The 132,509-nt window shown below is 40.2% G+C and overlaps 15 protein-coding genes across 25 annotated transcripts; 9 read left to right on the top strand and 6 right to left on the bottom strand.

Annotated features, from left to right (window-relative positions):
- Positions 1–1,822: 1,822 nt before the first annotated feature.
- LOC102716144 (ras-related protein RABH1b) lies at positions 1,823–5,403 on the bottom strand. Its single transcript, XM_006657660.3, has 6 exons — positions 4,951–5,403; positions 4,038–4,108; positions 3,851–3,939; positions 3,531–3,642; positions 2,596–2,686; positions 1,823–2,408 (listed from the first exon to the last, which is right to left on the bottom strand). The coding sequence occupies exons 1-6, from the start codon at positions 5,065–5,067 to the stop codon at positions 2,262–2,264; spliced, it is 627 nt and encodes a 208-aa protein (XP_006657723.1). The 5' UTR covers positions 5,068–5,403; the 3' UTR covers positions 1,823–2,261.
- Positions 5,404–13,003: 7,600 nt separating this feature from the next.
- Positions 13,004–25,517, top strand: LOC102715868 (NAD-dependent malic enzyme 62 kDa isoform, mitochondrial). The gene is made up of 19 exons (XM_006657659.2): positions 13,004–13,274; positions 13,403–13,499; positions 14,301–14,419; positions 14,584–14,751; positions 14,956–15,084; positions 15,993–16,053; positions 16,202–16,305; positions 16,402–16,485; positions 16,959–17,065; positions 17,573–17,684; positions 22,722–22,835; positions 23,515–23,580; positions 23,965–24,037; positions 24,124–24,210; positions 24,429–24,483; positions 24,581–24,652; positions 24,757–24,819; positions 24,891–25,005; positions 25,086–25,517. Exons 1-19 carry the CDS (start codon positions 13,104–13,106, stop codon positions 25,158–25,160), a joined length of 1,872 nt encoding a protein of 623 aa, XP_006657722.2. The 5' UTR covers positions 13,004–13,103; the 3' UTR covers positions 25,161–25,517.
- Positions 25,518–29,411: 3,894 nt separating this feature from the next.
- LOC102715595 (expansin-like B1) lies at positions 29,412–30,755 on the top strand. Its single transcript, XM_006657658.3, has 5 exons — positions 29,412–29,561; positions 29,761–29,867; positions 29,951–30,132; positions 30,284–30,416; positions 30,530–30,755. Exons 1-5 carry the CDS (start codon positions 29,426–29,428, stop codon positions 30,737–30,739), a joined length of 768 nt encoding a protein of 255 aa, XP_006657721.1. The 5' UTR covers positions 29,412–29,425; the 3' UTR covers positions 30,740–30,755.
- On the bottom strand, positions 30,603–34,831 carry LOC102700542 (protein FAR1-RELATED SEQUENCE 5-like). Of its 6 annotated transcripts, none has more exons than XM_040525817.1 (3): positions 32,111–34,831; positions 31,980–32,033; positions 30,603–30,690 (listed from the first exon to the last, which is right to left on the bottom strand). In XM_040525817.1, the coding sequence occupies exons 1-2, from the start codon at positions 34,701–34,703 to the stop codon at positions 32,017–32,019; spliced, it is 2,610 nt and encodes an 869-aa protein (XP_040381751.1). In that variant the 5' UTR covers positions 34,704–34,831; the 3' UTR covers positions 30,603–30,690; positions 31,980–32,016. The 6 variants fall into 6 exon arrangements, 3 of the variants coding, with proteins under 3 accessions (XP_040381751.1, XP_040381749.1, XP_015695267.2); XR_005812156.1 differs by having other exon boundaries at positions 30,607–30,690; positions 31,106–32,033; XR_005812158.1 differs by having other exon boundaries at positions 30,613–30,690; positions 31,925–32,033.
- A 6,241-nt stretch (positions 34,832–41,072) lies between these two features.
- LOC121054992 (NAC domain-containing protein 72-like) lies at positions 41,073–41,891 on the top strand. The gene has a single exon (XM_040526307.1). It carries the CDS (start codon positions 41,073–41,075, stop codon positions 41,889–41,891), a length of 819 nt encoding a protein of 272 aa, XP_040382241.1.
- A 1,107-nt stretch (positions 41,892–42,998) lies between these two features.
- Positions 42,999–46,840, top strand: LOC102700257 (pentatricopeptide repeat-containing protein At4g17616). Its single transcript, XM_006658512.2, has 5 exons — positions 42,999–43,205; positions 43,307–45,593; positions 45,679–45,808; positions 45,908–45,965; positions 46,531–46,840. Exons 1-2 carry the CDS (start codon positions 42,999–43,001, stop codon positions 45,287–45,289), a joined length of 2,190 nt encoding a protein of 729 aa, XP_006658575.1. The 3' UTR covers positions 45,290–45,593; positions 45,679–45,808; positions 45,908–45,965; positions 46,531–46,840.
- Positions 46,841–48,596: 1,756 nt separating this feature from the next.
- LOC102699976 (ATP synthase subunit delta', mitochondrial) lies at positions 48,597–50,955 on the top strand. Its single transcript, XM_006658511.3, has 2 exons — positions 48,597–48,950; positions 50,388–50,955. Exons 1-2 carry the CDS (start codon positions 48,690–48,692, stop codon positions 50,730–50,732), a joined length of 606 nt encoding a protein of 201 aa, XP_006658574.2. The 5' UTR covers positions 48,597–48,689; the 3' UTR covers positions 50,733–50,955.
- A 357-nt stretch (positions 50,956–51,312) lies between these two features.
- Positions 51,313–54,444, bottom strand: LOC102699702 (probable serine/threonine-protein kinase PBL19). Its single transcript, XM_006658510.2, has 4 exons — positions 54,067–54,444; positions 53,015–53,278; positions 52,476–52,598; positions 51,313–51,919 (listed from the first exon to the last, which is right to left on the bottom strand). The coding sequence occupies exons 1-4, from the start codon at positions 54,442–54,444 to the stop codon at positions 51,350–51,352; spliced, it is 1,335 nt and encodes a 444-aa protein (XP_006658573.2). The 3' UTR covers positions 51,313–51,349.
- A 6,050-nt stretch (positions 54,445–60,494) lies between these two features.
- LOC102699422 (putative casein kinase II subunit beta-4) lies at positions 60,495–65,296 on the bottom strand. 2 transcript variants are annotated; one of them, XM_040525823.1, is made up of 5 exons: positions 64,900–65,296; positions 62,626–62,844; positions 61,630–61,739; positions 61,383–61,545; positions 60,495–61,023 (listed from the first exon to the last, which is right to left on the bottom strand). In XM_040525823.1, exons 1-5 carry the CDS (start codon positions 65,138–65,140, stop codon positions 60,893–60,895), a joined length of 864 nt encoding a protein of 287 aa, XP_040381757.1. In that variant the 5' UTR covers positions 65,141–65,296; the 3' UTR covers positions 60,495–60,892. The 2 variants fall into 2 exon arrangements, with proteins under 2 accessions (XP_040381757.1, XP_006658572.3); XM_006658509.3 differs by having other exon boundaries at positions 61,380–61,545; positions 64,900–65,285.
- A 2,651-nt stretch (positions 65,297–67,947) lies between these two features.
- On the bottom strand, positions 67,948–74,010 carry LOC102715318 (probable (S)-ureidoglycine aminohydrolase). The gene is made up of 12 exons (XM_006657657.3): positions 73,715–74,010; positions 73,077–73,164; positions 72,920–72,996; positions 72,523–72,562; positions 72,203–72,269; positions 71,317–71,402; positions 70,628–70,709; positions 69,574–69,630; positions 69,254–69,292; positions 68,951–69,021; positions 68,520–68,573; positions 67,948–68,437 (listed from the first exon to the last, which is right to left on the bottom strand). Exons 1-12 carry the CDS (start codon positions 73,902–73,904, stop codon positions 68,365–68,367), a joined length of 924 nt encoding a protein of 307 aa, XP_006657720.1. The 5' UTR covers positions 73,905–74,010; the 3' UTR covers positions 67,948–68,364.
- Positions 74,011–75,291: 1,281 nt separating this feature from the next.
- Positions 75,292–78,998, top strand: LOC102722974. Its single transcript, XM_006658508.3, has 8 exons — positions 75,292–75,875; positions 76,449–76,588; positions 76,794–76,893; positions 76,981–77,079; positions 77,167–77,514; positions 77,746–77,838; positions 77,917–78,123; positions 78,414–78,998. The coding sequence occupies exons 1-8, from the start codon at positions 75,423–75,425 to the stop codon at positions 78,675–78,677; spliced, it is 1,704 nt and encodes a 567-aa protein (XP_006658571.2). The 5' UTR covers positions 75,292–75,422; the 3' UTR covers positions 78,678–78,998.
- A 3,941-nt stretch (positions 78,999–82,939) lies between these two features.
- Positions 82,940–95,632, top strand: LOC102722693 (ATP-dependent DNA helicase SRS2-like protein At4g25120). 5 transcript variants are annotated; one of them, XM_015839903.2, is made up of 31 exons: positions 82,956–83,529; positions 83,817–83,990; positions 84,342–84,506; positions 84,749–84,916; positions 85,611–85,652; positions 85,751–85,914; positions 86,443–86,629; positions 87,368–87,424; positions 87,508–87,613; positions 87,693–87,826; positions 87,946–88,020; positions 88,120–88,245; positions 88,343–88,471; positions 88,545–88,628; positions 89,038–89,154; positions 89,228–89,328; positions 89,476–89,542; positions 90,124–90,174; positions 90,651–90,728; positions 92,061–92,264; positions 92,354–92,392; positions 92,881–92,952; positions 93,025–93,111; positions 93,196–93,252; positions 93,514–93,674; positions 93,836–93,929; positions 94,218–94,268; positions 94,452–94,514; positions 94,615–94,674; positions 94,793–94,855; positions 95,247–95,632. In XM_015839903.2, exons 1-31 carry the CDS (start codon positions 83,125–83,127, stop codon positions 95,334–95,336), a joined length of 3,471 nt encoding a protein of 1,156 aa, XP_015695389.1. In that variant the 5' UTR covers positions 82,956–83,124; the 3' UTR covers positions 95,337–95,632. The 5 variants fall into 5 exon arrangements, with proteins under 5 accessions (XP_015695390.1, XP_015695389.1, XP_015695388.1 ...); XM_015839902.2 differs by having other exon boundaries at positions 84,692–84,916; positions 89,228–89,308; positions 89,483–89,542; XM_006658507.3 differs by having other exon boundaries at positions 82,957–83,529; positions 84,692–84,916.
- A 1,200-nt stretch (positions 95,633–96,832) lies between these two features.
- Positions 96,833–100,539, top strand: LOC102715036 (nucleoside diphosphate kinase 1). Its single transcript, XM_006657656.3, has 4 exons — positions 96,833–97,019; positions 97,233–97,281; positions 98,499–98,730; positions 100,148–100,539. Exons 1-4 carry the CDS (start codon positions 96,969–96,971, stop codon positions 100,263–100,265), a joined length of 450 nt encoding a protein of 149 aa, XP_006657719.1. The 5' UTR covers positions 96,833–96,968; the 3' UTR covers positions 100,266–100,539.
- A 1,815-nt stretch (positions 100,540–102,354) lies between these two features.
- LOC102722412 (monooxygenase 2-like) lies at positions 102,355–104,984 on the top strand. The gene is made up of 3 exons (XM_040526160.1): positions 102,355–102,747; positions 102,868–103,358; positions 104,124–104,984. The coding sequence occupies exons 1-3, from the start codon at positions 102,437–102,439 to the stop codon at positions 104,669–104,671; spliced, it is 1,350 nt and encodes a 449-aa protein (XP_040382094.1). The 5' UTR covers positions 102,355–102,436; the 3' UTR covers positions 104,672–104,984.
- Positions 104,985–106,752: 1,768 nt separating this feature from the next.
- On the bottom strand, positions 106,753–116,231 carry LOC102714752 (protein VASCULAR ASSOCIATED DEATH 1, chloroplastic). Its single transcript, XM_040525944.1, has 18 exons — positions 115,892–116,231; positions 115,680–115,742; positions 115,066–115,116; positions 113,803–113,868; positions 113,153–113,248; positions 112,972–113,073; positions 110,923–111,020; positions 110,648–110,820; positions 110,496–110,536; positions 110,170–110,257; positions 109,999–110,085; positions 109,822–109,876; positions 109,196–109,262; positions 108,400–108,496; positions 108,022–108,083; positions 107,873–107,915; positions 107,442–107,719; positions 106,753–107,294 (listed from the first exon to the last, which is right to left on the bottom strand). The coding sequence occupies exons 1-18, from the start codon at positions 116,081–116,083 to the stop codon at positions 107,049–107,051; spliced, it is 1,905 nt and encodes a 634-aa protein (XP_040381878.1). The 5' UTR covers positions 116,084–116,231; the 3' UTR covers positions 106,753–107,048.
- Between the last annotated feature and the right edge of the window lie 16,278 nt (positions 116,232–132,509).

The following is a 132,509-nucleotide window of genomic DNA, read 5'->3' as shown; positions in this document are numbered from 1 at the left end:
GACTAATAATTTAGCCGATCAGACGTTGATGCTACAACAGTTAGCCGACAGGATGAATGATCGGCTGTAAAAAGCTTGGATTGGCTAGACACTTGATAGAAAATAGACTTAAATTAAATATTAGACCAACGTAATTCGCCAAGTTACTTATTATCTTAGTCGATCGGACGAGCCCCTATAACCAGATTGAACCAAACGTACATAAATTGGACTTAACCAAGACAGTATGCAGTCGAGCACAATATGATTATAGAAAACATGAAGATCGATAAGGCTAATAAATAAACCGACGAATTACTTGGAGTAAACACGAACTTGCATGTAATTATCATAAGCCGATGCAACACAGATAACAACCGATCTAACTAAATCAAACCGATTGGTATAAAAATAATGCAGTAAAGCAATCGACTGCTCTATTGATATAAATACAATGAACATGTAGATCGGCAAATATCATCGGCTATAGACAACTGACAAACAACCAAACCTATAAAATATTTAGCCAGATTGCTAAGGATAATCATATAAAATCGGACCCAACCGAGACAGTTCAAGATTACGTCTAGCAATGTCAGGATAGATACTAAACAGCTCTAGATTGCTATCAAGCCGATGATCCGATGACTAATGTCCTGATCTCCGGCGGAACTTGGCACCTGACGCGGGGCTGCATCACTTCGATCTCCGACAAAGGGGTAAGTTACGTCGGTCCTAATAGATAAAAAGAAATAACAAACTCCTATTTAGACTCTATCCCTAACACACAAGTCTCGATCAGACTCTAACAAACCTAGAGATAAAATAAAAATCTTAACTAACTCTATTTAATAGATTAATTTACGCCGCCAAGTCTTGTTCTTCACGATTCCTTCTCGAATCCGGTCTCTCCTGGATAAGATTTTCATCTACTAGTTACGTCTTTCCTTAACCGAATCCATTAAGAAAATTTACCAAATTTTGGTGTTAACAACAAACGAGTAACTCCATTCTAACCCTCACGCCATTTAACACTTCAAAGTTCAGACCCACGTGCCACACGCGTGGTACTCAGCATGAACAGCATGTCGTGGAACCATGGCCATGGCTAGTCATGGAGGAGGAAGTAGACAAACGAGTAACTCCATCGCAACCACTACATCATTTAACACTTCAAAGTTCAAACCCATGTGTCACACGCATGGTACCTAGCGTGGACAACATGTTGTGGAACCATGGTCATGGAGCAGGAGGTAGACATATGAGTAACTCCATCGCAACCCTCACGCCATTTAACACTTTAAAGTTTAGACCCACGTGCCACACGCGTGGTACTCAGCGTGAACAAAACTACGAGACAAGTCGATCACTCCACATCAGCTATATAGCATTCACTATATTTTTATTTATTTGAACTTTATATATGGCTATCTTTTTAACATAGATTTTTTCTAAATTTTCTACGTACGCTTATCGAATTACTGGATGACATTTTTTTGCAAAAAAATTTTTATAAAGAAGTTTATCATATTACCTAGCTAACTTCATTGTTCATGAAATAGTTGTCGTAAAAATCAAATAATATTTCATCTAAACACTGAAAAGAACTTAGCCATATATATAATATACTAAAAACTTCATTGTGACCAGTTTGAAACAGAGTAAACGGATGAATTTTGTAAATATTAAACCAATTACGGACGAAAAATCCTGTAGAATTCCCTGATTTGAAATCTAGAAGAACGATTTGAATTCTATGGCTCTTTTCATCCTTTGCGAAAAAGCATCTTTTTAGATATTATTTTATTCACCCTCAAAGGAGGGCAGTAAAGTAATAATTTGGATGGTCAAATAACTGGGATAATATATGGCTACTGCCATGTAGACATTATTGTAAGCTTACAAAAATTCCAATATATGTTCGGTACACCATAGAAAACATTACTGAGGCTAACTGCAACAAGATGGGAGATGAAAATATATAGGACAGACTTAAAACAATCACTAGCTTCTAAATATTCAGCTCAAGAAATAGAAGTTCACAGTGCCAACCCAACTATACACTGCTAGCTTTAGGCCACTGAGAAAATGGTAGAAACTCATAAAACGTTATCTTTCCAATGCAAATGGTTCGTTCAACCGAATCAAGACTCGGATCGGATGGATTCACTGGCATGAGATAGTCTGACTCTCCTCCCCCTCAGACAACCCAGAAGTGATGCTTTGGTGACAGGCAGGGGGGGTCTTGAGACCACGAAGCAGTAAGTGTTAGGGGACTGAAGCTAACAACTGCATCCCGCAGCCTGTGCCTGGGACTGGGATGAGTTGGCGTTGCTCGACTTCAAGTTCACATCAACCATGTCTTCCTGCTTTGCTGATGACAGGGTCTCCATTCCAGGAAGTGCAGCGGCGATCTTACGGAATAGCGCCTGATCAAGAAGATAAAATGTGTCAGAAATAATCATATGTACAAAACCAATAACATTTCATCATATTCCAAATAAACAAGTATTTTGAACTTTGAGAAAAATTACCAGCTCTACAACCATGCTAATCCAATGTGAAACTAACTTTTAATGAACAAAGGGTATGCAAGAAATTTCTATCTCTGCATACCTTAATGTTAAAACCGGCTTTAGCACTGGTTTCGATGAACATCACACCGAGATCTTTTGCCTTGCCCTCCCCTTCCTCAATGGAGACTTGCCTGTTCCATGGGAAAGTACATGAGTTTAGCACAATATTGAGAGCAACTGTGTTTAATCTAATGTAGCAAAAGCAGGAATTACGAGCCCTCCAGCTCGAAAGCATCAATAGCAAAATGCCATGCTAGCTTAAACTATCATCGAAAATATATTAAAGAGCACAGAAATTGCAGACAAGAAATGTAAAGTTTTGGCCATACACATTTTATTCCAAAATTCACATACCAGAACACAACTGACTTTAAGATATGCTGTTGCTTCATGAACACAAGGGAGGTCATATGGTCACAGGCATGTCAGCACAGGTCCACATTTATCAGACACTCACAATACATGTCATTATTTTGAATAACAAACTTTGAGCTGGACCCAACTCAAATTCTAAGGTAGCAAGTCTTGTATTAAATTATTGTGCTGTTCAATCATGGTATAACTAAATAATATCAGAAGTCACAAGCGATTCTATCTTACATAACAAGATCTGCATTTTTTTTGGCTAAACACCATCAACACACAAAAAACATCTAGAGAAATAAAGTTGTCATCATACAGAAATATATGGTCAGCGAATGGTAACTTGTGAAGGCAGCAGATTTTGCGCTAAATAGTAAACTCACTGATCTTGGTAGGATGAATTCCAGAAGCTACCATGCAGGCATATGATGAACAATACCGACATAATGCATAAACTAGGGCTTTCAAATGAAACTACTGCAAAATAAAATTTACTACCTAACATTTGGCAGGACAAAGAGGATCATGTCATAAATAACAGCCAAAATCCATCAGATAAGCAAGACAAAAGGAAAATGCTACAAACAAGGAAAATGTCTGAACTCCATTCACCTCTTGTCAACAAGATCAGTTTTGTTCCCAACCAGCACAATGATAACATCACTGCCCCTCTCGGTTCTGACTTCCTCTATCCATTTCGAAGTGTTTAGGAAAGACTGTCTGCCTACAGCATGAAAATAAAATTTAAGGGAGGAGGCAGGAGAGAAGGAACTTTTATAATGCAGAAATAACTAAAAATGATGTTGCTATTAATTTGTGAGCATGTGCCATCAAATTTGCTTGGGTCTGGTGCATCCTTGCTAGTTGAAGAGCAGTTAGTGAGAAAATGCATGCTACATGTGCGTGCACAGGGATATAGACAGAGAGCATACTCGCAACATCATATACGATGACAGCAACGGAAGAGTCTCTGATATAGCTTGGAATCAAACTTCTGAATCTTTCCTGACCAGCTGTATCCCTGTAAGAAAACACACACACAAAATACATAAGAAATGACAGCAGATTTTCAAGGAATGGAACAGCTAAATGGAATTGTAGTGAAAGATGCCACAATACCAGAGTTGGAGCCTGACAGTCCTATCTTCAAGGTACATTGTCTTTGACAGGAAGTCAATACCAATTGTAGCCTGTGCAAAGAATAAAAAATGAGAACATAATTATCTGATAAGAAAAATAATTAAAACTGAAGAATTATACTCGGAAAACAAATCATTTAAAATGAGCATGTAAATGTAAGAGCGCCATCATTATGGCTCCCACCGCTATACAGAATAGCAACAGCCCTCATCAGGAACAACATCCTATTTACATATCAAAAGGTTTTCGGGAATCATTCCGAATACGGAATGTGGTACAATAATGCAAACGGAAAGCATGGCGTAGGAGCCCCCGCCACAAGGCATGGGCAATCCCGGTAGCAAATTGCAACCCGAGATCATGAACAGCGAATTCCACGACGCCCTGGAGCTGGATCAAACCGTTTGCACGAGGATCGTATCCGATCACTATCTCACAAGGGTCTCAAGCATCCAAAAGACCAATCCATTCCCGCTGAAACCTTGACGTCAACGACCCTATAGAGATTTATTCACATGGCTGCGCTGGGATCCAGCCACGTCCGCGATGGAGGATCGATTCCTCAGAACTCAACGCCAACCAGATCACACCAAAAACCCAAGTACACGAGATGTGCTGAGTCAACTCTTCTCTCGCAAAGGATCAGGGCTAGTCTCCCATTTCCAAACACACCATCAACACCCCGTCGCGGATCCAATTCCATCCACCACCACCACCGTCAGGCTCAGATCGATCCCCTCGCAAGGCGCGGGCGGCCGGCCAGGCGCCGGATCTGGCCCCTCGATCAGATCCAACCCCCAACCCAGAACCGACAGGAGCAGGCGGCGGCGAAACCGAGAGAGAGACAGAGAGAGATCGGAGTGGGGAAGAGAGCAGGAGGGCGAGGGCGCACCTGGTAGGTGTTGTCGAACTTGTCGTACATGAAGCGGGTGATGATGCTGGTCTTGCCGACGGACTGGTCGCCGAGGAACACCAGCTTGTACTTGGCGAGCGCCGAGACGGGGGCCATCTCGCGACCTCTTTTCCCTTCCTCCGGGCGCGCGGGCGGCGATGTTAGGTCGTCGGCGGGCGGGGGGGCGCGGGATCCGGCGGGGCGGATCGAGAGGGAGCGAGAAGGAAGGGGGGGGAGGAAGGGGGATCTCGCGCGTTATGGGGGGTGGGTGCCCTTGCCTCTCGCGCTGAACGGAAGGAAGGCCGAACGATACGGAGCTCCGCTTCTCTTCTCCGCGTGGGGGTGTGTTGTGTTGTGTGCTGCGCGCCCGCAAATGGCGTTCCTCTACACTATTCTTTTCGAGATTGGTGCCTCGCGGCCTGCCGGTTATTAGCGCCGCCCGCCGAGGGTGGTGGTGGTGGTGGAACTGGAACGGGAAGGAGAAGAGGCCCGTTTTGCCTTTTTTTTTTATTATTATTGGAAGAGAAGCCGGCTTCGCTTGGACGTGGGTGGGCTGGAGGGGTAGTTTTTAAATCTAAGAAAGAAAAAAATATATAGAAATGGGATAGAAATCTAAGGATAATAGCCCCTCTGATAAATATGAGAAAATTAATTCTATGCCTCTGAAAATTTAGCTAATTTTCTGTACACCCCTGAGTTTTTTAGCTCTCCTATATACCCCTGTGAATATCTGTTCCGATCCCTTCTGTACCCCTCTTGTGAGCGAGTTGACCGTTAAATAAGCGTAAAAATATCGATTTTATCCCTGAATATGTAAGGAATAAGGAAATAATGTTTTATATATTAAAAATATAGTAATTTGTTGTATGAGAATAAGTTTTATGTATGAGAAAATAATATGAGTAGCATAATAGATTTTTAAATGGTAACCAAAATAAATTTAAGTTATAGTATTTACACATTAAAATTCTAAATATATATTAAAAATATGTGTAATATTTTTAAATGGTAACCATAATAAATTTACGTTATGGTAGCATTTTTTAAGTTATACAGCACGTAGCCATTCTATTGTACTACTACTACACAAAAATACATTACATATATTTTTAATACAAATGATATTTTTTATTATTATAAAATATTTTTATCATGAATAATACCTTACATTGTAAAGAATATAATAGTCACATACACAACAAATTTATAGCTTTTAATATTGTATTCCACATTTCTATTGTTTTTTTTCCAAACATAAGGGCAAAATTGGCATTCGTAAAAAAATTATATGGTCAACTAATGGTCAATCGACTAAAAGGGCATGGAAGAGATCAAAATAAAAATTCAAAAGTATGCAAGGGAGTTAGCAAAATTCAAGGACACGTAGGGGATAAACTAATATTGGAGGGCATATTAGAAATTTTCCTAATAAAAATCATCGATGGGTATAAGTTCTATAAATATATCGTACACATGACTTTATCCCAAAAATATTATCGTCACTAGAGTTCCTTTGGACACAGATTCTCTGACTTAAGTGTATATGCAGTTGAGTCACTTGCATCTGAGCCTCACTTTGCTATGTCACACATGTCAATGGTAGAACTGCACATGTTGTTATGTTAGAAAAGCCTCATCGGGTTCCGTTAGCATCCCTCCATTGAGTGTTTTTAGATGATCATTGCATTTAAAGGTGTGAGATGGATGAAATTTAATGGCGATGATATTTTTCAGACAAAATCGTTTGTACGACTGTATTTTATGGAACTCGCACTCATTGATAGTATTTCTTGGACTTAGGCCGCATTCGACATAGCAAGTTAGATATTTAACTCCTCTCGTTTTCCGCGCGCATACTTCCCGAACTGCTAAACGGTATATTTTTTGCAAAAATTTTCTATAGAAAAGTTGTTTTAAAAAATCATATTAATCGATTTTATTTTTTTAATATTAATAATTAATTAATCATGTATTAATCTATTACTATGTTTTCCGCGCCGGATAACTAACCCTCCCCCAACCCACTGCCGAACGCGGCCTTAGATGTTTGTCAATGGTAATATTTACTTATGAAACTTTCTCATGGAGTCATGGTTGCTAAAAAAATTGGTTGAGTGCATTTTTCCTTATATTTTGCATCTAGAAATGGAGTGTTTTTTCTTAGATTTTCTTTGGTGGATTGCTTTGAAACTAGTGGCATTATAATGTGCATTCATGGCACGCTCGAAAAAAATTCAGTTCATGCTCGTTACTCTTGAATGACTTGCTCTTACTAGGCTAGTCGCCACCACGAGCTTTCAACCATTGTGATTTGCTCGATAAATTTGTACAAGGTTCTCATTACTGTCATAAGGAAATGAGGCAAAATAGTGGATACCGTGCTCACTAATACTACATCCGTCTCGAAATAAGGTCATTTTTCAGTTTTTAGATACAATGTTTTGATTCTTTGTCTTATTTGAAATATTTTTGTGATTAATATTTTTATTGTTATTAGATGATAAAATATGAATAATACTTTACGGATGACTAATTTTTTTAAGCTTTTGTACAAAATTTTCAAATAAGACGAATGGTCAAAGCATTGGGCACAAAAATCGAAAAATAACGTTATTATGGGACGGAGGTAGTGGAAGTTTGTTGGATAGAGGAAGTCACGTCAAAGGTTGGAATGCGTTGCTTGGGTTGTGATCTTAGGTGGTCACCCAATAATGTGTTCATCTTGATGTGGACTTTAAGGCTAATGCTTTCTCTTGTTTGCAAGCTCAGTGAGGCTACAATCGAGGCTACAATCCTAACTCACTAGAGCATGTCAATCGAAAGTAGGATTAAAAAATCCCTTTATTGTATTGTGTTTATTGTGTCTTTACATACTCTAGGGTGTCCCTAGACTATCCGGTGTTAAGGACCAGAGTGTCCGGTTGAGGTTTACTGTCATGATAGAGAAATCCGATCGGAGATTCTAGTAGTTATCACCGGATACTCCAGTGGGTGTGCTAACTTCCGCTGCGAGTTTTTATAGGTGCATACTCAAACTCCTATGTGCGACGCTTAGCTCCCTTTTAAGTGTGGCTCTTGTTCTAAGTCTTGACTTGATGGTTGGACCCCTGCTAGTGGTAGCACCAATCATACAAGTGTTTTGTAGTATTGGTAACATTGGATTTTGGCAAATAGCCGCTGAGGATTAATGTGCGATTGGAGGCCGAATCGGACAGGAAAAGGGCAATTGGATGGAAGAATAAACTGAAGACAAATCGGGTTTAGCCGATAGAGTCCGAATCGAACAAGTATCGGAGTCCGATTGCACCCAGATGGTTAGAGATAGATTCGGAACTAATCACATTCTGTGTAATTTAGTTTGTTTAAGATTTTATATCTAGAGTCCGTGTGTAATAGGTTGGTTGCTAATACGGATCCATATTCGATTAGGTTAGTTAATTTCTAGGATATAAATAGGGTATCCCGTAGCTTTCTAAAAACAACAAACAATTCAATCATACTACTTTCGGCGCATCGCCAACCTTTTCGACAGAGCGAGCTCTCGACGTGAGGTTTGTCAGCTTCGCAATATAGTTTGTACTTGTCAACCCGACAACTCGTCGATCGGCTAGAACATGACTGTCTCGATTTAGTTCGATCTCCTGTCTAGCTGGTCGACGGTCTATCTGAGACTGGTTATTGCTTTAATTTGTTCATGGTTTGAAGTAGTAATAGGTTCTTAATCAAGTCCTCGCGAGCTCTTTATTCGATTTGTCGATATGAATCTATTCAACTTGGTTCTGCCTCGGTTTAGTCCGATCAATCTAGTTGGCTAGATTTGTATTTAGATTGGATCAAGTACTCGTAAGGGCTTATCGCTGGAGTTCTAGCCAGCATTATCTTATCCATGTAAGTTTAGGTCGATCTGCTTATGGAAGTTTGTCTGATCTATTAAGTTTGGTAGGCGAGTTGATGGGTTACGCTGGTTTGGTATTTAATTACTTATACATCGAAATATTATACTGATTTCATACATGGTTATGCTTAGATCTGAACTGTCTTGGGTTGGTCCGATCTTCTAGGTCTAACATGAACATTTATGTGTTTAGTTGTTATTGTTTTGTGTTAGCAATTATCATAGCAATCTAGTTTTACTTCGCATTTTGCACCTAGAAGCTATCGTCTCTTATATTTGTTGTTATATTTAATGGTCGATTTCATATTATACAGTTGCAAACTCTTACTTTATTTTGTTATTATCATCTTCATGTTTATTACTACAAGAGTACGATGCCATAGGTTTCTAAAAAAACATCTCTTCTGGTGCCATTTTCAACCTTTCCAAAATTTAGCATAGCAACCAACAAAAATGGTGATTGTTTGACTTATTTAAAGAAAAGTCAAAGACATATTTATGCAAACGAAAATATTTTTAATAAAACTTTTATATACATGTCTTTTAAGGCAAGGCTAGAAAATAAATGACGATGAAAAACCCTAATATCAACTCTAAATTCAAGGCTAAAAATATAAATTTGACTTATAAGCATAATCATAACTGAAAGAGATGATGGTGAAAACATTCACTACCAACACAACCCTAAATTTTGGCAATTATGGAATTTGTCACTCTCAAAACTTCCACCAAAATTTAGAAATGTTTCAAACTGAACAGTAACCAACCTTACACTACCTTGTTGTCAGCATTTGGTAATGCCAAAACAAAAGATTTTAATAAGTTTTTTTGGCGATGAAGTGAACACGCCATTTATTTGATGTTTTGATCATGAACATCATTTTTTTTGTAAGCCATAAAAAATAGATCCCTGGTGTCACTATTATTGTATTGTTTTCTCTGCTGATGTATTTACAACTGGCTTACCTTATCATTCAACATGTATTTCGCTCTGAGAGTAGTTTGTCATATTACTTTATGTAAAGATTAGCTTGTTATTAGTCGAAGATATTAATATATAAACCACCGCTATCTCCGTTCTCCTTGATAAACAAATCTGAAATAGTGGTTTTGGGTGCATAGTAGTTTGACGAGGCCTCGTCCCTTTGGCTCCCGCTGTTTTTCTAGCGATTAAGTAGTCACTTCGTTTTATTTTGGCCTAGTGGAGTTGGAGCTGCTTCACTGTTAGAGGTGCTTTGAAGCTTAGCAACGATGGCACGTGGACTTCTCCACTTAGTGTGCTAGCTTCAGTTGTTTGGAGGGAAGTGGTGCTTTGGTGGCTGCGGCTGATGTCCACTATGTGTAGCTAGAGTTGTTTTTTATCTTGGTGACAGGGTTGACAACATTGACGTGCTGTTGTGAAATTAGAGCTGTTGTGTCATTGGGGTGACAATATTGGCAAATTTGGAACCGATCCTTTGCCTTGGTGGAAAGGTTAGCTTGGTTGCTTATATTGGGTTCCGTCAAGAGTGTGTTCTTTTTTTTTCTTGTAATCCGGTCTGGATTTTTATTCCTTCTTATATGAAATAAAATTGGCTGCTCTTCTACCGGTTTTGTTAAAAAAACAAATCTGAAATAGAATAGTTTATTTATTTTAGAACGGATCAAATGCCGTTGACTGTTTCCGCTGTTAGGCCAGTCTCAATGCTCAGTTTGATAGTTTCACTGTATAGTTTTCAAAACAGCTAACTCGATGAAACGATTCATGAAACAACTACTCACAGTACAACATTTCATTGTACCATTTCTAAAGCTAAACAAAATATTTAATTACTGTTGAAAGTTTGATTACATACAGAGAATATTTGATCGCATGAAACACCTTAAGTCTCTCAATGCAAGTTTCATTGCGTTACCGATGACTTGGTAACGGTGCCCAAAGGTTTTGATGGCTATGAAACTAATTCTCTCTCCTCATAGTTTCACGCAAATATTTTACTTTTATACTAATGTGTCACCTAATTAATATATATGATATCTCATAAAACCTACATTAGTTAATACTGGCCTTATAAACCGTATCAAACGGTTCATTTCCGCCGCCGGTAGATCGGTAGCTCCTTCGCTTCCGATCGCAGACGCGGTCCCAGTTTAGCTAATTGCTGGCTAATAAATGAGCGATCACTAGTAGCGTAGTCTAGTACAGTGTACATGTACATAAGAGGTCCATGTTTGAAGGGAAATTTAACTATTTTTTGCCACCGGCAAGAGAAGGTGCGCTAATTTTTTACCAACTCTGCACACGTGGCAGCCTGAAACCACCTACCACCTGTAAGCTTGAAAAGCATGGGCAAAATGTCTCTTTTGCCCTTAGCACTATCTTGATATTTTATGATATTTTATAGTAACATATACCTGACAAAATAAATATATATGCATACAGTAGCAACTCTTTAATCCATGAACAATAACAATCACTAGTTTTCTCGATTCAAAAGTTTACCATACACGTATATATGCATAATAACTAGATCTCCAACCCATATTTAAATAATAAAAAATGGTGATCTTATTTATTCATGGATTAAAGAGTTGCTACTGTACATGTACATATATATATATATATATATGTATGTTCATTTTGTCAGGTATATGTTGTTGTAAAAATATCCAAATAATTAGTTTGATATCTTATAAAACACACGATAGTGCTAGGAACAAAAGAGACATTACACATCATCCCAAGCTGCCACATATGTATAATTGGCATAAAATTAGCAAACTTCTCTAGCTTATGGCAAATAATGAGGATGAAAGCTAATAGTGGCATCTCAGGAGTAGGTGCTTTTAACAGTGGCAAATAGTTAAATTTTCACGAGTAAAATCCAGGTGGATTTCGGTCCTCGCCCCGGACGGGGCCCGTTCGGCAGGTAAGATAAGTTATATTATATCTCTCGTTTTTCGCGCGCACGTTTTCTAAATTGCTAAACGGTGTATTTTTTACAAAAAATTTCTATAGAAAAGTTGCTTAAAAAATTATATTAGTCTATTTCATATTTTTTTAATAATTAATAATTAATTAATTATGTAATAATCTATTACTATATTATAACCACGAACGCAGGACTGGTCCCACTCCCGGCCGCGACTGACCGCCAGCCAACGACTAGCATACCACGCGATCGCGCGCTCAAGCGAGCTCGCTCCTCCAGATCAGATCACAAATCCGGAACCGGTCGCGCGCCAGCGGAAAAGTCATCCCGCGTACGGACTCGGAGCTTCACCGGCTCCTCCATCTTCCCCCGGAATTTCTATGCACGCTGTAAAGCTACACGGAAAATAAATGCTTTTTAAAATAATTTTATTTTATACGAGCAATGACTTTTTTATTTTTATTAATTATTACACACATATATTTCTATTTTAAAGTTTATAGGTCTATATCAAACTTTTTTTGGAAGGGCAATTTATGTGACATGGTATACGACGGTTGGTCGTGGTGACAAAGAAAAAACATCCTGATTATTTTGCAGACTACTTCTCGTTATGTTATCGAAAATGTTGAAGATCGAAAATGTTGGAGGAGACATGCAGGAAGGCGAGTGGTAGATTCTATTCTAATATTAGAAAATCTATTTTATTTAAATAAAAAGCATCCTTACAAACAAAATTAAGAGATCATCTGCCAGATGTCAACTATATATTGTCCACTTGAGCCAACACAAAAAAAATCTCTACTTGTCGTATACTCCATTTGGTCATATTTTTTATCGGTTAAGACAATATTTAGTCAAACTTATAAAGTTTTGATAACAATTTTAGTGTTAAATAAATTTATAAAACCTAATATGTTTATGATATTATGATAGTACTTTACGAGAAGAATCTATATATATTAATTTTTATTTAAAATAAATATTTTAAAAAACAATTACTTATCAAAATTTTAGAAATTCGATTAAATATGGACAAACGATAAATATTTTTGATCGAAGAGAGTATATTTCATGCTCTAGGAGGGCATTTTTTTTTCAAAAAGAACTCCAATATAGCGTTGGGGTATGCTTGGAAATTTTTCGTCTAAAAATACAGTAGGAGTAGTATTTTTGTAAATCTTTTAATAAATATAAACAAATATATAAAGAAAGAAAGTTCCTTCCATTCCAGCGGTGTCGGCGCATCCCTCCGTCACAGCGTCGCCTCTCTCGAGTCTCGCTCTCGTGCCCCCACAACGCCGGAGAGAGAAGAATAACTCGAACGCGTCGCGCTGACGGGATCGATGGCGAGCGCGGCGGCGTCCATCTCGCGGAGCCTCCGCCGGTCCCGCCGCGGCGGCGGCGGCCACCACCTCCTCCTCCTAGCGCGCGGGTTCGTCACGGCGGAGTGCCACCGCCCCGTGGTGCTCCACAAGCGCGGCTCCGACATCCTCCACGACCCATGGTTCAACCGGGTACGTGCGCGCGCCTGCGCCTGCTCGCGGCGTGCTCGTGCTCGGCTCGCGTTCCGCTTTCTCTCTGTGCTTCCTCGCGGCGGCGGCGGCCGGCGGGAGAGCGTCTGATTTCGGTGTGGCTCCTGCAGGGCACGGGGTTCTCGATGACGGAGAGGGACCGGCTCGGCCTCCGGGGCCTGCTCCCGCCCAACGTCGTCTCCTCCCAGCAGCAGATCGATCGATTCAGTACGGAACCACAGCACCCCCCCTCCTCTCCCTCTTCCATCTTGGCTTTTGAGATGGCACTTGAATCGTCATGGGTCGAATTGGGATTGCTTTTTCTGAGCTACGAATCCTGCTTCGTTTGTTGGCAATGCGTAGAATTGTACGTTTACGCACGCCGCTTTGCCAGGGTGATCCACGGGGGCCTGATTGAGTTACAGAATGGGTTGGCTTACCTAGCACTCCTACTTAAATTGAGCCATGCACCAAAGTGAGTGAGTGTGCGTGTCATGCTGTCATTTGTGGCTGAAGGAGAACCATTTGATAAATTTCTGTTTGATCTGTGCGGTTGCCCAAGGTAGGATCCAGCTTCCAGGAGAAAGTTCAAATGGCCTATCTTTTGCTGCATTATATCTGCACGAAAAAAATTCCTTTACAAAAGTTGGATCGGGCTTATCAGTGCCGTCAAACAACTTATGTGGAGTTAATGTGGCCTTATGCGGATTAAACTATGCCACATTTAGAATTAATCTCAAATGGTAATCACAAACCTTACTCGGAAAAACAGTGCCGAAACATCAACACACTTTCCCGGCAAAAAAAACATCAACACACTCGCACAGCCCCAACTCTAAAGTACCATGTACAAGTTACTTCCAGAGCTACAGCATAAAGATGCAAATGGTTTAGCGTTAAATTAGCTGAGAATTTAGTCGGTTATTTGTGAATCATCACAATGGGATGAGGATATACTTGACAAAGTCCTGTGTGAATGCTGATTCGAGCGGTTAATTTACTTTCTTTTTTCTTTCACTTCTATAACAGTGCTTGACATGAAACGGCTGCAGAAATATGCGAGAGATGGTCCATCAGATACTTATCCATTAGCAAAATGGCGTATCCTTAATAGACTTCATGACAGAAATGAGACAATGTACTACAAGGTCTGTAACTTAATAATTCATACATCTGTTTACAACCTTATTTCTAATGGTCACATAAGGTCTCACTATTTGATATGCACATTTTGGACAATTTACATAAACAGTGTAAGATGTGCCTTTTCAAATTGGTTACCTGATTTGCCTCATTCTTCATGTCTTAATAGGTCTTAATAGATAACATTGAGGAGCATGCGCCTATTGTTTACACACCCACTGTTGGGCTCGTTTGCCAAAACTATAGTGGTTTATTTAGACGGCCTCGGGGAATGTATTTTAGTGCAGAAGATCGTGGGGAGATGATGTCCATGGTGTACAATTGGCCAGCTGACCAGGTACGCACTTGTGTTCATCCATTTACTGTTTTGATCTTTAGTAGCTGAGCTCTTTCATTGGTTTAATCTCTAGCGGTATTAATTCAATAGGGTTCCCTCAGAGCATAAGACACCTTACCTTTTCCTTTAGATTTTTGAACATCTCTTAAGAAAAAAAGTTTCATACAATATCAAAGTAAATAAAATATGGCCATTCCTTTTCAGGTTGACATGATTGTAGTGACTGATGGAAGCAGGATATTGGGCCTGGGTGATCTGGGGGTGCATGGTATTGGTATTGCCATTGGAAAGCTGGATTTATATGTTGCTGCTGCTGGAATAAATCCCCAGAGGGTAAAAACTTTTTATGGTACCTTATAAGACTGTTACACTTTCTCCATCTTGTAATTCTAGATCTGCTGTGCTTTATCGAAGTACTTTACATTTGTAAATATCAAGATTGTTAAGTGATACAATGTTCTGATGATTGGGAACTGCTGTGTTACTCTGTTTTTTTTTTGTGGTGGCGTTTGTTGCAGGAGTTAATCAGATAAACTAAGAAAATATAGCAAAACAAATTTGCTTTAGACGTTAGGAAGTATTAGTAGAAGCTAAAAGAATAAGTTTATACTTCAAATGTAACATCTACAGGGATTTTTTTAATCAATAACATGGTCCATCAATAGTGCCATGTTCTTTTTATGAATGAAGATGAAGATGAAAGATTTTCTGAATTTTGTGATGCCTATTTAATGTTATAAATGATGGAATTAACTTGTAGAAAGTTGAAACTCTATTTTAAAAATATACGATGATGAACTTCTATATAAAAACTTTTTGCATAAAATGCAATGTTTAGCAGTTGGGAAGTGCGCGCAAAAGCCAAGGAAAAATCTGGAGAAAATATGAAGAAACGAACGCAGAGACTTATGTAATAATGTGCCAGTTAGACCGATTTTATTATAGACCAGGGAGATAAGATACCTACTAGAGTTTTACTAGTCTGACTCATTTGTACAAAGCTATGACAAAAGATGTTTACTAAAGTGTGAAGTCATAGGGTGGAAAATATCATACCTTACGTTAACTTAAATTACAGTATCTTAGCAAAAGTGGTACTGATGTCCAACGCTTGGTGCTTAGATTCATGTGCTCTATAAGTGCTCTAATGCTACTCATTTCTTATTGTTTGCACACTACTCATGGGTTAGCAGAATTTATATTCTCTTTTGATTTAAAACTGTATCACTGCTTTCTTCTAGGTTCTTCCTGTCATGATTGATGTGGGAACAAACAATGAGAAGCTCCTTAAGGATCCTCTGTGTAAGATGTTCTTCAAATATTACTATGTTATGCTCCCATAATTTAAAGTATATACATTGTGTGTGTAAGATTATGGTTGTAGTTATATTACTTCAGACTTCTGATAGTTCTTTAGAATTTTTCTGTTAATCTTTTATAAACCGTACAGATCTTGGGTTACAAGAACATCGTCTGGAAGGAGAAGAATATGTAGCAGTTATCGATGAATTTATGGAAGCTGTTTACGCTCGCTGGCCCAATGTGATTGTCCAGGTGCTCTTCTGTGTTACTGCCTCTTTTGACTTATTTTCTTGTTACATGTGGCTTTAGCTATAATGTATTTACCGATGCTTTTCTTATTTTTCATAGTTTGAAGATTTCCAAAGCAAGTGGGCCTTCAGGTTGTTGCAGCGTTACAGGAAAACTTACCGTATGTTCAATGATGATGTTCAGGTATTTTGTTTATGAAAAATTGCACGATTCTCATTAGATTCCTCTTGTACTATGATATTTATACATTTATTTGATATATAAATATTTAATGACAATTCACATGGTCCCTATCATTTGTAACGTGACTGACAAATATCCATATAAGTTCATATGTTGGTCTTCCATGGATAACCTTTGAAAAAAAATGTATTGGATAATTTCCAGATGTATGCCATCTCCAGCTGTATTGTATTGGCAACATATCTTCATGTTCAAGCACTTCCCAGTTAAAGTAGTGTCTGAGGTTCTGGCCTTTGGACATTTACTGTTGCTGAATATAGGAAACCATTGTTTTGGGTAGTAAACTAGTAATGTCCTCTTCATTGGTCATGTAGTAGTCAAAATCTAGTTAGAGGCATTGTGTGCACGAATTATATATCCCAGTAAAAGTTATCACCTTTGAAGTGACCATTTTCTGATTTCTTTGTACAAAGGGAACCGCTGGCGTTGCTATAGCTGGTCTTTTAGGAGCTGTAAGAGCACAAGGAAGGCCGATGTTAGATTTCCCAAAGCAAAAGATTGTTGTTGCAGGGGCTGGCAGGTTTGGAATATGTCCAATTCTTTTCAAATCAGTGCAAAATTGAATATTATTATGTGTAGTATATATGTTTCAGACTTTCTCAATGTTAAAATTACACTTTCCTGCACAACTGTAAAGTCTGAACTGACATCCACAAATTGAGTCTTTGAATTTCAATTCTTAGTTTGATCATGTTTTACTTACTGGTTCTTCCCTTCGCGCACACACCCACCCACTCATCTCACACACATCCAAAAAGAAAAACAAAAGTACTACATGTTTATAATTGTGACATGTTGATTTGTACTTTGTGAGGTTTCACATGTTCTCTACCTTGTTTTGTTCTTTCACTGTTTGCTTATTCACTGGGAAGAATTGCATGTGTTCCGTTCTTGTTGGCTATTTTGTTCCTAGAATCCTAGTAATATACTACTATGTAGTAACCCTGGTATTACTGGAACTTGATTCTGCTCAATTATAGATCAACACATTTGAAAAGTGATCTAATTTCATTTCACATTTTTACAGTGCGGGGATTGGAGTTGTGAATGCTGCAAGTAGGACCATGGCAAGGATGCTGGGAAACAATGAAGTTGCTTTTGAGAGTGCCAGGAGTCAATTCTGGATAGTTGATGCCCATGTGAGCCATACAACTAAGATTCTTGTATTACATTCTGGTAGTTTCTTGCATAATATTTTTTATTGTACTGTTTGATTGAAAGAGGGAGCTGGGGATGATGTTACTACCGTACAAACATCCCCACTTCAAATCTTTTGTGGGTGCTAATATGCATTCATATATGTGTGTTATTTGTAAGATATCTTAGGAAAAAGATTTCATCTATGCACATGAGTATACATTTATGGTCATATTTGTCTCACATAATCATGTTATAAGAACTTGAGATTTAAGAACAATTTATTATTTATTGCATTCTACCACCTTCGTTTCACAATAAAAGACTTTCTAGCATTGATATGGATGTTAGTGAATCTAGACATATATCCAAATAATATACACCGATCAATATATGAATTTAAACATAGCCAAAACATCTTACAACATAAAACCGAGGGAGTATATTTTATATCTACACTATATTTTCTTGGATTCGTGCAATACATAGACATGAGGAAGAGGCGGTGATCCTGTAGAGTCTGAACAATAGTATGGACGTGGCGGAGGTGCTCCGACCATGATGAGCTATAAATCAAGATGTTATCAAAGAAAAAGAGGATGGACCGACGCAGGAACGAAAGTTGGATGTTGTTCATCAGCGCTTGGAACGTTCCTGGCACATTTGTGAGGCCGAACATCATCACCAAGAACTCAGAGGCCTTGATGCATGCAGAATGTCGTCGGGATGCATGAGGACTTGATGGTAGCGGGATCGCATGTCGAGCTTTGTGAAGAATTTGGCGTCGTGAAGTTCGTCGAGAAATTCCTCCACTACCGTGATGGGAAACTTATCCTTCATTGTCTTGTCGTTTAGGGCGTAGTAGTCGACACAAAAGCACCATGACACCTTGCCACAACATCTAGTCACATTGTCATTTGAGCTCATCTCGTCGATGACGTGTTCACGCGGGTAGTATCTCGGCGAGGACGCGGTCGCCAGTAGCCACGACGATGCTTAGGCTGGTTTGAAGTCGGAGTGGAACCCTTGCCCAACGTGTTGTGTCCTCGATGAAGTTATGGGTGGAGCTAGAGTCGAGAATGGTGAAGGGGTCATCGGTGCTGACACATGCAATGACCTTGATGATGGTGTTGAAGCAAGGCATCCGGATGTCGGCAAGGGTGTGGAGGGAGATGTTGGGCCCCAGTTCCATGACCATGAGCAGGAACACTTTGAAGGTGTTGCTGGCTCGTCGGTGTCATCATCAGATGTTGAAGTCCTAGGGAGACAACCTAGGGAGGGTTGAATAGGTGTCCTGAAAATTTCTTTGAAACAATAGCGGTTAGTAGGGCCGGACCGTCCGGGCTCAGGGGCCGGTCTGTCCAGTCGATGCTCCCGGGTTGAACCGAGAGCTCTGGCTAGACCATTCGGGTATGAACTTTAAAAGTCTCCCTTTACAGTGGAGTTCCTGGGAACATGGGGTGTTTGTGTGTGGAAGATGAAAGTAGAAAGGTCGCAGAAACAAAGAGAAACCGAGAAACATACAAAGAGAGACATGAGCGAATTTATCCCAAAGTTCGGATCTTTCGATCATCCTCTTCGTTGTGGCGCTCCTGCGAGCGGGATCTCTCTCGATCCTTTCCCTCTCTTGGCTTCCTCCCACAAGTGACAAGGCCAACACGGGTCTCCAGATTCACGCCTAGGGACTAGCAAGCCTTTGATCAACCACCAAGGTCAAGATCAAGGCGCCTCGCCTAGCCCTAGGTTGCAACCTGCTCTACCCTGCAACCCTCTATGAAGAAGCGCAAGAAACCACTAGAAACTTACCTATTTCCTTGCGTAGGTTAGGCACAGACCTTCACAAACTTGATCCCGGGCGATCCACAAAGGTTGGAGGCTCGCGCGACGCCTACCCGTCTAGGAGCTCGAACTCCAAGAGTAATAGGCCACCGCGTCTCCACATGCATCCATTCTTCACTCAAGAACCCTCAAGATCACTCAAGAAGTCAAGATCACTCACTAATCCAAATCTCACAACCCTAGTCTAGATCCTTGCATTAATCACTCTAGGATGTGTTTGGATTAGTGGGGGGAGGCTTGGTAGGGGCTAGAACTGACCTAGGAACCCTAGAGTTTGAACTGGAAGCCTCACCAATGGCTAGAATCCTGAGGTGGAATATATAGTGTTGACAAATGTCAGCTAGCCATTACATAAAGTTTCAGGGGCCGGACCGTCCGGCCGACACTTAGGCTCAAGCCGTGAGCATGGGCCGGACTGTCTGGTCCTGCTTGTCTAGAAATTCTCTAAAACTAAGCCTTTCACTCTCATGACTCACTCAAGGATGCATATAGCAACTTAGTGACCCCTCTTAATAGTATGGATGTCCTACGACTCAAAAACGAAAATAAACATTGTCTTCGAACGCTCCGACTCCATCAACATTCGCCTTTTGGATCACTTTCGCTTTAAACTACTTTGCGCAAGCCATTCATGAGCCAAATTCTTTTCTTCTCTGCAATCACAAATCATTAGCGCACACATGTTTGTCTAGCACAATCATTCAAAACACGCTTTAGGGGCTAGATGCACTTTCAGATGTGATGACCTTGATGATGAACACCTTCTTGCAGCAGTGGTTGGGGTATGCATTTCTCATCACAATTGTAACATAGACTGTCTACACGATGTTGGGCCATCTTTGCCGGCGAGAGGCATTTACACGGAAGAGTTGCGTCTAGGGATGTCTTGCTGTCCTGTGATGATTGCGTGTGGTCCGCTGAGGCTGTGGGTAAGGATGCAGTGATCGAAGCAGTGTACACATGTGTGGAAGTACGACTGGAGCGACTTGACATGGTGTCGTCTTATCCCTAGGTCATCCATTGCTCGTACGCCCTTGTGAGCGTAATGGCGTCATCCAGAATTCGTGGGCAGCAGAAGGCGACTCCCGTCTTGAGGGTCTTAGTCCCATGGTGAAGATTTGCACCTGCTATGCTTCCGTGAGCGCCGTGTTGCAGCACACCAAGGTGAGGAAATGATTGATGTTGTCCTCCCCTGATCTTGTGCATGAGTTCACCTAGAGGGCTATCCGTCATGGGCGGGTCGAATTGGGCGTTCACGAGTTGGACGAAGCGGTACCATGATGGAGTTTTGGCGTGCAACTTGAACCTGTAATACCACAGTTGCACGTCACCGGTTAGATGTAACGATGCGTACCAAGCTTGTGATTTTCGGGTATGTGCATTGGACGCGCAACAACTGAGCCATGGAAGTAGATCGCCCTTGCCATCGTAGGTGGGAAACTCTAGCTTAGCACGCGGTGGAAACTGTTGTTGAATGTGTTTTGTTTTACATTATTTAGATTCACGTCCTAATTATCTGATTGGCTATAAGGTATATATAGACTTCCATGCGTTGAAATTAGTCCCTCATAATTGCTTATATTATGGTCCAAATTTTAAATAAAAAAGCTTATATTTTGAAACATAGGGAAGTACCGCACATTGGTGAATTACAAAAGGATGTTTCTTACGTGCACAAATGTAAAAAACACAAATTAATCCCTTCATTTTTCTTATTTGATGCCATTTAAGTTTAGAATCTACATCTTAATCAATTCTTTTGTACAAATATGCAAAATTATAATACTTAAAAGATACTTTCATTATAAATCAAATCATAACAAAGTAATTAATTATTATATAATTTTGAATAAGACAAATGGTCAAATGCACAACAAAATAACTAATAACTATATAAATTTTTTGAATAAGACAAATAGTCAAACGCAGACCTAAAGGTAAATGGCGTGCAACTTGAACCTATAGTACCACAGTTGCACGTCGCCGGTTAGACGTAACGATTTGTAGCAAGCCTTGCGATATTTAGGCGTGCGTTGACCACAAAAGGTGTCGTGGCAGTTGAGCCATGGAAGCAGATCGCCCTTGCCATTGTAGGCGGGAAACTCCGGGTTAGCACGTGGGTGGAAACTGTTGTCGACCTTGGACTTGTCGTCATGTGGTGTTAGCAGGTGTGGACGGGACACTGAGTTGATATTGTCGAGGACGAAGCGGGCGCTGCGTGGAGGTGGTGGTTGTTCGGCCGTATGAAACGGATCCATTGGCTCGTCTGATGATGGGTGTGGCGGGGCCAAGTCATGGTGCACCTGTTCTATGCATAACATGGCAAGTTGAAACGCACGGACTTGCTCGTTGGCTCGAATGCGGATTCTTGCATCTGTTTGACACGATCAAGGAGGTCGGCAAGCTTCCTGGCGATCAGAACCAATGGCTCCAAGGCGCCAAAATGCTTATTAAGATAGGTCATCTAGGCAGCCATGGTGGTGAGGGTCTTGAAGTGTCATCGAGCTGTGATTGAGAGGAGCCCATGGGCACGGAACTAGGGCAATTTGATACCAAGATGTCACGGGCTAGGGAATTGGATATGGGAATACAGCATATATTATATCTAAAGGAAGCAACAGGATGCAGTCCTGAACCTCGTCGGAGCGGCAGAGCCGTGATTGGCCCTGGGCCACCAAGGCAGGAACGATAATCGTCGCTTATATTGGTCAACTTCGTCCACAATCTTCTCAACAAAATAACAAATTCAAAGATATGATGTAACAAACTAAAAGATAATAATCCCAACTGCTTATTAGAGCTTTCTTGCATCTTCTCCCTTGCCTGTGTTGTGGCTATGCAAACAACGGAGTCCCCACATGATAGTTGTTGATGTTGTGGTGGTGGTGTATTGGGTGTGTGTGTGTTGGGGGGGGGGGGGGGGATGGATCGTAATGGTTTTACACCAACCAGTGCTCCTTAGGATTTTTTATGGTTGCACATGCTTAAACATGTATGAATTGTTTACAAGATTATTTAATGGACATGTTGTTCTTTGCACATGTGCATATGTGGATGTGTAAATGATCTCATGTGGTCATGCACATAACAAACTTGAGGATAATATTATGATGTTTTCATTTTTACGTAGCATGCTCTTCTTTCCAGCTTGACCGTACTCTTCAAAACCTACTTATAACCTTATTTGTGTTTTGGTTCAGGGTCTAATAACAGAGGAGCGCACAAACATTGACCCTGATGCACGCCCTTTTGCTAGGAGGAAGAGTGAACTGGGTCACCAAGGCCTAAGTGAAGGGGCAAGCTTGATTGAAGTGGTATGTGCCTGAACTGCTATTCCACGAACATGTACTGTGTTATACGCATGATACATTATTACATGCACCCTGCATTGCAAAACACAAGCATTTCTAAGTTATTTAGCATGGATTAAGGTTAAAGGAGAAAAGAGTTTGGTGCCACTCAATAAATGTGGACTGAATATAGGTGCGAGGGTAGGTGGGCATAAGATGGGAATAAATTTATATGCGAACTTGCGAAGTGATTTATGTGACAAGTAGTACTATGAATTGTACAAATGCTTATTTTGGAAAGGAGGGAGTATATTGTAATATGTGAAGGGACATGTTTCCCATAAAAATGTAAAATTGAAGCATCATGTTGCTATCTTCTACAAATCACCAGGTTTAGGAAATATTTTCACATAGCACCACTATACTTCAGATTTGTTCTACAAAACACTGGATTCTGTTACCTTTTGTTGCTTGGATTGGGGTACTGCAAGCAGGTCTCACATGCCATGTGGAGAGATTTAGTGGATAACTTATTGGACTTTGAACATAAGCAGTTATTAAATATACCATTCTTGATTCACATCATTAAGTCTATTTTGATATTGGCATTTACTTTACTAATATAAAATTCAGCTCATGAAAGAATAACATTAGACTGATGCTGAAGTGAACCTTTTTGTATTGAACCTTGCCTATCGAGCAGGTTAAAAAGGTGAAGCCTGATGTGATACTTGGATTATCTGCTGTTGGTGGTTTGTTCTCGAAGGAGGTATGTCATCCTAAAATAACTACCCTATATGGCAATAGCAGTTCAGTGCTGATTCGAAACCATTTACCTTGAAGTCATCCCATTATCTCTTCCTCTATTATTTTGTTCAGTAGAATTGGCATAGCATTTTGGTTCAATAAGGTAAATTAGCTATACTAGTATACAGGCTCACTGCAGTTCCAACTATTTGCCTTTTTAAATAAGTTTGCCTAAAAATATTCATTCCTATGATGGTACCCGTACTAGTTTGTTTCAAGGACTTTTTCAATCCTATTATTTTCTCAAGATACTCGTGAATCACAAATTGTGTTGTATCCACCTTTTTGAATTCTCGAAAAATTGTAGAAAAATATGCATACTAACTGTGGTTGCTTTTTTCTTCAGGTTCTAGAGGCATTAAAAGATTCATCCTCTTCAAGACCAGCGATTTTTGCAATGTCAAATCCAACTAAGAATGGTTTGTGCTGTGGAGCTTTACTATGAAGCTCATTATTTGCTGCCGGTCTTCTAATGGATTAATCCTGTGTTGGTTCCTTATTATAGCTGAATGTACACCTGAAGAAGCCTTTTCAATTCTTGGTGAAAAGATCATCTTTGCCAGTGGAAGCCCATTTAACGATGTGGATCTCGGTACTTTGTTTACTCGTGACAGCTGTGCATTATTTTTTACTTTGCATTTTCCAAGCAGCTGAGACTTGTTTTCACTTTCTACGTGCTACTTGTGCTTGGCATCATCTATGGAATGCAAATAATAAAATTCTACAATGATTTACTGAAATTTGATGACTTGCAAAGTAATGAATTATTAGAATGCTATTCAATATGCACCCATTAATGTTTTGTTGCAGGTGATGGAAAGCTTGGTCACTCAAATCAAGGGAATAATATGTATCTCTTTCCTGGGTTAGTTTAATTACGATTATCCACTATACTATTGTACTTTGTTCTGAGCTTTTTGTTCAAATTACGATTTTATTGGGTTTGTATCACTATCGTGCAGTATAGGTCTGGGAACCCTGCTGTCTGGAGCGCGAGTTATCTCTGATGGAATGCTACAGGCTGCAGCTGAACGGTGAGTCGGTGATGACCTTGACCTGTAACTGTCATGTCCATAAAGCACAATTCAACTATTTATTTAATCTTTTGCTTATGCTTCATTATGAAAAAAATGTTTAGCCTGGCTTCATACATGAAAGACGAGGAAGTTCATCAAGGGATAGTGTACCCTCCAATCTCCAGGTTCTATTTTTAAATCAGAAATTCAGTTTGTGCTGTATGAAATGCCTTCTGATACACAAATATATATGTAGAATACGTGATATCACCAAGGAGGTGGCAGCAGCAGTTGTGAAGGAAGCTGTTGCAGAGGATCTAGCTGAGGGGTATCGTGATATGGATGCACGTGAACTTTCAAGACTCAGTGAGGTGGTTAACCTATTTGCTATCTAAACAAGATTTATTATTATGGTTCTGTTCTGTTTTTAACCTTGAACTCTGTTTTACAGGAAGAAACAATGGACTATGTCAAGCAGAACATGTGGACCCCAGTTTATCCAACAATAGTGTACAAGAAAGACTAGAGCTTTAATGTCCACGTATAACATCTATTGTGATGCCAGTTTTCCATAGGTTACAGTTTGGAACTTGGATCATTAGAAATATTGATACTTCTGTTATGATAATCCAATCTATTGTTTTCATGCAACAGTAAAGTGTTAGTACATCATACCGTTAGAGGTACATTTGGGAGTGTATATTAGGCTCCCTGTGCCAAATGTGAACTCGGTGCATTTTGTATCCATGTACGCGGTGTGCAGAAACTGGGATCTGCATGCCAATTTCATGCAAACGTGTATAACTTATGTTTATGTTTGAACACATTAAATAATGGAAGCCTCATGTTTACTGGCAGCAATCTGTTCTTGCTGCCTATCTAACATTATTTGATGGTTACCCCTTTATTGGCATATGTTCTTTCACAATTCACTGTTTTTTTTTTGTATTAGAATTTTACTTACGTTTGTTGTTGTAAAGATTGGAGGCACAAGTTCAAGGATATGTGCGCTCCTGATCCTCACCATTAGTTCAATCATACTCTCTTCAGTATTTTGCGATTTGCAGCTACGGTTACCTACTACCCAAGTGCCCATCTTTGTCCATGGTGAATGGAGGCATCGCTTTACTTCTGACCATTGTTGCTCTTCTAATCATGGAACTACATCTCCGCAACTGATGGCGTGAGCTGCAGGTACTCCTTCCAAGTACGCTACTTTGCAGATCTTTTCCTGTTCATTTCAAAATAGAAATAGTTTATGATATTCACTACAAGGGGTGTGTAAGGCCCCTGGAAGGGTGAAACTTTTTGATAGTGCTATCCATGTCAGCTCTGATGTGATGAAGATGAACCCTGTAATTATGATGAAGAGTCAGCTGAAAAGACCATCCTTTATATGAGAAGTGTTTTTGCTAACGTGGTTTAAGATAGAGCTCATCATGGGCTCTACCATTGAACATGCCCTTAGGTCTCTCCTTCCAGGTAACTGCCAGCGTGGTATGTTGCCAAACTTACTGCATACATTCAGTCTGCACATGTCAAAATTTTGATCTGGTTCATACTTCGGTTGTTTGGGTGAAGTGGAGACTTATCAATTTTTTACGACTATGATGATCATTTAGTTCATTTATAGTCATCAGTTACCTGTTAACAACCCACAGTTAAATTCAATTGTCCACTGATTAGATAACCAACAATTTCACATAAACTAGCAATTAGACGAAAACTATTGTAATATTGTTTGCCATTGCTACATTCTGGTATTGAAGCTTTGGCCCTCGTTTATTTCAGAATATCGTCAGTTCTCTTTTTAAAGATAAATCGCACAGTTCTACATTGACAATATTCCTTCCTTATGATGGCAGTGGATATTGCCTGTTAATGTCGTGACTTCAGTAGTGCGAGAAAAAATGTTGCTCGTCTCTGTCAACATTTTGTTGGTAATAAAGCACTCGAACTTTCCAAAAGGGGTGATGGCCCGAACAATTTGCTGTCTAATTTCTCTAATTCTCCAATTGTTGGTCAATGTTCTTCTTCCATGGCTCCATTTCAATCCTCCCTCGGTCCCTCATCGTAATCCTTAAGTTTCCTGATTCTTCATTTTTCGTTGACAATGCCACCAATATGTTAGGCGGCTGCAAGATGCAATTTTTGTGTTAAATTTACAGCACTACATTTTTGCGTAGCGTCTGCATCACTGATTGACAGGTATTGTTTTAGGACTGCTCTTGGAATTCAGGAAATTTATCCAAGGTTTAGTATTTGGAGTTAATATAATTTTTTTGCGTCTTTAACCATAAAAGATAGGAGCATCTGTTGTTTACCTGTTAAAATATCAGGTTGATTCTCCGATCTTACTCCGTGTCAAACGAACAAGATGTCGAGATCATTACAGCTCGAAGCCATCCGGCAATAATAGTAACACTTTACAGTAGTTACCGTCAAACTTTGTGTAGGGGCAACGTCATGCATCTTCTCTCTCGTGATTACAGGATCTGTGTAAAGGTTGGGTCACAAATATCAGAGTTACATGGACACGAGTTCATGCTCACCAACCAAGTTCCTATTCCGATTTGTCGGAACATATTTTTTTTTGGAGAAATAAGAATGTACGTAAATATTAATTGATATAATTTTTTTTGTCAAAAGGTCTGAGCGTATGAAATTTTTCCCTCTACAACAAATAGGAAAGAAAATTTTCTTCTGGTTTTCTTATATTTTATTATTATAAACTGAATAGCTTTTATAAGAATTAATCATTAGCAATTCAAATCTTTATTTTTTTTCTCCAAAGCGAATAATAAGCCATAATAGTTGAGAATGTTTGATGTGCAGTACCTTATCGCAGCGTGTTGGAATATATCTGTACTCATATAAACTTTTCTAGTGGTGATTTCCTGTTTTTTATCTATACTCTTTTTTAAAAGAAAAAATTGTTGACCTCACATGTCAACCACTCACGCCAACTGTATTTTTATGAGAAGAAAAAGAATATGAGACCGATAGGCTCACATGTTAATAACAAATATATATAGCAGCTAAAAAGATGATACATGTAAAAAACAATGTTAATAGCATGCTAATAATATTTAAAATAAAATACCGTTACAACGCACGGACAGTGCAAACTGTTGAGTAAGAACAGTATTATATGTCCTTCAGAACACACATATTTTATAGGATTTTTTCTCGATTTAATTTAATTCCTTCAGTTCTTTATAAGAAAACATTGGGAATGCCTATGGGTAATGGGAATATGAAACATAAACAATGCTACAAATTTACCTTCAATTCTTGGAAGGACGTAATAATAAAAAAAAATTGAAAGCTCAAATGATATACACCCTGTTTCAAAATATATGTATTTTTAGGTTATTTAAGTAACTATAAAGGAAGGCGAAAGATTTTCAGTCATCTAAGTGGTCAAATGTTTAATTTTAAATTATTTAGATTCACATCCTAATTATCTAATTGGCTAAAATGTATATATATACACTTCCATGCGTTGAAATTAGTGCTTCATAAATGCTTATATTATGGTCCAAATTTAAATAAAAAAGCTTATATTTTGAAACATGGGAAATATTTGAGAAGTACTGCACATCGATGAATTACAAAGGATGTTTTTGACATGTACAAATGTAAAAAAAACATGAATTAATCCCTTCGTATTTTTTATTTGATGCCAATTAACTTTTGAATCTAAATCTTAATCATCTTTTTTACAAATATGCAAACTATAAGTCATACTAAAATTTGTTGTAGTAATAAATAAAATCATAACAAAATAATTAATAATTATATATATGTTTTTGAATAAGATAAATAATTAAACATAGACAAAAGTAAATGCTATCTAGAAAGGATGTTTTTGCCATGAACAAATGTTAAAAACATGCATATGAGTATACATAGATACAATATTTTTACATAAAAGCTTGTATCTTAAAATACTGAGATTATGTTCGACAAATTGATTATTAACCCGCATAAAAGCTTGTATCTTAAAATACTGAGGCTGTGTTCGACAACTTGATTATTAACCCACACGGAAAATGCAATAATAAATTAGTACATGATTAATTAATAATTAACTATAAAAGATTAAAAAAAATAGATTAATCTAATTTTTTAAAACAACTTTCCTATAGAAAATTTTTTAAAAAACTATTTAATAGTTTAGGATATATGCAAAAAAAAAACAAGAGAATCTAGGGCTGGGCTAGGAAGAGGGGAACGAACGGGGCCTGAGTGCCCCAAGATACCAAAATTTGGTAGGAGTACCAGGTATTTTCTCAAGTACAGTAGAGCTTATCCAAACATATATTTATTTCCTTTAAGTGAAAACTTTCATCTCCCACAGGTAATGATGTTTTCTTAAACTAATGGGTAAAATTGAAATTCCAGAAATAATACCTTCAAACGTAGTATCACTGTTTCCACAAGAAGATGCTGTAGCCTTGTAAAGGGAGGCAGAAGGGAAAAATAACGAGAACACAACCGTTCCTTGCATGTAGCAAAATGTCGATGCGAATGAGAAAGCGAAAAAGGGTGGACGCAACCAGCGGACAAGACAAGCATTGTCAACAACGGTATTAGCATTCAAAACCAAAAAAGTTTCCAGCTTGCAACTCATGAGCAATCCAAGCAAAAGGCAAAGCCAACACTATAAATAGTACATAGCAAGCAGGGAGGCAAGATCAACAATACACAAACACTTGGCTCGGTCCATCTATCTTGCATACACATCTTTTGAGCCGTTGTTGGACATCTCCAGAGTCCATACCACCAATGGCGCAGCTGCTTCGTCGGCATCTCCCCACCATACTCTCTCTCATCTTGTTCTTTTCTAGGGCTACTGGAGATGCAAACTTCACCGTGTCAAGAGCAGCATATTACCCCAACTCAGATACAAAAGGGACCGAAAGTAAGCGTCTTCCAGATAAAATAGCTTCAATTGTGTTAGCACATCTCACATGAACAAAAAAAGGGAGTTAATTTATACTTTATAACTTGAAAATGCATAAAGTTTCTAAGCTAGTTCATAGAAACTGTAGACCTCTAGCAAACCAGATACCGTCAAAAGATATTTTTTAAAAAAGACTTGCTTCTAACTACACTTTCAGATGGTGCAAGTGAGTATGGTGTATTTGGGGCAACACTCAACAATGGTGATGTTTCAACTTCAGCAAGCCTCTACAGGGATGGGGTAGGCTGTGGTGCATGCTACCAGGTAATTCATCCGCATGAGTGGGTTGTGTGGAATCATGAAACACCAATCTTCCAATTTTCACTAACAATGCCAATTGTCAATAGGTGAGGTGCACAAATCCTTACTATTGCTCTCCAGATGGCGTCAGAATTGTGATTACCGACTCTGGGGCAAGCGATGGGACTGATTTCATCCTCAGTCAGCATGCTTTTGCCAGGATGGGTCAGAATACAGATTCTGGAGCAGCGCTGCTAACCCTTGGTGTGGTTGGGATTGAGTACAGGAGGTCTGTGCATATAATGAATTTGCAAAAACTTTTGCTTAAGCTACATACATGAAAAATAAACTGAAAACTACTAGGCATGATATCCGCATAAAGAATTACTAATGTATTGTTACTGACATGCCATGCTTCTCACGGTTTCTCTACACTACAGGGTTTCTTGTAGCTACCCAAACCAGAATATCATTTTCAAGATTACTGAGAGCAGCAATTTCCCCCACTACCTTGAATTTGAGATCTGGTACCAGCAAGGCAACCAGGACATCATTGCGGTCCAGCTTTGTGAGGTAAAGTATATACACTATAAAGTATAAACATCATAAATTTGTGAATGTGAGATTTACAGATCAAGCATGCAGAAAAATCACAGTATTAAATACCTGTCCATGACTTGATGCAGACATTGAATTTGACATGCCAACTTCTGAGCCGGACTCATGGTGCAGTATGGGCTGCTGTGTCTCCACCAAGCGGGCCTCTTTCCATAAGGATGTTACTTAGCAGTGGAGCTCCCCGTGGTGGTGACAAATGGCTAGTTCCGACGAACATAGTACCCCAGAACTGGACAGCAGGGGCCACATATGATTCTGGGGTCCAAATACAGTTGTAGTAGCTATATAAAATTAAAAGAAAAATTCAACTAATACAAATGTAATCATCATAGTTCATTATTCCCGTATTTTTCTGGTAAAGTATACACAGAGTTGTAATTTGTGAGGCTGTAATTGCCTGCATATATATCAATAAATTTGGACATTGAAGAATAAGTTGTTACACGAAAATTGTTCCTTGTACCTTTGAAGGGCAACAGTCTTCAAAATACACTACTGATTTTCTCTAATCCACATAATTGAACAACCATAAAAGGCCATGGCAAAACGCTAAAGCATAGAGACATCAGAATTGGTTATATTTAGCAGAACAGCTACCAAAGTAGATTTGACAAAGATGGGATCTACAGAATAAACTTGCTTACATCAACATGGTGCCAGGTAACTATTGTACAAATCCTAGCCATACTCCTGCATTTGACTAACACTACAAAGAACCATCTGGTTAATCCCAATTGACTGCTGGATTTTACAAACTCAGCACCCGCTGAAAATCCCTCACAATGATGTCAGTCCTAAAGTTAAGAAACAAGCAAATTATCGGTACTTACAAAGAAGCACTCATCAAGTAATGGATTCACCAACAATAAGAAACTGACACATGGAAACTTAACATTAGCTCTAACATTCAAAGTGTAATAGCCAAAACATTCAGTAGCTTCAGAAGTGAAAACAGGCAACAATGTTAATTCAATGTTTAAACCAATTATAACAAAAGGTAAAGGGACAAGCAAATGTATCAGAAGGAGGTAGGCCAGAAAGCACAAAAAATATTAAACTAATAGAGTAAAATATTTCTTGTTATTGTAGTTTTTTGGACAATTATGTTGAATTAAAAGGAAAAACTTATCAAATTACTCACCATAAACTATGCTTACATTAATATAGCAGTCCTCTACATGCCAACTATGACCACCATAACCCATATACAGTAACATGGCATATGTGAGTGGTTGGACACATTAAGCACAAATAACATCTGTATTATGCTGTTATCAAAACATTTTCTTGACTTTGCTCTATTAGATGCATATATATAAGAATAGGGAAGTAGTGAAGTACCAAGACTTACTATTAATTGGACACATGGCATCAGAGAATGGGACTAGATCACTAGCTTAAAAAGAATAATACAGTTCTAATGGCAAGTTATGATTCAAGTTGTGTACAAAATTGCTACATACCACATAGTATTGTACAATTCTGGCATGTAAAAGGTGATGGCAAATAGCTGCGTACCATAGTAACCAGTATTGTCCAGACTGCAATTGCTTTGTCAAACCCCCATCAAACCTACAAGGTCACACTTACATTCAAAACTTCAAATCAGTAATAAATGATTTTATGACAGAAATGTTAAAATATTATACCATTTTTAGTCTGTGGAACTCCTCTTGCTTGTGACGTATGGTCAGGAAGTTGGTTACCCACAAAAGAAATTGCTTGACTACTTGAAGCAAGAGCATGATTTCCTATATCAGGATAGCCTGTTTGTAAAATATCATCTAGATGTTTCAGAAGATCGCTTGACTGACTTTCGATGTAAGACGTTGCCTCCTCAGATCTGGCAGCCCTTGAAGCTATCAAGCTAAGAAAACGACACATACTATTGAAGCGGACTTCTGAGGGTGAACGCATGCTACAACTTGATCCACCAGAAGGTTCTTCCCCCATTCTAATAGAGCGGGCGTCTTTTCTCCATCTCCTCAAAATATATTGTTCTGGGAGCTCCTTGATATTCTTGAGATCAAGTACCTTTAGCACATGACAGCATTGAATTCCAACAGATTCAAACTTCCTGCAGCTGCACGTAGCTGAGCCATCTAGTGCATCAAATTTCACAATGCTCTCTGATGGTCTCTCATCAAGCGTTATTTTATACTCGGAGATTGTGCCAAGTCCACCACATGGGAAGGACATGCAATTCATGTAAGCCTCAAACTCACCCTGGAACATCTTGAAAGCTTCAGGCGTGTATGCACTTGAGGCTTGCTTTAGCATTCGCAAGGATGGGATTGGCAAAGTCACCTGGCTGCCATCAACATCTGCCTGCAATTTCTTTGACCGATGCTCTTCCAGCATGGTCTCATAGCGCCTTAAGAATTGCAAAGTATCTTCTTGCTCACTGAGCTCCCGTTTAATATCATTAATCATATTATCCTTCCTAAGAGTGGTGAGGACATCAGCAGAAAACAAGGCTTTCCAATATGGCAAAGCCCATTTTTCTTTCTCCAGAAAAAGTTTACTGAGCCACTCATTTTCACCTACATCGTGCTTCTCAATTAGCTTTTCCCATGCCGACAAGAATTCCATCTCATCATCACATTCAAAGAGACAATGGTTCAAAGCATTGGCAAAACTCTTTGAGCCTTCAAATACCTGCTTCAAGTTCCTCTTTGAGTTGTGGTAGATATGCCACACACTTGTGCAATGGCTGCTTCTTGGCCAAACCTCTGATGCTGCAATAGCACACTCAGGACGCTCATCAATCAAAATAGTGTCTGGCTGCCTACCACGCATTGCATCAGCAAATGCCTTGAATACCCATTTCAATGATTCAATGCTCTCATCATATAGCAGCGCTGCACCAAACACAAGCATCTGCTTGTGGTTGTCCACACCAACAAACAATGCAAATGGCCTCCCATACCCATTTAACCCATATGTTGTATCAAAGCAAACAACATCACCAAAGCTCCTGAAGTCGATCATTGAATTTGCATCAGCCCAGAAGAAATTTGCAGCTGATTTCCCATCAGGCCCCATTCCTACCGCATAATACACTGAAGGGTTCCCTACCTGCAGTTCCTCCAAGTATTGCAGTGCAGCCCCGACATCCCCAAGTTGCACACCCTTTCCTTGCTTCCTGCGATGCAGTTCCCCTGCACCAAGCTCATGTGCCCGAGCCCTCATTTTGTGTGACCGCAGCTTATGCACACTATCCGGATTGGCAAGTGGATGATTATGCTCTGCGAAGAACTTTGCGACCCGGTATGTCCGGCATGGAGTGATCTTGATCACCATTCTTGCCTGGCACCCTGTCCGTGTTGGTGGCGGGCCTGGTCTATGTGTGCCTGATGCCCCTGTGCTAGCATTGTTGCTGACAATGGCTACACTCTCGTGCTTGGCACGGTCACTAACTCCCTCACGGGAACAAACAAAGATCCGAGACACAATCACCCCACGCTTGCGCTTCTTGTAGGAGCGACGGACGCTGAAGCCCACATGCTCGGCATACCGGTTGTAGAAAGCATAGGCATCGTCCTCGGTCTCAAAGTGCATGTCAGTGCGCGGCCCGTCCCTCGGGTCCGGCAGGCTCGCCACTGCCGCGATGGTGTGGTGCGACGAGCTCGGTGGCAGCAAGGCCAGCGACACGGCGGGCGCCGCGGAGGCGAGGGGGTGGTTGTGCTCGGCGACGAAGTCGGTGACGCGGAACGCGTTGGCCGAAGGGAGGAGCTTAATGGTGAGCGACGCCAGGCACCCCGTGCGCGAGTCCGGGCACCGCGGGGGCGGGGGCGACGCGGCGGCATCGGCGGCGGCGGCCTCGTCCTGAGGCCTCTTGGGCTCCTGGCGGAACCCCTGCTTGGAGCAGACGAACAGGCGGCGGGTGACGGTGTGCCGCGAGTTCTTGGACTTGTTCGACTTGCGGACCACGAAGCCGAGCCGCGCGGCGTACGCCTTGTAGAACTCGTACGCGTCCTCCTCCGTCTCGAAGAACATGCCAATGCGCGGCGAGGTGGGGACGTCCGTGGCGTCGCCATCCCCGGCGGCGGCGGCGGAGCCGCCGGAGCCCGGGGCGACTTGGTCGACGGGGGCGGGGTCGTCGGCGCCCGCACCACCACCAGCGGCAGCGGCGGAGGAAGAGGAGGACGGGGAGGAGTCGTCGCCGGAGGACGTCGGGGAGGAGTCGTCGCCGGAGAGGGAGAGGGAGACGGGGCGGGGGGCGTTCGCGGCGGTGGACATGAGAGCCTGTGCTAGGGTTTGGAGGAAGGAAGGGGAAGGTGTTGCGGGGATCGCCTGCGGACGAGGCGGCTGTGGGTGGGCGTGTGTGGCCGAGGGTTTGCTAGGGGACGATGAGTTCAGCGATGCCATGTTGGCGATGGGTATGCTTGCTTGGAGCTTATCTTAGATTCATGAGGCTATGGCCTATGGAAAATGGACTAGGGGAGAACGAATAGTTTAGGGTAAATTTAAGAGCGGTGAAAAATATGATAGATATGTCTGTTAGACAATGGTATGACTATAGTGCTCGGAACGGTCATATGATCGTTAAAGTTGTATCTGGAATACTGCTCATTTCCCTTTTTCTTCTCTTAGTGGCTCATAGACTCATCAATAGCTCTCATCGTCGTTGGGCATGGAGTCGGATCCATAGTGGATGTTCATTGTAAGCGTTGGACTCTCTCGGTTGAATCTGAAGTGTATGAAGTGATGGCAGTGGGCAAGCGAGGTGTGCAACAAAGGGAGAGTGTTCTTTCTCAAAGTCACACAAATCTCTAGACCCTCCTAAGCTTGGTCTCTCCACGTAGCTTAGCATTCTCCCTCTTAAGCATGTCAATGATGTCTCTTAGAGAGTTGATTGTCCTTAGGTAGCTGTCATTGAGGGCCTTTATCACGAGGAAGAGATAAGTGTGCATGTTGTCAAATGCACTTAGCAGTGAATGGACATAGACCAGTGTGGTGTCGTCTCATGCTTGGCGGACTTGTACACACCGTAGCTACGATCCAAGTCATGGCACGTGTGATAACAGTAGACGGTGTCTAGAATCTCGTGATGTCTCCAGTGGAGCTTAGCAACCAACTAGTAAGCTGTCTTCTGGCAGACATGCTTGAAGTTGTCTCCCGCCACCTTGACCTTCATGATATACTGGAATTCTTGCATTTCTAGAAGATCCAAGGGAGCACATTGTAGGAGCTCCCCATTCAATAGGGCGATGATGGTATACTCTGGCTCATTTTCATAGCCACAAATGAACACCACGCCGCTAGACTTCTTGACAAATCCCTCAATGTGTTGGACATGCTAGTTGGGAAGAGGGGACGTTAGTGTTGTGGATATGGTATACTCTACGATACCGCATCAACGTATATAGGAGAATACCGTGTATCCCATTAAGTATACATAGGTAGGTGTATATTCCAAAGAAAAATACTACTAAGGAGATGGAATTGTAGTTGGATAAGACAATGTCCAGTTCAATCCGAGTACGAGATAAACTTCTCAAGTCGTATTTGGCAAGGTAATACTTAAATCCTACCTAGAGAAGGAAGGGGATTCTGAAATATAAATACAATGACCTCCTAGAAGGGGAGGGGACAAGTTACAAAAGATGCACAAGCCAGTCCACATTAAGATCATGGAGTGCCTTCCTCGAGATCAATTCCATACAATCTTATCGACTTCGTTGACATTTAATTTAGGGGTAGTCTAGCCAAGTAGAGAGTCCTGATCTTGTATATGTATACATCTCATGAAATCATATAAATACAAAGCATGCTTTGAACAACTAAATTAGGGCCATTACCCATAATAAGGGAGATCTGAACCACTATAAAAATATTTATTTCCTATCTTGTGGATACACTCTTGTGTCTACCTTGACACTAACCAAATCCTATATCTCCAAATATCATAGTCGAATATCTGTCTAAGGACAGTTGGTGTGTGTTGACGCAAAATTTGTTGACCTGGCGTACTGAATATACACCAAGCATGGGAGTCTCTACATTGCTCCAGTGCAGAACCTAAATCTTGATGAGGTGCAGCATGCCAACCAGTTTAACCCCGCAACTGATAAGATGAAGAGTAAAAGAAGCTGGTCGGCTATCGAGCTAATGGATATTGTAGAACCCAACCGACAGGATGTTGATGTAGCAGCGTTTAACCAATAGATTAAACAATTGATTGTTGAGGCTTGGGTCGACTAGGAGTCCAATACAAATAAACTCAAATAATTAAATAAGCAACGAATCATTTACTACGATCGGTCAAAACCAACTTGCATGTAATCCTTATAAGTCGATGCAACAAGGGTACGATAACTAGCAACTATTCAACAAGATCAAAGTATCAGACCGAACAAAGGAAATCCTGATCTAGCCAATACGATTGTTGGGGCAAGCGGAATGTAGCACTTACCCCTCCACTAAAGATCAAAGCGATGCAGTCCCACGTCATATTCCCCTAAATGCTAAGCCGGACAACTCAATGCATGCCCACAACTCAGCTATTGAAGAGGGCCAATCCGTTACACCATTGAGAGGACCTATCATACGTAGCCGTGCAAAGAAATTACAACAAGAGGTAAACTCGCTCCTAGCTGAAACATATTTAAATATTGATGAGAATTATATACTGCCTAAGTCGAGTACTCTACTATTACTCAGGTTTACACATGAGGCTAGTATTTGGATTCATGGAGGACATGAAGGGTTCCTTGAGAAACAGTAAGACTATTATCCAATATGAAAAGAGTCACACACGCAAGAATCCAGGTTACGCCGCAAGACCCTCAACTTCAAGCACAAATCTGTACAAACCTGTCACGTTCCAGGGTGCATAATACATATGGTTGAAAATCTAAACAAATCTACTTTCCAACGCAACAAACGGAACATCATTTGGACTTTTCAATCAAAAGTTATGGTTCAATTACTAAAGGCTGCGCAGAAGACTAGAGGACGCGCGAGAATTCAAGAATCATTTTGTAATACTTCACCACTTGGCCTTCCACCTTCCAACGTGGTGACTGCAGCTCATACCCATTTAGGAGGATTGTTCCTAGTATATGTATCATCTAAATACTATTGTGAAAGGATCTTTTGATCATTTGATGAATTAAGAAACTATATGGTTTTGCAGCCGAGCTGTTGAGTGCCTTGCACACCTTTGTTCTTCCCTGTTCTTCAAGGACTTGTGAAGAGATCCCTCTGGGATCCCCTAATTCGTGCTCTTGGCTTTCGGGTCTTTTGTGTGGATTAGTCTCGGATTGTGGTTCTGCGGTCGTTCAGAGATCGAGTCGAAGTCCTCAAGGTTTCGGTGCCTTTCTCCCCGTCGCTTGGTCGCATCCAACCTTGGTCAGGTATAAAGCAAGTTGTCCCACATAATTTTCAGCTAGCTATCCTTCCCAAGTACCTACTGCCGTGAAGATTGGGCCATCCCTTGGTTTTTCCGTACCACCACGTCAGATGCCAAATTCCGCTGGTGATAAACCTCGATAAAGAGGCTGCCAGTGATACATCGTGAATAGTTATATTGATTTGAGATATTTTACGGGGACCTGGATGTACATATTTATACCCTTGTATGATCACTAGACCATATTGGATAGACACATGTTTTCTAAAGATAAAAGAAAACACACAAATGCTGATCGAAATCTAAACCTAGTCCATATCAGACACTACACATGTTTCCTAAATACAAAATAAAACCTAGTCCTAGTCATAATCGGACACAAAATTTCCTAAAGATTAAGGAAAATTATTAAATTGGCATAATTAATAGATGAAATTTAACTGACATGTCATGGTCTTCATGATTTCTTCTTGAACCTAGACTCTTCTAGATAAACTTTCCATCAGTTGATTGTGCTCTTTCCTTAACCGAATCTACTAAAAAATCTTACCAAATTTTGGCGTTAACCGCATGTTATTTAGGGGGCTTAGTGTTCCAATGGTATTTGTCGAATAAAACTTCAAGAGGCAATATGTCCGACATGGAGCCAAATAATAGCTTAGGCTCGAGAGTTCCAACTCGACCAATAGTTATTCTACTTTAGATCGGAAGATACTATTTTATTTTAGAGGGATACTATTGTACGGTATCCCATTTTGGACCAGGATAATTTCTACGAGGCATCAAATATGATACTTCATTAGTATCAAATCTGATATTGCTCCATTACTAATTGATGTCAGGGCAATACCAGCTGATACTTGGTTGGTACAAACTGATGCTAGGGTTGTATCAGCCAATATCCTATTGGTAACGATTGATACCACAATGGTTCCAATAATACCCATCGGTACAAGGATAATACTATAAAATATAAATGATACCTAAAATATCTCACTTCTAATAAACAAATTGAAAAATGATCTAAAGAATGAAAACATCTAACCCAGTTAACATATTGAATAGTTTCTATTAGTGAAAAAAGTGTCCCATCCCCCAAACAACATGCACGATACACTATATTTTAGCATTTTTGTTTTTCTTTTAGTCTGTAGGCTTATAATGTGATGATCTACTTGAGCATTGCTCTTTTCATTATGACTTAACCCTCTTGGAGACATCACACTAGGTCATGTATGCATATGCATATTTAGGTCCCAACTAAAACACATGAGCAAGTACTTAAAAAATGGCATCACCCTATTCTAGGGTGCACATCCAAGGGATAAGCACGGTGTCAGATATGGATGGGCGTGATCCGGGGCAGGTCGACCCAGACCTGCCCCATGTGCCCCTCCTAGATTGAATTGGTTCCACACTTCCATGGGTCAACCCATCAAATCCATTGGGTATTATGGGCCGACCCATTAAACATGTGCTTCCATTGCACATGCACTATTCTGCTAACAAAAACCATTCATGAGGATAGAACTCTAGTTGCACGCAAAGAGGTAGAACCCAAGCACACTTCAAGAAAAATCAAGCCTAGCAGAGACCACATGCTAGTTCGAGCCTAGGAATGGTGAGGAGGTTGCCATCATGTCGCGTCTGTGCGAAAGTGTAGACGGGAGGTCAGAAGGAGGAGACATGACCATCGTTGTGTCTATGTGAAAGCGGAGAAGGGAGGAGAGGGGGCACCACATTTGTTGTCGTCGTGTGGCCTAGAGTCCGAGAGGGCACGATGTTCGTCACCGCCGTATGGAGGAGAAGTCAATGCGTATGTATGATCTCGATGGATCTAGTGAAGCCGACCCTCCTACCCTTTGGAGCCAACCTTTTTATATTGGAGCGGGCCCATCAATCCATTAAATCTAGACTTGTGGGATGTGCCAATGATATTGGTGGGTTGGCCCGGACCGTGCTCATGGCTAGTGTCACATGAGCAGCAGGAGCACACGATTATGCATGAACATATCTAGATGCCTTACCAACATGAAGGTGACACAACACTTTGCCATGAGTATGGTGTTGTATTAATACCATTGCCAGTGAACGCTAGTATTCTGCTGTATAGCATTTTCCTTTATTTTAAACTACCATTGTGAAGTTAACTTCACCAACACAATACATGAATCTAGTCATTCCACCTCTGTTCTCCGTCCAAACATGACAAGATCACTACATACTATCCTATCCCTCTATCCAAATAAAAAACAGGGTTTAACCCATTACTTCAATCAAACAGAAAAATAAGAACAATTCAATCACATGATCTTGGGTTGGCTCTAACCCATGTCATCTTGTCTATGAACCAAACACATCCTTAAAAGAGATATCCATAAAATAATTTAGACTATGACCATGATGATGTTTGGCATGCATTAGTTATCCCGGTTAGAGAAGTGGTAAAATTATCGTTTGGGCTCATGGTGTTAGAACCATCTTTTGTTAATCAACCGGGGAAGTGCTTGTTGGAGGAATCAAGGAGAGAAATTATGGTGAAACTCCAAATATTAAATCTTGTCACTATTTTCTGTTGTCAACATTGTTTAAGAGTTTTGGTATCCATATTTTACTTGCATATTTTGGGAGTTTAGGCTGGAAGTTTTTCAGATGGTAGAATATAGCTTGCCAGTAGAAACTCACTAGAGGATTTGCTAGTGTTTAATTTTCTAGTTACATCCGCAGAGAAGGGTAGTACGAAGGATAATTATCCAAGCTAATCTCCCATCCAGCAAATAAGGGTGATCGTTTGATTTTTTCACGTAAAAATCCAAACGACATATTTGCAAACGAAAAAATAATTTATAAATAAATTTAATGATCTAAAGCTAATGTTAAAAAAAACTACAATAAAAGACTCAAAATATAGATTTAAAGTTAAAAATTTTAATTTTCGGTTATAAACATGAACAGAACCGATACTGTGGTCCGTAAACAACTTGAAAACCATACGCGACACAATTGATCTTTAAAAGCATCCCAACAGATCATCTAAATTTAGTCATCTAAAATAGTTTCATTCTTTGTATCTCTTTGTACTCCAGCAGATCATCTATATTTTTTTTGAAAGATGGAGATAGAACATCGAAATATAGTGTTTTCTCTTCAAATATGAATGATATTTAAAAATAGAGAATGAGATAGATGTTCATCTGAAATCATCTATTATTAAGACAGAGGATGTGATAGATGATTATCCGGGATGGTCTGACATGGCAGCCACGCTTCCGCGCACCTCCGACTCCGACTGGACCGACTCCGACTCGAACTCCATCCAATTCGCGTATAAATTGGCCCCTAGCTCCAGCGCCCGCCGCCGCATACACCTCGCCTCCTCCTCCTCACACCGACTCAAGACGACGGTGATGGCGCCCGTCCCCTTCCTCCCGCAGGACAGCGAGCTCCTCGACTGCCTCCTCCGTCCCAAGATCGCCGGCGCCCACATCGACTCCCGCTTCACGGAGCTCGTGGGCTACGTCGACGACGTCTACGCCCTCCCGCCGGACCAGCTGGCGGCGCGGCACGAGGGCGCGCCCGGCGAAGGCGGCGGCAGGGTGTGGTACTTCTTCGCCCCGCTCGGGACTGCGCGCGGAAGGACGGTCGGCGGCGACGGCGGCAAGCGGTGGTGCTCGGTGGGTTCCAGGAAGAAGGTGGAGGGAGGCGCCGGCGCCGGCGGCGGGTACTGCCAGAAGCTGAGGTACACGGAGAAGACGGCATCGGGCGTCGTCGCGCCGGGGTGGATGATGGCCCAGTACAGCGTCGCCCAGGAAAACGGCGGCGAGGGCGGCGCCGAGCTCTTGCTCTGCAAGATCTTCCGCGCCCCTCGCGCGGCTCGCGCGGAGCCGGGGTCACCGTCTTCCTGCAAGTCGGTCTCGGCCTCCCCGTCCGCGTCCTGCTCCGGCACCGGCTCCGGCGGCCGCAAGAGGAAGGCGGAGGGAGATCACCTCGAGGCCTCCACCACCCTCGACGCGCGCGCAGCCCTTCCCGCCAAAAGCAGAAGCACTCAAGCCGGAAGGGGCCAGCACCGATGAATAAATAGTACAGCGAATTCAGCCGGGTCATGGCCGGAAAGTTGCTGCTGAGTCTTCTTCTTGGCATTGTGATTAGTTGTGTAGTGTAGTATAATTGGTATAGAAGCTCGTAGGAATCAGGCCTGTGATGATCTCTGACAGACATATAGGATGAATTAGTCTGTCTTTTTTTCTCCCGTTTCATGGAAGGCACTGTGATAGAGAGGATCTCTGATAGATAGGGTGGATTCTTTCGAATTTTCTTATGTGAAAAGAATAGCATGTAGTCTGTGAATTGTATTTATCACTGTGATTATGAATAAAAGATAACATCTTTTGTATACTCGAGCGATGAATTTTGTGTCTGTAATCTCGTGACCAGATGCGACCATTGGTTTCTGTTGAGCCAGTGTTCGGATCACAATCACAAATTCTTAATTCTGTGTTCTTTTGCTAAAAGAAATCGAAACGTCCTGAGACTTGGTAAGTTAAACAGTTATGTTTCTTTCAGGAAAGTTCAGTTGCCGCAATAAACGCCACAAGATCCTCGCATGGAACTGTGGCACTGTGCTACCACTCTTCTCTTTCAGAAATAAAACATCAAGAACACATCACCTCTCTTCTTTTTCAGAAACAACACATCAAGAACATTAACTTAGTATCAATTTTAACGTACTATATCCGTCCCATAATAACTTCATTTTTCGTTTTTCCGTGCCTAACGTTTGACCATTCGTCTTATTTGAAAAATTTATATAAAAATTTAAAAAAATTAGTCACACATAAAATACTATTCATGTTTTATTATACAGTAAGAATAAAAATATTAATCGTAAAAAATTTCAAATAAGACGAAGAGTCAAAACACTGTATCAAAAAACTGAAAAATAATCTTACTACGGGACGGAGGTAGTACCATTGAAATTTAGACATCCGAAGCATGTGTCATGTGTGCTTGAACCTGGCAATCTCTTTTCTTTTTCTTTTTCCATTTTACAAAAAAGAAATGGAAAAAAAAATCAAAATTTAGGCAAACCGAAAAGAAAAAGTGAAAGAGAATACAGCCCAACCAAGCAGCCCGGCCCACAAGGCAACCTCCGCCTTCTTCCAACGGCGGAGAGAAAAAAAATGCTGCGCCGAGCCGCCTTCGGCCGCAGGGCGGCGCTCTCCGCCGCGGCGGCGACCGTCGACTCCGCCTTCGTGGAGGCGCGGAAGAAGCTGGCCCCCACCATCGGTCCCCCCGCGACGACGCCCATCCCCTCCAACTCCAAGCGCACCGTCGACGACCTCCTCCTCCTCACCGGCAAGTCCGACGACGCCTCCAGCAGCAAGCAGGTATCCGCCGCCCTCCGCCTCCCTCCTCCAGAACTCCATGAGAGAAGCAAATATTTTGCTTTGGTTTGGTTCGATTAGGTTTCTCACCTGGTTCTGGCTAGGCTGATCTCTCCGGGTCATGGAGGACGCAGCGCGCTCTTCCTATGGGCGCAGCAGCTGCATCCGACGCTCTGCCGTGGGAGGCGCCGTCCCGTGAGACTCTGCTGAGGACAATCGATGCCGCGCTCGACGGCGGCAATGTCGACGATGCTGTGCAGGCGCTTGCCAATTACAAGACCCTGCACGGCCTTCCTGAGCCGCGGGTGCTGGACCGGATGATCCTGACGCTGTCCTATGCGTCTAGCAGGAGGTGGCTTCAGAGAGCGTTCGATTTGGTTCTGTCGGTGTATCGTCGCAACGGCAATCTTCTTAACCGTGGCTCGCTGACGAGGCTTGCGCTGGCACTTGCGAGGGATCAGATGCCGGTTCCAGCCTCCGCGGTGGTGAGGATTGTGCTGGAGAGTGGCAGGCTCCCTGATGTGGATATGCTGACCATGGTGTTTTTGCATATGGTGAAGTCGCAGGTTGGGTCCTATCTTGCTGCCGATGTTTTGTGCGAGACCTGCGAGTGCTTCTTGGACCAAATCGGAGATAGACGGCAGCTGAAAAAACTGGATCCGATAAAGAGTAATGTTACCATGTTTAATATGGTTTTGAAGTCATGTGTCGACTTCAGATGCATGATCAAGGCCCAAAAGATATTGGAGCTTATGTCACTAGTTGGGATTGTGGCTGATGTAACCACTGTGGTCATCGCTAGCCGTGTCTTTGAGATGATTGGGCAACGGGATGAATTGATGAACATGAAAAGAAGCATTGATTCTTTTTCATCTTTGCCATTCATTGAGCACTATCAACATTTCTATGAAAGTCTGCTGAACCTGCATTTCAAATATAATGACATGGATGCCGCTGCTCAGCTTTTGGTGGATCTTTATCGACAACAAAAGCCTCGTTCTTTCCTTGGTGATAGTATCCATAAACAGGGTATTATTCAGATTGGCTCTGGCAACCTAAAAACTGGATACCGAATAGTGTTTGACCCTGTAAAAGTGGACAAAGGTTTTGTTTTGGATACAGCAAGTCAATTCGGCCTTATTGCTGTTATTGATGGAAATATTCTTCCTAGTGAGAAGGCTCTTGCTAAACTTATTGTTGGCTGTTTGAAAGAGAATAAAGTGCGTACATTGTCTAACTTTCTGATTACATTGCACAAGGAAGATCTGAAGGGTCCATCTCTTTCAGATATAATTAATGCATGCATTCAGATGGGATGGTTGCATGCTGCTCATGATACCCTGGATGATTTAGAATCAGCTGAGATTCCTGTCCAAACTGGTACTTACATGTCTCTTTTGAGAGCATATGAGAAGGAGAATAAACCAGAAGAAGTCAATAGGTTTCTCCAACAGATACAAAAGAAAGCATATACGATGGGTGTTTTTTCTCATACTAATCCATCATTTACCATAAAGGATGTTGCTGAAATATCGAAGGATAAGATGCCCCTCCTAAATTCATCTTTGCTTTCCAGTTTGTTTGAAGAAATAGAACATTACAGCTCCCAAGAGCATTTAACTTTTGAGTTCAATAATTCAATTCTTTTCTTCTGCAAGGCAAATATGATGGAAGATGCTTTGAGAACATATAAGCGCATGAGAGAGCAAAATATAAGACCCAGTCTGCATACCTTTTGCCACATACTGTGTGGATATTCTTCACTAGGCATGCATAGGGAGATTACCATACTGTGGGGAGAAATAAAGCGCAGAGTTGAATACGGAGAGATAGATTTGGATAGAGACTTGCTTGACTGCGTGATTTTTAATTTCCTCAAAGCTGGCTATTTTGGAAGAGTGATGGAGGTTATAAGTTATCTGTCTAAACATAAAATGTACTGTGACAAGTGGAAATACAGACAAGTCTTTTTAAAGCTACACAAGAATCTCTATAGAAATTTGAATTCGTTACATGAAAAAACAGAAGATCAGAGTAAGAGGATTGAAGATGTCAGAGCTTTCAGATCGTGGGCAGGCATCAAATAGATAAAACGACTGCAGCATTGTACTCCTTCTGCATTTCGAGAACACCTTGTGTATGCACATCTGTACAGAATTCTTTCCCGATGGAACATCATCAGCATCTGCAGTACAATTTTGTGTTGTCCTTTTGAGCCTTTGAGTTTATTTCTGATGGTTGGATCTAGTTCCTTAGAACTCACTGTAACATCTAATCTGTATGTGTTTTTCTCTTCTTTTTGGTGTAAATTGCTTATCTTTTCGTTCATCTGTTTTGGCATGAATCACGAATCCGACAGAGGCACATATTTCCTCTGCATGTTCCAGCCAGGTGGTTGCTAATGCTTACATCTAAATATGTTGACCATCATTTACTCCAACAATAATGTCTCTCCAATGTGATATTCTACAAACAGGCCATCCTGACATAGGATAGGAAATCATTTTGTTGCTTCAATCTGTCAAGCAATTATTTTTGTGGAGAGCCAACTCCCTGAGACCCTGACCATACTTCACAAGCAATATCAGTTGCGCCAGCCGCAAATGGTATAATTCTTATTCTGAACAACTGTATGTTTTGACATTTCTGACATAAAATCATCTATTACCGGTGTCAAGTATTTAACAAAAATGATGAACTTGTAGGCCTGATGGGGCTTTGACAGAGCAATTGCAGTCCAGACCAGACTGGTTACTACAGTAGGTACCTACTTGCCATCGTTCATTCCAGAATTGTACAGTATTGCTGTGGCGCGTAACATTTTTTACACAAATTTGAACCATAACTTGATACTTACCAAGTGACTCTGGTTCCAGAGGGCACAGTTATGGAGTTGGTGCAGACATTATGTTTGTAATTTTCTTTTTAGTCCTGGAAATTCTTCATTTCTTAAGTGTGTGCAAATAATAGAGCAAAAAAAAAAAGGAAACGTTTCAATAACTCTGTTGATGCTTGTGCTTAACGCTTCCAACTTTACCTAGAAAATGCCTCCAACCACTCACATGTTGGAGAATGCTATGTTGCTATTGAGTAAGTTTTTCCTTCTAGTTGAGCATAGTTGCCCATCAGCTGCTTTTTGACAAGAAAAAACTTTTACTCTATTAGTTTAAGCTGTTAATATTGTTGATTGTTTGGACTTGTGAAACTTTTGAGTGTGACTATTCCACTTGACTTTGCATGTGAAAACTAACGTCAAAATTGCCATATGTCAATTTCTCTATAGTTGATGTGTTCACTATTTGTCTATTTGATTAGTGCTTATTTGTAGGCACTGGTAATTGGAGTGGCTTGTTTCCTACATTAGGATTGACAATAATGTTGGGGATTTCTGCAGTTGCTGGGTGTAATATCCAGCCGGCAATCGAATTGATCGGTTGGTTCCTTGTAATATTAATCAATTCAAATACTCAAATGCGGGAGCACGACGATGTTGATGCAAGCAATCGTATTATGTAGGTCTTGTATTGCAGGCCCAATGAATCCTGGACTCATGCAAGTGACAAGTAAGTGCCTGATTAGATTCAGGGACTTTTTTATAGTCCTTTGTCACATCGGACGTTTGGAGAGTATTAAATATAGACCGATAACAAAACTAATTGTATAAATAAATGTTATTTCCTTAGACAATTTTTTAAGCCTAATTAATTTATGATTAGCAAATGTTTACTGTAGCATCACATTTGCTAATCATGGACTAATTAGGCTTAATAGATTCGTCTCGCGAAATAGTCCAAGAGTATGGTGAGTTTTATTAATAGTCTATATTAATAATTCTAATTAGTGTCCAAACATTCGATGTGATAGGGACTTAAAAAAAGTCAGTGAGGACCAAACACCTCCTAACAAAGTCATGTGATTTTAAAGGCGGAGAATTGTGACGCTCTTCTTTTGGCCCAATAAATCTTGGATCCATGTGTCAGTGACAAAGATACCGTAACATCTTATCGGTTAATGCAGCGGATCCTCATCTGTTGCTGTGCTACCTGGGATCTGAACAGTTGATGGTACGGAGTGATGGTGGCATTTTGATTGTTTTGTTCTAATCAGAACTTCATTGTGAACTATGACTCTCTCAGTGCGTAGTCAACCATGAAATGTCACATATTTAGGGGTGGATACTAGCCAGCTCGGCTCGGCTCGGTCTGGCTCGTTAAGATAACGAGCTGGCTCGGCTCGGCTCGCTATCGTAACGAGCTAAAAACCCAGCTCGGCTCGGCTTGGCTTGTTACAAAGCTTAAGCCTCTCGGCTTGGCTCGTTACAAAGCTCGAGCTGGCTCGTTAGACTCGCGAGCCATGTATGAAAAGTTAACTTAAATAATTTTAATAGATTATATAAGCAAATTTTCAGTTCAAACATGTAAATCATATGAAATTGTATCTAAATATTAAAGTTTGAACCAACAAATCACATGGTGAACCTATAAAGTATGAACACATGCTTTTCAGGGTGGAATCAATGAACGCCGGCGAATCGCGTATCTTTTGTCTAGCTCGTTAGGCTCGCGAGCAGCTCACGAGTCAGCTCGAGCTGGCTCATTATCTCTAACGAGCTAAAATGCTAGCTCGGCTCGTTAGAAAAGTGAAACGAGCCGAGTTTGTCACGAGTTAAGCGAGCTAACGAGCCACGAGCTTTCTGTCCACCCCTACACATATTCATGGTAAAAACTTACTAGGCATATAACATATCTTGTCAATGCTCACAAATAAATTAAAAAACGCTTCTTCCCCGCCGCATCCAGAAAACAGGGTTCAGATAGGATGAATGATTTTTTCTCTAAAAAAATAGTAGATTGTACTTTTGCGCCAGATTTAGGACATATTTCCACTCTAAACCACTTTGTATTGAAGAAGTTTCACTTAACACCAGGGATTGTCAAACCCGGAGAAACTTCCGAAAATCTCATACAATTCGAATGAAACTTGGCATAAACTAAGTTTAAAAGGTTTCATAAGATTCACTCATTTTACAAGATTCCCCTCCAATTATATGACGTAACCTAGTGTGAGGTGAGATTCATTTGAACGTAAAGTAAAAAAAAAAGTACGTACTCGTGAGTATAACATATGAAATCATCTGAGTCACTGACAGTGGAGGATCATGATATCAAATAACTGAACCCTAATGTATAGAGATCACGATATTCAAATAATAATTGAACCTTATTTATAGAGTCTCGAGAAATCAAATCTCTCATTTCTTAAATGCAAGGGAGAAATGAAAAAAAACCACTAGTACAACAGCCCAGCCCAGCCCAGCCCAGCCCAACCCAAGTATATATAAATAGGCGATAGCCCAGCCCAAGAGCACCCTCCGCCTCCACACCTCACTCCTCCAAATCGCCCCCCACGCCCCAGGAAAACCCATTCCACGGTTCCTCCCCTCCCCACCAGCCGCAGCGACGAGGCGAGAAGAGAGAGAGAAAAAAAATGCTGCGCCACGCCGCCCGCCGCCTGGTCGCCGCCCGCGGCAGCGGCAGCATCAGGGCGCTCTCCACCGCGGGGGTGCCCGCCGAGGCGGCCGACGACTCCGCCTTCTCGGAGGCGTGGAAGAAGGTGGCCCCGAACATTGAGGCCCCCGCCACGCCCCTCTCGCTCATGCAGCCCCGCCCGCCCACGCCGGCGGCCATCCCCTCCAAGCTCACCATCAACTTCGTCCTCCCCTACAAGTCCGAGATCGCCAACAAGGAGGTATCCGCCCCCCCCCCTCCCGTCCCTAGGTCCCAGATCTGCGCGGGTGGTGTCGCTAGGGTTTCGGTGTCCGCGCGATCTGGGGGAGTGTGGCGTCGAGCGATTAGGGAGAGGGGTAGGGATAGGACGGGGCGATCCGGTTCGTCAGGGCGGTGCAGTCGCGGTCTCGATTGTGGACTCTTCGTCCGAAAGGAGAGGTTTTGATTTGGCCGATGCGTCCGTCCTCGTTCCTCGCGTGCATGAAATGTTTGCAATGTGGCCGTCTATTGCGTGTGAATTTGTGGTATCCTGTGAACACGGAAGTATGGGGTTTGGGGTTGTTTAAGGCTGTTTGATTGTACCGGGTATTTACATGTTTTTGCTGGTAAGCAGGGCAGGCTGGAGATGTTCTTTGGTGGGACAAAACATAATGCAGCGCAATTCTCAGGGTGGTTAGATACCGGATGATTCTTTACAATTTGTGCTCAACATTTGATTGCTGTTTGGTGATCATAACAGAGTGCATTTCTTCTTCTCTTGTTGTGTTAAGTTTCATATATCGAATATCGACAGTAGTCTAGTGGGCTATCTTTTGAATACTCTTTGCATTTTGTTGTTTAGATTGAGGGTTTTTGATTTTTCTTTTCACTAAAGAGTTTTCTAGATTTGCTAGCACTGCTGTGTGCCTAGGCCAAATTATAGTTCTGATTTCTGACTAGAATGGTGTATTTGCACATGTTATCTCTGTTGGTTTTTACGGTGCTGAGCACTGTCAGGATTTATCGATATTGTTGCAGTGCTAGATGTTTTATTTATACCAGCTCTGATCGTATACATTGTGTGGAAGTTAGTTTGTATTTAAATATTCAGTTTCAATTTTTGTGATGTAATTTTTTTGGTTGCGAAATGTTTTCATTCTGAATTTCGATAAATAAAACTGCATATTATTATGGCCAACCATTCACTTATATTAGCCAGCAGCTTCTTTTTTGTCTGTGCACTAGTTAACTTTTGTCCGTGATATGTCATTTTCCTTGTAACACTTGTTTAGTTTTGCAATGATTTTTTTTTTGTTTCATGTTGTCTTTCTTGTAACACTTTAGCTTTCTTGTTGGCTTTGATGGTTTTATGCTGTTTACTTATTTGTCAATGACACTATTGAGAAATGGCAGATCATCAAAATTCCCTTCCTCAGTATGTTGTTGAGCATTATGGTCTGTTGTTTCTAAGTTGTGTATGAAACAGAATGGTTGATGGTGTTTGAAGAATGTCTATCTGTGTGGTGTTACAGTTTTATCAGATGATACGCAAATCGTCTCTCAGTTGATGCACATTGCTTTCTTGTATGGCTAGGCTTGTTTCAACAATGCTACGGTTAATGCACCAATTAAAAAATTCATCATCAATGTTGTCTTCTGTTGCTTTCTGCTACTCATGTCATTGCTTGTCTATCCGCAGGTTGACATGGTTATTGTACCAGCAACAACTGGTCAGATGGGTGTTTTGCCTGGCCATGTTTCCACGATTGCAGAGCTCAAGCCTGGTGTTCTCTCGGTACACGAGGGAAATGATATCACCAAGTACTTTGTGAGCAGTGGCTTTGCATTCGTCCATGCAAACTCCATCGCTGATATCGTGGCTGTCGAGGCTGTCCCCCTGGACCAGATTGACCCAGCCTTGGTCCAGGAGGGGCTCGCAGAGTTCAATGCCAAGCTTGGATCGGCCTCAACTGACCTGGAGAAGGCTGAAGCTCAGATCGGAGTGGATGTTCACAGTGCGCTCAATGCCGCATTGGCCGGTTGATCAATACGTTAAATCTGCTGCCTCTCTTTTGCATCTTCATTTTTAGAATGTGAGCTGAAGTTTGCAAACTCATGAATGAGTGATGGAGGGAATGATCTTAAATAAATTATACTCCATCTCAAAGAAAGACCCATGTTTCTTTTTTCTTCTTAACTTGACTCCTGCATGGATTTTTGTAATGGTGAATATTTTTCTCCGAGCTACAAGTCCAGTTCTGGTTCCATTCTCAATTCCCAGCTTACAATTGGATTAACTGAACCATCAAATGCCAAACACAAAGGCCGTTCCTTTCCGTTGTTTGCTTGCCATGTTGTGGCTCCTGCTGAGTGAAACCTCAAGGTTAATAATTCTGTTTTAATTGATGAGACAATCCCCGTGTTCAATTGTTTGGTGAGGCTGAGATATCAGAAATTGCTCCATTTCTAAAAATTCAAGACGATTCGAAATTTTGAATTTTGTATCACATCAACCTCTTTTTGAAAATGATTCGTGCGGTTTTGCAATGGGGCTCTCAGAACTGGAAGAAAGCAAGTCATTCAAAACCAGACCAAATTATCCCCAAATTTGAATTTAGCGGGAGATACAGAATTTGAATTACAGTAGTTTACATATAAGCCTCAGCACGCTGCATTGCATGTAGCTGCCGCCTTCATGTGCACGAGCCTCCGCGGCGGCGCGGCGCCGGCGTTCGCGCCATCAGCCGCCAGCTTGGCCAGGTGCGTCCATCGCCGCCGGGCGGCCGCCACCAACTCCTGTGTCGCCGCGTGGGAGGAGCCGGCGTGGCGGTGAGGCGGTGACCCCTCCTCCGGCGGCTCGGGGGGCCCGTCCAGCTCCTCGTGCCGCGCCGCGCGCTCCAGCGCCCGCGCCGCCTCCGCCATGGACGGCCGCTCCCCGGCGCGCTCGGCGAGGCAGCTCGCCGCGAGCGCCGCCACGTCCTGCGCGGCGCGGTACGGGTACCTCCCCTCCAGCCGCGGGTCGAGGAGCCTGGAGAACCACCGGGTCCCGACGGGGTGGCGGCGCGACCAGTCGACGAGCTTCTGGTCGCCGCGTGGCCGGGCCCGGTCGAAGGCGCGGCGGCCGGAGAGTAGCTCGAGCAGGACGACGCCGAAGCTCCAGACGTCGCTCCTGGCTGTGAGGCGGCCCGTCTCCACGTAGTCCGGCGCCGCGTACCCGTACGTGCCCATCACCTGTTTGATGCCCGTTTCATGCACATCACCTGTTTGTTGATTTGATTTTTGTTTTCTTTGAAAGATCACATTGTTTGATTGTTCATGCTTGCATTGCTGGGATTAATATTTAATCCTGTTATTCCTGCCCTACATTGCTCTCAAATTGATTTCTAATGTTGCAATTTCTCTGTACAATGAAGCCATTAGTCTTATAGAACAATTTTACCTTAGATTCAACTATACTAAGATGCCTACTCTCATATCTTAAATTACAAGGAGATGCTTTAGTTACCATCTTATTTGTTGAAATGGTGGAGGTTTCTACTTTGCGGAAGTGTATGAATCTTTTTGTCAACACACCTCTCAATTGAAAAGGACACAATTTGGTCAGAGCAGATTATTTGTCAAGAGTCAAGATAAATGTCTGGAACATGATTGTTTGCCCCCGTAAAAACAGTTTTTCTAGATTACCCAATTTGAATCAACCAAGAAATTTCAATACTACAAATTTGGTGCAAATGGTTCTAAAGATAAATGGTTGTTGTCTTGCTAGTACTGATAACGCACAACTTACCGCTGTGGACACATGAGTTTGTCCATCCACTGGGCCCTCCCTTGCTAATCCAAAATCTGAGAGTTTTGGTATGAATTCCTCATCTAGCAGCACGTTAGATGATTTGAAGTCACGGTATATGACCTGTAACATAAAGAATGCCATAGCTACAACATGTGAGTACAATTATAAGGATCTGTAGTTCTGAATATAAACACTGGAACACTCTGAGCTAGCAAGTATAGAATTATGATCAGAAAGCCTTCTGAATCATAGCTCCTGATATATGTGTATCATTGTAAAACTTGAACAACTACGAGCTGACACTTCAACTCCGAACACTTGAACTTTGTGATAAAATTAATGGAAAACAGCTGTTTTGTAAGCCCTAAGCTTCTAATAACAACCAACAATAAAGATTAAAACAAACAGCAGAAAATGCAGAATAAAGGGGGAAATAAGCACTGCCATTTTCCAGTGTTGTAACTGACAATACTTCCCCGCAAAAAAAAAAAAACAACAATACTTAATAGTCCAATTATTGGTTGTTAGACCAATACCTGAATTTCCAATCCTTCATGCAAGTAATGCAGTCCCTTTGCAACGCCCAAGGCTATGCTAAGCCTTGTTTTCCATGGAAGAGTTGGGTATGCTCTATTGAACAAATGATCTTCTAGGGTCTTGTTAGGCATGAACTCATACACAAGAAGTCTCTGAGGACCTTGTTCGCCATCATCAGTGGCACAATAGCCAAGGAGTTTGACAAGATTAGGGTGATCCACGACAGCAAGGATCTGAACTTCAGCCAGCCACTGCTTATGACCCTGAAAGTGAGTTAATGGAGGAATGAATTAACTATATGCATTGATGGTCATAGTGGAAGGATGCATAGAACTGTGAATAACATCTAAGAAAATTCAGGGGAAGCAGTGGTTTTCTTAGATTCCAGCCACTGCTTATGACCCTGAAAGTGAGTTAATGGAGGAATGAATTAACTATATGCATTGATGGTCATAGTGGAAGGATGCATAGAACTGTAAATAACATCTAAGAAAATTCACAGGAAGCAATGGTTTTCTTAGATTGCAACTCCAAGCGCATGACTCCTCCTTTAGTTGTTATTACAAGCCTTTTTGCATATGAGAGAAGAAATTCTTGATGCATAGCTTCAAATTGACAGTTATAATTTGCCAAGTATTATGCATGGGAAAGGGAAAAAAATCAATCAAGTATATTTTACCAGTAGACTACAGTGAAGAATATTTCACTAGAATCCTCATCATTGTGAGGCAAAGATTCACATTCCATTTCATACAGAAGCAACATCAATTTTGACCAAGACATCCTGCCATTTGCGTAACCATTGTTGCAGTCTGAGATAGGTATGTTAACATAGTGAACTCTGCACAATTAGAAACTTACCAATATGTGCAGATGCAGTACATTAGCATATGCAATTTGGTACCAGAGATCCAGACTCCCTACCTCCATTGTTTTGTGAAAAATATTTTTTGAATCGAATTAACAAATGCAGTAAAATTCATTCCTATACATCGAAACATAATTCGTGCATCTGACATTCATAAGATCGATTGAAAGATAGAATCAGTACCTGCATTCCATTAGGATTGAGCTTCTTGACAGCCACCACCAAATTGCCATTGTCATTCCTCAGCCCCAATTGGCTGCGAGAAGTTTTCAGGAAGCCCTTGTACACACTCCCAAAACCTCCTTCCCCTATCTTGAGATCTCTACTGAAGTTACTAGTAGCACTTCTCAGCTCAGCGAGGCGAAAAGAACGGAGTTCATGCGCGCGCCCCTCATATAGCTCCAGTATGCTCCGCGGTGATGCAGCAACAACCGAGCTGCATGATTTGTTGGCCTTCTGGGACATTTCATCATTGAAGCCATCCTTGTCTACTGTTAGTGTAGGGGATGACATTGATTGCTTCTTGGTCTTGTTTCTCTCTCTCAAGTAGAAGCAACCCATTGTGATTGTGCTAGAATGATTTGGAGAATGTGGTATTTTTTTTTTCAGACAGAGTGGAGGACTACAGTTGTAAATTTTACCAAGATTTCAAGAAGGAAGAGAAAATCAAAGTATAGGCAGAATGATACTATTAGGCACTTACATGGTAAGATTATAAACAAGGCAACTAATATTTGCAAGAAAGCAGTAGAAGATATAAACTTGCAGAGGAATTGAAGAGATTGCAATAGGCTTTCAAGAAAATCAGAGGAAAAGGAATAAGTAAAGGAGTTAAGAAGAATCTATGGATGTTCAACTTCTTGTCAAAGAAAGGTGATGCCAATATTTCACTAGATAGAAGAAAAGCAAACAAAAGAAGGTTGTTCAAGTAGGTCAGTCCAGGACACTCACGATGACAATGTAAAGAACACCTCCTTTCCTAGAAACCCAATGGAGCTATATATAGAGAGAGATTTCAGTACTAAAGAAAGCCATGATTAGAATGTAAGAGTGGAGCTCCAAGGATGTGCAACTTTTATATGTTTTATAGAATGCACAAAGTCGCACAAAAGAGAATCAAGGAAGGCTGTGCTTACTTTGACCGGTGCAGCAGGAATAGAGAGTCTCGTGAAGAAGGCCTGGAAACCGCCCAAACTCAACCACTAAAGTTAGAAGACCTCATTGCACAGAAGGGAAGATATGTCTGGTTCTGAAGCTTGGAGAGAGACTGGAGTGTGACTTCATTGTAAGCTCTGAAAGTCTCTTCTTTAGTGGCCTAGCTCTGTATTTTTACTAACCTAATCTAGTTATCTAGAGCACTAAATTTATTGCCTTACACCAACCCTCTTGACTTGTTGAACTCATTGATGATTTCAATCCCTATCACTCTCTTGTGATGCTTTTATGTTCAGTGCAATTGGTTGACCGCTGGGAGCTAGGACTAGCAAAATTGTTGCATAGTTCCATAATGTTTTCTGCCAGTTTAGTTATTAAAATTGTTATATCACATGGACCGCTGCTTGTACATGTCTGGCCCATGCCGTTTATTCCATTTAGTTACTGAAGGTTTGGCCTGTTTCACATCTGCAATCTAGTTATTAGTTTGCGGAACTAGAATAATCTCTACATTTAGGTGTCATAAAATGATCCTATTCCCAATAACTAATCGATCATCCGTAACAAAATATGTTTTTTTTTCTCCTTGTCAGTACTTAGTAATCTCGCAAAATTGAAAAGGTTCATAGATTGTATTCAGCACTCGTTGTTTTCCACGATCTTCACCTCTAAAGTGTGAATTTATCTTAATAAGAATTTCAAAAGATCCGGAAGATTTCTGCTTCTGATGCACGTTATGCTAAAACGTGAGAACAACGAATATGAATATCAAGCAGTTCCTTGCAGAACATATGAAACGTACTATCAAGGTAAAGTTTCTTAGCTGTCATAAACCTTCAGTACAGCTCATTAGATTGATCTAAGAGTATATGGTTACAATTAAGAAGGGCAAATTATAGTTCTGATCTTAGCTGTCCTTGGTTTACAATAGTGGTTTGAATATTCTCAGGACAATCAAGTTGATGCTTCTTTAGTGAATATTTTTATCCTTAAAATCTCCAAAGATCAATCCAACACATATATTAAGGACTAGGGAGGAATGATGCCCTGTTTTGTGTCGCTGACTCTACTGAACTGCATGCTCTTTGTTATTTCCCAAGTAACTACTGAAGAACTAACATGTCAGCTTGAACTGGAACCTGACATCCATTATCAAAGTCTGTCTTAAATGCTATAGATTGTTTATTTTTCTTAAGTCTAACAGATCTCTGATTACATGGTTTTTGTTTAGAAATTTGCAAACAGCAAAGCTGCGGCAACATAAAATAGCTCTGCTGAATTTGTGAATCGTAAGAGCTCCTTTCTTTAACATTAATTTTGACTCCACAACTTTCAGCTTTATGTTTTCTAATCATTGTCAATGCTGATTAGCATGCCAAGAGATGTGCATGTGTAAATTGATCCTTGGGATATCAGAGTATCAGAACAGCTATATTGAAGTTAATAATCATGATTAAGAAAAGTCAATCCTACTCCAGAATCTGATGTTACTTTAATATGTTTCCATGTATTATCATCTCCACAACTTGGAGCTTCTTCACTTTTGGCAAGAGGATAATAGTTTTCCTCTTTATAGTGTAAAGTGATGCGGGAAATACTGTACATTCATCACCACAATTTTTAAGGGAGAAAACCCTAAAAGTTTGCCTGTTTGCCTCAATGTCTCAGTGAATTGTGGTTTGTGGGGGACCTTTTTTTTCCATTTTTGGCAAATAAGGAATTGCGTTTTGAAGTTGTTCACTGTATTCAGGAAGTTAGCATATACAAACTAACCCACCTTTTCTCGCAATCCACCCAGGGTTTATGTTTTTTTTAAAAAAAAATGCTCGAAAACTGTGAAATTTCGAATGGCTTTTGATAATTAAAATTTGGAGTAAAATTCAATCAGGTGAACCCTGGATCCACCAAAGTTTAATGCTTATGCAAAAATTTACTCTATCCATCTCAAAATGTAAAAGAAAAAGTTAACCTCGCGAGACATTTAATTATTGGCAAAATTTGCTACAGGACATAAAAAAAGGTGTAATTAGCCAGTGGACACCGTAAGATCACGAATTTGCTATAGGGCACCATAAAAATGTGGTAATTAGCTGGTAGATACTCCGTTCATTATTATATTAATTTCAGAGTAAAAATGATGAGATTGTCCTCGGTGGCCAACCCGTTATGCCGACTGGGTCCGGTTGAACCGGACCCAGTCAGTCTCGGCACCGCACCACACCTGGACCCTAGCCTACAGGGCGACTGAGCAGACGGCGGTAGCAGCAACCTAGTTGCGACGAGAGTGACGGCGAACCGACCACTGAGGGCAATCTCGTCATTTTTAAAATTTTTGACTCCAAAATTAATAAAATAATGGCCGGAGTGTCTACCAGCTAATTACCATATTTTTGTGGTGCCCTACAGTAAAATCGTGATCTTCCAGTGTCCACCGGCTAATTACAAATTTTTTCGATGCCCTATAGCAAATTTTGCTTTAATTATTTGTCACTCTTAAGATTAGATGATAACAGATTTGTCACTCGTTGTCTATGATATATGTACACTTATGTGTCTATTATATATGAGTCTAGTGGTAAAAAGTTAAACCTTGTACTACGAATCTAGTGGGATGTTCTGCTATTTCAAATCTGTCTCAAATCGCTGTTTCAAAGTTGGTTTGACAGATTTCTTGTGGTGTATGCTTAGCCTGGTCAAATTGAAAATACTTAAGGCTTGTTTGGTTTGTAACTAAGTTTGCCACACCTAACTTTAGTAAAGTGTGACATGCCATAGAAAGTGACAAAGAAAATGAGCACCACAGGTTAGGAAACTGTGGCTAGAAATTGACCAATGTGATAAGAACCATGACAAATCAAAGTTGTGGCATGAACTGAACATGCCACTTAAAAATTATGACATGCCTAACTTGTGGCTCAGTAAACTTAGACATGAACGATACATATCCTTGGGTGGCCCTCGAACGTACTGCTCCAAATTATCAGAGTCAAGAATTAGGTGTCTTTTATACTATGTCGTGACTATCATTTTACTTATTTTAAACAATGGTAAATAACTTTATCTTTCTACTCATTTTGAAATGAAGATAGTAGTACTATATTTAATATATATGTATAGACGGATCCTCTTCCTAGGTTGATAATGTTAGGGCTGAGAGAGTATTACCAGTAGTACAACACCAACAGTTTATGTTTTTACAAAGTAATCAACAAAAGCTGTTCAAGACCAAATAATTTGGCTCGAATGATGTGAGGGGAATTTACATAGCGTTTGTTTTGTAGAGACAATTTCGTTGTTGTCCTGATTTTTAAGTCTAATATTGATTTTACCCCTCTTTTTTAGAATTTTTGTTTTTGCCCCTCTTTTTTGAACCGAATAAACCGTTTGCCCTATTTTGGATGGAAGTTACGTTGACGGTTAGTTGACCAATATATTTAGTTTAAAAAATAAAAGATTTAATTCCCAAAATAATTAATGATGAAATTACCCCTATTTAAAAAAATTATAAGTTTTTAAACATGTCATTTAAATTAATAGTGTATTGTTTTTTATACTTCTATGAAACTTATAATTTTTTAAAAAAAATTGACAATTTTGTAACCCTGTCAAATATTTTTTAAAAAATAGAAGTTTTTAAACATGTCATTTGAATTAATAATATATTGCTTTTGTATATTTCTATGATTTAGAACAGAGGGTAACAAAATAAATGACTAAAAAAAATCAAAATGATATTCTCGTGCAGGGGTAAAATAGTCCTTTAACATGTCATTTAACGTCGTTAGTCCTTCCATCCAAAGGAGAGGCAACTGGTGCAACTGGTTCGTTCAATTAAAAAAAGTAAGGGTAAAAACAAAAACCCTAAAATGAAAGAGCAAAATCAGTATTAGAACCTTAAACAGGAGCAGAAACGAAATAGCCCCTTGTTTGTAACATTTTATGGCTAATAGAACCGATCACTTTCATTCTTCAAAACATCATTCATGAGGAATTCAAAAATAGATCCTGCCTTAGAGCATCTTTAACAAACAGCTCAAATCAGACTCTCCAAATGTCTATTTGCTCACTCCTCATTTCAGTTAGCTACTTAAAATTCATTTTTTTACTCCAACAGTCTCTCCATTCACCCTCTCTATTCCGAGTCTATGACAGCTAGACCTCACATGTCATCCTCCTCTCTTTCTTTTTCTCTCCCTCTCCTCGATCTCTCTCTTCCTCTTTCTTTTTTTCTTTCTTTCTCCGGGCAACAGAGGCAGGCGACAGTGGATGGTGCAGGCGGTGGTCGCGGCCTAGGACGGTGCCGGGTGCGGACGGTGCTCTGGCCAAGGACGGGCGCGGATGGCGCGAGCGGCGATGGCTGCCGGCTGGGGAAGCGCCGGGCGAGGACGCGTGTCAACAAGGGACGTCACCGTGCGCAGGCTGTGGGGGATGGCGCGTCGACCGGGGACGGCACCGAGCGCGGGTAGCACCGGCGGACGACGATGACGACCCAAGCACCCGCGCTCGCCGCCAGCCGCCTCAGCTTCACAGACGGGGAGGATGCAGACGACGGCGATGGGGGCGGTGGTCTCGGATAAGCGGTGGAAGGGGGTTTGCAAGACGTCGGCGGGGGCAGCTACGAGGAGGAGGGATGGAGAGGTGGCTTGTGGGCCCTACGTGTGGGGCCTAGAAATGACAAATCAGTTTTGGATGGCCAAATTTAGCAAATTGGAAGGCTAGTTTGGTCAGCCGGATGGCTCCATCCGGCTGATAAGTCTATTGGAGTGCTATTTTTTACAAAATGGCTAGATTTTAGTTTAGATTTTAGTTTGGAGAGTGGGACGGATTTGCTGTTGAAGATGCTAAAGTCCCTTAATTTTGAGCGAGTGATACTTGAACTCCACAGCTGACCAAGCGTCTACTGACTTTGAGTAACTAATATATATAGGTTTTACAGCTGCTAGGCACATCTGGAGGACAATGCGGTTGTGCTTGAGATAACTGACAAAAGGGGATAAAGATTTTTCTTATTTTCATGATAGCTATTTAGGCTATGTTCTTTTGACGATAAAGGATTATTTAATTTTTAATAGCTATTTGATGATATAAATAATAAAATTAACTACTCACTTTTAAAAGATAACACGATGAACTTCTGTATGAAAACCTTTTTTTTCAAACAATACACTATTTAGCAATTCAAACGGTGTGCATGTAAAGATCAAGAAAAAAATATGACAACAATCTAAAGAAAAGGACGCATCCTTAATCCTTAGTGGTATAAACAAGAAATTAGCCACAAAGTTAAAAATCTATTTTAAAATATGATATGATGATTTCTTATATATAGAAACTTTTTATAAAAATAACACTATTTAGCGGTACAAAAAGCTTGAATGAATAACTAAGGAAAAAACTAGGAATAATCTAGGAGAACGGTACGAGGAATTGTGGATAGTCCCAAGCAAGCACCAGAATACCAGAGCAATAACTACTAGCCTACAACTGTCATCCTTAGCTTTCCAATTGCAGGCATGGACCTTGCTTAGAACTTGAACTAAACCATGCCTTAACATCATATCATTTTAATCAAGGCACAAACAACAGCACCTACTTTAGAATTAAGGGGGTCTAGATTCGCTAATTGAAAAAACAATTGGAATTACGTTACAACATTGATCGATTGATGTCTTTTATAGCTACATTTCGAATGTGGAGTGGGCCTGCCGGCCAAGGTGCATGCATGCTGCAGGCCGGTGGCGGTGGCAGTGGCAGTGGCAGCGGCAGCATGATAGAGACCATCGCTGGCAAATGCCCAAATCTTGCAGTAGTCTTCCAGGGTCTCCCTAGAACTGCAAAACTCCAGTCTCCAACTTCATGGCTTGTGGAGCTTGAAACCAAATACGCGAGGCACGTAGCGCTGTGAGGGTTTCTGAGGCTTGAGGTGCTCGTATGTCATCAGAAACAGATGTGGGAATGTTGTCCCGAAGTATGCACCGTCGATGTCTGAACATTGTCAAGAAAACAGCACAATATAACAACAAAATGGCAGTTCTATGTAACTATCATATCAAAGTAATACAGGTGAGAACGACTGGGCTTCATCTAATAAGCAGTAATATATCTTGGCGGTGAGAACACTAGGAGAGCAAGCGAGGCCATGCGTTGAAGCCAAATAATTAAATGTTTATGTTGTCTGCCTGTTAAAACTTGTCAAAGCATTTGCCAACCACTCCTATCAGCTTAGAACTAAGGCAAAATTATTAGAATATAGTAATGCTGGAAATTAGAAGGTACTCTTTTTTTTCCAAACAAAAGAAGGCACTCATTAAGACAGTATGATAAGAAAGTGGTTAGGATACTGCCTTGGTACTTGGACCGTGGATAGTAGATGTCTTCACACTTGGGGCAGTATATCTTCACAGTACTAGATCGGTGTATATCCGATTGTCCAACCGGCAGACAGGGTTGGCCACAGCAATAAACTCGTGGGCATCTTCCAAAATCATAGTTTTTGTACTTCTCCAGCTGACAAAAAAAAATTAAACAGAATTATAGTTTGTCATAACTTGTAAAACAGAAGTACAGAAATATGAATAGCAAAGAAGGCACCATTGCCGCCAGTCCTTTACTGGTCAAAATGTATCGTGCATGAATCAGCCCATACAGCATCTCTGCAGCTGACTCCACTAGCTCGTTTTGTTCTTCAGTGAACATGTCACCTACATATTGGCACAATCAAGAAGCATCAGCCAAAGAACGAGAAAACAATAGAAAAGAGCATGGAAAGTACCAATTAGCACAAAATAAAGGGAGTTTATTGTAATGACACAAAGAAGGGCCATGTTACATCACAGTGATGGCATTTAAAATAGCAGACTTTACAACATATTTACTAATTACTACCACAACTTTTACTGCCACAGAAAATTGCATCTACAAACAGAACCTAAAGCAGTACATTAGCAACATGACGCTTAACAACATTGGATAACCTAAACAGGCAACCACGAGAACAAAAGAAACTGCAAGGTTTAGTCATAGTGGGAATTAACTTTTCAGTTTTTTTGTTTGACACCGTTGACTTTTTTATTTACGTTTGACCTTTCGTCTTATTTAAAAATTTTGTCCAAATATACAAAAATATAAATCATACTTAGAGTTACTTTAGTAATAAACCAAATCATAACAAAATAGTCAATAATTATATAATTTTTTTTTAATAAGACAAAGGGTCAAACATAGATCAAAAAGTCAACGGCTTCAAACAAAAAAAAATCAGAGGGAGTACTATAATAGAAACATGCTAAGCATTTACTATGACTACTATCCAGGAGAAATGATATGTAACACAGAATGGTATAGCCACGCATAGGTGAAATAAGACAGTCGTCCAGAATACTAGAGAAAACACTAAACACATGCCAATTAACTCTGAGTAGTCATGGTTTGTGTTCATAAGACCTGCACTGGTACTTGTTCATAATCATAAAAGCCAATGTAGTTTTACCTATCATTAAGCAAATAAGTGAAGAAATACAGCAAAAATTATTGCTCAAAAACATCAACATGTGTTTCATTTGCATATGAAAACAAGGGATCATTTACCGTGAGAAGACTCAATATCTAAAATGAGATCAAGAGCATAATCATAATATGGAACTTGACTGCTAAGCCCACAGAGGTTGAAGTCATCTTGTATATAATCATCATCAACTTCACAGAAGAATTCATTCCCTCTTAGGTTGCAGTACCATGAAATCCATGAGGTATCCTCTCCATCAGAACCACTAACATCTGATGCTTCACTATCAGATTCAGACTCCCCTGCAATGTCAAGGATGGAATTATCAATGCTAAGGCTTTTACAAAACATGGTGAAAATGTAGCATACATGTAAACACAGTACCTAGCAAATCTAAAATAAAATATAGCTAGCATTAGTCGTTTAGGTCCTTATCCATCTGACACTAGATGACTGGAATAGCTACAGCAGGCTAAACTTGGAATGGTTGCATGCACTTAGCAGTTGCCAGGTACATATGTCCTATGTCATACAAAGGCATATAACCATGTTACAACAACTTCAAGAGGATATTTTACCATGAAACTTACTACTCTACAACCCTCTTCTCAACATGAAGCATTATCATTCTAAGGAACAGTACGCTAATCCACAAACATCTGCATTGAACAGAACAAGAACACCGAGCAGAGCTACCCACTTTAAGAGCAGCATAGTTGGAACTTGGAACAGAACAGGTTTAATCTACACCTCAAATCGCTAATAAGTTATATTCCAGTTAGACCCAAAATAGCATAGATGGATTAAACTAATGTATCCGTCCACCCGATTGGCAACTCATGCAAAGAAGTGGGCAACTGAACAATCGATGAAGCATAAATATAAGATATTGCTGGTTCTATGGCCCACTTGATTAATGAATTTGGTAATGCAAACAACTCCAGGAATATAATTTCAATTAATTTTTGAATCAACCAAACATGGAAAAAAAATTCACTTCAGTTTTTTGTGTATCTTTTAAGGTAATTAAGCCAGCCATATAATTGCATTTGCATATAATATGATGATAAGAAAAGTTATTTAGGCGATGCCAATAATCTTCTTCTGAAGTGCACATATGGAAAGCGTAATGGGAGGTAAGGCCATTTAATGTATTTAAAATAAGGAAACAAAAGGACATTGCCAATGTTATTAAGTCGTCTGATTAGTCACGATTAATCATGATTAGTCAGCCTAATCGGAATCTGTGGCTTGATCATGCACCTCGAGGTGATCAGCTCAATCAGGAAACTAGTCCTCCGATTAGTCATTGATTAATCATGGTTAGTCATGCGATTAGGAGGTGGACGACTAGTTTGAAAGAGGCCTCAATCTAGGCACCAAAAATGTGTGATACTTGCTTTATTTACACGTGTTTATTACAATATTTGTCTAGTATATAGTAATATAATGTATAGTTATACATTTTTTTTTGAATAATGGAAGCTTTATTGAACTCAAGTCAATTAATACGTAAGAAGGCATACTGTAGTGCTATACACTTAAACAGTATAGTAGTTACTAGTAATATACAACTATAAATATATACACACATGTCCTGGGTAGAAGGATAACTAGACACCGACTAGCCCCAACTAATGAAACCTGATCGGCGACTAACCGTGACTAATCTTCTGATCGGTCCCCTTACAACTATCCTTGACTTTACCGATTTGAAAACATTGGACATTGCCCAAACATGTGTGTGTAACATGGCTACACATATAGAGCTGAAACAAGCAAATATAGGGCACTTCCTTGACAAGCTCCTACACCAGCTCCTAAGTGATAACTCTACACACATATAGAACAGCAAATCAAACCTTTGTGGTCTTCGACACATAAAGATACAGTAAGCAGATCACTGCAAACCCATAACAATACCAACACCAACTTTACCAGTACTGAAAAAATCACTTATTATGAATAAATTGGATTTCTATATAAAACAAATTGTTCCCTGTGAAATTCTAGATTTCCAAAGAGGCTCGTAGCTGTAGCCAGCATGGGTGACGAACAATTTTACTCCTTTTCAGGAAAGCTCCCCCAACATTCTAGCATAAAAAACCAAACAATAAATTTGTACCACAGCCACTTGAATCCCCATAATGATATAACACAACGGAATCCCAATCAGAAACAAATTTCCTGCACTGATGATGCGCATGCTACCCTCCACGGTGCAACAACAGAGCTCCACAATCGCAACCACATCGGCGCACCACCATGACCACAGCACGAAACGACACATGACGCGAGGACAGAAAGGAAAAAAATATATAGGGTGTGGGGGGAGGAGGTCGGTCGCGTGACGTCACCTTCGGAGCACCTGCCCTTAGGCATGGACGACGCGGAGGACGGCACGACGAGGCGCTGGTGGTCCCTCCCCCCGGCCGACCCCCTCGACGTGGACGGCGAGGCCGCCGCGGCCGCCGCCGCGATCGCCTTCTCGAGGTGCTTGTCGAGCACGTCGCTGAGCCGCTTCCGGTCCAGCCCCGCCCCTCCCCCTCCCCCTCCCCCTCCCCCTCCTCCACCTCCTCCTCCCCCCTGCTTGTACATCTCCTCCCTCCTCCCCGCTCCTGCCGCGGCTCCTCACGCGCGACGCGCCATTGGGGAGGGAGGCTAGGGTTAGGGTTCGCTCGCGCGTGGAGGCGAGGCGAGGCGAGGCGAGGCCGCGAGGAGGAGGAGGAGGAGAGAGCACGAGGAGGCGTCCCGAATTTTGAGGGGTCGCGAGGGGTGTAAACGCAAAAGCGGCCGCGGGTGGAGAGAGAGAGAGAGAGAAGAGATCAAGAATTGGAATGTCGCGTCGACTCGTGCCAGATATTTTGTTGGCCTGCCAGTTGCGATCGGACATTGATTTGGATTAGGAGTCTCTTCTTCTTTTTTCTTCTTCGTTATTGGTTAAATTAATCCGGTTTAGGCACCTTGATTAACCTGTTTGGTTCGGCTGGCGTAGAACTTTTTTATTTTTTTAACCCTTCTAATAAATAATTTTATTACTAAACCTCGAGAGAAAATATTTTCACTATACGAACTTTTTGGCCACGCCACCAACAACAAGACAACGCGGCCACACAGAGTATTTGACGTGACAATCTTGCCACATCACCCATAGTGACATGGTAACTTTGTCATGCCACACCACCAACATTGGTGTGAACAAAAAGTTATATTCTCTCGTGGTTCAGTAATAAAATTATTTATTAAAAAATTTTAAAAATAAAAAAATTGTACTATGTAATGAATTAATAAGAGCCGATTAAGTATCAGTTTCGAGATTATTTAAAGGGAGGGAGTACGGTTTGTGATTCGAACTTTTTATTGTTTGTATTGGTTTAGCTTAGAGTATCTTTAAAAGAATAAGCTAAAGTTTGACTCTCCAAATCTTAATTTAGTTATTTATGATAAAAGATTTTATGTTTAAATTGATGTGCACTTTAACAAGCTCTTCATCCCCATTTAACTATATAAAACCTACAAATAGCAATCCTGTTGTGGGAAGATGACTTGTCAAATTTTGCCATTGAGGAGGCATGTTTAACCATTCGAACAGTATGACAAGTCAAATATACCGTTTCTTAGAGAATAATTTTTTAACATAATTGCTAAATTTTAGTATGACAAGTCAAATAAAAAGTCTATTGGAAATGCTCTTAGGCATCATTTTGGTTTATTAGCTTATCAGCTAATCTATTCTATTTTTTTATTTCATAAGCACGCTTTTTAAAGAGTTAAACGGTGCGTCTCATTTAAAAAACTTAGTATATGAAATTTTCTTTGAAGTATTAAATAAATTTATTTTCTAAGTTTACGAGTTATTACTTATTTAACCATGTATTAATGACTCGTCGCGTTTTCATGCTATAATCAATTCATCAGCCCTAGCACAACTGACGACGGGAATTGCATGCAGGTACTGCTGTGTAGTGGCTATAGCTGACATGTGGGTCCCTACATGTTAGACTAGGTTAGTGCACAACAGTAATTGCAGATGATCCATGCTCCACAATTGAACTTCACCTTACGTGGTATTGGAGATAGCTGCAATTAAAGGAAGGAAAATTATTTCCTTTCTGGTACACTAGAAAGGTCACATGTGAAAATTTTACATATATCTTTTACACGAAACGCGTCGTTTGAAAACATAGAAAATTTGTCCATAAAAATCCGAAGTTCACAATTAGATATGAATGGAGCCTTAGGGATGGGGATGATTACGCTGGTAAGAAATTAATATAATATCCCTGTGAGTGGTACACATGAAGAAAAGAAATTTCTGAAAAATAGCTTAGAAAATTCCGATCAGATCATCTAGTTGAAGTTGTCAAACAAAAAGAAAAAGGGATGTTGATTCTGATTAGAGACAAAAATCTAGTGATGGAGCCATCAATCTCCGAGAAGAAAATTGCCACCTCTACCAACATTTTACATGAAAAAAATATGTTTACTATAGTGTTTTAACGCACATTAAAATAGCTACGGTGGCCGATTTTTACTGCACATCAGCGACCGATTCTATGGTTCGACAAGATGTATTATACTCCGCGGCATTCATATCGTAGCCACTTACTATAGTAATCTATTTTCACTCGAATGGTTCACATTTCAGAGGATCAAATGATAAGATACAATTTCAGCTTAACATTGTGTCGCTTCAACTTAATCTTTATAACATTATTTCCATTTGTTGTATTTTTTAAATATTATTATCTATAAAAATAAAACATTTTCATTTTTTGATGGGAAAATATAACATTTTGTCTTGGGCTTTAGCTTTTTTACGTATGGATATCGATCTGGTCTCTACATCCTACGATCATTAGGATCATTAGGTTTTTACGTATGGGTTTGTCTATATTCATTCATTCATGTATCAATAGAAGTCTTATAATATGAAACAGAGGGAATAGTAAATAATATGACATTGTTCTATGATGGAAGGATCGGAATAAAAAAAATTAAGTGTTGGCATGGTTTATGTTCAAAATCTTATTTAAAATGTTCACAAAATAAAAGATCTCCTGGAATGGATCAAATCTCATACTAGATGGCTGCCTTTTTGAAATGGAGTGAGCAGTACTTGTGGTAGGGACACACTTATCATCACAGCATACATGCCTATCCCCTTGTGATTAAGAACATTATATTTTCCATCATATCCTTTTGGCAAAGATTGCCACGGCGTTTCAAGTGAGCAAAAAGTAAGCACAATCATAATTATTCTTCTTCAACAGGTGGCATTTCCTTCTGTTCTTCCTTAAACAGCAAGAATAAAGCCACTGACCAGTTGTCTCCTCCCTTGCAAATATTGCTAAAGCGGTTTATTTCCAATTTTCAAAGGGCATCTAGAGATACGCAAACATTGATGTTCGACATGTAGCCACATATCCGATGCTTTGAAATTAAAAGGAAAAAAGGCACTCGTCTTCGAATCAGGTACCAGTCTTCATTACAGCGACGCATTGTTTCGGCTTTTCAAGGGGTTAGGCAATACAGGTTTCTGAAGAGCCACAGCATAGGCCAGTGCCGTCCAGAAAAAAAAAATATATCATTTTTTTTGTGTTTGTGTGAATTGGCCAATAAGAACCAGTGGGTAGCCTGAACTGAACATTCCATGTGCAGATTCGATATTCGTGCGTTGATTCATCATTTTGAGCGGTTCATCAGCTAACAAGAACTTTCTCTTTTTTTTTTTCTGAGATCATCTTCCACAGGGACTCTTCAAGACCAGCATAGCTCTCCAATTTTATTTATTCCCGTCGGTCAGGAAGTGTTTGCTTTCCTCATATCAGTGGGTCCCTATTGACATCTTTATACAGCAGGTACCTTGTCTTGGTTTTACCAAGGGCAGCATACCTGGAACACCAAGGCAACGATGATGAGCTGTCTACAGAAGCCAATTCCATGAATGATAAACACTATGTTGATAAACACTAACCATTGAGGCACAAACGGAGCCATCCAAATTGTGTCGCCTGATTGCACCGGGTACCTGTATTAGCAACCAGAACACAATATTCAGTAGTCAGCACATGCTTAGATGTGAAGGGTGCCTTCTCAAAGAGAAAAAAGAGAAAAAAAAAAAAGGCTGTGGATGGAAGCAGACACACATAATCATAGTCCCACGAAGGAGATTAGGCACATTATATGCACCCAGTAAAGTAAATGAGCTGTTAATCTATATAAAATACTTAAGTGATCATCTTCTAGAACTTGTATTACAATAAGAATACGACATATTCCTTAAACAGCTTGTCCCAGGAGGAAACCAGGCTGGGACTCTGAAGGTTGCACAAGCACAACCAAATAAAGCCTAAAAGGAAAAAAAAAAGAATACAAAAAAGGCAATGTTTTAGATCACATCCTTACCAGCTGTCTCCCAATCGGTATATTCCTTGCCCCTCTAAAAGCAGCAACCCATGTTGATTGTAATGAACCTCCTGTTTATAATTAACCCAAAAACAAAAGCAGCTTCAGAATGTGATGGGTACATAGTGGCTAGTCACTAGTGTAGTAGTGCCATGACTAAAAATGTAGTTTATACATTGCAGATTTTCTGGTGGGCGCCCTTTGTAATCTAATAGATAATTTTAAATATGAACATGGTTTGTCTCCTGTTACTATGCCATTAGGCATGGTTTGTAATGTCCTAAAAAATATTGAAATATTTACCTTCACATTAAGATATTCGCCAGGCTGAAAATCCATTATCTGCAAGTGAGAAAGGATATCAGAAAAGGGTAAGATCCTTTGAAGACTAGAAATAACCAACCAACAAGTTTAATACTCTGATAAGTAATGGCATCTATCTTGTATGCGATATTTTGCAAGCTCATATTGCCAGTGTTTCAGACTTATTGGGTGCTCATACGACACAATTACTTGCCACAATTATTCCAACTAATAACTACTGGGAGAACGAATAGTCTCCTGAATTTCTGGGCATTCAGTGTTCACTGGAATGACAATAAACCCAAATTAATCAGACTTACATGGATATTGAAGTCGTAGTGCAGACAAGTGGGTAGCAGCTTCCTCAACTCAAATACCTATTGAAAAAGGTGGCAAGGATTTCATGTAAGTGCTTGTAGAATATCATAGCAGGAAAAAAAACAGTAATCGTCTAATGAACTATATGAATGTCATAGCAAGAACTCTACTATATTGGAAAAGGCAACCAGCAAAAGGACAATATTGTAAATTGTGGATGGGAAAACTGAAATCAATTTTTATGTACGTAATATGAAATGTTCTTCAATTGTTCTGATATTTACTTCAACCCTCTTGAAAATGCATGGTACAAATAAAAGGTATGCCCTTTAAATGTTGGGGCAGTTTCGTTTTTGTCCCTGTTTCAGGTTCTAATACTGATTTTGCCCTTTCTTTTTAGGGTTTTTGTTTTTGCTCTTACTTTTTTGAATTAAACGAACCGGTTGCCTCTCCTTTGGATGGAAGGACTAACGGTGTTAAATGACATGTTAAATGACTATTTTACCCCTGCACGAGAATATCATTTTGATCTTGTTTTTAGTCATTTGTGTTGTTACCCTCCGTTCTAAATCATAGAAATATACAAAAGCAATATATTATTAATTCAAATGACATGTTTAAAAACTTATAATTTTTTAAAAATATTTGACAGAGTTTTAAAACTATGTCAATTTTTTTTAAAAAAAAATTATAAGTTTCATAGAAATATACAAAAGCAACATATTATTAATTCAAATGCTTAAAAACATATAATTTTTAAACAAGGGTAATTTCGTCATTAATTATTTCAGGAATTAAATCTTTTATTTTTTAAACTAAATATATTGGTCAACTAACGGTCAACATAACTTCCATCCAAAATAGGGGCAAACGGTTCGTTCGGTTCAAAAAAAAGAGGGGCAAAAACGAAAACCCTAAAAAGGAGAGGTAAAATCAATATTAGACTTGAAAATCAGGGCAGGAACGAAATTGTCCCTTAAATGTTTTGCAAACCAATATAGGTGCCTACTGCTTAGATATTGTAAAAAAGCAGTAATTCACAAGTCCAGCATGTACCTCTCCTGGGGTTTCAAGAAGGGGTTGTTTATCCGTTGAACCAATAATGGGATCAGGATGGTAATCCTCAATGGTTGCGTACCTAAACAAATAGATTTGTAAGAAGGATTAGCTGTTATTATTTCTAATGATAAACATAAACTGAGAAAAGTAAAGTATTGATGGAAAAAATAATTGTCTGAGGTATGCAAACCGTATTCACAACAAAAAAGAAAAAGGTGTATCAATCCATTTAATTACCCTAAGTAAATCCATTAATTTTGCAAAAGTTAATCCTCTTAAAGACTAAAACCCTACCTAAATGGGACAAACTTCGACTATTCAATAAGATTACTCAAATAGGTAGTAAGGTCAGTAATTTATACTCCTTTAAAAAGAAGCAGCGATGGTGGTGAATCCGCCACCATCCCACCACCAACTCTCATCTTTTTTTTTTTTAAGAAAGGTGGCAGAGGGCCTACATGTCAGCCATCCTCCACCAACTCTCTACTTTATACACAAAGAAAAAAAGATACTTTGGGGGCAATATATACATCAATTAATAGATAATATATGGAAAAATGGTGGTAATAATATATTAATGATCATTTTTATTAATTAAAATCCCGTTGCAACACACGGGTAATATGCTAGTAGCGGTAAAGAACAAAGAATATTTACTAAACAAAGTTGTTATTTAACCATTGTACCTCCTCTCAAAGATTACAAGAGTAGTTAGTTCATCAGAGACCACAGTGTGCTTCATGTTTGCGGGAAGATAAGCATAAGAGTCCACCTGCATTCAGTAAGAACACATTCAGTAAATCCAAAGTACATAAAAAATGATCAAGTTAAAACAATTCAATTATCAAGATTATGAAAATGAATCATTTACTCCACTAGAATGCAAAAAAACAAGTGGAAGATTCATTCATTCATAGTCATGCTAAACAGTGAAAAAACATGTTGAATATACAAATTTCACTATCTCATACTATGTAGTAACCTTTTATTCTTTTTAGATCAAAAGCCACATAACCTTTTATCATGTATAATGGTTCTATTATTATCTATTGATGAAGTTGTGATAGCATCAGCCTAGAAATGTAACAGCTGACATTTATGACCTTGATCGGTCATGATGGCTGCCGCAGCCACTGTGGCAGCAGCAATTGGAACCCGCTGCAATCTGCAGCAATTTTCAATTGCCACTGCCACAGCCGCTGTGGCAGCAATCACTTTCAAACAGCACCTATAAGTTTAATATTGTAAAACATGTTGTGCCAATATAACAACAGAAACTGTAGGAAAGTCCAGATACACTATGTCCCAAAATCTCATTCAACTATGATGGAATTTCTATTGCTAACATGGTCTAATACTATTCTTCAAGTAATCCTTGGTAATGATTACAGATGATCTCAAAAAGGCCATGCACATTTTGCAAATCAGCTTCATGAAATTAAAAATATTGTCATTAGGAGATGACACAGGCTGCCAATAACTTGAAAAGCTATGTCCTTATGATTCCATCAAGTGATGTCACAGAATTGGAAATGTTTAAAGTAGATTACACTAAATTTGATCAAACCTTACCAGCAAAGAATGGGTATTTCCACTCTCCAGAGACAGTAGAATACTTCCTTGGAGTACAAAGATAAGCCTGAAAAATGTTAACCATGGGAACAGTGGAAAACCATTAGACTGGACGGTGAAAGTCAAGTGAAGTGAAGTATAGGACATGCTGGCTAATGAACTACTTAATTAGATGTGCATTGTAGTCCATATTTATTGGCTAGGACTAGGAGAGTGAGTAATCCAATCCTTGTGTTCTTTGAAATGATGATGAATTGATGATTACAAGTGTGGAACTGTGAACGGCTGCCATTCTAACTAATGAGAATTAAGCACTGAACCTTTCAACACCTTTTGGTGGTAGGGCTGATTTTGATCCATCTGCATACCGCAACACAGAATATAAGAACTTGCTTTCTTGCCAACAGATTAATTTGATAAGATTGAAAACAATATGTACCAATGTATAATAAAAAGAATACAACCTTTTAATTGGGACACATGCATTACTGGCCCAAGATTGTTATGGTACCCTATCTAGATGCAGATAGATTTCTGGTTACCAAAATGAATCCACAGGAAAAAAAATAGTTCTCGCTAATCCAATGGTTTCATGGAAACAAAATATTCAGCTTCATAGAAACAGAAGACCAAACTCGGACCTCAAAGAGAACTTGTTGAATATTCTTCAACATTTACATTTCTAGCTATGCTTTGTAGGTGGGATAAATCACATACCATGCATTTTTGCCAGGTACATCGTGAAATGTGCCCCAATAGCTGGGCTAATTAAATATGCTCCTAATGTGTTGACCCTGAAAAAGAAAGAGTAAATGGATGTGATTAGCATAGCTGTGGAAAGCAAAGAGAAAGTACATCGGCAAGTGGCCAATACCAATCAGGCAAAGGACTGAATACATGGCTTTCTGGTGTAATCAAAGCATGATCCCTCTTGTAAACACTACGTGTGAAGCCAGGTAAATCTGGAGATACAAAAAAGAACAAAATTAGCAGGAACAGAAAGAAAATATGTTGCATCCTATTCTGAAACACAAATAGCTACATTAGCAAACTATAAAGGAGCTCTGAATAAATCCTGCTTTTCAGTCTACGTATATTGGGTGCAAGCATAGATTCAACCACCATCGCATCCACACTAATACCAAATCGAGAATAATACGAGAACTGTAGTTCTAAACACGCTATCCAGAGCACCTATATATATTAATACATTGTTATGGTCTTAAAAACGTCGGAAAACCTTGAATCCTACGGCACACGACATGATCCGACCATTGACAGAAATAAAACTAAAACATGCCTCATTTTCATCTGAATATACGCAATATGAATAAAATTCTCCCCAGTGGTCGATGCATCGAAAACGAGCTATCAATCTATCTCAGTTCATCACCACCGCTCCTACAACACAGCCGCATCGCCTACGTCTACCCAGGGAATAGCACAACCCCTTCTTCCCCCGTGGCAGGCGTGGTCAAGTAGGTACAATAGGTGCCCAGTACCCCCACTCACCTTGGAGGTGCGCGGGCGCCAGGGTTGGGTTGGTGACCTTCCAGTAGAGCGGCGGCGGCGGCGGCCGCCCGGAGCACTCGCTCGACGCCGACGGCTCCGCCGAGCAGAACCCCTCGCCGCCGCCGGCAGCGGAAGCGCGCGGCGGTACGGAGACGACGAAGGCGAGGAGGAGGAGCCGGGGGAGCATCATCTCGCGCGGCGGAGCGAGGTCGCGGGCCGCCGGCGGGGTGTTGGGAGGATTCGCGAGGGGGAAGCAGAGGATGGGCGAGAGTGGAGTGGAGGAGGTGAGGCGGCGGCGCACCCGTGGACGGTTGTTGGCGGGTGGGCCCCGCTTGGTGACTCGAACGTGGTCCTGAGCAAGGAAATTTGGGGAAAAAATTGGGTTAATTAGATCTATGTTATTACAAATATACCAATTTAGAAAAATACTATTATAATTTAACTTATTTTAAATATATCATTACAATTCTAACTCTCCTAGATACCTGTCATTTTTTTACTCTTAAAGGCGGTTGGACCTTCGTATTGCCCAAAATGCCCCTAGGGCTGGAGATGGATGGCAGCGACCGACCGACGGCGTGACAACACGACGACGAGGGCGGCCAACTGGCCGGCGCGACAACGGACGGAGTCGACGGCTGCAGCCGATCGACGTGGCCACGACACGTAGATGAGGACGGCAGGGGCTGGCGCTGCGACAACGCAACGATGAGGACGGCCAACCGACATTGAGATAAGGACGGCAGGTGGTTAGCGCAACAACAAGAGGAGTCGACGACGGCGCGGCGAGCAGAGTCGACGGTGGCGACCAACCGACATGGCCACAACGCGCAGACGAGGGCGGCGGGGGACTGGCGCGGCAATGACGTGATGACGAGGGCGGTCGACCGGGCAGCGATGGCATGGAGAAAGCCATGGCCGGGGCAGACAGAGGCAGCCGAGGGCATTAGTCCTCTCTTAGAAGATCGAGATGAAGCAAAGGGTATTTAAGCAATATGGTAATACAACAGTCTTCAATGCGTAGAAAAAGAAAAAGTTATAATGACATGTTTCCAATTTAGTTGAATTGTGATGATATTTTTCTAATCTGACATATTTGTAGTGTCATGAATCTAATTGACCATTTATTATTGGAAAATTTACAAAGATAGTAATAGTAAGTCAGTTAAATCTAAACGAACATATAATTCTATATACGATTAGACCAGTATAGGCCACGTTCTTTTTTATTATAGATTTTGGATTTTCCTCGATATCCTTTTGGAGATTCTAAGCAACTAAGCAAGATAGTATTTATACAAATGTTTCTCATTATCATTTTCAAACAAAATTTCAACTTCGTAATGGTTGATTTAGTCATTCGTATAATCGAGTAATTATCACAAATTTTTAATCCAGAAAATACAAAGAATTCCATAATAATAAAAGAACACGGCGAAAAAGAAAAAAAATCCGAGATTATCCACGCCTTTCCCATGATCCCATGATTCCCATCCTCCCTCCCTCCTCCCCGTGTGTGCCGTCGTCCGTAGCACGCACGACGCACCGTTTAATTATTTATTTTTCCCTTTAAATTACTGGTCGCTCGCTAACCCGCAGGGGAAAGGACGCGAGGGGAGACGCGCACCGAAGCGAAGGAATTCCAGGAGGGTGGGACCCACCGCCACCGCGGCCGCCGTCCTCCCCTCCGCCGCGCCGCTCCGGCGCCATGCCGTTCCTCTCGACGCCGTCGTTCGACCTCTCCGCGGGCGCCGAGCCCACCCTCGGCCCGCGCACTCCTCGTCCTCCCCCTCCCCCTCCTCCCGACGCCGCGGGGCGCCCGCTGAGCCCGGCGGCGCGGCAGCAGACGGCGGCGTCCGAGGCGGCGGCGCGGAGGCTGCGGGAGGCGGAGGAGAGGCTGCGGGAGGCCATCCAGGAGCTGCAGCGGCACCACCAGCGCGGGGATGGGGACGGGAAGGGGGGCGACGAGGAGGGGGAGGAGGAGGGTGGTGGTGGTGGGTGCGGCTGCGGGCACGAGGGGGAGTCGTGCGCGGCGCACGCGGCGGGGAACATGTGCCAGAGCTTCCTTCTTTCCTACGGCGTCCGGGTCGGCATCGGCATCCTCCTCCGCGCCTTCAAGCTCGCCCGCCGCAGATCCTACTCCTCGCTCCTCGACCTCAAGGTTTCCTTCCTCTCTACCTCTAATCTGCAGAGATGGAAAAAATCCTCTTCCTTCACTTTCGTTTAGTTAAGACTTAGTAGATGGCGTTATTTCCAGAATTCGGTCAGGAACCTAGGATTCGACTGAATTGCTTCTTCTTGTTTTGGTTGGTTGATCGGGGTAGAATTGGGGGTTGGTGCTTAACTGGTGCTACACTAGAACATTCAATGTAGCAAAGACCAGGTTCATTCTTTCAATAATGATGAGCTAGTACTAGTATTGTACTTGTGTAGGACAAGATATTTTAACCAGCTAGCTATGGTGGTGATTGAAGCACATAAAATGAGTAGATTTGCCAGGACACAGCCGTAAGGATGTTTCTTTCTTTGCATTAAATTGTCCATGTGTAATAGATGTAATGGACTATGTTTTTTTTTCAACCTTTTCTTAATATTATTTGAAAAATAAACTATGGCATACCGAGGTAATAGCATGGTGCCCACACTTCCCTTTACGTACTGTTTTACTACTAGTATGTCAGGATGTGCAAAACTTCAAATATTTAGCATTTGTTAAAAAAATTATAATTTGCAGCAACTGGTTTCGGAGAAAGATCTAATAGTGAGGGAGGAGGCTTGTCGGGTAGGATTACTTTTTGGAGGATTCACTGGATCATATCATGCACTTCGATGTTTCCTTCGGAGGTTTCGGAAAAAGGAAACACCATTTAATGCGTAAGTAACTCTATGCTTATGCTGTTTTCTGTGCATTTATGTTTTTTGTTTGATTAGAGCACATCTGCCATGTATTGGTACCTCTGACCAGTACTTGAACCTGAGATGGTCTCTAAAAAGTAGATAGTTCAAAGTAGGTTGATTTTTTATCTATATGATTTCCTCAAAAATGTTCATGGACTCAACTGAAGGCGTGATGGAGCAGAATATTAGCAGGTTCGGTGGCAGGCTTGGCGATAGTAGCATTAGATGATTCAAGTAGGAGGCGCACCCTTTCTCTATATCTTCTGGCAAGGCTTGCTCAGGTCATCAACTACTGAACTGTTGTATTTTATATGGTGAAGTTGCATATAAGGCCCTTTTCCTCATGCATTACTGCTTGATTTTTACAGTGTGCATATAATTCTGCAAAGTCTAAAAATAGATTTCACTTTTGGGGAAGCCATTGGAGGCATGGAGATGCATTACTTTTTGCACTTGCGTCTGCACAGGTAACCATGGAGTTGGCTGATTTGCTGTGGGATTATTATTCTTTTATGGTGATGAAACATGTGTAATAATCTGACATATCCTTCCAGGTTATGTATGCTTTTGTTATGAGGCCTGAAAGCTTACCTAAATCATACCAAGACTTTATCCAAAAGACAGGACCAGTTGCAGAACCTGTTTACAAAGCTGTAAGGGATTCTTGCAGAGGTGTTCATGTGGATCTCATTGGCCTGTCAGCCTATTTAGCAAACAAGAAGAATTCGAATTTGATAAATTTAACGAATAGTCCACCCATAATTCCATGTTCTGTGATACATCCTGACAGAGCATCATGCTTGGCTCATAATGTCAGTGTCACTTCGTCAACGTTCAAGAAAACGTTCCCTCTCTATTTCTCATTGACATTTGTTCCGTTTGTTGTTCTACGCCTTCAAAAGGTAACTTACTAGTGATTTGTTTCTTCTTACGTTATCAACTTATCATCTGTGTGAAATATTCTTCTTTCAAATAAAATTTAATGCCTCAAGCATAAACCTAATTTTACAAGCCTTAAAATTACACATCTCTTTCTTTGTACTCTGCATGCATATACTTTTTAATTTTTCTTAATGAATGCACACATCTTCTATGTTAATTATCTAATGGTTGAACTGTTGTATCATGTATAGTTCTTAGAAGCACCAATTGCAACTTGTTGGAGGGCACTTGTGGGTGCAGTTCGTTCTACAACCTTTTTGTCTGCTTTTGTTACACTCTTCCAGGTAATATTGAAGATAGTAATGTATTCCTTCGCAAATAACCATTTCTTGTTCGTAATATCTTTCTGGTTTCATTGCTAGGCTGCCATTTGTTTGCATCGCAAAGTTGCAACCAAAGACCACAAACTTGTTTATTGGTATGCTGGTTTAATGTCTGGTCTTTCTATTCTTTTGGAAAAGAAAGCAAGAAGAGCTGAGCTAGCTCTCTATGTACTACCCCGTGCTGGGGATTCTCTATGGTATATATTAATCAACCGCCATCTGCTCCCAAATATTAAAAATGCTGAGGTAATTCTGTTCCTTGTTCAGTTTGTTTGTTTCTTTAACTTTAGGAGAGAAATTACATGGAGATTGCTTGCAGTATTCTAGTTTAATCTCAAAGTTAGCTGGTGTTGAAGAACAGTGTACAGTTTAATCTCAAAGTCCTAAGATTTCATGTTATTGCACAATTTGCCTTGATGACTGGAAGGGGTCTTATAGTAGACTATTCATGCTTGAAGATAGTGTGCTCCTTAGTCAGGAAACAACCATACCTAGCAGATTAGATTCACTGACAGTTACTTTGGTGAACGTTGCAGGTGGCTCTTTTCTGCATGTGCATGGGAGGAATCATGTACTTCCTGGAGTATGAGCCAGATACCATGGCTCCATTCCTCAGAGGACTCATCAGACGCTTCCTGGCAAGCAAAATAAGCAACCCGAGCCCACCGCCCAATCCCAATGCCTCCTACAATTACCTTCAGAAGCTGAACGAGTTGGAACAAACAAGAAAAGAGACGGTCCCAGAGAATGGCCTGACATCATCAGAGAAGTACAACCTTGAATCAATCCCTGGCCTTTAGAGAGTCTAACGGTCGCAGTCGTGGCAGCCTGAGCTTTCTTTGCTTGTACACTTGGAAAACCAACAAAATCCTAACCGTAAAGCGTCTAATGCGTCAGGATGTGGCATCCTTTTGCACGGCTGGTGTTGATATTGAGTATATATAGTGTTCTAGTGTCCCTTGCAGAAGAGAGGTTTTAGTAGACAGCACCTATTTGTTGGGTGCGGGGTGATTTTATTAGATAAGTTCTTGAATGGCTCTTATTTAAGCGCCTCATGCATGTTGAATGTAAGATGCACAATAAAGAAGCTATCTTAATAAGTCATAACCATTTGTTGGTTCTAAACAGCACAAAAATGCGAAATTTAACTATTTGCCATTATAAGAAACCACCACTCTTGGGATGACACTTTTAGTTTGGGGCTACTGTATAACTGACCCTGTTTTAAAGCATAGCTACACATTTGATCTTATTTTTTTCGCTCTCTAGATTTGATCTTGTTTTTTAAAAAAACGAAGGCGCCGTTTGACCCTACATGTGACTGCGGTGAGTTAGAGCATCTCCAACAAATATCCAAAAATTAGCTCCCAATATTTTTGGATTGGGACTATCCCAAAAGATATTGGGTCAAAAAAATTTTCTCATCTCCAACGGTTCCCTGAAAACTGGATCCCAAAATTTTGTTGAAGCCATCGCTAGTTGCCAGTAGTGCTATTTAATACTTGACCCTACCGTCGCATGTAGACTTGCTGCTCGACCATGGTTCAAGAGCAAATGATTTTTGAGTAACTTGAATCTAGTGGACAATTAAGTATTCAATAATTGTTGCATACAAATGTGTGCAAATTCTACATGCATATGTGAAAGTGTATAATGCTATAGCACTGTGTTCAAGAGCAAGATATTGTATAATGCTATAGCACTATGTTTTCAAAGTTGTAATTTAATTCCAATTCTAAAGTACATGTTTCTAAATTTAGAGGCAATGAAACATTTAAATTTAAGGTCCTAAACATGGTTTCCATCATTCTGCAAAATTCCATAGACCTAAAATATTGTCTAACCGAATATGATATTTTACTATATTTTTCTTAAGGTTCACGCAAAATTATACAGGTAGGAAAAATTATCATGAGATTGCGGGATTGGGAGTGCAGACCTTCTCCCAAAATTTGAGTCAGGATGACACTTAAATTGGGTATGCCTAAAAGTTGGGAGGGATTTTGAGAACCTGTTGGAGCTAATTTTTGATTAAATTCCCAAAAATTATCTTTTGGGACTGATATTAGGGAGTTATTGGAGATGCTTTTAGAGGTAGCAAAAAATAAAAAAATAAAAGGCAACGCAAAAAGACCAAAATGCCCTCGCTCTCAAACCCTACCTTCTATCTCTCTCACTCTCTCTGACCAGCAGCCGCAAGGAGGCAGGCGTGGGTTGCGGCGACGAGCGGAGGCGGCGGCGGGCGGCGGGGGAAGCGTGCGCGCGGAGGGGCGGTGGCCGCACGCCGGCGCGTGCGCTGCAGTCTCGCGGCGGCCGCGTGGAGGCGGCGGCGCGGTGGGGAGGCATCGGCTGCTCGCGCGCGCCGGCGACGCGGCAGGAAGGCAACGGCGGCCGCGGGCGGGGCTGCGGCGGCGGCTCACGCGGCGGCGCCGGCAGTGTAGGAGGCGGCAGCAGCGACAGCAGTTCGCATTTCTAGCGTTGTTATCGTTCTCCCAATATGAAGATTAGGATTTTTTCTGTGGATGGGTGCTCTGTCTATACAAAGTTTCCCTGACGTTGATTTTTGTTGATTTATAAGTTCATTTAATTCGAATTTTATATTTCAGTTTGTGGACACAATTTTATAGGTAACAAATAAAATGCATTATTTAAAATTACTTTCCTTTTTTCAAACCAAATATATCATTCACAAATCACAATAGATAGAAAGTTTTCCGTGAGAAACTTGTTTGCCTGCAAGGAAGTTGTTTAAAGTAATTCAGATTTGAGCTAAATTTAGTTCAAATTTTACTATATTTGTCAATTTAATCAAACTTTACTGAAATATCAAACAAATTTGTCTTGAATATTTAACATAAATAAATCAAATATTACAATTAAATTATTTGTGTTCTTTGGGATAGAGGTACAAAATTGTAGCAAATGTGCAATAAGCATTTAAAAGTAGGGTCAAATATGCAAGAGTAAAATCGTCCATTCATGTCTCATTTAACACCGTTATGCTCATTTAATGGGCTAGGGTCAGTTGGCCGCTTCAGTTCGAAAAACATGATTAAATCTGCAAAGTGAAAAAAATAGGATCAAATGCGTACTTAGGCTTCAAAACGGGATCAATTATGCAATAGCCCCTTTAGTTTGCATACTCATGTAGCACATTCGCATCCCACTTGGTATGCATCATCTGTTGAAATTGTTCACTAGTTGTAAGCTTCCATTCTAACCTAAGGCGTCCATTCTTGATTTCTCCATCCTTTTAGAGTAAATGATAGTTATAGTCATATTTATATAGGATTGTGTGGACTCTTTCCACATCTGTAGTCCTCCCTTATCTTCTCTCATATACTCCTATATACACTGTCCCCCTGAGGCTCAATACAAGGTGCCAACTGTTTGTGGTATCTCTCTATCTATACTATTGACTATTCTCTATCTATACTATTCGACATGGTAAATCTCGACCTAGGTCACCGCCGCTCACGCTTTCGCTCGTTGCCCTCGCAAGGGTTTAGATCTCTCGGGGACAACCACCTATTCTTTCGTCCTTGTTGTCGCTACAGGGATCACCTTCAGTCTCCTTCGGTGACCCTGTCCTATTCGTCGTCAAATCGATCTGAGGCCATCTTCACATTGGTCAATTCTCTTGGTGTCATCGTTGTTCATTGTCACGACAACATGAAGCAGCTAGTGGACCACCAGCTACCTCCAGCGACGCCAACCTCGCTAGGGGATCTCATCGGTGGCAGCGCTGGCTCCATCTATGCCACCTGGAGTCCTTACCACCAATCTGGTGAACTGCCACATGGATCATGCCCCTGTCCCGCCAGCTTTCCATGACCACTGCCTCTGGATCCACCCCCTCGGCCCGTGGTTCGTCCTCGACTACTAGTAGGATGCTAGGGCATCTTATTCAATTGCTCATAGCAGTATATCGATTGTCCTTTCATTTGCTTTTCCATTGTTCAATACCTACCCAACCTTTTCATCGTCATTTGATATATTCATTTACTTTTCCATTCAAATCCTCAAGCCTCTCATCGTCATTGGACAGATGGGATATGGGCCGTTCGTTGCAGCCCAACTCATTTTTCAACTGGGAGTGGATGTTGGGCTAGTCCATGTCGCCGTCATCGTCAGGGCTCTTTCGGCCTGCAAGCCTTAAAGAAATCCATCTCTCCCTTTTCCGTTCTTCTTTGGTCTTTCCTGCAAATATTTTTGGCGCTTTTACAAATTTGATATTATGTTTTTCTTATAGTACAAGTATATTATCAAAGTGATAGTTTTGATGGTAATTTACGATTTTCTAGTATAATTTTAAAATAGCAATTTAAATCATTGGTAAATTTAAAATTACCCCCAAAATTTTGCCAACAATATGTACGGACTAGGTGGTAATATTAATAATCTCAAAAAGTATGGGCACAAAATTGTTCTTGCACATGCTTTGCAAATGCGGGCCTAGCATGTGGTTAAATCAAAATTCTCTGTGGCCCCCAAACTACCAACTGAAAATGGTCAACAACTTTATTAGTATATATTAGTATATATTCTTTCCGGTTTAATATAAGATGATCCGTAGAGTTCAAGATTTTCCTTGAAACGAATTAGGTTTCTGATCTTTATCTAACCTAGGCCTGCAAGTCATATTGGAACAGGCTATGTTTAGCGTTTGAAAACGTTCCAATACTTACACCCAATCTTATTACTTATGCTTATGAAATAAAATTGAAATTTCAATCTTAAGTTTAAAGTCGATTTTTATGTTTTTTTCATCGAAGTTTATTTTCCAGTATTGACTTTTATACTGCTAAGAATATATATATAAAAGTTTTATTTACAAATTATTTATTGTTTGTAAATATACCGTTTGACTTTTTCACTATTACCCGGAGATAAATGGAGCTACGCAGAACACACATGTTTAGGCAACTTTAGGCAGAACAAGAAAAATAATAAAAAAGTCTCCGTTTTTTGAGCATGTTTATGAACCGTGCAAAACTTCTTTTGTTAGAAACTTTGATCTAAAAGATTATATCAATCCATATTTTAAGTTTAAATCCTGTGATTTGTGAATCGGATTTCCTTTTTTGTTTCAAAAAAATAGTCCAACTTGAGCTCCATTTGTGAATCGGATTCGTGAATCGGCTTGGCTCGGCGCTCCCTCCTCCCGCCCACGACACCAACCTCCACCCCAAAACCCCCCAAACCCTCGCCGCCCGCCGGCGATCGCGGTGGTCGGCGAGGAGGGCAATGCGGCGCTGGAAGGAGAACGCCTCCCCTCCCCACCACCTCCACCCCAGCGGCTCCTCGTCCCTCCTCCCCTGCAAGCGCCCTCCCCCTTCCCCTCCGCCTGGGGCTGCGGCGCAGTCCCCGCGCCGGCCGCTCGCCGACGTCACCGGCAGCTCCCTGCGGCAGCGGGGGTCCGGAGGGGAAGGATGTGGGTACGGGTATGGGTACAGCACCCCCGCCTCGAAGGCGTCCAGCTCCTGCGGGTTCCTTCCCGACGACGACGACGACGACGACGAAGGCATGGACGAGGCGTTCCTGCGGGAGGTCGACGCCATGTGCGAGGAGCACGAGCGGTCCTCGGCCAGGAAGGACAAGGAGGCTGTCGAAGCGTCGGCCTCGATCGCCTCCGGACCAGAGGGCGGAGCGGTATGATTTTTTTCTGTTTTGGCTCAGTCATTTCGAAACTGGGGTGTAGGGATCGTAAGGGCGCTTTGTGGATGGGGAATTTTTGGAATTGGAAGGGAAATGCTGAGGTCGAAGGCATTCTGAAACTTGTTTCTTGAAATGGGATTTCGTTAGGATCGAGAAGGATTTCGAGCGCCTAATTAGTTTATCAGTGTGCTATTATGAATCTGTGACTTGACTGATGGCAGTTCAAGGTGATTTTTGATAGGGAACTTATTTCATTGTTCTTGCTATTGTGAGGAACTCAGTCTGGAGATGCATTGCAGAAGGAGAAGAATGCCATTTGCGAGGAAGGTGATGGTCAGCCTGTTGCCATGAGACAGGAAGAAATGGAGGAGACGGATGAAGAAGATATGTCTGAGTTGTGGTTTGGTGACGATTCACTTCCACCGGCCATCTCAATTGCCACAGAAGGTGGTGAGGTATGTCAAACTGGGGGAAACTCTGTGAGACCGTGTTGGAAAAAAGTCATTGGTTGGAGCAATCTGGCTCCCTCAAACTTTGAGAGTCTAATGGTGGTTTTCCTCACCGCTGACAGTGATGGGAGAGTATTCCTTTTTCTTTGAAATTAGAAGGGAACTAGAACTGTTTATGAAGCATTGAAAAAAAATCATTTTTGTTGCATTTTGATAAGGAGAGCTTATAAATGCCAACTATTGTTTTTTTCCTTGAAATGCTGTGAGGTGCATTACTTTTCAAGACATTATCATGTTAATGGTTTGGTAGCAAGTGGCTAAATGAACTTAATGATGTTCTGTTTACTTGGCTGGTAGTTTGAGGATGCATTCTGGAAGGTCAATGCTACTAGTGAGGTGGTGGACCATACAGACTCATCTGCTAAGTGCCAGGAGAATATGGAGGGGAAAAATGGCTCGGTAACGCCATGCTATGACCCTTCAGTTCCCTCAGCAATTCACGTTGAAGAGGGGGAAGGAGAGGTAGGCTTATTTGCTTTGTTTCTTTAGGCAAATAAATGATAAATAGTTGTAGTATGGTGGCTAAGTCGTGTTTCCTCATTCTGGGGAAGGTGAACTGGGAAACTATATATTGAATTGACTAGGTTTGCTTTGGAGCCAAGAAAAAACTAGCTTGTTTAATTCCTTTTCTCTTGAGGAATATTCAGCTTGTGGATGCATTCTTGGAGGATGCTGATGCTATCTGTCCGCGTGATGCTGCCAAGGGCCAGGAGGAGCTACAGGAAATGGAACTAGAAATTGAGGAAACTGAAGGGTGTGTTCCAAAGAAGTACTACGAATATTTGCAGTCCCTGAATGACAGGCAGCGGGAGGCTGCTTGTAGTGATGTGACTATTCCACTGATGATTGTTGCTGGTCCAGGGAGTGGAAAGGTACATAATCCTTTCTCTGCAAACTGCATATATAACCAGTGTGTTTTGTTTCGCTGTCTTAGTGTTGAATATTATGGATATAAGTTGTTAACCACTGTTATAAATTATTTGTCCCAACATTGATGTGAAAGGTTCCAGAAACCAATTTATCAGATGCTCAGGTCCTTCTAGAGCAAAATTATGTATATTTAGCCTGCTTGACCAATAAAAAATATAGACATATATGAATGTGTATTAATTTTGTAGCATTTGTTCTTGTAGTTGATACAGTTAATGGTTGTTTCTAAAGAAAATAAAGCAGAAATGACATATATTCACTATGACAGATCTGATCAATCAAGCAAAAATATATTCCCTATATTATATCCTTCTAAATATAACTGAATATCAAGTTATGAAACTGTCCTGTTGATTTATTGGTTGAAGTAACTCTTTCTTTTGATGTTAAAAAAATGATGTGCAATTTATCATAAATAATAAAGTAAACCGTGCAAGTTCCATCCACTTTATCATATTTCGTACTGGTCGTATTGCATGATTCCATAAACTTTGTTGTGATTTAAACATTTAACTGTATAAAATAATGTTTAGTTGAGCTTTATTGAGTGAGCCTATTGAAAGTCCTGCCGAACCACATTAAATTCCATGCTTGTCTATATACTGATTTTTTCTTTCCCATTTGGCATGATTCAAGACATCAACAATGGTTGGTCGGGTGCTCACACTTCTCAAAGAGGTAAGGCTCACTGGTTGATATAATAACACAGAATTTGTATGTTTTTTTTTCTTTTAGCTTGCATATTCACCTATCTATCCCCTTGCTCTGATTGCTAGGAAATTCCACCATCAAACATTCTTGCTATGACATTCACAACTGCTGCTGCTTCTGAAATGAGGGATCGAATTGGGGCAGTGGTGGGGAAAGCAGTTGCCAAGGAGATTATAATAAGCACATTTCACTCATTCTGCTTGCAGCTTTGTAGGACCCATGCTGAAAAGTATGTATTTTCTGTTGGTGGATAATACTTAAAATACAGTGCAACAATGGATATCAACATGCTTCTGCTCAACATACTAAACTTGCACATTTATCTTTGAAGTGCATATCAACAGAATTAGTGATGTAGGCCACTTGTTTCCGAGAAAATAGTAACTGAATAAGATGGAGCCTGGAGAAAGATGAAATTGAAAATAAATTCGTCTTTTCTAGCTTAACTTATGTTTTTACGATGATGCTTTTCGTTATGATGACTAATTGCAAATCAGAGATGCATTGAAACACCTATTACACAGAGGTACGCACACAATCTTTTTAACACATCAAATCACTCATCATCTTCAATCATAATTTAATGTCTATAAACTCATTGACTGACAATTTTGTAATGATATATCATATTGCTTTTGGTGCACTCTCTTATTTCTTATTACATCTTAGCAAGTGTAGGAATCATTCTAGATGATTGAAATCTTAGCTTATTTGTTGTTTATGGTATAGTTCTGATGAACTTATAAATCCTTCAAAGGCTAGGCCGCACACCTGAATTCATAATCTATGGACATGGACAGCAGAGGAGGGCTGTTATTGAGGCAGAGCGTCTATTAGAAAATGACATAAACAATGATCTAGGAGCTGCAATTAAGCATTGCAATGGAGATATTAAAAATTCTTTCAAGGACAAAGCTAAGAAATGGCAGAAGTTTGTTACACAGGTGCCTTCTACTTTTGAAGAATTCATCGTTTATGCAATTTTGTTTTTATTGGATCATGTACATAACAATAAATACAATACCAATGAATATAACTACTGATAGAACCAGAAATTGTGTGAAGCCCTTGGTTCATATGGGAAAGAGGCATTGCACTATTTGCATCTACCCCACAGAATTATAGCTAGTATGTCATGTTAAATTCTGGATCATGTTAGTATGTCGTGTTAAATTCTGGATCATTTTAATATTTTTTCTGAATGTAGGGCAGTAAGATACTCATTGCATCTGTCTATGATCCATGAACATCATATTATGCACTCTTCATCGTTTGAGCTATTTGGTTCATATAGTTCTTCTTACTATTGAAGTATCTAGAACAATAAAATCTGTGCTGGATAAAAAGTTTGTGTGTGACAGTTGTAACAAACTGGTAATGCCCCTGAAAAACTACTATGAGCTGTTGTATCAAGTTGACCTTATGGATAGGTTGATTTTATCTTTTCCGAGAACGGCTCATAGCATGGTAGTAAGACCTCCAGGTGTGAGGCTGCCAAACCAGGGCCCATTGTTCTTGCCAAAAAAAGCCCCCTTGCGGTGTATTCCCTATGGACGTGTCACATCACTAAAGTAATACTGTATTTTTCTCAAACTTAAAGCAATGCCTTGAGCCGTGTCTCTCCTTGTGTCAGATTCTTTTTAAAAATCTTTTCGGTAATTTTTAGCACCTTCCTTTTACAGGCGAAAGCTTCTGGTAGGACTCCTGAGGAGTATGAAAAGAAGGGAAATTTGACAGGAGTAAGCTGTCCTTTTAGTATAAAACCTTGTATTCATATTCTTATAACTATTGACCTTTGTTTCCTCTCTCTGTTTTTTAATAGGCTTCAATTCTTCGGCACTACAATGAAATATTAAGGTCTTGTAATGCTCTTGATTACCATGATTTTATTAATTCGTCGATAACCCTTCTCACAAAGTTTCCTGAAGGTAGTTTTAGTCCTAATCTCAAAATATTATCTATTATGATGAATTGTTGAATAATATGATTGTGATATCGCTCGTGCAGTATACGAAGAATGCCAAAATACATGGCAGGCAATAGTAGTCGATGAGTTTCAGGATACAAGCACTATGCAATATTATCTTTTAAAGACTCTAGCTTCCCACAATCGCATAACTATTGTTGGTGATGAAGATCAGGTGCAAATATTTTGAGTCACATCCATCATCCTATAATTTGAACTTCTGATATTTGTTTATTTACTATGTTTTCAGATGTAATATGTATTTATTTTCAATCTATTCTGCCCATATGTCAGTCCATCTTCAGTTTCAATGGTGCTGATGTCTCTGGCTTTGATTCATTTCGTAGAGATTTTCCGAATCACAAAGAGGTAACTATGGGACTTTCTAACATGCCCTTTGTCTTCGATGTGCAATATCGAATCTCAGATTGATGTCTGTTAATTATCTTTTCATGCTGATGGGTTCAGGTCAGATTAAGCAAGAACTATCGGTCTACACGGGCTATTGTTGAAGCAGCAACAGCTTTAATTCACAACAACACTAAAAGGCAAAGCCACAAACTTGTTGAGACTGACAATCCCTCTGGGAATAAGGTATCCTTAAAGATGACACATTGACACATATGAACTGCTATTGTTTTTTTTTCTTTGCATCATCCAAATCACTTATCCAATCCTTCATTTTGTATAGATTACTGTTAAGGAGTGCCACAGTGAAGATTCACAATGTGCATTTGTTATTGACAAGATTATTGAAACTGCATCAAGTTCAGCTGAAGGCTGTGATTTTGGCAAAATTGCTGTCCTATATCGGAGACAGGTTGGGAAATCTTCCACATCTTGCTGAACCATATTTTTTGGCTGTGCTTATGGTCTAAGTTGCTTGTACGCAGATTACTGGCAAAGCATTCCAGACGTCCTTCCGCAACAGAAAAATTCCTTTTAATGTTCATGGAGTGGCTTTCTACAGGAAAAAGGTGCTTGGATTAATTTTGACAGCCAACATTGTTGCAGGCTAATGTCTTGTGACTTCTTGAGTTGCTTTGTTACTGTCAAATTCAAACATGAAATTCTGGTAGTTTTCCAAATTACTTACTTTAGTTGTGGCTGATCATATTTATTTTCTGTTTATATTAAGACATATATTGACTTGGTTGACACATGACATCCACTATCATCGATAATTAATAATTATTCCAGAAGCCAACCATGCAGGCTATTCTTGTTTCTAACCAAATTATTTTGGGGGAGTTCTGTGGAGCGAACTTATTGACATAATTTCTTGTAGGCTTTAGCAAAAACACATGTTTAGCTTATGAACAAAAGTAACATTCTTATTAGTGTAAGTGCAACAATTTTGAGTGCTTTACCATGTACCTATTCCAGGTTATCAAAGCTATTATGGCCATACTTAAAACTACATTACCAGGCTGTGCTGATGATGGCCCATGGCATCAAGCCTTCAAGGCCCTTCTTCCTGGTGACAGGGAAGAAAAAAAGAAGGTTCAATTTTACCTGATTAAGTTCTGTTTTTTGTATTGGTACATTATATTTGTTAAATTACTGCAATTTCCAGGTTATAAATCATATTGAAAAGATTTCATTGGCTAGAAAGTGCAGCTTCATATCAACTGCTACTGACATCTTCAGTGCAAAGGTCTCTGGTACCTTCAAAAGGTGGCTATTTTTCATGTTTACTTAATGTTGTTCAGTCTGTTTATTTTGTTTTTGCAGGATTTCTTATTGTTACCTTCCAATGCTCATGGTGCAAAACTGCAAATATAATGTGATTTTGCGCTGAGTGTCTCATTCTGATGGTTGTAGGGCACAGATTACTCAAGGACGCAAGGTTTTATCAGCCTTGGATAGCCTATCAAAACTTGTTCAGAGGGTATGGCAAATGGTCTGGCCATTAATCCGTATTTATGCAAACTAATGAACATCAATTTATTTTGTCTAATGCTTAACAATATCCTTGCAAAAGGTGTTCAAGAATAATATTACCATAAACATCTTTGGAAGTGCGCAATACTCACATACACAGCCAATGTCACGAAGATAATGCATTTATGAAACTTTGCTCTTTTTTACCCTGTCTATCAACAGAAAATGGGATTCTAATACCTGTGTATCACCCACCCACTAGTATATGGGACTATAATTTCTGCACTGATAATTGGCCATTAACTAGCCATGCCACTGTCTCCATAGTTAATAGGATTCTAATTTCTGCATATCACCCAGAACCTAGCTGATAATACACCATTGGTATAATTTTTGCCTTCAATTTTCTGAAGTGAATTGCCAATAGCCTTGAATTATCTTGTGTCATCAATTCAATAAATCTATTTGGTTAGCTATGATTTCTGAATGACTAACTGCGCAATGATATAGCATTAGTTCTACAATTTTCTGTATGATTAGTTAGACTATCAAAACCTACAGTTTATTACTTCTTTTTTTGTGGTACAGGAACAATCAGTTTCAGTGATCATTTCTTCTGCTGGAGATATGCTACCTCAGGTTCAGCTAACTCGTTGCAGTTGTATTTAATAATCTTCACCATCATCTACAATCTGTTAGAAGTAGTTTTAGAAATGTGTCACTATTCACTGTTGTTTGGTGTGTTTCAACGTATTTTGTTTTGTTCTAGAAAATAAATCAAATTTAGCTCTTATTTGTCTGTTGTGATCATAAAAAATATTAATACCCCTGATAGACCATCTAAACAGTATTATGATGCACAGTTCATATGGTAAGAGAAACTATAATCCCATGATATAGGCCCTAATGCACTTTTTCTATACAAACTAAAACTATGCCTATGCTACATATATCTTACGTAATTGGGATCAAAATTGTCTTTACCAACGCATGTTTGAACTTAGTTGAGTTTTTGAGGCTTACAAGTACTGATCTTCATTAGACATTTGATTGAACTATTTTCTATGATTGTTTCAGTTTCTTTCATTACAGCTACTTTATTATTTCTGTGGCAGAAATACCTGCTTGAAAAGCGTGCCATTGTTGATGCTGATGGGGGTAAATTACTAAATGAAGATAATGATATCAGATCAGTAAGTACATAGTTCATACCCCTTTGATGCTCTTAGTGTTTTGTAAATTGAACCTCCAGAAAGACTAAACTTTGAATGCTATGCACCGTGAATCATGTTTGGATTATTCTGGTTCTAGCATTAATAACTTGACAAATTACGGCAACGTAAATTGATAACTTGACATTATCTTGACACAAAGGAGCAGATATCGAAAGTTTTGGATGTATATGTATTCTTGTATTTCCCCATTGTATAAGGTGCTTTTGTGCATATTTACCCACTCCTGTACCTATATATATTTGGGCCTAGTGCCCCTATAATGAATAGAAGTGCTATTCATAACATGGTATTAGAGCCAAACTACGATTTTTTTCCACTGCACGAACGCACTTCCGTGCACACTATTGATCTCCCTCGTGAGTTTGAGTATGCACATCAGATGTGAGCTTTTCTTCGTGAGCCCACTGGCACGTGGGGAAATTATTCTTGACGAAGAAATGACCTACAACTAATTATTTGCCAATCACCATGGTTGGACTCGTAATGTCAATTGGAATGATTTTTTTAAGAACTAATTGGAATGATCTTTTAGTTCCAGAACTTAAAACTGTGGACTATGCCTAATTTCCCACACACTCATTTACTGCTGAAACAAGAGCATGTTATACCAAATTATGAATAGTTAATTCTAGGCTAGTTGCCCATACTGGTTGGACTCCTGGTTGATTTTGTTTATAATTTCCTGTATATGTCCTATCCCTTGATGCAGTGTTTTGGCTATAATCAAAATGGTTACTTTGGTATATGTTTTAAAAACCAGTACCAGTTGATGGATGTTATATTCTTGGTTCTGCAGCAATTTGCATGAGATGTTTGGTTTGCATGTGCAATTCCAACTATAGGAAACCTAAGGCTTTCATTAGGGAATCTTTAGGAATAAAATGCGCTCTAACATGACATAAGAGGATCGATGAGGTGAAAGGGGGAAGGTATATTCCACTTAAAATTCGTTTTTGTTCTGACTGCCACATTTGGTATTAATTGGATTTTGGTAGCATTATAAAATTTTTGTAGGTGTTGCCATATGATGGTATCAAACCCAAAAGATGCAATTTTTTTTGTTTATTACTGATATCTGATTTGGCTTGTAAGAGTTGCAAATGAAGCAGGCTGAAAGTTTCCTTATTTACTGTCTTATAGGATGAATTTTTTGTTGAGGTCTCTTCAGTCTTCATGAACCTTTTGTTTTTGTTTTTGATTATTGAATGAACATTTTTGGTTTGGATAGTTTATATTTGGCACCCATTGTGATTACAGAGATGTGTTAACTTCTCCTAAATCAAATTGCAGGTCATTCAGTTTTTAATGGATGATGTGTCTGACTTCTTGTCAACACATTTTTCTAGTTCAGTGGAAACAAGCAAGACTGAGGAGAAAGGCTGTGCTTCTACACTTAAATCCTTTATTGATTATATATCTTTGAGAGAAACTGAAAACTTTCGATCGCGGAAGGAGGAAAATAAGAACTCTATCACATTAACGACTATCCATCAGGTTCTTTATTCCCTTGACAGCAATAAATTTGTTTGTGCCATTTAGCAATCCTGACACTGAAAGATGTATTCCCTTTTCATGTTTTGCAGTCAAAAGGTTTGGAGTGGGATGTTGTGTTTATTGTGCAGGTATTGTACTTTAATCAGTAGGGAATTTATGGTTTGTTTACCTTTCTGGATGTTATCTTACCATAATCTCAGATTTAATGTTTTCACATTTTCTATCATAAGTATACTATTCTATGTTGTGATGATAGATAATAGTGCAAGCTGTGAGTGGTGTATGATAGTCATGCATTAAAAATTCAGGAATATGACGATATGTAGCTGTGCATACTAAATTATGATAAAATTGAAATATTGACTTGATCCAGAGTAACTATGTACTATTCTTGCCAGTGACTGCATGACTGTGCTATAATAGAGGACTACATTCGTTAAATGCCTCTGTTTTTCTTTGATTCACAATGAAGAGTTTAAGCACTGCAAAATTTATGCATTGCTAATAATATTTTCGTTCATGTATATTTATTTTATTCTGATGCTATGCAACTCTGTTGATTTTAACAATGGGGTATTTTCTTGCCCTTTTCACTTCAGTTCTTCCTTTTGTCCAGGCAAATGATTCAGAAATTCCTTTATTGCATGAATACAATGGCACTGTGAAAGAAGCTGGAAGTACACTGGAGGTTTCTTCAAATTTTATTTCTTTTCCTTATGTGGTTTGTTGTGTGTGCTCTGTAACTTGAATGTAATTACAGGAGGAGAGAAGGCTATTCTATGTTGCAATGACACGAGCTCGAAAGAAATTATACATCTTGCATGTCACGATTGACTCTAATCGCCAGGCAGGTGATTTTGTATTGTATATTATATATTAATCCTTACAAAGTATCTAGATTTCACTGACTTCAATTATTACTGGTGTCTAGCTTCTGCAACCTTCACGCTTCCTCAGGGAGATTCCTGTTCACCTTCTTGATGTACAGGTGAGCAATATTTTGAGATCCTATTTTGAAAGTCCTGTGTTATCATTGTTTCAAGACCTGAAGAACTTCCATAAGTTCAAATGGTATCTCTATCCCATATTGTTGTGCAATCCACTTGAAGCATCATTAAAAAAAATGTAAACTTTAGATTGTATACAGCTAAGTTTCATTTTTAGGCAGTAATGTATAAGTATTAGTAATTAATATAACTTATTATTATGTGAATAGTAGCTTAACATAGTCTCTTTCGATAACTTGAAGGGTGAGGGAACTCCGAGAAAAACTCATGAACAACCTTTGCACATTCCATTTGGTCAACCTGAAGGAGATACATCAGTTGAAAAGCCTATTGCGGTGCAGAATGAAACTTCACCTTTCCCAGAAATAGATCAGTCATGTCTAGCTAATGATTTCTTGAAGAGGTAAATCAGCATGCTTTGATTTTCTATTTCCTTCTTATTTATTTTTGAGCAAGCATTGATTTTTCCGCACAAAGTATTTAATAGATATACAATTGTATCCACAACAAACATATGTTGTACTTCTTTTCTCCCCCGACCAAAACAAGTTTGTCTTTTTGCAGGTTTGGAATTGATGATAGAGCAGTAGTTTCACATATATTTCATCATTGGGCCAAGAAACAGGCATTTCAGAATCCAAAAAGACTGCTTGATAAGGTACTGAATATTTCATTTTACACTGGAAGGATGCTATGTCATTTATTCGCATCTTTTTCTTTTTCCGTATAAGGCAGAATTAGTTTTATTTTCTACAAGGAAGGTACCGTCTGCAGTCTAGGTAGGACTGAAGGAAGTCGGTGGTATCAACAAGTTAGATTTCTGCTATGCTTTGTGCTGTATTATTTTTGCTAAGAGCCAGGAACTTGAGACATGTTATTCTGAAACTGTGGTATTGTATTGCTCCTTTACATCTCATGTTCAATCTATATATGCTTGCCTTTTCAGATCAGTTTTGTTATTGATGAACGTGTACGAGGTAAAGGATATAAGCGCAAGGTTGGTTGCTTTGTACCGTTGATTCCACTATTTCCCTTTCAATCACATCTTTCATTCATGATTGTTTATTACATTGATATTCTTTGTATCATCTTGTATGTAGTCAATGTTACACTGGTAATCAATTTTATCAAGTCTCATGCAGAGATTTTACCCTGACATGTTAAACCGTGTTTTTTCCAGGATGTATTGCGCAAGCTGAAATCATTCTTAAGTGGTGATGAAGCGTTTGGTTATGCACGATATGTGAGTTAAGCTAAAACGAAGAAAATTTTTTGCGGCCTCTTGACCATGAGCGTTGATTTTGTTTAATGAATTATTGATTTCATACTGCAAACTCTTATAGGTTATCAAGTGGGAGCAGATTCCTATTGACAAGAGGAGCCATTTGATGAGAGAAAGACAGGCAAGTTTTTTCAGATAAATTGCGATCTGCTATGAATAGCTTTTGTTTTTAAATAGGAAGAATGCATCTTAAACCAGATTATTCGCATCATGTCCTCAAGATTCTCACGTTCTTTCAGGAACATTTCCAAAAGCAGAGAATAGAGAACTCCATGGGTTCCTCGGAACCTACACCTAAGCAGGTCATATCTTTCAAACCTTTTTTTCACTTTCGCTTATGTTTATAAACCAAAATGTAAATTTTCAACCTTAAATTTGGAGTTGATTTTGAGACATTTTCATCAAAGTTTATTTCCCAGGCTTGGCTTTTATATGGTTAAGAATATGTATATAAAAGTTTATTCACAATTATTTTTCCGTTTTCAAATATGCCGTTTGGCTTTTTCGACAATCACCCCGTTGCCGATATTACTTGCTCGATGATGACTCATGATAATCACATTTCCATTATGCTGCCCATTATTGACAACAGAAGAGAACCGTTTTGGACAGAATAGTTACCGCTTTTCCTTGCTTTATACTATTCTCACCTGAATGGATGGGTCATCCTTGACTTGCGCATCCTTTGTGCAGATATCGTACCTCCGGAACCTGGGGTGCACCATCACACCGACGTCCCGCCTGCACGCGTCGCATCTTATCGAGAAGTACAAATCGCTCTGACCTGGGGTTCAGAATTAGAGTCTCGTATACTCGTTCAGCAACCTGAACTATTTTAGTTGACAGTTCCTCTTATCTGCTGTGCATAGTGTACATATATCGATGCGGTTTACATATCTTGGGTGACAGTATGTGGTTACATATACAAAGATGTTCTTGGGCCACAAAGGCCAACCTGAAACACACCGTTTCTCTTTTCTGGCTCGGCCCACAGTATACCCAAAGGTCAGGTCCGTCTAGGCTATTCACCCTAGTGCCGTTCTTTCTGCGGCGGTCGGGGGATTTAACTTTTTGCCACTTTTAGAAATGACACCTTACATATTTGCCACCCGCTGTCTATGACACGTGGGTCCTCATGTGTCTATGACATGTGGGTCCAGTGGCAAATATGTTAGTGCCATTTCTAAGAGTGGCAAAAAGTTAATTATTCCGCGGCGGTCCCGGCATGCTAGAGCTATCAAGTGACCTTACAATTTGCTCCTCTTTGGGCCTTTTTCTTGCAAGTAGATCTCCAAAAAAAAACATCTTCTAGAAGCTAGGCTCCGATCATTTCTCGTTCCATATTCTTATTCATGAATTGTTTAATTTGTGGAAAAATATATAAAGGGTCTTTTAATATCGTATATTGTTCTAAAGAAAATTTAAATTTATTGGCTTATATGCATAAATAACTATAAAGAAATCGGATAATCCAAAAATCCCAAAATCTTGTAAAAGGCAAACGTGGATTGTCATGTACGATATCTTGTGGGCCAACACTTCTATTGGCACAAGTATTTTATGCAAAATATTTTTCTTAGACTTACTTGTAGTTTCTTTTTATCAAAAGCCAAAATGTGAAAAGCACTCCGGTATACATAAAAATAAAACTGGAGGTGGGAATGGGCTAAGGCCCGTGGGTTTTTTCACAGCCCTATTTAATTCTTAAAATTTTTTTAGTTTAAAATTTTATATAATTTTATTTTTAACTCATTTTAAATCCGATCCTTAAATTTTATAAGTAAAATAGTTAGATCCAGTACCACACCCGTACCTAAAACTCGCGAACTTTGACTTCCACTGCACTCCTTCTGCCCACACTCAACCTCCCATGCGGCCATGCCCATGAGCCCGCCGTTTTGTGATGCAGATCAACCGCGACCTGATTCTGATCCACGCAAATCGCGGCCAAATCTCGCAACCAAAAAACGACCAAAAATCGCCACCTGGAAAGGGGAAAAAAGTGAAAGAACCAACAAAAAAACCAACCAAAAAAATCACCACCTGGAAAGAAAAAACAACAAAAAATGCCACCTGGAAAGAGAAAAAAAAGAAAGAAAAGGAGTGAAGAAAAAGTGAGGAAAAAAAAAAAACAGCCAAACCGACGGGCGAAACGGCGAAAGGCAAAGAACCATCGGCAGAGAGAGGAGGGTTTTCCCATGTGGCGAATATTTCCAGGATGATTCCAATCGGAGCACGGCACTCGCGACGTGACACCGCTGGTATTAAAACGAGCCCGTCTCTTTCACGACCCACTCCTCTCCCTCCCCTTCCACTCGCTCATCTCCTCATTCTCCTCATCTCATCCGCTCTCATCACCCGAGGCAGGCGGATCGCCGGTTCGTCCGTCCCGATCGGGTTCCTGGGGAGAGAGAGATGGAGCAGTCTTTCATCATGATCAAGCCCGACGGCGTCCAGAGGGGCCTGGTAATCTGATCGACCGGCTCTCTTTTTTTACTATACGTTTTTGTGTCTTTCTTGGCGTTTTGGCCTTCGATTTTAGGGAGGGTTTTTTGCGGTTTGGGATCGGTGAAATCGAGTAGATGGTGTGCGTTTGTTCGTGGGATTTCGAGTTGTTTTCGTAGGTTTTGACACCGTTTTTGCGGTGTTTTCATGTGGAATTTTAATTCTGTTCTGTAGATTGGAGACATCATCAGCCGGTTTGAGAAGAAAGGATTCTACCTGAAGGGTATGGCTATTAACTCACTTTCAATTTGATCGTAGGACTTTTTCCTTTTATGTTTCTTATGTTATTTAGAGTAAATAGACTTTTTTTTTCACATCTTTACTCCTGTAAACATTTCTAACGGCGGTGACCGGTGGCAATGAATTTGCCACCCACTCCACTAAGTCTCTGATTTTTAAAAGTAAGAAAATAACTATATACCTATATGTTAAACACCTGCACTAACTCTATATTTATTTTGGAAGAACCCACGTGTCACTAAGAAATATATGCAGAAAGTAAGATATGATACAAGCAAAAATAATATTAATAATATGTTAATGATATTTTTTTTCAATAAAATCCGGTTGCAACACATTGAGTACATTCTAGTATTTCTGAAAAACAGAGGCTGTGGACATCATAATAGCATGTTTCATATGGGTAGGTTGGGATTGAGATCTCCTGCTATTATGTTATTGTTATTACAACCACTAACGTGTAGATCCTATCATCCATGAAGCCACATATGAGTGACTATAATGTCACTATCACAATGCAGATTTAGATAGGTTGGGGATAACGAGGTATGTAGGTGGGGGTTTAATATGATTGAAAAGCTAAATTTTTAATAACATGTTGATGATTGGACAATTTTAAACTGGGGACAACAGATTGACTGTTATATCCAATTTAGTATATCTACTAATTCGTTGTCAAATCTAATTTTGCATTTAGATATGACATGGACAACAAGATTATTATAACAGGGATCATCAAAGTCTGAAGACATGTCTATTAACTTCAAGAGCAATTTTTTTTGGGTTGAAAGTACCTATAAGCACGCACATCTTTTTGAAAAGGAAACATCATTCTTACTTGTAATAGAGTTTAACTAATATCTTTGACATTCATTTAACATACAATTTCCCCTTTTCCTCCTTTGTACAAGTTGTATTTTAGTGGAAACCAAAATATGTTACAAAGAATTACAGGACAATAAAGAACAGTTGTCTCAAGCAACAACAATAAAGAACAGAAGGAAAGTACATCTTTGCCATGCATTGGTTGATGACTTTATGCGGTGACCCATTTTAATGAGGATTATTCAAAGTGCATGCAGAGCATCAATTAGAACTTATTTTGATTCAACTTACCCTGTTTTAGAAGTATATCTGCAAACATCAATAGTTGATGGATGATGGTGCTTACGAATTTGTGTTGTGATTGCAATGGTCCAGGGATGAAGTTTCTGAATGTGGAGAGGTCCTTTGCGCAGCAGCACTACGCTGAACTTGCTGACAAGCCCTTCTTTCCTGGGTTGGTGGAGTACATCATCTCTGGCCCTGTTGTTGCCATGGTTTGGGAAGGGAAGGATGTTGTTGCAACTGGCCGCAGGATCATTGGGGCCACTAGGCCTTGGGAGGCAGCCCCTGGCACCATCCGTGCTGACTATGCTGTGGAAGTTGGCAGGTGAGCCAGTCTGTTTTGTTCATCATCTCATTAGTAATTTTGAATTTTTTCCATCAACTATTGTCACCCCATCTTTTTATTTCTACTTATGCTTATAAGACAATTTAAATTTTCCAAATTTAAGTTGATTTTGGGGTTTTTCACCGAAGTCTATTTTTAGTTTTTGCTTCTAGATTGCTAAGAATACGTATATAAAAGTTTTATTAACAAATTATTTTTCATTTGCATCACCACCTGTGATCCTTTTTAATCATGTAAGGATCATAAACGGTGGGTGTTCTTTGCAATAAATTCTAGCTTTGGCTCTATTGATTTTTCTGCTAACATCAAATGATGCTTTTGCAAGAAAATTGGTTGTTAAGTGGCTTTTACTTAAACTAGTTTCATGCCCATGATTTATTCCAGGTATATGAAAATATATTGTAATATTGTCTAAAATAAATAAATAAAATTTCCAAGAATTGTAACATCATTTTTCTATAGGGAATATTCACCTTATTTTGATTTTAGATGTGGCTATCAATTTAGATTTGATTGTTTTGTCTTATTAAGAAAATCAAGGAGTCATTTGAAAATTTTAAAATTTGGGTAGGGAGGGGTGGCAGATTCAATAACGGTTAAGTAGTATAGATGCACATAAATGTGAGATCCTTTGTAGTTTACTGGTCAAATACCATGTATCAGATAATGTGTGTGTGAGAATTTATACTAAAGTTCATCTTTCTTTACGATTTACATTTTACCCTAATTTGATTTTATACGTGACTATCCACTTAGATTTGATTGTTTTTGTTATTAAGGAGAACAATAAGTAATTTGCAAAATTTACGATACGAGCAGGTCGGGTGGCAGTTTTACTATCACTGCCACTCCCCTGTTTTTTTTTTTTAGTATAGATCGTACATAAATATGATAACATCTGTACTTTACCGGTGTGTCAAATACCAGATAATCAGTGTGCGTGAGAATTTACTATATAATAGTGCATCTTTGTTTGCGATGTTGGTATACCTTCTAATGATTTATGTCTTGACAAGTGACGAGAGATAATTGCACTACATTAAACTATGTTAATTAATTTAATATGATGCAAAACATTATGCTAATTGCAACTCTTCCTCTCTTTTTTTTCTTTCTTTCTGCTTTTGCAAATTTTATTATGCTTGTACCTTTATACTCGGGGGCGGATTTGGCATGGGGGCGATGAGGCTCGAGCCCTCGCTACCCCATTTAAGCCGTTAGAGCCCGACGAAGCCCCCCTAGAATTTATGGTAAAAATCAGTAGAAAGGGATGACTGAAGCTATATGTAAAGCTATATGTAACTTGTTCAGACCCTTATAATATCGCTGGTTAGATCCGTCACTGTTCATACTTAATTATCTGGCTCTAATACTGATGCCATTGCTGGTTTTGTAGGAACGTCATCCATGGGAGCGATTCAGTGGACAACGCAAAGAAGGAGATCGCCCTGTGGTTCCCCGAAGGCGTGGCCGAGTGGAGGAGCAACCTGCACCCTTGGATCTACGAGTCTTAGAGAGCTTCGCGGCTAGCATCACATCACCTCTTGTTGGTGACTGGTTCCCTCTCTCTAAATACTCTCTTCTTGTTGGCTCTGCACTGCACTGCACTGCATTGCCCCTTTTGTGAGTCACCGTCGTTATAATTGTGATTTTGTGTGTGGTACACAAATCACAGACGCAGTTAAAAAATGTGCCTACCTGAACCTGTATGGGCGTATTGGCGTTTAAAGTTTCTGGGTCGTATGTGATCTGAAGAATAATAATACATCTTTTTTTTCCTGTGCTTTAGATTATAAGCTTAAATTTAAATTTCTGGTCTTAAATTTAGAGTTGATTTTATGGTTTTTTTATAATATTTTATTTTTCGGCCTTTGATTTTAGATCAGATCCTCGGCATTGTGACGTTTTTGTATGCATGTATATAATTATCTGAACGTGTGTTGCACGATACATATGTTCCCCACGTATGAAGCAACCACAGCCAGTTCGTCGGTCATGTTTTGGATCATCTGTAGATTGCACAGCATGATCGAATAGCAAAGCCCAGATGGAACCATGGAGGTGGCCCGTGGCTTACTGGCAGCGGACCGATGTGAGCTTGAAAGACGACTCCCTGACCGTTGGATTTCAATCCAATGGCCAGTAAGAAAGTTACTCTCTGTTTCCTCGCCATCCAGGCTCGCATTCCACAGTGCACACATAATATCCTTGATCCCATCAATCCGTCGTACATTAATAGGGATTATTTTATATCTTCCACCCTAATATTTAATTTCTAAACACTTGTAGGTACATCATATCAAATTTGAACTGGTATTTAAAAAAACACATACTATATTTAAGATGGAGGTTCTACATAGATTTTAGCACAAGTTAATAGTAGTGCCAACTACATGTTATAAGAGCATATTCGAGCTAATATGTATCATATGTTAGCTATAATGTTGGCTCCGATATTCTTATCATATCTATTTTCTCCACTTATTATTTAATAACGTCTATTTATTTTTTTCACTTATTATTTAATAACGTCTATCTTTAAACATGTGTACAACTTTTAAATATAACCATACGTACAACTAGCTCTTACATAACGAGCAAACACCATTTATTTTTTATTTATAAGTATAAGCTTGGGTCGTAGCCCGCTGGTTTGCTTGCTTTGACTTGCTCTAAAAATTTCTTTGGGTCCTCTACATGCATCGGTCGACGAGGGATCACTGTTGGGTTTCTCGTCCAACCTCAGGATCCGGATTCTCTGACCGTAACCGTAGCATGTTCACTTTACATCAGTTCTGTAGCGCTTAATCTCAAAAATTCGTTATATCAGAAAATTCATCTCTCACTTTTGCCAACCTCACTGTATATTGTAAAAGTGGACAGCAGTGTAAGCCCTTGATTGGGCGGTAGTTTTACACTCATCATTTGTACGGGCCCCTTATTAATATGCACATATGACGTGTCATAGATTAATTTTAGAAAATATAAGGTATTGCAGTACTTATGGCTAATTATATAATAGTTATGTTCAAAAGATTCGTCTCACGATTTTTCTCATAACTGTGTAATTAGTTTTAATATTCATATATATTTAATGGTTCATTTAGATGTCTAAATATTTGATGCAATGTTTTTAGGAAAAAAAATTGGCAACTAAACAGTGCCTCCGTGTTGAACGTATACGAGCAAGTACTACAAACTTCTTAACATGCGCATACATTTTTTTTGCTTATACTGATATGTATAAGCTAAAATTTAAACTTTTAATCTTGATTTTAGAGTTCGCTTTTTATCTTAATTTATTTTTCAAACTTAGCTTTTTAGACTTAGCGATCTAAAAACAAATATTGAAAAATAAATTACAGTAGAAACCCAAAATAAATTTAAAATTTAAGATTAAAAATTTAAATTTTAGCTCGTAATCATATCTAAAAGCGAAATGAAGAGGTGCAACACAATACTAGTGTAAAGTAAAAACGAAATTTTCTCTCGTCTGGTGATTGAGTGACTGTGAATCAGGCGGTGACGTGTCATGCGCTTGCTCTCTTGCTCTTCTCCACACTAGAGTGTGGCTCCCGATCGTCCACCACCCCAGGGCCTCAATCCCCCGCGCAAAGGTAACCACCACCACGCGCTGTCCCGCCATGGCACCGCCGGTCCAAGAACCGCTTGCGTTGCCATCGCCATGCCGCTCGCCACCACCACCTCCTCTTCCATCTCCTCCTACCTGCATCCTCGCCGCCGCCGCAATGCCGTCGTGGCGCCGCGGTGCGAGGCGGCGCAGAGGGAGGAGATCGTCATCGTGGGCGCCGGCGTGGCGGGGCTGGCCACGGCGGTGTCCCTGCGACGGCTCGGCGTGGGCGCCACCGTGCTGGAGCAGGGCGCCGCGCTGCGCGCCGGCGGAACGTCGCTGACGCTGTTCAAGAACGGGTGGCGCGTGCTCGACGCCATCGGCGTCGCGGACGAGCTCCGCGCCAAGCACCTGCGCATCCAAGGGTACGACGCATCGATCTCCCCCTCTCCCTCCCTCCGTCGTGTGGCGCCTCCATGGATTCCGAAGCTTTTTCTCCTCGAGTTCTGAGCTCCAGCGGTGACGTTCCATCCAGCTGACCGCAGGATGAAGATGCGGTCGGCGTCGGCGGCGGCGGCGACGGACGTCCTCCGCGAGTTCTCCTTCGAGGAGGAGGCCCCCGGGCAGGAGGTCCGCGCGGTGGAGAGGCGCGCGCTCCTCGAGGCGCTCGCGTCGAGGCTTCCCCCGGGCGCCATCTCCTTCTCGTCGAAGCTGCGGCGCGTCGCCGGGCAGGGGGGTCCCGACGGCGCCACCGAGCTGGAGCTCGAGGACGGGAGGCGGATCGTGGCCAGGGTGGTGGTCGGCTGCGACGGCGTGAACTCGCCGATTGCGCGGTGGATGGGCTTCTCCGAGCCGAGGTACGTCGGCCACATGGCGTTCCGGGGGCTCGCGCGCTACGACGGCGACGGCGCCGGCGGCGGGCAGCCGTTCGAGGCGAAGGTGAACTACATCTACGGCCGCGGCCTCCGCGCCGGCTTCGTCCCCGTCTCCGCCACCCGTGTCTACTGGTTCATCTGCTTCAATCGCCCAACTCCAGGTGCGTGCAAATTTACTTGAAATCTACTGTATTTACGTGAAATTGGGTAAATGTAAGAAATAAAATACTCCCTCCACGTGCAAATGTTTAACGTCAAATTAAAAAGTTTGGAGGGAGTACTCCCTTTTTTATTTGATTTGACTTCATAAACTTTTATATATAACAGTTCGTTTTATTTAAATATTTTGTGCAAATTTACAAAATTATAACTAATTTTTAAAGTTTTTGGGACAATAAATCAAATCATACCAGAAATAAGTAATATTAATGTATTTTCAAGTAAGATGAATCATGAATGGTCATATGCATATCTACACGTCAATGGCATTAAATATAAAAATTTTCCCGTATTTTTGGCTGCTTAAATGCTTAATACTGCTTGCTATGCTCATAAGATTTGATCAAATTTTGAAGCTTTAACCGATAGTTTCTGAAATCATTGATTTAAAAACAGTAACGCAGTATGCATAATTGGCCCCCTTAAAGTTGTAGATTTTATAAACGCTATAAACTTACTAGATTCAATAATTTACTCTAATATAAAACTAGTGGTCAGATTTTTAAAATTCGATCGAATTACAATTAAATATTTATCACGAGGTGGAGTAGTAAGTTGAGATTGTGTACCATATTTACTTGAATACGAGTAAATTTATGAAAATAATAAATGCATTTGCCTCGCAATTAATAAATTTTAGTAATTCTGTCTGGAAATCTAGGCATTTTAGTACCCGACGTGTTTGGGTAATTTTGATTAATTTGCAGGACCGAAAATCACCGACCCGGCGGCGCTGAAGAGGGAGGCGCTGGACCTCGTCCGGGGCTGGCCGGAGGACCTCGTCGCCGTGATGCGCGACACGCCGGAGGACGCGGTGGTGAGGACGCCGCTCGTCGACCGGTGGCTGTGGCCGGGGCTGGCCCCGGCGGCGTCGAGGGGCGGCGTGGTGCTGGCGGGCGACGCGTGGCACCCCATGACGCCCAACCTCGGCCAGGGCGCCTGCTGCGCGCTGGAGGACGCCGTCGTCCTGGCGCGCCGCCTCGCCGCCGCCGCGGGGGCCGCCGGCTCAGCGGCGGGGGCGTCGTACGGCGAGGCGATGCGGGAGTACGAGCGGGAGCGGTGGTGGCGGGTGTTCCCGCTGACGGCGCGGGCGGGGCTCGTCGGCGCGCTGGTGCAGTGGGGGAACCCGGCGGTGTGCGCGGCGCGCGACGGCGTGGTGATCCCGAGGCTGGTCAGGCTGGGCCCTTTCCTCGAGCACACCAACTTCGACTGCGGCCTGCTCGAGCCACCGGCGACGGCCGCGCCGTTGCCATGACGACTGACCAGCAAAGCTGTACACAAACTCTCTCTCTCTCTCTTCGGTTCAAGCCATACAGACACAGACGGTACTGTACTGGGTAGAAAATTCCACTGCATTTTTAGAGAGAATATTTGCAACAATGTAACAGAATATGATCGAAGTTCTACTCTACAATTGAGGTGAATGAATGGAAAATTAATATGCAAGCAGAAAAGAGGACTTTTTGCAATGTAAGTGGACGTGCACCTACAAATGCTATTCAATGGTTTTATTGAAATCTGTGTTGTATCGGCAAACAAATATAATAATGCTAGTCTGCTATTTCCTTCTTCATCCATAATAAGTTTATTTTTTAGTTTTTAAATATAATATTTGATTCTTCATCTTATTTAAAAAATTTTATGATTAATATTTTTATTGTTATTAGATAATAAAACATAAATAATACTTTACGTATGACTATTTTTTAAAGTTTTTTGAAAATTTTTTCAGATAAGACGAATGGTCAAATGTTGGATATATAAATCGAAAAATATTTTTTTTAAAGATGGAGGTAGTATATTAAAATCGGTATTGGACACACATGACATATCTCAAAGCAGATGTATTTTCACCTCATTAATACAAAATTAAGCTCACTGGAGAATTAGGGGGTTGATTGTGGCATATTTACACATGAAAAATAATTTGTGGAAGAAATATATATATTTTTAGTAATCTAAAAGCCAAGGTAAAAAAATAAAGTTTGGTGAAAAAATCCCCAAATAAACTTTAAATTAATATTTAAGAATTAAATTTTGACTTAAGTATAAAGAAACGAAAAGACCAGCTCATGCCCCAAAAAATTTCATCGCTAAGATCTCCATCAGAGTCCAGCTCAACTAGATTACTGTACAGCATGCACGCCTCCCGTAGATTTTTTTTTCTTCACGTCGAATGCACTCAGCTACTCACCCACCCAACACTTGTCTGAAAATCAGTCCCCTTAACAGCCCACGATCATAGGATGAGAACGTGTTTAATCATGTTTTTTTTTGGATGAAGTGATGTTGTTATCATGCGACATATTTGGATATAGGAACGGAGGTAGGATGACTTAATATATTTAACTTCTCATATTATGTTGGTGAGGTTATCTCCCGCAAGGGTAGTTTCAAATAAGTCAATATGTTTGGTTTATATTTACAAAATTAACTCACATAATTGTATAAATATCAATACAAATAACATTTAAAATTACACGTCATTTTACCAATAATAATAGACTAATAAATTGCATAAAAGGATAAATAATAAATGAGATTGTGTATATCCTCACGTGATAACCAAGAGACATCCAAACATAGATAAAGATCACATAATTTAAAATTCCAAGTCTCTCACTTGATAATAAGAAATTACAAGTCTTACGCATTATCAAATCATGGCAATTGAAAGATAATAATTGTTCACAATAGCAAAATAAACAATCAACTTTAAAGAGAAAACCCTATATTTTACCGGGGAACTTATCACTAATATACATAGCAACCTAATTCAACTTGTTGGCAAATGGAAGAGCATTGATAGCTCTGGCAGTGTGAGGATTGGAGACCAAATAATGATATACTACCAAGATATATGATGTTGCTTAAAAGCTAGAATGCTATTCAAATTATCAAATAGATTAGCATGGACATCACTATTTACGATGCTAGCCTTAATTATAGCATTGGCTAGTTTATCACTTGCACGGTCAAATGCAGTAACCATCCTCTCATCATAATGTTCACTTGTCTTGGCCCTCTTTTCTGGCATTTGCCATCTATTTCCCCTATTTACAGGAAACTGAACAAGAATTACCGTTGACTTCTCACAAATTCTCTTTTCAAACAAATCGATATTCCAGTAAGTTGGGTCACATTTTCTTTTCTTTAAAATTTCCCTAAAACCGTTCGGCTTCCGATATGTGCCCCCGCGAAACTCAGGAATTTGACCTCAAAATTTATTTGTTTTTATAAATTAGTCCAAAATACGTCGATTCTCGTGAAAACTGAAAACCATTAAACCTCTAGGGACCAAGAGCAAAGTTCCAATCGGAAATGCAAACCCTGAAGCAGGCTAAGGAGAGGTAAAGTGAACATTTTCGAATTTTGATAGATTCTGTAATGTACAACTTTGCAGCATACATTTGTCGTCGTGAGTGGAGATTTTCCACCTCGTATTCGAGTTATTCACGGAGTATCACACCATAACCATGGTGCACTACTGATACTCTATCATAATATCCCGTAGTGTGCACACCAGGATATTTGCTTGCAGTATCACTGTACTATTAAATTAAATACAACAAACAAGAAGAAATAAATAAACTAAGTGCTTTGCCCTCAGCTGTACTCACTCTATTTGCCGGTCAAGAGCTGCTGCTGCTGCTGCTCCTCAGTCTCTGCAGCCTTTCCAGATGAGACTTGAGCCATACAAACTCGTGTTGCATCGTCTCCAGGTGAGACTCCGCCATCCGCATCTCCTCGCCTAATAGGTTTAGTCTCTTTTGCACCCAGTCTATACTCTCTTTGCTGTAGGAGAAGCCGGTTGGGGAGGTTTCGTGGCTAACCATGTACACCTTGGGGGATCTAAGTAGTAGAACTATGATGGTTACCTGCAGTAGATGTAAAATGAGTGTGTTAGAAGATAACAAGGGAGATTGTTAATACATAGTTTTGCTGAAGCAATAACTAGATAGAATTTTCACCAGGCAATCTCAACTTTGGTATATGTATGCAACCAAATGGCCAAATGCACTTGCCTGCATTAGAACGATGATGGCCACCAGTGTCAATGCTAACACTGGCCCAAGCTGATTTGACCGTATATATGACAAGAGTGAACCCCAAAGTTCTTGCGATGTGGATGTTAAGGAATCCCATCCTATACTCGGTTGATGACCATGAATAGGAGGAACGATGCTTCTCACAACATGTTCATTGGGTGCATAAGGTGAGCCTGGATCTGTGTTTTCCAAAGGATCCTCATTAACTCGAGTAGTCCCTGATGGATCATCAGCATTAGTTGAGCTGGAGGGTCCTGTAGGAATGGACAGAGAAAAGGGTCAACTAACTGTTTCAGAATTTTGAATAATTCCTGCAAATGGGGCCGCATTTTGGATCAAGCAAGTCAGAACAATAGGAAAAGAGTGAATGACTTATATGAGGTGAAGTGGGCATTCAATTTACAGACCTCTCGAATGACAGCTGGTATCCTGCTTCAAAAGATCATGACCCTAAAAAACACGAAATCAAGGAAGGAGTAAGGATCACTTAAGACTTAAATTCTAAATAGCTTTGCAGACTTGTAGTAAAACGGACATGAGGTGAGAAAAGACATACAAGCTTGATCCATAGCTCAAAAACATCACGGCATTCATCCTTTGTTGATTGATCAATTTTCCCTGTAATTTTGATATTTAAAGAAAAAGGAGAAACAGTTAAATTGTGGTAGATGAAATAAACTGATCTTTATGGGACGTAGAAATAAACAAATAGCACTTGTCCCCCACATAAGCAAGAATAGCTTAGAAATAACTCCATGAAGAAGTAAAATTCTAAATATGCATCAATTTGATCCAGAACTAAGCAATCGTTTGGAATTAACTCTGACCAAAATGTGGTTGTTCACTAAATCTGCATATGTACATGTAAAATGCCACTAAAATACATTTAAACGTCTCAAACTGCTAGAGCATTCAGCATAGATGTGGTTCTCACCTCTAAATATGGTTTTCTTTGAGAAGGCTACATTAATATATACCCTGAGGTAGCAACTGTTTTCATCCAGACTATCTTGTTCAAAATCCCAGATCCCCTGTCAATAAGAAGGCAGAAGGAATAGAAGCTCAATAATATTTCATAGTTAGAAACATCATTTCAGCTTCTCTACAATGACATGTAGCATAAAAAGTTATATGTAGAAGCAAACTAGAAAGGTTTAGAATTTATGTTCCCACTGTAAAATATAAATGAAGCTGGAATTCGTTTCCATGACAGTGCTGATCTCAATACATGTGCCTATAATTCTCATATGCTCAAGCTTTTATTTTAGCTCTGTAATTTTGGGTGTTTGAATAGTTTGATTTAGGCACAAAATTTTTCTTTTGTTCGGCTCAATTCTGGATTCAAACCCACACACATGACCCTTCATTGGGAAGAACCACTTTGGAAATAGGGAGGAAATGAGCATGCTCCACTTATTTCCGTGCAAGTATGGTACAAACATCAAGGTTTTGAAATAAACCACAGAAAATTCAATCTCACTATGCTCTAGAGAGAAAATTTAAAACTTCCATCTGTGGATCTAACAGGAATGATTGAAAGTTGTTAATAATATTTTGGACTTGCGGAGAACATAGCCCATCATATACTCATCCACAAAGAAAAGCCACCAGACATTGCTCTGTTTCCAGTTAAAGTTTAGCAGGGCTATATGAATTAGAATCTCATGATATATAGTTTCTTGGAAAAAGTGGGCTTCAAGCAAGATGAGCTAACCAACTGAGTTCCTCACCTCAACAGTGAAATGGTCCCCGTATGGCGCATCACCAATTTGCTGCGATGTCTGCATCATGAGATGCCTGTGAACAAATGACAAATAAACAAGAAAATGAAACATCAGGAGAATTTAGCATCAATAATAGAGAAGTTTTTTTTAGCACACACAGGAGATCATAGAAGAAATACACTGCTCCCTCTGTTCCTAAGTTCAACAGGAAATATGAAATGAGATGATATAATAGAACAACTTCATGTGCAAATGGAGTCACTTAGATATATTAGAACAAATCTAACTCACAGATTCAGTTACCAAATTAGGTCATTTATATTACAATTCACTGCAATGGTGGTATGAACAAATTGAGATTACACTATGGATACATCACCGAGGCTGGCATTGCATGACTGCAATAAAGCCATAAAGGTATGACTAATTGAGTTAACATCTAAGTTAGAAATAAGAACAAACACAATTATTTTGCTATGAGGCTCACATTTTCTATGATCGACCAACAAGTTGGTGTAACCAACAAAACACGAAAAATGAAACAAATGCTAATACATCTCAATGACTTCAGGATGCTCAATATTTTCAGACAACTCCATTGTTAGGTGTAACCGTGCAAACATATGACTAACCTATTTTTGTACACACGAAGTTTTTGAACCTCCTGGCAAGTCCCAAATTTTGCACCTAAGGACAATATAGAGGAATCAAAATAAATGTTACAAAAATGTAAAACAAGTAAAAGCACATGAAATACTCAATGCCAACTATTACATTCATATATGGTAGGCAGAAAGCTCTTGACATACCAAGATAAATTTTAATTGGATGCAAGAATGAAACGTCCCTTACAAGTCCTCCTTGTTCATCCAAATGCCAAGGGGAACAACGGAATTCTGCAGCAGTTCATTTAGGTCCCAGTAAAATATACTATTGACCAGAAGGTGCTAATAAAAAAGGAATAGCACTAAAGTACTAACCTTTGTCACCACACCTTTTGTGTAAATCATCCACAAAACCAAAAGCACTATCTGACAGTAACATATTAAACATAACTTCCACAGGTGCCTGTCATTGAATTTACATCATGGTGTTTTGTTATCAGTTACTCCCATCGTTTCATAATGCAGGACTTTCTAGCCTTGCTTAGATTCATATGGGTGCTAATGAATTTAGACAAATATACAAACTATATACATAGATCAATGAATAAATCTAGGTAGAGCTAGAAGGTCTTAAAATATGAAACAGATGGTGCATTAACTAATACTTAATAGTTCTGGAAAGTAAATTAAATCTAGCTAACCTGAAACTTTGACTCAGTGATCAAAGTAAAAGGTTCGGGTACTGCAGAAAATAAAAGTTACAACACAATTAGCAAAACAATCACGGAAGACAAGCCTAACAATATAATTTGTGATAACAAAAGGGATACAGAAAAGGATAGTTCGAACAAACCATTAGGAGCATCATCATCACAGGGCCCCAAGATGAATGGATTAAGTGCAGTAGCAGCAGTACATTTATCTTCACTTTCATTCTCCTGCCCTTCTGAAGACCTTTTGGAAATATTGATGTCCAAGTCACCATTATAATTATTACCACTTGTGACAGCTGTACCATTAACAGACCTACAGTCCAACAATCTCAAATTAACATTCATAAACAATCAAAAAAAAAAAGATTGATGGGGCATAATCAAAGAGAGAATTTTGTTCAAGGAAAAAAGTAACCTGTCCGAAGGTGATGAATCATCATCTTGTTTAGTTTCTTTTGCTCCTTCCAACAAAACATAACCATTTTCATCACTGCTATTTCCTGACTTCAAATCCTATAGTAGAAGAGCAAATACAAACAACTTTTCAAATCTATCCTATAGTGCACCAACACAAAAGACTCATGACTCATGGGACAAATCCTAAGATCCATATCAATCATGTTAGATCAAACAGTCCACACCCCTCCACCTGCACCCTATCACCGCACACGACACCATCCCACGTATCCTTCCTACCTTCCCCTCCTGAAATCGCGTCCCCCTTTCCCAAGTTCGTCCTCCAGCACACAACGCCATCTCCGCTTCACCTTCTTCCTATGCTATTCGCCTGCCTTCGCTGGTCGCTCCATCACCCTAGTGGAACCATTGCATATGCCGCCTCTTGTCGATCTGCCGTGTTGCATTCGCACACGTGATGTGACCACAAGGACACGATAGGTAATCCCCTTCTCTGCTCTTGATCAACAAAGTCTCCAGACGATGTGTCATGCATGCTTGCAGTACTATTTTAAGTTTCCAATCTGCTGGTTAAGAGGATCCGTCTACACATGCATCTACAAGGTTGCATATACTTATATAAAAGATATAAATAGGAAGGATCAATGTTTACAATACAACTATATATAGTTTTAACTTATATGGATTATGATGTAAATTAGCCAATTTTTATGAATAATACAAATACATTTGTAATAGGATTCATTGTTAACCATTATTAATGTTCTCGTAGCAGAAGGCCAGGAACTGGGGAGAGGGGAGGCCAGGGACACGAACGGCTGGGCTTGGAACCCTAGGGAGAGGAGGTCATGGCCGGGACCGGGGGGAGGGGAGGCCAGGGACTCGGATAGCAGGGCTGGGACCCGGGGGAGAGGAGGCCGGGGACTCGGACTTATTATATGATGCACTTATTTCAGTTGTATTCGATGCACCTAAGACATATGTTTCATTCTTACTTTAGCTAGAACAGTTATCTAGCTTCTTACCATACGACTTTTCTCTCCTATTTGCTATGAGATTTGTGGCAAGTAGGCAAAATACTTGCATATCAGTGTTTTAAGTAGGAAAATACCTTTCATCATAGCACCAATATAAGTTTTACTTTTAGCTATGCTTGGTAAATGCACTTGGCTTTGCACTTATGGTGGTCCAGCAATGACAACGTTAATTAGTAGCCACAAATGCAGAATAAGAAATCTAAATCAACCCATGTCTGTTATGTTACCTCCTATTTTGGATTGATGGTCCCTTGTGTTCTTCCATCACAGCATGTAGGTTTAACGGGCTTCTAAAATTTGAAATATGTAAGAAATGATATGTAAAACTGTTTCTCTGTGACCTATTACAACGGAATTTTGTTTATGGTCTCTGTGAAAGTTTGCTTCGTTCTTCTCTTGTTGCACCCTGAAGTTTGAAGACGATCGGGAGCGAGGTATCAACATTCTTGGGTAAAATTTCAGTTTGTCACTACATTTGATTCCTTATGTTCAGTTGGATAGTAATTTTAACTTTTGCCATGCATGCAAAGAATAAGCTTGTATATAGGTTTGACCGATGAAACGATCTCCTTCTTTAGGAAAAAAATATTCGATCAATTTATCTTCTTGCCAGTCGTGTCTTATGCTGGTCATTTATCACTGTCGTCAACGGCCGGTGCTCAGTTTTTTCATGATACTAATAGGAAAACTAAAAACAAAGCAAGCACCCAAATGTTAAGGTGGCGAAGTGGTGTGGCTAGAAACATGGTGGATGATGTGCATATCTCTTGTGTTCACGGATAGACGCAATTATGCAAAAATAAAACAACATTTTTCATTCGGTTGTGCAAAAGGAGAAATATATCTTGTTGTCCAAAACATAAATATTGCTTGATTTGCATTATCAAGTATCACCGTAGCGTTAGCACGGGTATATAACTAGTATGAGTTTATAACTAGTATGAGTTTATTCACAACTCCTACACTGCACTCATATCAACAAATAGAAGCTACTATAGGTGTTTCATTACCTGGCGTTCAAGGAGCAACCTAGCATCACTGACATGCTGTTCCCAGCCCTCTACTATAACGCGATAAGCTTCATCACGTGACAAGAAAGATCCAAAGAAGTGCTGCAAGCAATGTACATTGAACGAAATAGCTCTGGTATAAACTAGAAATCAAGACAATGATAGGTTCTCAGTTTCTCACCCTTTTTGTACCGGCAACAATTTCAATGGCATTATGAAAAATAGCAGCTGTTTTTGCTTTACGAACATCAGTCACTTCCTGCAATGGAATAGTTTTCTGAAAAGAGAAGGTGACAGTGGAAGAGAGCTATAGTCAATAATCTTTGTAAGCAGTACGGGCAATGCATTAGTATTTTTGTATATATACCACTGAAACATTTAATGAGCAGTAGCAGTAGCATAAACTATTGCAAACAAATTACTGAAACCAATCGGAGTATTTGACAGTGGATAATTGTATTGTAGCAGCAAGTTAAATTTATTGGTCAGTCAATTTGGAAAAAAATAATTAAAAAAACAATATTGTTGGAGAACCATCCTTCAGTTTTTCCAGTTCGATTTAAGTCACTGAGTTAGCTAATAAAAATTGCTTCACTTATAGAAAGCCAACATTTAGGTATTAATTATAATCAGCACACAGGAAATTCAAAGTACAAGTGAGAATCCTGATTCAAGCAAATTGACAGGTTTTGATGGCCATGTATCCTTCGGTCCTTCCATATGCTAAATGCTTAGCCTACTATAGGAACTATATGAAGAATCGAAGATGAAGCATAACAGAGTGGAGTGCTGTTTATGATGTATGATGATTGTCTCCAGATCATTCATTACCTTGGTCTCATATCCAAAAATGTTGGAATAGAAGCATATATGGTGTAGAAATAAATACATATGCCCCTGCAGAAATGCAGAATAATGTATATTTGTTAGAATCAGAAAATCATAGACAGGGCTGAAAGTCTGAATTAAAGCCTTATAGTTTTCCCCTACAAAAGGATATAACTGCACTCCATCATTTGTATATGTCAAACAAAGGAGTTTGAGGCACAAAGCACTAATTAAGGGCAGTACCGCAGTAGTGAAACCAAACTGTCTAATAAAGTAATAAGTAATAACGCAGTACTTTGAAACGAAGTAATGATAGAACACGAGGAACTCACAAGACAATAGTGAAACCAGATTGTCTAACAATTTATACATGTAGTAGGTTGAAACAAAGTAATGAAAGAACATGTATAACTTGCAAGACAGAAGGGTGATGGACAGTAGCACCCTTAATTGCAACAAGTTAGATCCTTTCATCTCAACTTATCAGGCACCTAGCAATCAATCTACACAATTATTGTACTTTGGTATACATGTCCTCAAGAGATTCATTAGATGGAAAGACTAAAGGTTGGCATATTAGCAGGGTAAGGAAAGTATGGATTAAATTTTAGTGTTAAGCCTTTCAATAAATCTTTGTATATGTTTTTGTACATCAAAGGCATAAACTTGAATATAATTTGGTGGGTGCACATATCTTAAATTGATACAAAGTAAATTCAAACAGTGAATCTACACCACAAAACTGTGGGGCTAACACTTGCCATGCGTATATCAAATCAATTTTACTACAGGTGATTGTGTATGATAAACCTCAAATTTACTCTAATTGTGAAAATTGACAGCAGTTAATACTGCATGGTCAACCAGGCTATCATTTTCTTACTAAAAATGTGACAAGTTACCTTTGCTAACCTTGCCCTTTTATTTTTGCATGCACATGAGCAATGCATTAAAGAATTTTCTTGGTGCTGCTAAATGGGTTGAATTAACTGCAGGCAAACAGGAAACAATGTAGTGCCATATCGGGGAACAACTCTCTGTGTTAACGGATTCTTTGGTCAACAGTGTGAAATATAAATGCATGCAGCCTATTGACACTCATCGGTTGTCATGATTCAAGTAATATAGATGCTTGAACTTTGGAAACTTTGGAAATTTTTTGTAAGCCATAGATGATTCTCAATTTCGAAAGCCTACGTTTACCAATCGATATTGGGTAGACATAAGTTACAAGAAGTAGCAGCGGATGATGTCATTAAGAACTACCTGAAGAAGAATATTTTCTTGGAGCGCGCAGTTAAAATCTTGCAAAAGAACCTGCAATGCAAAAATATTACCTCAGAGATAATCATAAGAAATATTAATAATTCATCAAATTACTGTTCAATTAAAAAATATTGGCGTATTATCTTGATACGCATGCTAGGTTGACACCCGGACAATTAGCACCAGTCAATGTTCATTTATGATCAACCAAATGAAATCATAAAAAGGGTTAATGAAACTACGAGTAGGCTATCCAATCAAACAAAACCCCACAATTTTGGCATGCTTCCACAAAATTGTCACAATTTAACCAAAAACTCCACCACATATTCAATAGACAACCGAATCGGCACAGTCTGATGCCAACAGTCAATGGACAGAACCGAATTGGCAAGACCTGACGCCGCCATGCTCGGAAGCAAGCGTAAACAACAAACGTGGATTGTGAGGGAAACGACCAAGGCGCAGAAAGTCAAAGCCCATGGAAATGAAACACTATCTACCTCTGCTCGAGCACTTGAGCACCCAAATTCCCCCAGGAACGAAGCATCGCAATATAGTTGAATCAACACTCAGATCGAGCAGATGAAGCATGCAGCAGCGATCAAATTTACCTCGTCGGGTGGCAGGCGAAACAAAAGCCTGTACTCCTCGCTCCGGCTCGCCAGCAACTGGCTCTGCACGAACCAAACCCACACCACGTCAGAAACCCCCCAACTCCACCACCAACCAACCAGTAAAACCAAATCCAAAGGTAAAAAGTAAATAGAAAAAAAAAACGAGGCGAGATTCCGGCAATCCCGGCTGCGAAGCAACCGCCACCCACCGAGGCGTCTGGCGCGGCGGCGAGCTCCCCGGAGCGGCCGGAGTCCGGGGACGAGCCCGCGGAGGCCTCCACCGCCGGCGACGCCGACATGAGCCGCCGCGGCGGGGACGCCGGCGAGGGCGCGGTGGTGGTGTCCGCCGCCGAGCCCCTGCTCGGGGCGCGGCTCGGTGACGCGACGGCCGGCGACGCCATGCCCGCGCACGCAGCAGCAGCACACCGCCCCCCCCCCCCACCGAGTCCGACACCGGGGAGGCAGAGGCAGCCGCTTCGAGGGGCGGTCGGTCGGTCGCCGGAGGAGGGCGGCGGTGGCGGTAGAGGTGGGGAAGGGTAGGTAGGTGGAGTGAGAAAAGGGGGAGAGGAGGAGACGGGGGTTTGAATGTGAAAAAAAAGAGAGAAGGGAGGTGGAGGGCGGTGTGAGGTTAACGCCGCGACGGTGACGTGTTTCGCGGCCACCGGGGCGTGCCCGGGCTCCCGTCTTGCCCGGGAAATTTTATTTTACTTTTTAAATATTTTAATTAAATAATTTTGCTATTAAATCTCTAAGAAAAATATGTTCACCATCTGAAACTTTTTATCACATCATCGTTTCTATCATGATAAAACGAGTTGTTACGTCTCTGACAACAACGCGAGCTTGTCTGGCAAGACAACGCGACACGCCAATTATTTGGTGTGGCAATGTACTTTTGTCACGTCACGTGGTGACGTGATTAAATGCTTTGGTGCTAATATTTAGTTTTGAGATTTAATAATGAAAAACTATTTATTAAAAATATTTAAAAAATAATGCTGGTGTGTCCGTGTGTGCGTGGTCGGGTGGGTTCGGCCGCTGGCGACTTCCGACGGAGCGGAGGGGTTACGGAACGGAACGGAGAACGGCGGGGAAAAAGAAAGGACAGCGGTGGGAGTGGAACGCTGCCGGCACGGCCGTGTTTTTTGTTCCTACTATTCTCAATTCTTTTTCTTTTGGACCTCTATTTCGAAATAGTGTGTATTTGAAAAGTATTTATATAAGATTTTATCATCTTATTTCTCTAATGTATGTCATAAACTTTATATTAATTAATTTTTATTGTTTATATCTTTAAATATATATCCTGAAAACTAGAAAATAAAAATATATTCTATCTTTCGTCAAGAAAGAACACATGCAGAAGTTGTTTTTGCCATCTTCCACTTCTGCTGGTAGTGGAGTATGGGCCCGTTTGGCACAACTCCAGCTCCTAATTCTAACTTATTTAGAGCCGGAGTTGTGCCAAATAGTATAAATTCTACTTTTTTAGGTGCGGAGTTGACGAAGTTGTTCCTAAAAAATGGACTACTCTCTAGCTCCCACAGTTTTGATCTGCTCTCCAGCTCTCACAGAAGCAGCTCATACTAGAGTTAGAGTTTGGAGCTAGGATTTGGATTTCAGAGCTCTACCAAATGGGCCATATATAAGTTGTTTTTGCCGTTATTTGTTATGTCTCGCAAAAAGAAAATCTACTTATTAATTATCGGTGAAGTAATGTTTTATAATAGAAACATTTGATCCTATCTTATTCTATACTCTCTTCCCAAAAAAAGTGATTATTTTTGTTAAAAATGTTATTACAAAATTATTGACTACTTTAGAATTAGGATGGAAAGAAAAAGGATTACAATAGGAACTTGCACAATTATTTCACATCTTTTCATTACCAAGGGTAGGTAGATAGGAACATAGAGATCATTTTAAATAAATATGAATTTATCCAAAATTAGTTAAATAGTCCTGGCTTATTCTGGGATGGATGCATTAGAGCATCTCCAACAAGATGCTAATATGAGTCTCAAAAATTAAATTTTAGAATTAGAGACTAAAAACACACTCCTACGGATGCTCAAAAGCACTACCAAACTTCTAGCATCCCCAAGCGCATGTACTTTTTGATATTCTACTGGGGTTCCCAATACAACAATCTATCACCCTTGGGAACGATTCCGGCCGGCTGCTGCCGCCGTCTCCCTTCCAGTGGGCTTCATGGGTGGTTGATAGATTTTGCTAGTTGATGTGTCTAAATAAGGGTTACATCACTCAGCATGGATTGCAATCTGAAAAATATATTAATGTAACACAGTAAAATATTGTAACAAATATATTCTAGCTCATAAAGTTTTTTGCACACAAGTAGAATGATTATACCCAGCATTTTACTCTGAAGTATAATACCAATGATTTTAATTGAGACAAAAGATTAATGTGGCTCATTTCAAAAGTTTTGGGAACCAATTATAGGACCACTGTTGGAGAGAAGGATAATTTTTGGATCTAATAATTTTTGGGATGATACCAATCCAGAATTATTATGGGCTAATTTTAGGGTAGATAAACCTTTTTATTACTTTCCTCAAGTATTACTATATCATTCTTGTAGAGGGCACAAATAAATCACGGTCACAATATATGTACGACAGGTGACAGATATTTCCTTTTGCCTCCTCCCACTGATCCAATATCAGTATTGCATTAGCCATGTTATTATTATTTTCAATCCCTTCATAACTATTTTCATATATCAATTGTAAATAGGAAAATATATTAAAGTTATCTACCCTAATCATTCAGCTTCGTCCGCTTACTTCAAATTCTATGTCAGATATGGGGTTTCATTTAGTGCGTACTATTATTCTATTGCTCTCTTAATAATGCACCGTTAGCCATCGGTAGAGTTAAGGGGTGATCCCCAAACCACAAAAAATAATACCGACGGCCCTAATACCAAAAAAGAAAAAGAAAATTAGGATTCCGTCGATTAGTATTCACGCAAGTGACGCGGCGCGATCATCTTCATTGAGTGGGATGCTTTATTGGATGAAAAAGATATAATGAACACTTTTGTGACCATTAGAAAAGGTATAGATTCGATAAGAAAAAAATAGTATGGTAATTTTCTTTAAACTTTTCTAGCCATACAAGTTTCTTTGAGTTAAAATTTTACTTAACTACTAATTTTATATGTTTTAAGATACTTTATTACTATATCATGATATATTTTTAGTCTATTCTATTATCTATGTAAGACTTACATCGTATAGATTACTATCATTAGATTTACTATGTTTAGGAAAAGAATTAGGTCAGATAATCCATATTCTAAATCGTAGATTCGCCACTGTCGTTAGCAATCAAGTTAGTTAGGATCTTTATACTGGAATGCTCTCATATATTAATCTTTTCCAAGCTTCCATTTCGCACCGTTTCAATCTAACCCATCTAACTCACCCCCAAAAAAAAATTCCTAAAACTCATCCGTTCATCCTAGAAAAAAAATTAATTTCTAGAAACGAATATAGAATTGCTTACTTCTAAAACGGAGGGAATGATACAAAAATAGCTATAGAGAGGATGGAGAGATAACATTGCAGCATAGGTTTCTGATGGTCCATACCATATGGACCGTCATTGGCATGGCAAAGAGGAGGGCTGATATGATACGGTAGGATTTTACTATAAATTGCACGAGTGACTTTGAGAGAAATGACACGAATTCTTGATCTTCATATCTTCTTCCATATTCATGCTCTAGCTTCGTCTTTGATAATCTTGGGTGATGAGCAAACCCTAAACTCTGACCAAGAAGTTATGGATTAAGTTTTCGATGTTGGGACTCGGGGTTGAAGAGGGTTTGAGGAGTTTTATTTACGTGAGACTTACATGTTAATTACCTTCGTAAATTATATGTTACTAGTTACAATATAATTTATAATTACGCTATATTTAAGCTATACTTACATTTGTGTAATTTAGCGAAAAAAATTTAAATGGTATATAGGTAGTCCCATTCGTAGGATGTGCTATTATCATGAGTGATATTTTGGTAATTCTCAATCAACGGTGTGATTTTTAATTGCCTGAGACTTACATGTCAATTACCTTTGTAAATTATATGTTACTAGTTACATTATAATTTATAATTACGCTATATTTAAGCTATACTTACATTTGTGTAATTTAGCGAAAAAAATTTAAATGGTATATAGGTAGTCCCATTCGTAGGACGTGCTATTATCATGAGTGATATTTTGGTAATTCTCAATCAACGGTGTGATTTTTAATTGCCTTTGAGATTCGTTCTTCCTATGCCAAGATGTTGGATCTAACGATTAAACGAAAAGTGACTTAGATTTTAGCCACTGTTACTCACCCGAGTGGACAGTTTCTTTTCCTTTTCCTGTACAGACTCCTTTGGTTTAGAACAAGGAAAAGAAAATATTTTGTACGTCCAATGGCTCAATCCAAGCAAAACACTAAGCAAGAGGTCTAACCTATTGAATTTTCCTTTGGTTTGTTCTTTTTATGTGATTCTATTCATGGAAGATAAGGGAAAAAACATGTTAATTAGGCCTTTTGGTTAATTGCCAAAACATTATCTATGGTTGTCATACCTTAGTTAGCCAAGTTTGAATAGTTCGCATCTGGCAAGATTCTATTAATTCTTATGATCTTATGTGTTGTCAACTTAAAAAATTATAACACAATCTTGTTTTGTTAGCGTGGCTCACTTATTATTAGCCACAACTTAGGCAAATATGGCACAAAGTATGGCAAATGGTGGTAATATAAATTCCACATTTCTTTTATTCCCTACTTTTCTTCCATACCCGGTTTGAAAAGAGTTCAGTCCATCTTGGGAGCGATTGTTTGATTTTTTTATAAAAAAACAAACGACATATTTGTAAACAAAATATAATTTATACATGATATATATAATATATATAAACTTAGCGGTCTAAAAGTTAACACTGAAAAATAAAAATAAAGTTCCAAAAAAACCTTAAATTTAACTCTGAATTTACGGCTGATAATTTCGGCTTATAAGTAGAAGAAAAGATGAGGTGTTAATCCCTACCCTTCACAATTCTATCAATTTCATACAACAGACCTTTTTTCTTTAAACCGAAACATCATAATGGACCTAATCTAATATAATTTGCCATAGATGTATAACAAATGATGCATATGGACATCTTTCGTGCACCTAAGGGCTAACCATGGCGTACAGATTTTGCGTTGCACCGTACCGAATGATTTGTGTTAAGTTGCCATGTGAAATCAAATCACAATTCTATTAGAGTAAGAATCGGATCTTTCATTATCAACAAGCCAATTAATGCATCATGGGCTATCTTAATGTTTCTCACCCACTGCACTCCCGTGCAAAGAAAATTTGGACAGGGACATGTCCTAACATACAGTAACAGTACAGATAAGGAAAGGCCCTGTTTCATGGTCAGATTATTCCATACTTAACAAGCTATCATCATCAAGCAAGGTACAAAACAAAATCCTCAAGGAGAGTAGAATATTTCTAGCAACGAACACTAACGATAAGAGAGGCGAAAGGGTGATTGGTTGGCTTTTTCAGCGGTCAAACGATATATTTGTAAATGAAAAATAATATGTGAATGGAATTTTTATATGTGATCTTATTGATCTAGTTAATTTTAGAAAATAAATTATAATAAAAAACTAAAAAACACTAAAATTAACTTTAAATTTAAGATTAAAAATCTAAATTTTAGTTTATAAATATAAACGAAAAAGAAAAAACGAAATAAAAAATAAGTTCCCTCTCCACCCGGCCACCCTTAATACTCTTTTTCACACTAATGCGTTGCGTCCATGCTTCAACGTAACACGAGATATAATAATATCAAAACCAAACACCCCGTAATCACACCACATTGCACTAGAAAAAAAACCGTTACGAGCTTACGACCATGACGTGGTTGATGATTAGCAGTAGCAGTAAACAATTACTCCAGCCAAACAGGTTGCGAACCCTACGCCATAATTGAGAGCGTCAGGCCGGCGGACGCCCGCACGCTAACGGCGGGCAGAGAGCAAGCTTGGGACAACAAGCAACGCCTCCAACCTCCGCCCCATTTTTTTTTTTACTTTTGGTTATTGTTATAAGCTAAAATTTTAATTTAGAGTTCATTGTAAGGATTTTTTCTCTTTTATTTTCTACCCTTAGTTTACCCTTAGTTTTTAGATCACTAGAAATATGTATATAAAACTTTATTTATAAATTATTTTTCGTTCGTAAATATGACAGTTCTTTTTTTTCGAAAAAGCCAAACAACCACCCCTCATTTTTTCGCTTCTTCTTATGTTTATAAGTCAAAACTTAAATTTTTAATCTCAATTTTAAATTTAGTTTTAAGTTTTTTTGTCATGTTTTATTTTTCAGACTTTGCTTTTAATTTATGAATAACACGTATATAAATTTTTATTCACAAATTATTTATTGTTTAAAAATATGTCATTTGGTATTTCCCTAAAACCAAAAAGTCACTCCCTGGTTTTTTTGATACTTATGCTTAGAAATACTTAGAAGTCAACAAAGTTTAAATTTATACTAACTCCGTCTCGTAATAATTTTATTTTTTTATTTTTGGGTCTCAATTTTGATCGATCGTCGTATTTGAAAAATTTACACAAAAACTTTTAAAAAAATAGTCACGCAAAAAGAATTATTTATGTTTTATCGTCCAGTAACCATAACAATATTAATAAAAAAAATTCAAATAAGACGAAAAGTTAAAACATTATATCTAAGAACTAAAAAATGATTTTAATATGAGACGGAGGTAGTAGCTGATTTAGAAATTATATTTGTCATAGTTATTTCACTATTTTTTATTTTAGATAACTAAGGGAACACACGTATAAAATTTATGAATATTTTTGTTATTAATACACTATTTCGCCTATGCTTGATTTCTAGACGAAGCGTGTCGGTTTGGGCGTTTCAGGAAAGAGCCAAAGACGAGACGTGGCCCTCTGCGAGGCCCCGACGGCAGTGACCGCGACTGCGACCGGCGTCCGGCTTCGAAAGCGACAGGGAGCAGGAGGGGATATTCGCCAGCGAGGCTGCCCGTGGGCCCACGTCCCAAAAAAGGCGTTTGGCCCTCCCGTCAGTCTTATTCCAAAATCTAAAATAGTAAGAGCATTTCTACGAGTATATTTTTATTTGGATGAATATCAGTTTTATCTTTTATATCTCTTTGTACTCTACTAAATCATCCATATATAACATTTTCTATATCTCTTTAGAAGATGAAGAGATCATACAAATATAAATATTCTCTCTTCTAATATAGATAACATCTAAAAATAGATGATAGAATAGTCATTCTGTTGGAGCTCAATTTATAGTCTTTATCATCTATTATCAAGATAGAGGATAAGATAGATGAGCTATTAGGGATACTCTAACAACTCTTTTATCCCATCATCTATCTTAAATCTTAAAAATAGAGGATGAATAATAAAAATAGTGCTCTATCAGAACATCTATTCTATACTTTATTTTTAGATGTCCTCTATATCAGGTTCTCTCCCTATCATCTAAAACTCAATTGTTCCCACTTTGGCCACTATAAAACATAAAACAAATGCATGGTAGTTACATGTATCAATAAAATATAATAGCTAGAATATAGATGCTCTAATATGGATAATCTGCTGGATCACACAAATATAGAGAATGAAACCGTTTTAGACTATCATCTAAACTAAGATATAAAGGACCAAATTTAGATGAACTGTTGGGATACTCTAACAACTTATCTATATATTTGTCACACCCCGACCCTAGAAACCCCCTGGGTCGGGCCGTGCTCTAGGACATCAAGACTTCCCTCACACAACCACTCGGTCAGTCATCCATCCCAAGATTGCTCCAGACCAAGTACGCTTAACCTTGTAGTTCTCTCGAGATAAGCTTCCAGAAAATAAGTTGCAACTTGTTGATATGAGAATATGTCAAATCCTATTAAGTCTTAGGCTAGGATGTTACATACACCCACCCTCAAGGGACCCGACGTCCCCGTCGGTCCAACATACCTACACTTGGGCAAACAACCAGGAACGTTCTCCTCTTGGCCACGTCTGTGTGTCCAGGTCCGGCCCATGTGCCATGCCGTGTCCCCGTAGGGCCCACGCGCCCGTGAAACCGCGAGGGTCAGCTCTGATACCTTTCTATCACGCCCCGACCCTAGGAACCCCTGGGTCGGGCCTAGAGCCATGCCGTGTCCCCGAGTGTCGGCTCTGATAACATGGCTCTGATAACATTCTGTCACGCCCCGATCCTAGGAACTCCTGGGTCGAGCCTAGAGCCATGTCGTGTCCCGATCCTAGGAACTCCTGGGTCGAGCCTAGAGCCATGTCGTGTCCCCGGGTTCCTAGGGTCGGGCCTAGAGCCATGCCGTGTCCCCGCAGGGCCCACGCGCACGTGAAACCGCGAGGGTCGGCTCTGATATCATTCTGTCACGCCCCGACCCGTGCTCTAGGACATCAAGACTTCCCTCACACAACCAACACACATATTTTTTTCTGCGCACTTTGTCCTCACTACCCGGGAATGACTTCCCGGTCGGTCACACTACCCGGGAATGACTTCCCGGTCGGTCACCCATCCCAAGGTTGCTCCAGGCCAAGCACGCTTAACCCAGAGTTCTCTCGAGATAAGTTTCTGGAAAAGAAGTTGCAACTTGTTGGTATGAGAATTTGTCAAATCCTATTAAGTCTTGGGCTGGGATGTTACATATTGAAAGTTGTGAGGATGTCCCAAAGCCTAGGTGGTGCAACGCTCCGAGGCATGTCAACGAGAAATATCTGGATGGATGGGGTCTCAAATAAAACCCAAATAGTTATAGTAACCATCCAACCTCATCGCAGACCCCCGACATGTCTTAGAGAGGGCACTACAAAGGCTCTAAACCATCAGATATGAAATAGAAGACATAACCATTGGAATAGCCACGCCAGTCATCTACGTCATACGCCCATCAACCACTCGATGGTGGCAACCAAAAGCGTACCCCAAAGACTCGATCTCAACAAATGCATATTCCTCGGTTATCTCAACCATTTCAAACCCATCCTCATGTAGGACTAGTCACCCAGGAATGCAACATAGTCTCACATAAATCATCTCAAGCATGATATCCGAATCATAAGTGGTTCTAAGCATAAAGCATAAATAGTCTTAATAAGTTTCTAAGTAGTACTTGGTGACAAGCCATACATATTGGTTCATGCGGTAAACGTGCTACCCAAAAGCCCATAGGCAAACCGGCTATGGTAAATCCCTAGTTAGAACCATCCTGAAAATCACAAGCTACATCAAACTCCTCATCCAAACAGTCATTACCTGCAGCAGGGTCTAAGCTAAAAATAAGTAAAAGAAAGCAAGAAATCAGTACATTAATCAAATTAATGTGCTAGCAAGTCGGTGACAACCCTAGCATGCTACATGTTGGCTATATTCAAGGATAAGCTGTGTATAGGTTAATTTTGCATAAATACCAATTTTAGTTCACAGCATGTTTCGCAACGAAAATTTTATAACAATAGTATAGAGTAAGTAAAACTTATAATGTAAATGAATAAATAACACGCATCTACCCCTCAAGGTAGATCATCACCACTTACCATCATCTCATCACCATTCACTGAACTTTACCCAAGTTCACCAACAAAACATTCCAACCATTTTCCAAGTTCACAAGAGTTTATCAAAATCACAAACTATACTCATGACACTTCACCATGCCGCTCATTACCGTGAGCACAGCTAATCGATTAGTTTTAGACTCTGCAAAGTTTGTACAACTTTTAAGCCCACATGATATGGATCGCTCTAGTTTGTTCGATACCCGTCGGTATCACCACACTCTATAAATTGAGTGTGATCTATAGGTCATAACGAAACCGTTACATTCTTTATTGTCTAGCCTTGCACCAGCACGGTGTGTGTTTAACCCACGCTACTAGCAAAGTAGCGCCACTAGGTAGCGGGTCCACGCTTTAACCTAGCGCCGTAAGGAACCCAGCCCAGAATCCCTCACGAGGCACGACACCGTTGTATTGGACAGACTGCTCACTCAAATCATCACATACCACAAGTCATTAATAAATTCAACATATCACAAACCATAGGAAGTTCCGATAAGTTACCAAAATCCAGTAACCCATACTATTCGGCCTACCAAGATGCAAGACTAAACTCTAAACAAATTAATAGGTTAAGGCCAGCCCATACTTAGCACATGTGGTTTGTACTGTTTTCATTAGTTGGTGACATAGAGTGAGGTCCTTAATCGACCCGGGCGAATGCTCCTCCTGTCGGTGTACAACTACCACAATATGCACACCACTCGTCGTCCAAGTCTAAAAATAAGTTATCTCTATTTTCAGTTCACAATACTCATACATTTAAAATTCTGTTCAGTAGTATCAAACTAACTTTTTTCACATATAACATTTACCAAAATGAGTAATTTGCAAGGCGGTAACCGAATATAAGCATATAGCGGCAATATAAGCATAGCATAATCCCAAAGAACACAATAATTGTATTCAAAAACACTCTATGGTAACAACTAGCAATGATTTAATATTTCAAGGTGGATTATGCATCAATTAGGTCATATCTACCATTCCCACATTTATATAATTTCTTTTTACAAAATTAATACTAGCTAACGTATGTATGTTTGCAATAGAATCATTTAGTCTAATAAAACATAGGATCAAAGTGGTCAAAGGAGTGGCTGACTTGCCTTCATCCGCAAACACCTAAACCTAGTCGTCAATAAACTCACCCTCTTCCTCTTCGACGTATTCTTACTCTATGCAAAATACGCGTATACGATAAATACAAAAATGCATAAAAACCAAAAATGCATGAAAAATCATGAAACTTATGAAGTGAGTGTGTGCTGGTCTCAGGTGGTCTCTAGTGAAAGAATTTTTATTTTATCACTTTGTTTTATAGAGATATGCATTTTTCAATTAAGAAGGTTTTAAAAAGGCTAAGTTTTAGTAAGCAACATTTTCGTACATAAGTGAAGAAAAATTCCTGTTACAAAGTTATAGAGAATGATTTTAGAAAATTAACAGAAGTGGTTTCACAATTTTTAGAGCTATTTTCAATTTATTATGGATTTAACAAGCTCTAGGAGACATTTAGGGCAAAACAAAAATAAAGGAAAAGTTTGTAAAAAAAGTACCAAGTTTTATATTTTTTTAAAATAGTTCACAGTTTTATAGATCTAACAAAACTGGTTTCACAATTTTCTGAGTTAAAATGAATTTTCTACAAATTTTTGAAGTTCTGCTCCATTTCAGCACATGCTGAATACAGTTTTCATTAAGAGCCCTCGGATTTCTTGGAAATTATGGATCAGTCTAAGCTACAGCGCCCTGAGTCTTGATGTTTTACAGAATGGGCCCTAGCTTTAGTCGAATTCTCCCAAGTAGGTCCCTGGTCGGCTCATAGGAGGGGCAACCATGCCTGGCTCGATCTAGGGGTTGTCCGCGACGAACCGAAGCTCGGATGGGGTCGTGATTAACAGAGAAAATGTGGAGGAGGTCAAGGCGAATCTAATGGTGGCCGTGGCGACGACGACGGTGGCCTGTGCAGCACCGACAACGACGGTGAGCGGCGGCCTTCGGCTGGGCAACGGTGCATGTTGCTATACTTGATTGATTCGGTTAGAATGAAGCATGAAATGAGTACCTAGAGGTTCTAGGGAGCTTACAACATGGCCGGCCGGGGAGGAAAAGCGTCGATGATGGTGAGGGTAGCGGCGACGGTGTTGTGCTCGACGCGAAGGACGTCGGAGAGGCGGCGTTGCTCGGTGGTGTTTCGTTTGAGCACAAGTGTAAAATGGGTTCACTGAGGGATGCTAAGAAGGATGATGCGGACGGTTTCTCGCGAGACTCACCAGAGAGAGATTAATGGCGACGTGGGTTCGCCGGGGCCGACATGGGCGCTCGCGTTCCAGCCATCCCAAGGGGTTTCCTTCCTGGAGTTCGCTTGGAATGTGAAGAGGTGAGGTAGGAGAGCCTGTTGGCGCAAGGGCTGGTTTAAAGGTGGAGTTTGGACGCGGTGCCCGTGAGCTCGGTCCATGGCCTAAGCTCTGTCTCTGCGTTCTCAAGCCGTGCGATGATGGAACGGGGCGGCTGGGCGCATCAGGACCTGTGTAGCGTGCCGTGGAAGAGTAGTGGCGGAGGAGATTTGGTCTGGGCGCGGAGATTTGGTCGGAATGACCTCGTCTATACTCAATGGAGTTGTACTCGGGTGGTGATTAGGGAGAATGGCGCGAGGTAGACGATGGGTATGTAGACACGGTGTCTAGACCCACCAGCAGCGTCGGCTAACATCATAGCTTCGTGGAGAAGGCTCGGCTTAGCATGGTGGGAGGCTAGGGGTGCTCTTTCTCTACTTTCAAAGAAGACGCCTGCCAGTTGTTCGACGAAATGCTTACAAGGATTGGGAGAGGGAGAGAAGGTGGCTGGTGCAATCATGTTTTTCCTTGGGCTTCCATTGGCCATGGAGGGCGGTGGAGGCTGTGAGGAGAGAGTGGGAGGCTGCCATGTGGGTCCTAGGGGGTGTGGAGACCACTTGTCATTGAAAGAAATTTAAAAACTAGCTTGGAGGCTAAGTCAAGTAGGATTGCTTGCAAAGGATTTTTGGAGGGAAAGAAGAAATAGTTAGAGAGCTATCCAGGGTGTGCCACTCCTTGTGGTGTTAGAAGGATGTTAGTAGAAGACTTTCGCTGAAACAAAACTTCAAAAATAGGTTTTTAAATAAATTTTACAGAGAGAGCAAGTTTGAATCTACTAAGCAGTTTTTCAGGATTTTAGAGAGATTAAAATAGATCAAAGAGATAGCAAACCTTAACGAAAAATTTTGAAAATTTGAGGTTTGATTTCTGACATATCAAGGTATTTTTTAGAATTTTGTAGAATTTTTGGATGCACATAAATACCAAATTAATTATTTTTGTGACTCTAGTCCTATTATTGCATGTGATGATAAGATGATTAAGATCCAAAAACAATTAAAATCACTCCACAACCACATGATGTATTTAAATTAAATTTAGTTCTCAGGTTTACAGGCTTCCGTATGTTACAATATTAAGTTGATCATATTATATTTTTAAAGTAAATTTTATTTTTTAGTTAATTAATTGCATCGTTTATACTATGAAATAACTATAAAAATCGTATAATTTTTCATCTTTTATCTTCATCTAACAAAAATACACAGCCAATGGTGTACAAACTGCTAATCAAATGCCTCTCCGAGTTAAAATTTAGTAATTTGGACCAAAATTTGCGCTCCAACAAATTGGCCAGTCGGATAGCCAAGCCATCCGCCTGGCCAAACTACTCCTCCAGTCCTCCTGCTGGCCAAAGTTGGCCACCCAAAATACACTTGCTAAATGTGGACTCCATGCATGGGACCACACACTACTACTACTCCACCCGCCACCCGTCACAGCCCTGAGCCGAGGAGAGCATTCATCACCGCAGCCATCACAGCAGGTGCCAAGCAACTAGCAAGCCGCCGCCACCTCGGGGGAGGACTGCCGCCGGGGACGACCACCGCCACTAGCTCGAGGACGTGCGACGACCGCATTTGCCCCACCCCACCGCTCACCTCCCGCGGAAGCCATCGCTGCGGCGTCTGTGGTCGTCGTTGCCATAGCCGTCGGCCTTCACCCTCCCCGCCGCTCGCTACAGCCCTTTGTCACAGAGGAGAGGAGGAAGAGAAGAGGAGGAAAATGGGGTGAAAGAGGAGGAAGAAGACTAAAAGAGACTGAAATATGGGTCTGATTTGTCATACACATGTAATGGAGAGAGTATATAGAGAGGTTGTTGGAGCGAACAATGGCTTTGACTTGCTAAATCAAATGGATAGCTAGCTATATGGATGTTTGGAGAGTCTATTTTAGAGAGGCTGTTGGAGATGCTCTAAGACGAATATCAAGTGAAGTGTGCAACTCTCAGTTTGGATGGCGAGCGAGAATGAAGAGGATGACATGGCCATGAAGAATTGTGATTGTAATTAGGGCATGCACAGTGCAAGCACCTCGATAGAGTGATCTTATGAAAAAAACACGTCATGTAGGACGAAGCTATACATAGAATATTCCTCTCATAGTGCATGGTGCTTTAGGTGGGTCCCATAAAAACTTTTCTCTTCTTTTTTTATTTCTTTTCTTGTCTCCTCCCTCTCTCGATCTCTCCCCTCTCTTTCGGTCTCCAATAGCTCTCACTTCTTCGCTCTTCGCTTGTCGAACGATGCCCGGGACAACGCCGCGCGTTCCGACAACAGTGAGTCCTAGCGTCGTGTGTGTCCCAGCAGCGGAGCGCCACCGAGGGCGTGTCCTAATGGAAGTGCTCTCTCAGCGGCGAGTGGTGGCGGTGGAGCACGACCGAGGGTGTGTCCCAGGTGTGCTCTCCCCTCACCGGCTCCGGTCTCCCCTCCCCTCGCTGGCCTATCTCCATTGGCTCCCCTATCCCCTCGCTGGTGTCGTTGTCCACTCCTCCGGCCTATCCAGATCTGTTGTCGCCGCTCCATCGCAACTGCAGCAAGCGTTACAGTGGTGGTCTAGGCGATTCATCTACCTCCCCTCCATCCTCTGACAAGCGAGCAAGAAGAGGGGACCACAACATCGTCTAGCGCCGACACGCCCTGGCAAGACGCCTGCGTAGCTAGTTTCACTGGGGCACACATCTTGCTAAGTTGCCGCCATGGTTCCTACGTGACAAGTTGAGACCAGTCACCAAGTAGGAGCATTGTGTATGGCCATAATAATCCTGAAGAGTGCTTCCAAAAACCTAATGCAGAGCTACATCCCCCATAGTGTAGTGTGCAGTGTCTTTTGTGTCTGCTCCAGCCTGCAAGCTTTCAGTTGGTTGTTTTGATTTCAGACTGTTCCTGGGCTGGAAAGGAGGGTGTGGGTGGCACCCTTTTGCTTCTTTACCTAGGCTCTGTTGTTTTCTTTTCTGCATGTTTGTTTCGCTATAATGGATGCTACCATTCATGTTAATAGAAATGGGGGTTACACCCTTGCTATATATATATATATATATATGTGTGTGTGTATCAGTTAATTTTCGCATATAATTAGACATTATATTAAATCACATAATACAATAGCGCTTACAAATGGTGTTCGAGTGCAACTGCAAGCTTGCAACATGGATCAAGTCTGGGTTAAGCTGTTTCGTAAGAAATTAGTCAGGTTGATGTCTTGTTGAATTGCCTCATAGTGAGTCTTTGCTACTATCACACAACTATTGCAAAAAAAAAGTCATTCCCTATACTTTTATTTGCAACTGCAATAAATCAGTACGACGGTGCTTTAGTGTTGCACGACAGAACATGATATCTCAAGAAATATCATGAAAATTGGAAAGAACTGATTCTATGAAGTGAAGGGTACATTTATGAAGTCTCAATATTCATAATTGAATGACTAAAAGAAAATTATCCTACTCAATAGGCCACAATGTCATATGCAGGGTTCACAAAACCATGTATCCCCTCCCTACCGCAGCCAGTGGAGGCACGGTTACTGCACGGTAACCGCGGATACCGGGAAAACCGTGAAGACACGCCGTTGGTTGTACCATCATACAAAGTTACACTCAATCATGAAAGAAGCTATTAAAAGAGAGTTGGTGAAATAGAATGTTATACGGTTTGGAACTACCTACATGTTTCTTGATAGCTTTCTTAGAAAAAGAGCGTAGTTTATGCAATGGGTGGCATTATCCCAGTTTCAACAATGCAAGTTTAGCTTAAAGGAAGAGGAGAGATACGCCCAAGCATGCCTTTCTAACATATCTTGGTGGGGAAATATGGACATAGTTGCGAAGTCAATTTAACTAATGTACGTCTTTCTTCTCTTTGCTGATAAGGATAAGAATCCTAACCTAAGCAAGGTACTGCTCCGATATCACCACTTGAAGATGGAGTATGATAGTTTGTTTGGTCAAGACACGAATAAGTTTGAGCAGTACATGAAAATCGTGGACGGAGGATGAACGAGTTGACAAGTGAGACTCTCATAAATACATGTATGATTGTGTAATGAACACTTCATCCAATTGCCATTTTCATAGAAACCTTGTAACAATTTCTACTTGATCTTATGCAGCTGCCGCGTTAAATCCAAGAACGCATTACACCTACAGTACATCTAAATCGTTACACATCAACGTGCGACATGCATTGGAGTGGATGATTGATGCTGACATGGCTGTAGATGTGTTGAATGAGATGTAGCACTACAGGCGAAAGGCAAAAGAATTTTCGAAACAATTGGAATGAAAGATGGCTTCTGATAACAAAACTTCTCCAGGTATGGCCAGTCAATCACAACATAACCATCGTCTCTTTTCGTTATTTCACAATCACTTGACCTAACCACATAATCTATTTCTTGAAGTGCAATGGTGGTCCATGTATGGTTCAGATACGCCGAGCTTGCGGAAGGTGGCGTTGCACATAGTTGGACGGTGTTGCTCATCAAGTGGATGTGAACGCAATTGGAGTACCTTTACTTTGATCCACACGAAGGTCCGCAACAAGCTAACTCACGAGAAACTACACAAGCTTGTTTATGTGATTATGTCAATTACAACATCCGCCTTCGCAATCAACAAGCGGGAGGGTACTTTAGAAAGGACGACGATCATCCACTTCAGAGACTTGTTGACCTATCTTTCTATGAAAGCAACAACCAGATAAGAGCATGAATGGATCAAGGCTGAGCAAACTCT

This window comes from Oryza brachyantha, chromosome 7 (genome assembly GCF_000231095.2).
Source record: "Oryza brachyantha chromosome 7, ObraRS2, whole genome shotgun sequence".
NCBI classification, from domain to species: Eukaryota; Viridiplantae; Streptophyta; class Magnoliopsida; order Poales; family Poaceae; genus Oryza; species Oryza brachyantha.
Note: the sequence above shows the minus strand (reverse complement) of the source record. Positions and strands in the feature narration are given on the sequence as shown.

What these genes read in the sequence shown, in the direction of transcription:
- LOC102699976 (XM_006658511.3), top strand. Translation starts at nt 48,690, where the DNA reads ATGCTGCGCCACGCCGCCCGCCGCCTGGTCGCCGCCCGCGGCAGCGGC. An exon ending in CCGAGATCGCCAACAAGGAG is followed by an intron (nt 48,951 to 50,387) that starts GTATCCGCCCCC and finishes GTCTATCCGCAG; the next exon opens with GTTGACATGGTTATTGTACC.
- LOC102716144 (XM_006657660.3), bottom strand. Translation starts at nt 5,067, where the DNA reads ATGGCCCCCGTCTCGGCGCTCGCCAAGTACAAGCTGGTGTTCCTCGGC. An exon ending in ACTGTCAGGCTCCAACTCTG is followed by an intron (nt 3,940 to 4,037) that starts GTATTGTGGCAT and finishes GTTTTCTTACAG; the next exon opens with GGATACAGCTGGTCAGGAAA. An exon ending in AAGCCGGTTTTAACATTAAG is followed by an intron (nt 2,409 to 2,595) that starts GTATGCAGAGAT and finishes CTTCTTGATCAG; the next exon opens with GCGCTATTCCGTAAGATCGC.
- LOC121054992 (XM_040526307.1), top strand. Translation starts at nt 41,073, where the DNA reads ATGGCAGCCACGCTTCCGCGCACCTCCGACTCCGACTGGACCGACTCC.
- LOC102715036 (XM_006657656.3), top strand. Translation starts at nt 96,969, where the DNA reads ATGGAGCAGTCTTTCATCATGATCAAGCCCGACGGCGTCCAGAGGGGC. An exon ending in GAAAGGATTCTACCTGAAGG is followed by an intron (nt 97,282 to 98,498) that starts GTATGGCTATTA and finishes GCAATGGTCCAG; the next exon opens with GGATGAAGTTTCTGAATGTG. An exon ending in TATGCTGTGGAAGTTGGCAG is followed by an intron (nt 98,731 to 100,147) that starts GTGAGCCAGTCT and finishes CTGGTTTTGTAG; the next exon opens with GAACGTCATCCATGGGAGCG.
- LOC102715318 (XM_006657657.3), bottom strand. Translation starts at nt 73,904, where the DNA reads ATGATGCTCCCCCGGCTCCTCCTCCTCGCCTTCGTCGTCTCCGTACCG. An exon ending in CCACCAAAAGGTGTTGAAAG is followed by an intron (nt 72,270 to 72,522) that starts GTTCAGTGCTTA and finishes AACATTTTTCAG; the next exon opens with GCTTATCTTTGTACTCCAAG. An exon ending in GAAATACCCATTCTTTGCTG is followed by an intron (nt 71,403 to 72,202) that starts GTAAGGTTTGAT and finishes TACTGAATGCAG; the next exon opens with GTGGACTCTTATGCTTATCT.
- LOC102699422 (XM_006658509.3), bottom strand. Translation starts at nt 65,140, where the DNA reads ATGTACAAGCAGGGGGGAGGAGGAGGTGGAGGAGGGGGAGGGGGAGGG. An exon ending in TAAGGGCAGGTGCTCCGAAG is followed by an intron (nt 62,845 to 64,899) that starts GTGACGTCACGC and finishes TTGACATTGCAG; the next exon opens with GGGAGTCTGAATCTGATAGT. An exon ending in AGATATTGAGTCTTCTCACG is followed by an intron (nt 61,740 to 62,625) that starts GTAAATGATCCC and finishes GCCAATATGTAG; the next exon opens with GTGACATGTTCACTGAAGAA.
- LOC102722412 (XM_040526160.1), top strand. Translation starts at nt 102,437, where the DNA reads ATGCCGCTCGCCACCACCACCTCCTCTTCCATCTCCTCCTACCTGCAT. An exon ending in AAGCACCTGCGCATCCAAGG is followed by an intron (nt 102,748 to 102,867) that starts GTACGACGCATC and finishes AGCTGACCGCAG; the next exon opens with GATGAAGATGCGGTCGGCGT. An exon ending in CTTCAATCGCCCAACTCCAG is followed by an intron (nt 103,359 to 104,123) that starts GTGCGTGCAAAT and finishes ATTAATTTGCAG; the next exon opens with GACCGAAAATCACCGACCCG.
- LOC102700257 (XM_006658512.2), top strand. Translation starts at nt 42,999, where the DNA reads ATGCTGCGCCGAGCCGCCTTCGGCCGCAGGGCGGCGCTCTCCGCCGCG. An exon ending in ACGCCTCCAGCAGCAAGCAG is followed by an intron (nt 43,206 to 43,306) that starts GTATCCGCCGCC and finishes GGTTCTGGCTAG; the next exon opens with GCTGATCTCTCCGGGTCATG.
- LOC102715868 (XM_006657659.2), top strand. Translation starts at nt 13,104, where the DNA reads ATGGCGAGCGCGGCGGCGTCCATCTCGCGGAGCCTCCGCCGGTCCCGC. An exon ending in ATTTAACGATGTGGATCTCG is followed by an intron (nt 24,211 to 24,428) that starts GTACTTTGTTTA and finishes GTTTTGTTGCAG; the next exon opens with GTGATGGAAAGCTTGGTCAC. An exon ending in GTGTACCCTCCAATCTCCAG is followed by an intron (nt 24,820 to 24,890) that starts GTTCTATTTTTA and finishes ATATATATGTAG; the next exon opens with AATACGTGATATCACCAAGG.
- LOC102722974 (XM_006658508.3), top strand. Translation starts at nt 75,423, where the DNA reads ATGCCGTTCCTCTCGACGCCGTCGTTCGACCTCTCCGCGGGCGCCGAG. An exon ending in TTGCACTTGCGTCTGCACAG is followed by an intron (nt 77,080 to 77,166) that starts GTAACCATGGAG and finishes ATATCCTTCCAG; the next exon opens with GTTATGTATGCTTTTGTTAT. An exon ending in TTGTTCTACGCCTTCAAAAG is followed by an intron (nt 77,515 to 77,745) that starts GTAACTTACTAG and finishes TATCATGTATAG; the next exon opens with TTCTTAGAAGCACCAATTGC.
- LOC102714752 (XM_040525944.1), bottom strand. Translation starts at nt 116,083, where the DNA reads ATGGCGTCGCCGGCCGTCGCGTCACCGAGCCGCGCCCCGAGCAGGGGC. An exon ending in TGATGATGATGCTCCTAATG is followed by an intron (nt 110,537 to 110,647) that starts GTTTGTTCGAAC and finishes TATTTTCTGCAG; the next exon opens with TACCCGAACCTTTTACTTTG. An exon ending in TCCAATTAAAATTTATCTTG is followed by an intron (nt 109,877 to 109,998) that starts GTATGTCAAGAG and finishes TATTGTCCTTAG; the next exon opens with GTGCAAAATTTGGGACTTGC.
- LOC102715595 (XM_006657658.3), top strand. Translation starts at nt 29,426, where the DNA reads ATGGCGCAGCTGCTTCGTCGGCATCTCCCCACCATACTCTCTCTCATC. An exon ending in GTTGGGATTGAGTACAGGAG is followed by an intron (nt 30,133 to 30,283) that starts GTCTGTGCATAT and finishes TCTACACTACAG; the next exon opens with GGTTTCTTGTAGCTACCCAA. An exon ending in TTGCGGTCCAGCTTTGTGAG is followed by an intron (nt 30,417 to 30,529) that starts GTAAAGTATATA and finishes GACTTGATGCAG; the next exon opens with ACATTGAATTTGACATGCCA.
- LOC102722693 (XM_006658507.3), top strand. Translation starts at nt 83,125, where the DNA reads ATGCGGCGCTGGAAGGAGAACGCCTCCCCTCCCCACCACCTCCACCCC. An exon ending in AAGCTGGAAGTACACTGGAG is followed by an intron (nt 92,953 to 93,024) that starts GTTTCTTCAAAT and finishes ATGTAATTACAG; the next exon opens with GAGGAGAGAAGGCTATTCTA. An exon ending in ATTTGATGAGAGAAAGACAG is followed by an intron (nt 94,675 to 94,792) that starts GCAAGTTTTTTC and finishes ACGTTCTTTCAG; the next exon opens with GAACATTTCCAAAAGCAGAG.
- LOC102700542 (XM_040525817.1), bottom strand. Translation starts at nt 34,703, where the DNA reads ATGTCCACCGCCGCGAACGCCCCCCGCCCCGTCTCCCTCTCCCTCTCC.
- LOC102699702 (XM_006658510.2), bottom strand. Translation starts at nt 54,444, where the DNA reads ATGGGTTGCTTCTACTTGAGAGAGAGAAACAAGACCAAGAAGCAATCA. An exon ending in ATGAAGGATTGGAAATTCAG is followed by an intron (nt 52,599 to 53,014) that starts GTATTGGTCTAA and finishes TTTATGTTACAG; the next exon opens with GTCATATACCGTGACTTCAA. An exon ending in AAACTCATGTGTCCACAGCG is followed by an intron (nt 51,920 to 52,475) that starts GTAAGTTGTGCG and finishes GGCATCAAACAG; the next exon opens with GTGATGGGCACGTACGGGTA.